The following is a 144,179-nucleotide window of genomic DNA, read 5'->3' as shown; positions in this document are numbered from 1 at the left end:
CTCCCCCGATTGCTTAGTTTGGCTGTGCGGCCAGCTCTAGGAAGAGTCTTGGTGGTTCCAAACTTATTCCATTTAAGAATGATGGAAGCCATTGTGTTCTTGGGGACCTTCAATGCTGCAGAATTTTTTTGGTACCTTTCCCCAGATCTGTGCCTCGACACAATCCTGTCTCTGAGCTCTACAGACAATTCCTTCTGCCTCATGGCTTGGTTTTTGCTCTGACATGCACTGTCAACTGTGGGACCTTATATAGACAGGTGTGTGCCTTTCCAAATCATGTCCAATCAATTGACTTTACCACAGGTGGACTCCAATCAAGTTGTAGAAACATCTCAAGGATTATCGATGGAAACAGGATGCACCTGAACTCAATTTCGAGTCTCATTGCAAAGGGAGTGAATATTTATGTAAAAGGTATTTCAGTTTTTTATTTGTAATACATTTGCAAACATTTCTAAAAACCTGTTTTTGCTTTGTCATTATGAGGTATTGTGTGTAGATTGATGAGGAAAACAATTAATTTAATCCATTTTAGAATAAGGCTGTAACGTAGCAAAATGTGGAAAAAGTCAAGGGGTTTGAATACTTTCCGAATGCACTGTACAGGGAGTACCAGTACAAGATCAATATGCAGGGGTACGAGATATTTGAGGTAGATATGTACATGAAGGCAGGTTAAAGTGACTAGGCATCAGGATAGATTATAAAGAGTAAAATAAAGAACAGTACCCACTACACCTCTACTGCGCCTCATCCGTGTCCCTCTCCCTCCATCCCCAGGGTGAGCCCCCCAGTGAGTGGCGGACGGCAGACTTCCGGATGTTCCGTGGGGGCTCCATCTGGAGGCTGCCCCTCCTAAACCCCTACCTCCATGGAGACGAGGAGGCGGGAGAGAAACATTTCTAAAAACCTGTTTCTGCTTTGGGTATTGTGTATAGATTGATGAGGAAAACATTTCATTTAATCCTTTTTAGAATAAGGCTTTAAAGTAAAATAATGTGGAAAAAGTGAAGGGGTCGGAACTTTCCGAATGCACTGTATGTGCACAGCAAATTACTGATTACAATTGTACTTTTCAAATATGTGAATATGATACATTGTAGTAAGTGCACATACCGTTTAGTCCAAGTTATTGGTCAGATGTAACAAAACGTCATCGTTTTTTTTTACCCTAAGGAAGGAGTGCAGTTTGGAAAATGCAAACAGTTGTTCAGAGGTGCGTTTTATCAACCATACAGAGGTCCCCCAGTTGCTTTAAGGATGTCAGACACAGCATGCTTTGCTTAATGCATTATCACAGCACTTTCATAATGCATGCCATTCTCTTAAACTCTGACGTGTATGGGTTCCTTTCTCTCTGAGTGCATGGTGTTACAATATGTGGAAAGTAAATGCATGATGTGCATATCATTACATTTTCTTATTTTTTCTTATTTTTTTTTTTTTCCCTTTATTACTTTCCAACCCCACCACCCCTTCCCTAATTGGAGGAAACTAGTGAACAACAATGCTTAGGCCTCTACTTCCAGCTTATACATACTATATACATTTTATGGACACAGTCAATTTTACAATAATTCTATTTTGTTTGTTTTTACTCCTGAACTTCCTCTACCCTCAACCTCTCCGATCATTTTCATGATGTCCATCCGGTTTGCTTCTATATGCCATATCTTTCTAACTGTGCTCTTTCACAAAAGTTCTCAACCTATAACCTATATACTTATTATGGACACAGTATGCTTACATTATTAGTTATCTTGTTGTTATTAGTTGTTGTTAGTTGTTATTAGTCCCATCCTTCAACTCCATTCAACACCACCCATCTACAGTGGGGAGAACAAGTATTTGATACACTGCTGATTTTGCAGGTTTTCCTACTTAAAAAGCATGTAGAGGTCTATAATTGTTATCATAGGTACACTTCAACTGTGAGAGACGGAATCTAAAACAAAAACCAGAAAATCACATTGTATGATTTTTAAGTAATTAATTTGCATTTTATTGCATGACATAAGTATTTGATCACCTACCAACCAGTAAGAATTCCGGCTCTCACAGACCTGTTAGTTTTTCTTTAAGAAGCCCTCCTGTTCTCCACTCATTACCTGTATTAACTGCACCTGTTTGAACTCGTTACCTGTATAAGAGACACCTGTCCACACACTCAATCAAGCAGGCTCCAACCTCTCCACAATGGCCAAGACCAGAGAGCTGTGTAAGGACATCAGGGATAAAATTGTAGACCTGCACAAGGCTGGGATGGGCTACAGGACAATAGGCAAGCAGCTTGGTGAGAAGGCAACAACTGTTGCCGCAATTATTAGAAAATGGAAGAAGTTCAAGATGACGATCAATCACCCTCGGTCTGGGGCTCCATGCAAGATCTCACCTCGTGGGGCATCAATGATCACGAGGAAGGTGAGGGATCAGCCCAGAATTACATGGCAGGACCTGGTCAATGACCTGAAGAGAGCTGGGACCACAGTCTCAAAGAAAACCATTAGTAACACACTACGGCGTCATGGATTAAAATCCTGCAGCGCACGCAAGGTCCCCCTGCTCAAGCCAGCGCATGTCCAGGCCCGTCTGAAGTTTGCCAATGACCATCTGGATGATCCAGAGGAGGAATGGGAGAAGGTCATGTGGTCTGATGAGACAAAAATATAGCTTTTTGGTCTAAACTCCACTCGCCGTGTTTGAAGGAAGAAGAAGGATGAGTACAACCCCAAGAACACCATCCCAACCGTGAAGCATGGAGGTGGAAACATCATTCTTTGGGGATGCTTTTCTGCAAAGAAGACAGGACGACTGCACCGTATTGAGGGGAGGATGGATGGGGCCATGTATCGCGAGATCTTGGCCAACAACCTCGTTCCCTCAGTAAGAACATTGAAGTTGGGTCGTGGCTGGGTCTTCCAGCATGACAACGACCCGAAACACACAGCCAGGGCAACTAAGGAGTGGCTCCGTAAGAAGCATCTCAAGGTCCTGGAGTGGCCTAGCCAGTCTCCAGACCTGAACCCAATAGAAAATCTTTGGAGGGAGCTGAAAGTCCGTATTGCCCAGCGACAGCCCCGAAACCTGAAGGATCTGGAGAAGGTCTGTATGGAGGAGTGGGCCAAAATCCCTGCTGCAGTGTGTGCAAACCTGGTCAAGACCTACAGGAAACATATGATCTCTGTAATTGCAAACAAAGGTTTCTGTACCAAATATTAAGTTCTGCTTTTCTGATGTATCAAATACTTATGTCATGCAATAAAATGCAAATTAATTACTTAAAAATCATACAATGTGATTTTCTGGATTTGTGTTTTAGATTTCGTCTCTCACAGTTGAAGTGTACCTATGATAAAAAATTACAGACCTCTACATGCTTTGTAAGTAGGAAAACCTGCAAAATCGGCAGTGTATCAAATACTTGTTCTCCACACTGTATCTCTTAACACCATTCATATTGGATTTCTATTTGCCATATATTTTTCAACTGTACTGTGATGTTTTACAAAAGTTCTGAACCTTTCTATTCTCATTGTTTCTACAGATTGTAAATTGAAAATAAACATTTTTGCTAAAATAATTATTATATTATTGATCGATTGACTATGACTTTTCAGATCACCCAGTAACCCTATCTGCAGGGTTAGCTCCAGGTAAATATTGCAATCCTTCAGCCATTCCTGGACCTGTGTCCAAAAACAAGCCACAATTGGACAGTACCAAAAAAAATGATCTAATGATTCTGTCTCTTCGCAGCAAAATCTGCAGAGCTGGGAAGATTGTATCCCCCATATAAATAACATTATATTGGTAGAAAGAATTTTATATAATAATTTAAATTGAAAAATTCTAAGTTTTGAATCCGGCGTCGTTTTGCGTATGAGTTCATAAACACTATGCCATGGGATCGGTACGTCAACAATCTCTTCCCAACTATTTTGCAATCTATATGGGACGGCTGTCAATCCTTTGGTCCTTAAATGAAACTGGTATACTTTGTTATTTATCACAGTTTTCTTTAACCAATTATGTTCTTTAATGCAAGGCCGACAGACAAGTTCCTTACATTTTCCCCCTTCCACTTTCCTCTTCCATTTTTGCGGTAATGCTGCAATTATTTGGTTTTAATTTTGGGTAGAGCAGACATTTCCATATCTTTTTGTTAGCTGCATGTGCGACATAACTCCACCAGTCCTACCGATGATATCATTTACGAAGATTATACCTTTTTTAAACATTTTGTCAAAAACATTTTTTTTTTATAAATTTGTATATTTCAGTTCAATCACAATATTTGTTGCATTATTTGTTCTGTCGTTTCTGGAGGATTAAATTGAAATTGCAACCAACTTTCTATGGCTTTTTTAGAAATAGTGATATTTGGGAGATTATTTCCTTTTCAAATAACTGAAGTGTGAGGTTGTAATCTGAATAAAGGGAAAAAGGCCATTCTTGAACATTGGGTGAGACAATCTTACTAATTTGCTAGAGAACCAGTTCGGATTTAAGTATAACTTTTGTATGACTGAAGCTTTTAGTGATAGGTCTAGTGCTTTAATATTTAATAATTTCTGTCCTCCGAATTCATATTCATTATATAATTAGGTCCGTTCAATTTTGTCTGGCTTGCCGTTCCAAATAAAATGGAATATTTTTTTTCTCATATAATTAAAAAAACAATTCGCTAGGTGTAGGCAAGACCATAAGCAAATAGGTAAACTGGGATAATATTAAAGAGTTAATCAAGGTGATTTTTCCACAAATTGACAGGTATTTACCTTTCCATGGTAGCAAAATCTTATCTATTTTTGCTAACTTTCCATTAAAATGTATTGGAGTGAGATCATTTATTTCATTTGGGATATGTATTCCGAGTATATCCACATCACCATCAGACCATTTTATTGGTAAACTACATGGTAATGTACAATTTTTTTTTTTTAGTGATCCAATACGTAATGTAGTACATTTATCATAATTTGGTTGTAATCCAGAGGGGTTAGAAAATGTATCTAGATCCTCTATGAGGCTGTGGAGGGATTCAAGTTGTGGATTTAAAAGAAAACATGAATCATCAGCGTACAATGACACCTTTGTTTTTAAGCCCTGGATTTCTAATCCTTTGATATTATTGTTGGATCTGATTTTAATAGCTAACATCTCGATGGCTATAATAAATGGATATGCCGATAGTGGACAACCTTGTTTCACTCCTCTTGACAGTTTAAAACTTTCTGAGAAATAGCCATTATTTACTATTTTACACCTAGGGTTACTATACATATCATTACATTTGTGTAAACATAGGATTTGCACATTTGACATTATTGGGTATTGTGTATAGGCCAGTGATATATATTAAAGATGCACTCCAGGAATTTAAGCACAACAAATTCGTAACATACTGAATCATACGAATTGCAATATATACAGTACCAGTCAACAGTTTGGACACAGCTACTCATTCAAGGGTTTTTCTTTATTTTACTATTTTTTACATTGTAGAATAATAGTGAAGACATCAAAACTATGAAATAACACATATGGAATAATGTAGTAACCAAAAAAGTGTTAAACAAATCAAAATATATTTTGTATTTGAGATTCTTCAAATAGCCACCCTTTGCCTTGATGACAGCTTTGCACACTCCTTAGGTTATTGTCCTGCTGAATTTGCCTCCCAGTGTCTGTTGTAAAGCAGACTGAACCAGGTTTTCCTCTAGGATTTTGCCTGTGCTTAGCTCTATTCTGTTTCTTTTTATCCTAAACAACTCCCTAGTCCTTGCCGATGACAAGCATACCCATAACATGATGCAGCCACCACCATGTTTGAAAATATTAAGTGTGGTATTCAGAGATGTGTTGTGTTAATTTCTTTGCTACATTTTTAGCAGTTTTACTTTAGTGCCTTATTGCAAACAGGATGTATGTTTAGGAATATTTTGTATTCTGTACCATCTTCCTCCTTTCACTGTCATTTAGGTTAGTATTGTGGAGTAACTACAATGTTGTTGATCCATCCTCAGATTAATAACTTCACCGTGTTCAAAAAGGATATTCAATGTCTGCTTTTTTTTTTAATCCATCTTTGCGAGGCATTGGAAAACCTCCCTGGTCTTTGTGGTTGAATCTATGTTTGAAATTCACTGCTCTACTGAGGGACCTTATAGATACAGTGAGGGAAAAAAGTATTTAATCCCCTGCTGATTTTGTACATTTGCCCACTGACAAAGAAATGATCAGTCTATCATTTTAATGGTAAGTTTATTTGAACAGTGAGAGACAGAATAACAACAAAAAAATCAAAAAGTTTATAAATTGATTTGCATTTTAATGAGGGAAATAAGTATTTGACCCCCTCTCAATCAGAAAGATTTCTGGCTCCCAGGTGTCTTTTATACAGGTAACGAGCTGAGATTAGGAGCACACTCTTAAAGGGAATGCTCCTAATCTCAGTTTGTTACCTGTATAAAAGACACCTGTCCACAGAAGCAATCAATCAATCAGATTCCAAACTCTCCACCATGGCCAAGACCAAAGAGCTCTCCAAGGATGTCAGGGACAAGATTGTAGACCTACACAAGGCTGGAATGGGCTACAAGACCATCGCCAAGCAGCTTGGTGAGAAGGTGACAACAGTTGGTGCGATTATTCCCAAATGGAAGAAACACAAAATAACTGTCAATCTCCCTTGGCCTGGGGCTTCATGCAAGATCTCACCTCGTGGAGTTGCAATGATCATGAGAACGGTGAGGAATCAGCCCAGAACTACACCAGAGGATCTTGTCAATGATCTCAAGGCAGCTGGGACCATAGTCACCAAGAAAACAATTGGTAACACACTACGCCGTGAAGGACTGAAATCCTGCAGCACCCGCAAGGTCCCCCTGCTCAAGAAAGTACATATACAGGCCCTTCTGAAGTTTGCCAATGAACATCTGAATGATTCAGAGGAGAACTGGGTGAAAGTGTTGTGGTCTGATGAGACCAAAATGGAGCTCTTTGGCATCAACTCAACTCGCCGTGTTTGGAGGTGGAGGAATGCTGCCTATGACCCCAAGAACACCATCCCCACCGTCAAACATGGAGGTGGAAACATTATGCTTTGGGGGTGTTTTTCTGCTAAGGGGACAGGACAACTTCACCGCATCAAAGGGACGATGGACGGGGCCATGTACCGTAAAATCTTGGGTGAGAACCTCCTTTCCTCAGCCAGGGCATTGAAAATGGGTCGTGGATGGGTATTCCAGCATGACAATGACCCAAAACACATGGCCAAGGCAACAAAGGAGTGGCTAAAGAAGAAGCACATTAAGGTCCTGGAGTGGCCTAGGCAGTCTCCAGACCTTAATCCCATAGAAAATCTGTGGATGGAGCTGAAGGTTCGAGTTGCCAAACGTCAGCCTCGAAACCTTAATGACTTGGAGAAGATCTGCAAAGAGGAGTGGGACAAAATCCCTCCTGAGATGTGTGTAAACCTGGTGGCCAACTACAAGAAACGTCTGACCTCTGTGATTGCCAACAAGGGTTTTGCCACCAAGTACTAAGTCATGTTTTGCAGAGGGGTCAAATACTTATTTCCCTCATTAAAATGCAAATCAATTTATACAATTTTTGACATGCGTTTTTCTGGATTTTTTTTTGTTATTCTGTCTCTCACTGTTCAAATAAACCTACCATTAAAATTATAGACTGATCATGTCTTTGGGGATCAAATCAACAGGGGATCAAATACTTTTTTCCCTCGCTGTAATTGTATGTGTGGGGTACAGAGATGGGGTAGTCATTCAAAAATCATGTTAAGCACAATTATTTTACAGAGTGAGTCCATGCAACTTGTTATGTGACTTGTTAAGCACATTTTTACTCCAAAACTTATTTAGGCTTGCCATAACAAAAGGGTTTAATACTTATTGACTGAAGACATTTCAGCTTTTCATTTTTAATGTAAAAATTTTAAATGTCTAAAAACATAATTCCACTTTGACATTATGGGGTATTGTGTATAGGCCAGTGACACAAAATCTCAATTTAATCCATTTTAAATTCAGGCTGTCACAGAACAAAATGTGGAAAAAGTCAAGGGGTGTGAATACTTTATGTATATATAAAAAAGAATGAGTTCAAAGCATGAAAACAGTTAATTTGGGCATATATATATTTGCAGGACGTAACATATCATACGAAATGGATGACGTAGTACACAATTTGATGACATAGTACACAAAAAACGGGGACCACTTTTTGCTCGTGAGCACCACTTTCAAAACTGCTGGCTGAAATTGTCCAAAAGCTTCAGAGTGCATCTTTAAGAAACATTCAAAATAGTACCCAAATGAGCTTCAGGGAGCTGTGGGAACCTGCTGTAAATTAATGTTGGCCTAGACCACTGTTCTTCCAATATGTCAAATAATATTTTCAATTTACTTAAGACATATGATTTTGATAGATACAGTGGGGAGAACAAGTATTTGATACAGTGCCAATTTTTCAGGTTTTCCTACTTACAAAGCATGTAGAGGTCTGTAATTATTTATCATAGGTACACTTCAACAGTGAGAGGCGGAATCTAAAACAAAAATCCAGAAAATCACATTGTATGATTTTTAAGTAATTAACTTGCATTTTATTGCATGACATAAGTATTTGATACATCAGAAAAGCAGAACTTAATATTTGGTACAGAAACCTTTGTTTGCAATTACAGAGATCATACGTTTCCTGTAGGTCTTGACCAGGTTTGCACACACTGCAGCAGGGATTTTGGCCCACTCCTCCATACAGACCTTCTCCAGTTCCTTCAGGTTTTGGGGCTGTCGCTGGGCAATACGGGCTTTCAGCTCCCTCCAAAGATTTTCTATTGGGTTCAGGTCTGGAGACTGGCTAGGCCACTCCAGGACCTTGAGATGCTTCTTACTGAGCCACTCCTTAGTTGGCCTGGCTGCGTGTTTCGGGTCGTTGTCATGCTGGAAGACCCAGCCATGACCTATCTTCAATGCTCTTACTGAGGGAAGGAGGTTGTTGGCCAAGATCTCGCGATACATGGCCCCATCCATCCTCCCCTCAATACGGTGCAGTCATCCTGTCCCCTTTGCAGAAAAGCATCCCCAAAGAATGATGTTTCCACCTCCATGCTTCACGGTTGGGATGGTGTTCTTGGGGTTGTACTCATCTTTCTTCTTCCTCCAAACACGGCGAGTGGAGTTTAGACCAAAAAGCTCTATTTTTGTCTCATCAGACCACATGACCTTCTCCCATTCCTCCTCTGGATCATCCAGATGGTCATTGGCAAACTTCAGACGGGCCTGGACATGCGCTGGCTTGAGCAGGGGGACCTTGCGTGCGCTGCAGGATTTTAATCCATGACGGCGTAGTGTGTTACTAATGGTTTTCTTTGAGACTGTGGTCCCAGCTCTCTTCAGGTCATTGACCAGGTCCTGCCGTGTAGTTCTGGGCTGATCCCTCACCTTCCTCATGATCATTGATGCCCCACGAGGTGAGATCTTGCATGGAGCCCCAGACCGAGGGTGATTGATCGTCATCTTGAACTTCTTCCATTTTCTAATAATTGCGCCAACAGTTGTTGCCTTCTCACCAAGCTGCTTGCCTATTGTCCTGTAGCCCATCCCAGCCTTGTGCAGGTCTACAATTTTATCCCTGATGTCCTTACACAGCTCTCTGGTCTTGGCCATTGTGGAGAGGTTGGAGTCTGCTTGATTGAGTGTGTGGACAGGTGTCTTTTATACAGGTAACGAGTTCAAACAGGTGCAGTTAATACAGGTAATGAGTGGAGAACAGGAGGGCTTCTTAAAGAAAAACTAACAGGTCTGTGAGAGCCGGAATTCTTACTTGTTGGTAGGTGATCAAATACTTATGTCATGCAATAAAATGCAAATTAATTACTTAAAAATCAATGTGATTTTCTGGATTTTTGTTTTAGATTCAGTCTCTCACAGTTGAAGGGTACCTATGATAAAAATTACAGACCTCTACATGCTTTGTAAGTAGGAAAACCTGCAAAATAGGCAGTGTATCAAATACTTGTTCTCCCCACTGTATGTTTATGTATGAAATATATTGTTTACATTTGTTCACAATTCCAAGTACTTTTACTCTTCGAGATTACGCAAGGGATATTTTTAGTATTTTTCATTATTTGTACAGTCATTCTTTATGGGTCTGTTTCTCGTGTCACTTTATTAGCCCCCCATCCCAATTCAGAGGGCAGAAGAACCCACCATTCCAGCCCAAAAAGAGACGCGAGGGGTGCGAGGCCATTCGTCCTAAACAGAGGAGTATTTTTCTATTTTTCTATTTTTAACACTTACACACAACATATAGTAGGCCATGCTATGCTATTCAGAGGAACTAATGTATCACTGCACTTACAGTAATAGAGCCATGCAAACAGATGTAATTTACAGCACGAGGAAAAGAAGGCATATTACTGGGTACTGTTCAATGAATACTGTTTTGTTATGGTTTACAATAAATGCTCTTAGTACAGTGTCTAATACCTACTAATTCATCTTTATGAATACACAGAATTATAGAAAAAGAAACGCTTACATGTTCAGTTTTCCAGTTCCTTCTCCGTTTCCAGGAGCAAATGGAAAAACGTATAAGTACCAAAAGGTTAAAAGGTGAGATAACGTTGCTGTGGTTGCTTGTGACAAATAAACCATTTTATATTGGTAGTATTGCTCATCGTCATCTGCTCTCATATAGCTGGAGAAAGGTGTCCTCTGGTGGTTCTAGCTTGACGGTGTCACTTCCCAACTCCAAAACCAAACTAGAACCCACGTGAGTTGCACATACAGTAGTACAAACTGCAACCCTGCTTTACTGAAAGGCCTTTGTGGGTTCTGTACAAAACAAAGGTTTACTTGTAATTAATATGGATTCAGATAGTCTACAAACACGAATCCTTATTTGTCCTGTGTCTTCACCTGATGACTCTCAGGACCAAGGTTAAGCAGGCCACAGTGTTGGACTGATCCAGTCCATCAGGGGCAGGGGGTGGGACGTCCCTCCAGGCCAAAGGCATCCCTCTCAGATTTAACTGCAAGGCCACTATAAATCAGGTGATATGCCATTACTTGTATTTAGAACATTTAGAACCACGACCGCTACCTTCTTTTGATAAATAATGAATATACACTACATGGCTGAACATCTCATTCCAAAATCATGGGCATTAATATGGAGTTGGTCCCCCCTTTGCTGCTATAAAAGCCTCCACTCTTCTGGGAAGGCTTTCCACTAGATGTTGGAACATTGCAGTGGGGACTTGATTCCATTCAGCCACAAGAGCATTAGTGAGGTCGGGCACTGATGTTGGGTGATTAGGCCTGGTTCGCAGTCGGCGTTCCCATTCATCCCAAAGGTGTTCGATGGGGTTGACTGAGGTCAGGGCTCTGTGCAGGCCAGTCAAGTTCTTCCACACCGATCTGGACAAACCATTTCTGTATGGACCTCGCTTTGTGCACGGGGGCATTGTCATGCTGAAACAGGAAAGGGCCTTCCCCAAACTGTTGCCACAAAGTTGGAAGCACAGAATCGTCTACAATGTCATTGTTTTCTGAAGCGTTAAGATTTCCCTTCACTGGAACTAAGGGGCCTAACCCGAACCATGAAAAACAGTCCCAGATCATTATTCCTCCTCCACCAAACTTTACAGTTGGCAATATGCATTTGGACAGGTAGTGTTCTCCTGGCATCCGCCAACCCCAGATTCATCCGTTGGACTGCCAGATGGTGAATCGTGATTCATCACTCCAGAGAACGTGTTTCCACTGCTCGAGAGTCCAGTGGCGGCAAGCTTTACACCACTCCAGCCGACACTTGCCATTGCGCTCTGGATAAGAGCGTCTGCTAAATGATGTAAATGTAAATGTTAGGCTTGTGTGCGGCTGCTCGGCCATGGAAACCCATTTCATGAAGCTTCCGACGAACAGTTATTGTGCTGACGTTGCTTCCAGAGGCAGTTTGGAACTTGGTAATGAGTGTTGCAACCAAGGACAGACGATTTTTACGCTGTGGTATCGAAATAACGATGCTAATTATGCTGTGATGACAAGAAATCCGCTGACACTGTCCTTGATTATAATAGTTTATTACATCAAAGATTTCAGCGTCAATTTACAGACTCCTGCAGACATCTGGAGAACAACTGACCCAATCTCTAATATAATGTTCCTCCTCGTCCTTTGTTCCAACCATGGTATTTATAATCTGTAACATGATATGGGTGGTTTTCCCATAAACCAATCCCAGGACACCACATAACAGACTTCCTCTGTTTTAGGGGGCCCCTATAGTAATGCTTTCCAGATGCTTCCGCAAGCTGAGTCAACTTCCTCTAACACACCATTTGCAAACGTCAGCAAAAGCATAAACTGTTTAGACACTACATATTTCCCCCCTTCGAGACTAATTAAGTCTCGAAAAAAAAAAGAATAGGATTATGACAAATAACAATTTCTCTTATTGAGTAACTTTAGCAATAAACCAACATTTATGTGAGAGTGTGAGAGCGAAAAACCTGTCTGGCAGCTTTCTTTCCAAATATCCATCAATCAATCAAGACAGTAAAATTCTCTCACGGCCCCTCTGCCCCAGGCGACCACCTAAGTACTCCAGATCAATTCATAAATCTTTATCAATGTATTTTAAACTAAGATGCAATTGAATACACATGAAAGCCTCAGAAAACAAAATACAATCAAAAATGTCCACATTCAGGCTGGTCGACCCATCGGACCCTCCTGTGGATTCTCTCTGTCCCTGCCTAGACCCAATATCCCTAAGCATCCATGAAATAAACAAAAACATCTGAGATCCCCACATGTACCCAACAACAGAAAACATAATTCTTCAAAAATTAATACAGAAAGAATATGACACAAATTATGTATTACACATGCAAATATGTCTATATATCATTGCAGACACTGGAATGTAGTCCACTACACTGCATCTCCTCAGCAGTGTCGACTTTCAATGAAATGTCGATGATGGAATCTGAACATTTCCACACCTTCCTTTTTCCACTTCCTCCAGTCCATTCATATTGTCCATGTTTGAGTATTTGAATCCCCTCTACACATTCCCCCATATGCTTCTGGAAGAAAAGAAAACACCAACCAGTATCTTTTGCAAAACAACACATGCAAATTAAAACATCAATATCATAATAATATTTATATTATTTTTAACAATAATATAAAAATGATATATAAAATGAATCACATTCCATTTCCCCCCTTTGATTCATAAGAAAATACTAAATAATTCCATAGAAACTCTCCATCTGCTGCTTTGATTGTGCCTGGCTACAATGTTTTCAGGAGAGACAGGACTGAAGGAAGAGGAGGGGGTGTGATGATTTATATTAAAGAACATATCCGATGTAAACAAATTGAGTGGTCATGTGATAATGAACTAGAATGTATTGGCCTGAACATTACACTGTCTCCCCAAATGTCTTTTACCCTCATTGGAATGTATAGGCCACCTTCCACCAAAAGTGTGTTTTTTGATCAGTTTAATAACGTGCTTAGGGAATGTGATTTTGGGAAAGAGGTCATCTTAATGGGAGATTTTAACATTCATTATGAAGACAAGTGTTGTAGGAAAACCCTCAAACTGATCACTAATACCTTTGACCTTACACAGCTAGTTAAAGGGCCAACCAGGGTGACTTGTTGCTCTAAAACACAGATTGATTTGGTGTTCAGTAATAAACCAGAGAGAGTGACTAAATCATTCAATATGGTTACTGGGCTATCTGATCATAATCTGACACTTATAGCCAGAAAGCTGTCTAAGAGCAGGTTTAACCTCTCTACTGTTAGAAAGCCTGATCAACTAAGAATACCTAAGAGTGAATTAAGCTATTTTGAAAATGCAATTAAGGGAATTAACTGGAATGATCTCTTGTCCTATGCAGACGTGGAAGCTGATAGTCAAGTTTTTCTATCCACAATCCAGACTACATTAAATGGTTTCCTAAAGAAAATCAAATCCAAACCTGGCCAAAAGAGCACTCTTCCTTGGCTAAATGGAGAAATCTGGAAATTGATGAAAGAACGAGATTATTATCTAAAAATAGCCCTAAGATCCAAATTAGAGCATGACAGACGTAGGTTTACCATGTTGAGAAATAAGGTGATGAAAGAAATCAGACAGGCCAAGGCAAACTTTTTTATTAACATAATTGGTGAAGCAAAGGGAAATTCTAAACTGATCTGGGAGAATCTAAAAAAGTTAACAGGGAAAGACCATAGTAACACTGCAAAAAGACTAGAAATCATGGTGAATAACAATCTAACACAGGATGCAGTCGAAATAGCAATAGCCTTCAATTCCTACTTTATTGACTCTGTCAGGGTACTGTCACAGAACCCCTCCACTGGTTTCTTGGGCTCAGTGCTAGTAAATGATGCTCAACCTGTCTTCATCATAAGGGAGGTTTCTGAGTCAAAGGTAGACAAGGTGATTAGCTCACTAAAGAACTCTAAAGCCAAAGATGTGTTTGGGATGGACTCTACCTTTCTTAAAAACTACAAAGAGTCACTCATTGGGCCCATTACTAAGGTCACCAACACATCTATTGGTCTCGGGGTGTTTCCAAGGGTATGGAAGTCGGCCATAATAACGGCCATCTTTAAATCAGGCGAACCTGCTGATGTGAGTAACTACAGGCCCATTAGTATACTACCTGTGGTGTCAAAGATTGTTGAAAAGTGTGTAGCAGAACAACTGATTGCCCACCTCAACAACAGCCCCTTCACATTACATTCCATGCAGTTTGGCTTCAGAGCGAAACACTCCACAGAAATGGCCAACTGCTTTTTTCTGGAAAATGTGAAGTCCAAGATGGACAAAGGGGGCGTTGTTGGGGCTGTGTTTCTGGACCTAAGGAAGGCTTTTGATACTGTTAACCATGAGATTCTCATCACAAAATTGTCCAAGTTCAACTTTTCCCCCGATGCCTTGAGATGGATGAAATCATACCTTGAAGGCAGAACTCAGTGTGTCAGAGTGAGCAATGAGCTGTCGCCCACTCTTAGCTATGATGTGGGTGTGCCCCAAGGGTCAATACTGGGGCCCCTCCTGTTCAGCCTGTACATTAATGATCTGCCTTCTGTCTGTACTGGGTCTGAAGTTCAAATGTATGCAGATGATACAGTGATATATGTGCATGCAAAGAGCAAACAACAAGCTGCACAAGAACTCACTACTGTAATGGTCCAGGTTACAAAGTGGCTCAGTGACTCGTGTTTGCATCTCAATGTGAAAAAAACTGTTTGCATGTTTTTCACAAAGGGGGCAACAGATGCTACTGAGCCAGAAGTCTATGTGTCAGGGGAGAAGCTCCATGGGGTATCTGATTTTAAGTACCTTGGCATCATACTTGATTCCAACCTCTCTTTTAAAAAGCATGTGAAAAAGGTAATTCAAATAACCAAATTCAACCTAGCTAATTTCCGATTTATACGAAATTGTTTGACTACAGAGGTAGCAAAACTGTACTTCAAATCTATGATACTCCCCCACTTAACATACTGCTTGACTAGTTGGGCCCAAGCTTGCTGTACAACAGTAAGACCTATTCAGTCTGTCTACAAACAGGCTCTCAAAGTGCTTGATAGGAAGCCCAATAGCCATCATCACTGTCACATCCTTAGAAAGCATGAGCTCCTGAGTTGGGAAAATCTTGTGCAATACACCGATGCATGTCTTGTATTCAAGATCCTAAATGGCTTGGCTCCCCCTCCACTCAGTATTTTTGTTAAACAGAAAACCCAAACATATGGCAGCAGATCCACAAGGTCTGCCATGAGAGGTGACTGTGTAGTTCCCCTAAGGAAAAGCACCTTTAGTAAATCCGCTTTTTCTGTGAGAGCTTCCCATGTCTGGAATACACTGCCATCAGACACACATAACTGCACCACATATCACACTTTCACAAAATGCTTGAAGACATGGCTAAAGGTCAATCAGATTTGTGAACATGGTCCCTAGCTGTGTGTTGCCACTTTCCATGTCTGTTGTCTGTAACTTGTGAGGTGTGGAAACACTTTGTTGCTTTTATGAATTTTGTCTTGCTGCTTTTTGTTCTATGTTGCTCGGTCTGTATGCTACGTCTTGTTTGTCCTATGTTGCTATGTCTGTATGCTATGTCTTGTTCTATGTTGTTATTGTCTATATTGTAATTGTTTTTAATAACCTGCCCAGGGACTGCGGTTGAAAATTAGCCGGCTGGCTAAAACCGGCACTTTTACTGAAACGTTGATTAATGTGCACTGTCCCTGTAAAAATAAACTCAAACTCAAACTCAAACTCAAATATCACAATAATATGTAAAGACATGTGAAAAATGATCGGATATTCAAAATGGATATCTATCCATCAATACTCCATCCAGTCCCACTTGTTTATCTCCATCTAGATCAGTAACAGTTAACAACGGCATCTGAGTGTTGTCTCCAGGCATCACAACTCCAACCCATCTCAATATCATAGCCTTCGCAAAAGTCAATAACAAAGTACAAAAGCAAAACATCACACACAGCGCTATAAGAGCGGCCACTAAAATCTGAACTATCACTGCTCCCACTGGGCCTAACTGATCTTGCAACCAAGCCTTCGCTGACCATCCAGCTCCTTCAGATCTACCAAACGCATCCCTTATATTCTTCAATGCATCTATAACACTAGTGATATTATCGGAACTATCGGGGATCAAAGTATAACAATCATCCCCCGTCAAGTTCATAGCCAAACATAATCCACCTTGTTTTGCTAAAATATAGTCAAGAGCCATGTCATGTTTCAACAGCGTCAGTCTGTGACTTCTTTGAGTATTTGACAGAAGGTTAAACCCTCTTATCGTTTCATTTGCAAAACCCTGCAAAGTATAGGTAATATTATCAATGTGATCTGCCAAAAATGTTACACCATACCATGGAAAAAGTCCAAGTCCCCACTTCTCTCCTAGACTTATCCTCCATTGGTAGGCTTCCAGACTATGAAATTTCGCCATGTCCCTTTTCACCCTATTTCCAAACCTAGAATCAGATTTATCTGTGTCCGGTGCTTCCCCTCTTTTAATGGTAAAAACCTCAAATGGAAGCTTCAACGTCGACATGTAACAACATCCTGTCCATCCATAGGGTAAGAATATATATGCTTTATCACCACCAACCCACCAAATATCTCTAAAATTCCCAATAGTCACATTGCCAGGCAAAAGCTGATCTTTCACCATCAAAGTCCTGCTCTTCTTACTAAAAGGAACATAAAAAGTTACATTATATTTCTCATTACTAACCTTACGTTCATGCTTACCCAAAGTCATCATATAATCATCACAATCTGATATTCCCATAAACATACCCGGTCCATCATATGTTTTATTTGAACAAAAACAGCTTTTAGCCCTCACGGGTTTCACCTCCAATGCTTCAGGAATGTCAGAAGGTGTGCTGTGAAGGTGTGGTAAGGGAATCAAGCGCAGGACGCAGGAGCTAGTCCAATAGACTTTAGTGAACCAAAACTCAAAATGAGTCAAAAGAGCTTGGAATACGAGCGATTACGCACACAAGCGTAAAATCAAACAAAATAACAATAAAGCACAAACACGTGCGAGAACCTCTCCAACACAGAGGAGAGAACGAAGCACAGACATACACGACAGCAAGTTCAATCACACACAACACATGACAAACACAACGAGAACTTATAGGACAATAATGAACGCTAAACGATAACAGGTGTACAACATCAAGACAAAACCAAACGAACATCGAAACATACAACGGTGGCAGCTAGTACTCCGGAGACGATGACTGCCGAAGCCTGCCCGAGCAAGGAAGAGAGGCAGCCTCGGCCGAAACCATGACAGTACCCCCCCCCCCTTGACGCGCGGCTCCAGCCGTGCGCCGACCCCGGCCTCGGGGACGACCAGGAGGACGCGGAGCAGGGCGCGTCGGGTGACTACGGTAGAATTCTGTCAGGAGAGACGGGTCCAAAATGTCTCTCCTCGGCACCCAGCACCGTTCCTCCGGGCCGTACCCCTCCCACTCCACGAGATGTTGGAGACCCCCCATCCGACGTCTCGAATCCAAGATGGACCGCACGGTGTACGCCGGTGCCCCCTCGATGTCCAATGGGGGCGGAGGAGTCTCTCTGATCTCATCTTCCTGGAGTGGACCAGCTACCACCGGCCTGAGAAGAGACACATGGAAGAGGGGTTAATACGATAGTCACTAGGCAGTTGTAATCTGTAACACACCTCGTTCAATCTTCTCAGGACTTTAAACGGCCCCACAAACCGCCGACCCAGCTTCCGGCAGGGCAGGCGGAGGGGCAGGTTTCTGGTAGAGAGCCAGACTCGATCACCAGGTGCGTACACCGGCCCCTCACTGCGGTGGAGATCGGCGCTCGCCTTCTGACAACGGATGGCCCGCTGCAGGTGGACGTGTGCAGCGTTCCACGTCTCCTCCGAGCGCCGCACCCACTCATCCACCGCAGGAGCCTCGATCTGGCTCTGCTGCCATGGTGCCAGAACCGGCTGGTAACCTAACACACATTGGAAAGGGGTTAGGTTAGTTGAGGAGTGGCGTAGGGAATTCTGGGCCATTTCTGCCCAGGGAACATACCGTGCCCACTCCTCCGGCCGGCCCTGGCAGTATGATCTAAGAAACCTACCCACATCCTGGTTCACACGTTCCACCTGCCCATTACTCTCTGGATGGTAACCCGAGGTAAGGCTCACCGAGACCCCCAAACGCTCCATAAATGCTCTCCAGACTCTGGAGGTGAACTGGGGACCTCGATCAGACACAATATCCTCGGGTACCCCGTAGTGCCGGAAAACGTGGGTGAATAGAGCTTCGGCGGTCTGTAGGGCAGTAGGAAGGCCCGGCATAGGGAGCAAACGACAGGCCTTAGAGAACCGGTCCACAACGACCAGTATAGTAGTATTCCCCTGCGAGGGGGGAAGGTCAATGACGAAGTCCACCGAGAGGGGAGACCATGGTCGTTGTGGAACGGGCAGGGGTTGTAACTTACCCCTAAGCAGATGTCTAGGCGCCTTACACTGGGCTCACACCGAGCAGGAGGACACATAAACCCTCACATCCCTGGCTAACGTGGGCCACCAGTACTTAGCACTAAGGCAGTGCACTGTCCGGCCAATACCAGGATGTCCAGAGGAGGGTGACGTGTGAGCCCAATATATCAATCGATCCCGAACCTCGAGCGGGACGTACGTCCGACCCTCCGGGCATTGAGGAGGACTAGGATCGGTGCGCAACGCCCGCTCGATTTCAGCATCGACCTCCCACACTACCGGTGCCACCAGACAAGACTCCGGCAGTATGGGAGTGGTATGACGTGGACCTCTCCTCCGTGTCATACCGCCGAGACAGTGCGTCTGCCTTATCGTTCTGTGACCCAGGGATGTACGTGATCTTAAATACGAACCGGGCCAAAAACATGTTCCACCGCGCCTGGCGAGGGTTCAGTCTCCTAGCTGCCCGGATGTACTCCAGGTTACGGTGGTCAGTCAAAATGAGAAAAGGGTGTTGAGCCCCCTCAAGCCAATGCCTCCACACCTTTAGGGCCTGTACCACGGCTAACAGCTCCCTGTCCCCTACGTCATAATTTCGCTCCGCCGGACTGAGCTTTTTGGAATAAAAGGCACAGCGTTGCGAAAGCACGGCCCCTATACCGGCCTCTGACGCGTCCACCTCTACCTGAAATGGTAAAGCGGGATCCGGATGCGCCAGCACCGGAGCCGAAGTAAACAGGTCCTTCAGTCTCCCAAAAGCCCTGTCCGCCTCGGCTGACCACTGCAAACGCACCGGACCCCCCTTCAAAAGAGACGTTATGGGAGCTGCCACCTGTCCAAAACCCCGGATAAACCTCCGGTAGTAATTTGCAAACCCCAAAAACTGCTGCACCTCTTTAACAGTGGTTGGAGTCTGCCAATTACGCACGGCTGACACCCGGTCAACTTCCATCTTCACCCCTGACGCAGACAACTGATAACCCAAAAAGGAGATCGACTCCTGGAAAAACAGACATTTCTCTGCCTTGACATACAGGTCGTGCTCCAACAGCCTCCTCAACACTCGGCGCACCAGGGCCACATGCTCGACTCGGGTAGACGAGTACACAAGAATGTCATCTATGTACACGACCACCCCCTGCCCCTGCATGTCCCTGAAGATCTCATCCACGAATGATTGGAAAACTGAAGGAGCGTTCATCAACCCGTATGGCATGACAAGATACTCGTAATGACCCGAGGTGGTACTAAACGCTGTCTTCCATTCATCGCCCTCTCTAATGCGTACCAAGTTGTAAGCGCTCCTGAGATCTAATTTTGTGAAAAAACGCGCCCCGTGCAATGACTCCGTCATGGTCGCAATCAGAGGAAGTGGATAACTGTACTTCACCGTGATCTGATTGAGACTACGGTAATCAATGCACGGGCGTAACCCTCCATCCTTCTTCTTCACAAAAAAGAAACTCGAGGACGCAGGGGAAGTGGATGGCCGTATGTATCCTTGTCTCAGAGATTCGTCTATGTAAGTCTCCATAGCTCTCTTCTCCTCTTGAGACAGAGGATACACATGGCTCCGTGGGAGCGCAGCTCCTGCCTGGAGGTCTATCGCACAATCTCCCTGCCTATGAGGAGGTAACTGCGTCGCCCTCGACTTACTGAACACAATAGCCAAATCCTCATACTCGGGGGGAATGTGCAATGCGGGCACCTGGTTTGGACTCTCCACCGAGGTAGCCCCCACGGAAACACCTAAACATCGCCCCACACACTGGGCAGACCACTCCATCAGAGCCCTCTCCTGCCACGAAATAGATGGATTATGGATACTCAACCAGGGCATTCCCAGCACCACCGGATACGCAGGAGAGTCGATCAGATATAGCTGGATAATCTCCTCATGACCCCCCTGCGTACACATCCTAAGTGGTGCTGTGACTTCCCTGATCAAGCCCGATCCCAACGGACGGCTATCTAGGGCATGAACGGGGAATGGGACGTCAACAGGAAGAAGGGGAATCCCTAATTCTAAACAAAATGTACTATCAACAAAATTCCCAGCCGCGCCTGAATCTACTAGCGCCTTATGCTGGGAATGAGGTGCAACCTGTGGAAATCGCACAGGTATACAGAAGTGCGCAACAGAGAGCTCTGGGTAAGTGGGGCGCCTACTCACCTGGAAGGACTCCCCAGTGCGGAGCCTGTCGTCTTCTCCCCTAGGAGACCCTCCCCAGCACCTAGCCGCGGTGTGTCCTCCACGGCCACAGTTGGTGCAGGGGACGGCCCCCCTCGTGCTCCGACCCCTCCTCTCTCTAGCGCCAGCACCCCTGAGCTCCATAGGGCTCGGCTCGGAGGTGCTGGAGGATGGAATGGACGGACCCCCCTCGGAACGTCCGCGGGTAGCCAGCAGGGTGTCCAGCCTGATGGACATGTCCACTAACTGATCGAAAGTGAGGCTGGTATCCCTGCAGGCCAGCTCCCGACGGACGTCCTTTCGTAGACTACAGCGGTAGTGATCGATGAGGGCCCGCTCATTCCACCCTGCATCCGCCGCTAGAGTTCGGAATTCTAAAGCGAACTCCTGGGCGCTCCTCCTCCCCTGCCGGAGGTAGAATAGACGCTCCCCCGCCGCTTTCCCCTCAGGTGGATGGTCAAACACAGCCCTGAAGCGGCGGGAGAACTCTGAGTAGGTGATAGTGGAGGCGTCTATTCTCCTCCACTCGGCGTTGGCCCATTCCAACGCCTTGCCAGTGAGACAGGAGATGAGGGCGGACACGCTCTCGTGTCCCGAGGGCGCCGGGTGTACGGTGGCCAGGTATAGCTCCACCTGTAGAAGGAAGCCCTGACACCCAGCAGCGGTCCCATCATATGCCCTCGGGAGCGAGAGCCGAATTCCCCTGGGTTCCGGAGCTTGTATGGGCTGACTGGCCGATGGTGATGGCACGGAAGGTGGAGGTGTGGGTGTCCCTCTGGTCTCCCAGCGTTGAAGCGTGTTGATCACGTCCTGAAGGGCAGTCCCGATACGAAGGATCTGGTCGTTCTGCTCGCGGACCCGCTCCTCCAGAGACTCAGGTGCTGCTGCGGCTCCTGCTGATTCCATCTACGGTGTGTGATTCTGTCAGAAGGTGTGCTGTGAAGGTGTAGTGCAGGAATCAAGCGCAGGACGCAGGAGCTAGTCCAATAGACTTTAGTGAACCAAAACTCAAAACGAGTCAAAAGAGCTTGGAATACGAGCGATTACGCACACAGGCGTAAAATCAAACAAAATAACAATAACGCACAAACACGTGCGAGAACCTCTCCAACACAGAGGAGAGAACGAAGCACAGACATACACGACAGCAAGTTCAATCACACACAACACATGACAAACACAACGAGAACTTATAGGACAATAATGAACGCTAAACGATAACAGGTGTACAACATCAAGACAAAACCAAACGAACATCGAAACATACAACGGTGGCAGCTAGTACTCCGGAGACGACGACCGCCGAAGCCTGCCCGAGCAAGGAAGAGAGGCAGCCTCGGCCGAAACCGTGACAAGGAATCGCTGTTAACTGATTTTCCTTCCGATCTAACAAATTCACATAGGGTAATTCATTTAACCAAGAACACTTAAACCTAGGCCTAAACAAATGCTTCGACAACGACATTATTATATCTGTTAATGATTGTTGCTGATACAACAGCCATGATAAAGCATAAGATTGACACGTACTTGATAGAGGTTGAGCCACCGTCTCTAAGATTGAACCCCATGTGCCTGGTGCTGGAATTCTAAACAGACATGGACCCTCAAGATTCCTCACTGATCTTACAGAATGAGTTAACTGCTGGAACCATAGATTCCTACCTGCCCATCCATCTTTAATTTGCAAAACAGAAGAATCAAATCCATATGCCTTCCATTTAGTTTCTCTCTTCCCTAACGAGCGGTTTTGATCAGATATATCTTCAGGTCTTCCATCAAAGTTAAAGAACTCATCCTTTACCTCCAGGATAGTATTCTGCAATATTTCAGATGAATCTACATCATTCTCTACTACCATCTGCTCTCCTATTTCAACACTATCCTTACTACCATTCACAGCACTCTCCATCCGTATCATAAACTCCTGAGTCACTCTTACTACATCCTTTAGTTTCAGAAAAGTTGTTGTTGATGTCTATGTCACATTTCCGAAATGTGTTATTGCCGTCGTAACATTAATCTCTTTCAAAGTTACTGTTAAAATAGTTGCTTTAGTTGATGCATTAACACTCTTAATTATTTCCAGTGGGAAAGTGACAGATGTCCTCTGTGTATTATTTACTGTTGGAGTGGCTACTGTAATATACTGCTCCTGAACTCCTTTGGTGACTGTGGAAACTTCAACAGACTTTAAATCTTCCATCATAAGCGTCACCTTACGAGTTACATAGCCTTTTAACCAATAATTCTTAACCGGAACAAATTTTAACGCTGGCTCTAAATAAGTACACATATATTCTCCCTGATCTTCCCATGTAACATTACGCAAAATAAGTGAACAATCACTCATAACCCTCTTCCACTTCATATCGTTGTACAAAATATACTTCCTTTGACTAGATGAAACAGCTTCTACTTCTGGTCCTGATAACAACACTTCTTGTCCATAATTATCTCTCCACGTGGGAGGAATGTCACCACCCCCACTCCTTCTCTCACATCTACAAGGAAGATGAGCTGTACCACCCATCCTAACCCTAATGACAGTCTTTTCCTCTAAAATTGGTGTTGGAGCGATTGTCTGAGGCGCCATTGTAATCAAATGTGATACATTTATAGCTTTAATAACTGTCAATGTTGAAAGAGTTGAATTGCTTCTCACTGTTGTTGTATTAGGCTGAAGTGTTGATGTCATTGTTGTTGATTCATCTATTTTCTCTACAGCTTTGAGCTCTTTACTTGTATTTCCATCTATCACCACTAGTGTCACTACATTAACTCTCAGTCCCAACTCTAATCCCTCACTTTCAAACTGTGGATTATAAAAAATACATTTATAATCACCTTCATCCTCCTGCTGGGAATTGTACACATAGAGACTGCAATCACCCTCAATCTTCATTCTTCTCTTATCATTCAGCAATGCATACTTTCTCAATGCAACTGCTCCTAACAGATCTAAACTCCTGCCATATCTATCTTCCCACTGAACTCTAAATTTCCCTTCACCACTGTTCTCTCTCGTGCACTGACATGGGAGCTGAGCTGACTGTCCTAGAGTTACTTCAACCCTAGTTTTCGTAACGTTTTGGTCTGACTTTCCTCCTAACTGGTCTGGGCCTACTTTGTCTAACCGAATCACCAGCTTCTCCTGTAACAGAGTTGCCCTTGGTGATCTCCGCTGCTTCACATTCCACTGAAATATTCCCTGTTATTTCGTATTGAAAATCAATGTCCCCAAATCTCCTTTCCTTTCCATCCATTGCAGAGTCATCTCTGGCATCATCAGAAGTGTAAACATTATCATCAACGTTGTCCACAACATGGACAATCTCTCCTTCTGGGTTTTCACTCTGGATATTGTCATGCATCTCTCCTTCTGCCTGTTCTCCCCTATCTCCATCCTGCTCTCTTGAGCCTTCAACATCCTGTCTCTCTGCGCGTGGCACCTCTTCTCCAGGCGCTTTAACACAATGTGACAAATGATACCACGTTGGAGACCCTTTAACCTGGACAGCTGTTCCAGTACTACGAACAACTTCAAATGGTCCTTCACGACGTTCGTTATACCACTTCCTTCTAAATACCTTCACGAACACCTTGTCCCCAGGTTGCACTGTACTCCTTTTTTGCTCATCAAGCTTCTCCTGCACCTCTTCTTTTCTTTGCCTGTCAGAAACATATGTGGACAACTTTTTATGAAAATTGGCCATATATGTAACGTACGCTCTCATTTCATCTTCCAAAAGAGCCAAACTTGGACCCTTTCCGCTTGTTCGCAAACAAGGCGTAGGCATCCTTCTTCCTGTTACCAGTTCATGGGGTGTCATACGTAGATCACGCAACTCACTTGAGTGACACACCATTAATGCTAAAGGAAGCGCCGCTATCCAGTTTAGACCCGTATGCTGACAAATTTTGACAATGCGATTTTTCAAGACACCGTTCATTTTTTCACAAATCCCTTGACTTTGTGGGTGATAAACTGCTCCAAGACGTTGCTTAATTCCCAATTTTTGCAACATCAATTTAACTGATTTATCCACAAATTCCTTCCCATTATCTGAGGATATTCGATCGGGTAGTCCCCACCTGCTTATGACTTCTTTACACAAGAACTTGGCAACCGATTGAGCATCTTTTCGCTTAGTTGGACATCCTATGCACCTCTTGGTGTAGGAATGTAACCAAGAATAACAGTCACACCCCTGCGAACATTATTTTTCAGACAGATTGTGCACCTGCCTATGACGTAGTCAACCTGTTCAAGCAAATATGGTGCCCAAAAACCATACTCCTTTGTGATCTTTCTCCTAACCTCCCCCCTTGCAACATGAGCTAACCCATGTGCTTCCTGAATCATCAGACCTAATAGGTCTAGAGGTGCTACTATCAACCCCTCATGGTTTCTCCAAAGACCACAAAGGATTGTTACTCTGAGGATTTTTTATTGTCTTCAAAACACCTGCTTTCGAAAGTCCTTCAATTTGTGGTTCAATCCCTTGGATTGCTTCATCTTTCAATGGATACTGATTCTTCCAAGGAGCTCTGGCTCCTGGTCGAAGTTCAACTTTCACCGTTTGGGCTGATTTCACAAGTCCAATATCAGTACTGTGTTGAGACCACAAACATTCTGGAACTTGTTGCAACATCTCCTCTTTCATAGGGTCTGAATCCATCTTCACACTGCAAATAGATTCATGTGTCATCCGTACAGCTTGTGGCTCTCCTTGTCCTTGAGCCGAAATCATGATTTTGAGAAATCGCTGATCTTCACTCCTCCAAATCGCGAAATTCTCTTTCATCAGTACGAAAACAGCTTTCTCTGCTTCTGTCATCATTTATCCTATTTGCTTCTGCTCATAGCCTTCAGAAACCAACAAGGTCACATGTGGCACACTCTTCTCAATCTCCAATTCTTTATCCAGATAATCGTCTGTGTTTATCTTCATAGCTGCTCCTTGTGGTCCTAAAATTATGCAACATGAGTGTCACGATCGTCGTTAAGAGAGGAGGACCAAGGCGCAGCGTGATGAATGAACATGTTTATTTATCATTAGCGATAAACACGGACAGTAAACAAAAACAACAAACGACTCGTAACGTCCTAGGTAACATAGACCAACACGGAACAAGAACCCACAAACACAAAGGGAAAAACAGACAGTTTAAATATGGCTCCCAATCAGAGACAACCAGCCACAGCTGACACTCGTTGCCTCTGATTGGGAGTCACTCAGGCCAACATAGAAATAAACAAACTAGAACTCCCAACATAGAAATACACCACATAGACTGAACACATCCTGGCTCAACATATAGAGTCCCAGAGCCAGGGTGTTACAGTACCCCCCCCCCCCTAAAGGCGCGGACTGCGACCGCGCCTCCACTAGAGCAAAACAGGGGAGGGCTGGGTGGGCATTCCTCCTCGGCGGCGGTTCTGGCTCCGGCCTTGCCCACCACCCTCCAATAAACCCCCCATAGCGCCCCTGGTCCGGTCTGGCCCCGCTGGCTGGAGCTGAACTGGACGTAGCAGGAGCGGTTAGCTTCAGCTCCGTAGTGGAGCAGTTGACCGGTACCTTACCAGGCACCGGTGACCCAGGCACGGGTTGTGCTGGACTGACGACGCGCACCCCTGGCTTGGTGTGTGGAGCCGGAACGGGCCGGACCGGGCTGACGACTCGCACCCCTGGCTTGGTGCGTGGAGTAGGAACGGGCCGAACCGGGCTGACGACTCGCACCCCTGGCTTGGTGCGTGGAGTAGGAACAGGCCGGACCGGGCTGGCGACGCACACCGTAGGCTTGGTGCGAGGAGCAGGGACAGGCCGGACCGGGCTGACGATGCGCACCCCTGGCTTGGTGCGTGGAGTAGAAACAGGCCGGACCGGGCTGGCGACGCACACCGTAGGCTTGGTGCGTGGAGCAGGGACAGGCCGGACCGGGCTGGCGACGCACACCGTAGGCTTGGTGCGAGGAGCAGGGACAGGCCGGACCGGGCTGGCGACGCACACCGTAGGCTTGGTGCGTGGAGCAGGGACAGGCCGGACCGGGCTGGCGACGCACACCGTAGGCTTGGTGCGTGGAGCAGGGACAGGCCCGGGCCGGGCTGGCGACGCACACCGTAGGCTTGGTGCGAGGAGCAGGGACAGGCCGGACCGGGCTGGCGACGCACACCGTAGGCTTGGTGCGTGGAGCAGGGACAGGCCGGGCCGGGCTGTGGAGACGGATAGGAGACCTGGAGTGAAGAGCTGCCACAACCCGTCCTGGCTGATTGCCTACCTTCACACACTCTGTGTGAGGCATCAGCACAGGACGTACAGGGCTGTGTACCCGTACTGGCATAACAGCACGTGACACTGGCGCAGGATATACGGGACCGAGGAGAGGCACTGGAGGCCACGAGCGCTGAGCCGGCACACTCCGTCCTGGCTGCATGCCCACCTTCGCACAACACGTGCGGGGTGCTCGCACAGGACATACCGGACTATGCCGGACCACTCGTGGCACAGTACGCAGCTCCGCATACCCGGGAACCTGACCAGTCTCATGCTGCCATGCCTGAGTACGGGGAGTTGGCTCTGCTCTCCATCCAGGCTCCGCCAACCTGCCTTCTGGCCCCCCAAACCCGGTGGCCTCCTCTCCAAATCGCCCTGTGGCAGCCTCCTGCTGCCCAGCCGCCCATGCCGTGTGCCCCCCCCAAAAAAAAGGTTGCCTCTCGTCCGTCCGACGATGACACTGCTGACGCCGCTGCTCCTCTCTCGCCAGGGCCTTAATCCTAGCCCATGGCCCTTTGCCCCCGAGCATGTCCTCCCAGGACCACGATTTGCCCACCTGTGCCATCGCCAACCTCTCCATCTCCTTTCCCGGCGCTTCCTCCCATGTCCAGTCTGCCTGCTCCTGGACACGCTGCTTGGTCCTTGTGTGGTGGGTTCTTCTGTCACGATCGTCGTTAAGAGAGGAGGACCAAGGCGCAGCGTGATGAACGAACATGTTTATTTATCATTAGCGATAAACACGGACAGTAAACAAAAACAACAAACGACTCGTAACGTCCTAGGTAACATAGACCAACACGGAACAAGAACCCACAAACACAAAGGGAAAAACAGACAGTTTAAATATGGCTCCCAATCAGAGACAACCAGCCACAGCTGACACTCGTTGCCTCTGATTGGGAGTCACTCAGGCCAACATAGAAATAAACAAACTAGAACTCCCAACATAGAAATACACCACATAGACTGAACACACCCTGGCTCAACATATAGAGTCCCAGAGCCAGGGTGTTACAATGAGCTGAGTTGAACTTTCTTTGGTTGATGACTCAACCATTCCTCTGAGTTCGATTGGGCAGCATTCTTGAAATACTTGAGCGTACAATGAAATGGATATTCCGGAAGCCTCGCATCTGGCATATTTGCCACAATAAATTTCTCCCATATCTTAGCCTGCTTAAAAAAATCTTCACTGAGATTTCCAATTCAGAATACTGAAGAAGAATCCATCTCTGTCATCATCAACAATTGGTAAACCTTTTCCTTTGGCACTTCTACCAGACAGCCGTCTGGTGTACATTTTATTGTACAGTTCAACTTACACAATGCATCTCTTCCCAACAATGCAATAGGTGTATGTTCTGATACCAGTATGGGTATTGTAATTTTCTGATTTTTATAGCAGACCTCAATTGGTTCCGTAAGAGGAATCAGCTGTTTCACTCCCTCAAATCTGATTGTCCTAATTAGTTGATTGGACATAGGGAGATGTGTAGCATCTTCAGGCCGAACACAGGTAAAAGCAGCTCCGCTATCCGCCATCACTTCCAATGGTCGGTTGTTTATTTTCACCTCAATTGTTGGATCTTTTTCCGGTCCTGATGCTACCAGCTGACACCCCTCTTTCGGATCTTCTGGGCACCCCTAGAATCCTTGCTCTGGGCCCCTATAACGGTTCACCGGTCCTCCAGATGATCTTGACTGGCCCCTGTATCTTCCTCTGATATTCCCTCTGGTGTTTCCTCCTGGCCCATTACACCAACGGGCAAAGTGACCAACCTGTCCACAATTATAACACACTTCTGAAGATTGCTGGAAGTGTGGCTTAAATCTTCCTCCTCTTCCTCTTCCTAAGCCTTCTCGTCCTCTTCCTCTCCAATTCTGTGTCTGTCCAGAGACTGGCTGTGGATATGAAACAACTGGTACCGCTATTGGTGGCTGGTACAATTGCGGTTGGAACTGGTCCGGTTGAAGCTGTGGCAGTGATTGTTGATTTGGTGCACACTGATTCTGCATAACCAAAGCTTGTTTCTTCTCCTTCTTATTCTCCACCAGTTGTATTTGATTGAGTTTTCTGAGAGTTTCTTGGTCCTGTTCTTTCTGGTTGTGTTCCTTTTTCCTGTACAGATCCACTTGATGGGCTATATGATCTGTATAGACATCTTTTGTCATGCTTCCAAGTCCAACCACCTCTGCCAGTTTGCTCCTTACTGGTGAGGGCAGTCCCATCTGCAGTTTAGCTCTCAAAATTGACTGCTCAATTTGACTCACATCTGGATCATTTCCGGTAATATTTCTCCACACTTGATGAACTCTTGACACATAGGCTCTCAGATTTTCTTGTTGTCCTAGTGGGTCAAGCAGAATGATGTCAGGATGCACATTTGTTGGAAACGTATCTTTCAGTGTTCTCCACAGCCAATTTCTACTTGCAGCCAACAATTCAGGATCGTTCACCGCAGTCCCCACATATCTATTAAGTCCAGCTCTCTGAAAAATTTATTCCATATCTGGAATCCCAAGGAGATTAGATAAACGTCTCTTAATGTCTCCTATGGCAGACTGTGTTCCCACCATAATTTCTTCCAATTTTGAAATCCAAGGATATGCTCCATCTTGAAGAGTAGGCAGCTTCTCAAATATATCTGACATATCGGTATTCTGCAAAGGCTTATACTCCAGGTTCTGTCCTCGAATTATCACTGGCATCATCTTCTTACTTGTGCTCTCTTTCCTTGGCCTCAATGTATACTTCTTCTCCAATTCTTGGGATCCTTTTCTCAGCAGTTTTTTCTTCTGTATCTTCAGCTTCTTGAGTTGTTCTTCCAGTTCTCTTACTTATTCGCCTTATCCAGGCATGATACGCATCGGTCTATATCTCTTTCTATTTCTTCTGTGCTAATCATTGTAGGATAAAATCCTCTTGAATATGAAGCACCTTTAATCTCCAAATCTTTATCGCTGTCTTCATCTTCACTTTCATCAGAACTCGAATCTCTTGTATTCCTCTTCTTCCAACATCCATCACCCCTTCTTTCCGCTCTGGCCAACCTCCGTCTGATCACAGGGTCATATCCACCCATGATCTCTTCTGAATCACTCTGATCATCATCATCATCATCTTCAAGTTCCATCCTCCTGAACCTCACTCCACCCTTAGTTTCCAGACATCTCGTTTTCTTCTTACTTTTGGAGTTTGGATTCATCTTTATGGTCGTTTCTGCTTGTCCTCTCTCTATTATTCGTTCATCTTCATCTCTGATGCAATAATCACACTCCTGAATGATCACTGGAAGCTGAGGATAGATGTCCTTAAACTCTACTTCTTTCTCGTAAGGTGGGGGTCTTTTTGCTGAATCCGTATGTGAGAAAGGTGTATTGACTTCTGCCATTAGTTTTTCTGTCACCTTCACCTCTTTTGCCATTTTCTCTATACCTCTGTCTCTTTTATCGTTGGTATCTTTTATCAGTTTTTGTCCTTCATTTTCAAACAGCTTAAGAACACCCAGCTCTCTTTGTCTCTTTTCTTTACGTTGTTCCCTTTTTTCCCCCCTTCTTTTGATCTGCATTATAAATTGACACAAGCACTTTCATTATGTTGATGATGTCAGGGTTAAGAGTCCCTTCCACTGGCCATGGTTGTTCAATGTCAGGCCAACGTTTATTCCATTTTCCAGATAACCTTGCAATACCATTAACTAGAGGATTACTATTTTCTACTACATCAACAGGAGTAATTACTTTCATAGTTTTGATGTGCTTTTCCCCCATTGTAACAACTCTTTTATATTCCTCTATTGTGAATTATTTTATTATTATTATTATTTTAAACCAATTAATTTGTAAACCAAAAATACTTTAGACTATGTAGCTTATGTTTCCCTCCCTTTTATTTATTTTAAATTGTTAAAATTTTAAATTAATTAATTAATTAATTAATTAATCAATATATTTATTTATTTATGTTTATTTTTTTATTTTTTTTATTTTTTATTTTTTTTTACCAAATTATTGATTAGTGGCAATCTTACCACATCCGATCAGGAAAAGTAAAGGAAAATAGTCAACTTCAGAGCAATCCAAAAAAGAAAGACCTGTAATCCAGCAACACTCCAGCACTCACAAACCAATTGCTTAATAATCACCCATTTACCTTAATTTTACAGAATAATGTCAGTGCTGGATTTCCAACACAACTCTAATCAAACCAACTCATGCACAAAAAACTCCAATGTGCAATTCTTAATTACATCAATTGATCAGTCTGTTGCCAAGTCCCTGTCAAATTGTCACAACATGAAATATGCTAGGCACACACAATGTCCTGAATGGGAAGGTACGTTTTGTGAACAGAACAGTACTGGCCTTAATTGGACTGGATCCGTGGCAGCACACACTGTCGCGTGACTCACTGGTCAGCACCTCCTCACTCTCTCTCTCTCTGTCTCCTCCTTCTCGTCTCTCCCATAACAGAAGAACAAAGAACACAGACAATCATTTAGTATTTTATGCATACCTATGTTCACATTCGCGCTAAGAAATAAGCAAACAGCTTAACTCAGGAATATTATAAATAGCTCAATAACATTTTATTTTATTTATTTTTAATTCGTCAACATATCTCTCATTTATAAATTCAATAGATCTCAATCAAATAGTTTAATCGTTAAGCAACAGCCAATTTAACAAACAGAATACTTTATTCGTGTGTAAGTCTCCCCCTCCTTCTCTGTCTGCATGTCACAGCAGCTCAGTGCAGGCAGGGGAGTGGCATACTTGCTCTACGTAACTCTAAACTCATAAAATCCCACACATGCGCAGTTCATTCACCAATGCGATTTCAGAGTGAGAAGAGCTCCCAAGCAGCTCTCTCCAAGCTAAACAACAGAAAGTAGACAGACCAGCTGTCCCTCCGTTATTTCCCCAACACAGACAAACAGTAACACTTAACAGAACTCACAAACCAACACAAAACATAGAACACAAATCCTACTTTGAAGTTTCTTAACTTCACTTATCCTAATCTGCAGATTTATAGTTATTTTCTTATCCATTACAAAACATCTCTATACACTCTTAAAATCCTCCCTGTAGGCTCATAATCTTTTAACAGTTATTAAACGTTCTCTTTTTATAGAGACTCATAAGATTTTAACCTTAACTTCCTTCCAGGGGGCTCATATATAGTTAACAATTATTAACGTTCTCGCTAACGGAGACTCATAAGATTTTAACCTTAACTAACATATTTCCTTACAAAAAGCTAAAACCCCTGTTCTCAACCAAAACATATATATGTATATATCTCTAACATAAATCTTATCATAACATGAGTCGAAACACAGCAGAGACGTCTTTATTTTATTATTATTTTTTCCCCCACACACACACAATTCAAGAGGAATGCATCCGTTCCTACGGTCCTCTAAAGCATGCTACCGTCGTTCCTTATTTCTCATAGTTCCTTCCTAAATTTCTGCTACCTCGAGTTTGCAGATATTCAGTGAGAGGTTACATCAAACATATACCTCGTCAACTATAAGTCGAGGGGTAACTTGCAACCGAATGTATCTACCACAAACACCAGTTCCCGGAACTGACCTTAAAAATCAACCTAGTGAGTTTTCAGGATTTTCGGCCCATCCTAATGATCGCCTCGTTTGAGGGCTTCCATAGATCAACGACGTCCTAATTAGTATACATTTTTCCTTAGTTCCAGGCCTTATTCCTTCATCCTATTCTTTTTCATTTTTATTCAAGCCAAATATCCCTGTGCCCAGTGTTATCAATTCCTATAGACACTCCCTCCTGTTTGCGTTGTTTCCAACGCAAACAAATTTAGAAATTTAGAACGGATTCTTATCCCACAGCAAATAACAGCAAAGTGCACACATAAGTCTTTCAAACGGTACATCTCCTCAGCGCACACACCCACATAAGCAAACGAACCGACCAGCGCCCAAAATTGTGAGAAATCTCACCTTATGTGCAGGCGTCTTGAGCGGGAGTCACTTCGTAGCTCATGAATGGAACGCTGGAGAGACGCAACACGTCCCAAAGTTCCCCGTCGCCATTCTGTGGTATCGAAATAACGATGCTAATTATGCTGTGATGACAAGAAATCCGCTGACACTGATTTCAGCGTCAAGATTTCAGGGTCAATTTACAGACTCCTGCAGACATCTGGAGAACAACTGACCCAATCTCTAATATGTTGTTCCTCCTCGTCCTTTGTTCCAACCATGGTATTTAAAATCTGTAACATGATATGGGTGGTTTTCCCATAAACCAATCCCAGGACGCCACATAACAGACTTCCTCTGTTTTAGGGGGCCCCTATAGTAATGCTTTCCAGATGCTTCCGCAAGCTGAGTCAACTTCCTCTAACCCACCATTTGCAAACGTCAGCAAAGTCATAAACTGTTTAGACACTACAACGCGCTATGCGCTTCAGCGCTCGGCGGTCCCAGTCTGTGAGTTTGTGTGGCCTATCACTTTGCGGCTGAGCCGTTGTTGCTCCTAGATGTTTCCACTTCACAATAACAGCACTTACAGTTGACCGGGGCAGCTCTAGCAGGGCAGAAAAATTTGAGGAACTGACTTGATGGAAAGGTGGCATCCTATGACGGTGTCATGTTGAAGGTCACTGAGCTCTTATGGACAGGCCATTCTACTGCCAATGTTTGTCTATGGAGATTGCATGGCTGTGTGCTTGATTTTATACACCTGTCAGATACGAGTGTGGCTGAAATAGCCAAATCCACTAATTTGAAGGGGTGTCCACATACTTTTGTTTCCTGGTATGAGGATCAGGGCAGGCCCAGGACAGGGTCCACAGAGGGGCAGTGGCGGAGAAGAGGCAGAGGCCGAGAAGGCCGGATTGTCATCCTGCAGTGATCACTGTTGAGGACCCATGTGCATTCTGTAGCTTATATCCAAAGCATCTCATTAATCACCCTCTTAACCCTTCTGATATGCTTACATTTAACATTTTAAAAACTAAATATCATTGAAAATTATCTTCAATGTTCCACCACTAGCCAATTTAAAAATGTTTGCTTTCTCTTTACAGATTCACTGAACATCAACTTGTTCAACTGTAATCTAAAAGCACTAATGCAGTTACTGTACATGCGTTCTCATAAAGGTACAGAAGTAATAGTCTGAAAGTGTTAAAAAAGCAAGTCTCAAATAGTTCAGTGCTCAAGGTTCAATGAAGTACCCAACGATGTAATTTGTTGCCACTTTATCTTGATGTTGGTTTTAGGATGTATGGCACACATATTAATTACATTTCTTGGCTGTTTTAATAATCAGTTATATGGAAACCCGCAAAATCGTTTTGCGGAGCAGTTAGGCCATGACCTGAATTAGATTTGGCATGTCGGAGAATTTCTGTGGCCGTGTTTACAAACTTTTTTGACCTCTGAAGAACTCAATTAATATTAGAACTTAAAATGACAAGTGATAAAGAAGAGCAGAAGTGACAGGCTACACAGATGTTCACACACTTCATAAAGACCCTAGACACATGTTATATTGGGAAATATCATGTGAGGTTCGGACAGTGACCTCAGCCTGTTACCCAAAGTATTTATAGCACTGGTCTATGCAGTTGCATGTAGGCCATATTACATTATGTTTACAGCAACCGCTATGGAAATCTACTGATAAAATGTCAAACATTGATTTTAATGAGACTATTACTGTTGTCCCTCGATTTGCTTGTTTACTTGCTGTCATTCAGTTGCACATATGTTGTAAATTGTTGTAAATTAATTACGAAATATACTTATTAAAAAACTTGATATAATTAAATGTTTTATTTATTTGGTAATCAATACATTTACAATACATGTATCCTACACTTACAGATGTATTGGGTAAAGATCACATGTTTTTTTTAACCATAAATTGTATTAAATGAAATAGCTAGATTATGTAGCTAAATCACGTTGCATGCATATTATGATATAATGATTTTATTATAGCCTTGGCCTAATTTTATGATAGCCTACTGAAAGAGCCGACAAACTGAAGTCATCTTTCTGGGTGTTTTATTGGTCAGAGAGTGCAGTGACATCATGTCCAATTTTGTCGTATTCAAAATGGTGGAGCAATAACAAACGCATTGTAAATTTCTACGGTAAGGAATATGCAACTTTTAGTCTTAATGATCCATACTCATTGTTATGTAGATCATTCAAAACAAGCATCTATTTTATTAGGTACATATTTGTCTTGCAGTATGTTAGAAATGACGCTGTAACAAAGCTTTGCACCAGATCACACACAGCATGCAATCGAGATTTGGCCTAGCTAGCTAGTTAGCGTTAGCCACACAGTGATTGTATGGGGGGCAGGGCTCGTGTATGATCAACTGAGCTAACTAGTTATTTGAAGAGTAATGGAGGAAATGATAGCTGGCTAGGTATTAATAAGCAAGGTTAGGTTCGTATCTGGCGACAGAAATGTGCAGGTATGTTACAGTCAACAAATATGATTACATGTCTAGCTAGCTAATGTTGGTTGGCCATAGCTCGCAGTAGTTAGCGAGCTACAGAACTTGACTAACTACTGTTATTTGTTCAGATTCATGCATCTGCAGTTTTAATAAGTTTGCATGCAATTGCATTCATTACACAAATATATTTTTCAGTTGGGTACCCACAGTTCCAGAAGAGCTGTAGCTGAATAAAATAAAATAGAAGTGTGTGAAGAGACAGAGGGGGGTGCATTTTGTTAGACTACATTTCTTCAATATGACACACTATATTTCTGTTATTTTTTTATATAAGTATCAGCATGGCAGACAAAAATGGCAAGAAAGGGAAACCTGTAGGCGTGAAGAGAACATTGACCAAGAGAGAACAAGAAGATATGAAGAAAAAGGTAAGAGATTTGACCATTTATAGCTAGCCATCTTCAACAAAGTGTAGGCCTATTCTTTTCAATTTTAAAACAATCACTTTTCCAGGAAGAAGAAAAAGCAGCTGAAGTTTTTGAAGAGTTTTTAGCATGTTTTGACAGTAATGACAAAAGTGGGGTGAAGACCTTTGTCCGTGGGGGTATCGTCAATGCAACTAAAGGTGAGCGAAACATCCTGGCGAATCCAACTTCGGTTGAATCTGTGTTGCGAACACTATTTTCCATTATTTTAATGCCTACACGGTTACAATTTCTATTTGATTTTTTTTGCAGAAGAGGAAGCAGCAGAGGTGAAAAAGAGCAAGCTTTACCGACCGATCACCAAGTTTACTTCAGTGTCCCAGAATGTCTCACCGGCACACTCTTCTGAAATCAGAAGGCCTGTGAGTATCCATGTGAATCCCTTACTGTGTATACAGAATGATACATTATTTTGTCCCCTTATATGTTTGCCTGGTCCACAGATTGTTAAAAAGAAGACAGAAGAGAAGAAGAAGAGCAACCTTGAACTTTTTAAAGAGGAGCTAAAGCAGTATGTTTTTTGACACGTCGTAGTAATTCATGTTGTTTCATTATTTATTTGACCAATTTGTTGTTTATTTTTGTGTGCAAATAATTCTGTTCTCCTAGAATACAGGAGGAACGTGAAGAAAGGTACAAAAGAAAGACAAAAGAGCCTGGAGGAGGATATGGAGACTTGGACATACCACTAATGCCACGATCAAGTAAGAGACAAATCTGTCCTTTGCAGTGGAATAAGAATGGTTTACTACAATAAGCCTTAGTCCAAATCAAAGATGAACCCTCTGTAGCTTTTACATGTTTAGCTACATATGAACGTCTCCCTCCAGTATTTGATGATGACCCAGCCATACCGAACACAACCAACCTGTACATTGGCTGCATTAGCCCTAAGGTAAAGAAACTATCTGCTTAGGACGTTTTGACAAAGGAGATAAAGATTCACAATATAGCCAGCTCTTCGTTTGTTTTTGATAAATTCAACCAACTTAAATGCTGACTGAATTTCTGCGAAACTTTGCTGATATGATACTTATGATGTGTCAGATGAATGAAGAAATGCTTTGCAAAGAGTTTGGCAAGTATGGTCCCCTGGCGAGTGTGAAGATCATGTGGCCCCGTAGTGACGAGGAACGCACCAGGGTCACAAACAGAGGCTTTGTGGCCTTCATGACCAGGAAAGATGCAGAGAGGGCCTTGGCTGCTCTAGACGGTGAGTCAATCTGTGATAAGGGAATATTACATTCTGTTCAGTAAACAACGCAAGATGATAAATGCCCTGCTCCGTGTTCCATTGACCTTGTAGGATCATTGCTGCTTTTTACTGCAGGTAAAATGGTTATGGGTTTTGAAATGAAGCTGGGATGGGGGAAAGCTGTTCGCATCCCTCCGCAGCCACTCTATACACCTATAGGGGTACTTAAAATGTCCACACCCCCACCCCCCTCCGGCCTGCCCTTCAACGCTCAGCCCAGAGACCGCTTCCGCAATGACTTTACCAAGCCATGGGGCAGGTCCAAGGAGGAGTTTGACAAGGTAGGTTGGTCCTTTAAAAAAAAAAGACTGTAGGGTAGGGCTCTCCAACCCTCTTCCTGGAGAGCTACCGTCCTGTAAATTTTCGCTCCAACCCTAATCTAGCGCACCTTTCTAATAATTAGCTGGTTGATAAGCTGAATCTGGTTAGTTACAACTGGGGCTGGAGTGAACCTACAGGAGGGTAGCTCTCCAGGAACAGGGTGAGGAGACCCCTGCTATAGCGTGTGTGCATGGTTCTGTCAAGTTGTTGAAAATAATTTTTTGCTTTGTTTTAAACTACAGTTCATTCGCCAATTTGAGGTGTGTGTGTAGTAGATATTCTATGCAGGTTGATACATTTATCATAGGCTCAATCAACTGGACATTGCTTAGAATTTGATCTAGAATTCAGAACGGCATTTGTATGCACAAACAAAAGGGATGTGATGGTCATGTTCTGAAATAGCAGTTCCGAGTTCCATTTACCTTTTTAAATTCCAGTTGGTTTGTCCTGTGGTGCTTGTATAGACATGTTATGAATCTATTCCTTAGACTAGTAGTGACCTAGTTTTAGGATAGGTCCTAAGGCAGGGGATTTGACCCAGATAGAGTTATGAGGTAGTTACAGAACCATATGTAATCAACGTTACTGTAAAATTAAGAGGGTGGGGTATTCTATAGATAATTTACTTTAACAACAGTGTAGCTGTCTCTCGAATGTGGGAACCTTTTCCCTCGTTAAAATAAAGTATAGCTGTTACTGCTATCGTCATTTTATATGCTGTATGTATCCTGCAGTGTTTCATCTGTGTGTATATATACTCACTTTTTTTATATCTTCACTATTTGATTTGACTTCACGAACAGACTCTGTCCGAAGCTGTAGTCAAAGTGGTTATCCCAACAGAAAGGTACACACTCTTTATCCATTCTTACTACTACTGCTACTACGACTGACCAGACGTTCTCACAGACAGAACAGTGTTAGAGGCCCTGCCCTGGTGTACTGGTCTTGTGTACGTATGTGACAGACAGGAAGCCCCAGTCCTAAGTGATACGCCTGTATGTACATGACTGATGGAAGAGGACAGCTGAGAACATAACTGTTTTTGTGCTTTTCTCCCTACATGTCTCATAGTTTGTAGTAGTGTCCTGTTCTAACATTGGTCTGCATTAAGCTATCTTGTTGACAACATGGCCTATGTTCAGGGAATTGGTTACCCCTGCTGCTTAGGACTGGAGGCCCTGTATCTAACTAGTAGGAGGGCCATGGGCCTCAGTTGAACACTGTTGAAGTGAATCATTGGCCTAGTAAGCAAAGCCCATAGTTTATTCATTCATGTCATCCTCATTAGATTAGTAAATGACACCATTGTAATCCCCGTCAGGAAAATGGATTGTTAGACTTTTAAATTATTGTTGGAGTCCGTTATATCCATTGAAACGTACTGGTACTAATTTCAGTGGCAATCTTTGTTCTTCCTACCTGTGTTGGCTGAGACACTGCAGACAGATACAGCTAGAAGGCAAATGCATTTTAGATTAAAATCAGTAGTAGCTAATAGTAGTAAGTAATGTTGTCACTATCATTTATATATATACACAGTATATAGCCCCACTTTTTAAATTTAGAAACACCTACTGCTTCTTCATTTAGACACATAGTACTAGACACATGACAGAAGGAAACACTACTTCTGATGTAACTGCACACTAGGGACAGACGTCTCCCCAACTCACTCGTGTGTGCACACCAACACACATCACACAACATATCCTCAATGTTGCTGTGATAAATGATTGCAGAGGGACAAATGTAAGCACCCACAATGTTCTAGAAGAGAGACCGAGAGAGAGGTTAAAGGGCTTGGGGCCAGTGTTCAGTGAGAGCTTTGACATGGTCACTGGTTTGAATGAGGGGGGACAAGTCACAGCGTTCGGTCTCTCATCCCCTCTCCTTTTACTCCACAGGAATCTGTTAGGCCTCATCCACAGGATGATAGAGTTTGTGGTGCGTGAGGGACCCATGTTTGAAGCCGTCATTATGAGCAAAGAGAAGAACAACCCTGACTTGAGGTGAGCTGCCATTGCTGAGCTCTCCCTTTCCCTCTAGTCACACCACTGGTCTAAAGATATCTTTTTAAACTCGTGTTTCTATTCATGATTTCAGGTTCCTTTTTGACAACAAAAGCCAAGACCATGTGTACTACCGCTGGAAACTCTACTCCATTCTCCAGGTAGGTCATGCTCTTAATCTGGCCTGGCTACACCCCTATGACCATGAGTCCATCTCAAATAAAATGTTATTTGTCACATGCGCTGAATACAACTGGTGTACTTTACCATGAAATTCTTTCTTACGAGCCATTCCCAACAATGCAGAGTTAGTAACACAATTAGAATAACATACACAAGCATGAAGCTATATACAGAGAGTTTCAGTACCAGATCAATGTGCAGGGGTACGAGATATTTGAGGTAGATATGTACATGAAGGCAGGTTAAAGTGACTAGGCATCAGGATAGATTATAAAGAGTAAAATAAAGAACAGTACCCACTACACCTCTACTGCGCCTCATCCGTATCCCTCTCCCTCCATCCCCAGGGTGAGCCCCCCAGTGAGTGGCGGACGGCAGACTTCCGGATGTTCCGTGGGGGCTCCATCTGGAGGCCGCCCCTCCTAAACCCCTACCTCCATGGAGACGAGGAGGCGGGAGACGAGGAGGAGTCTCCCTCCCAGGAGGAGGAGCTGAAGAAGGGCCAGCTCAAGACTGAGTAAGTGTTGCTGTACACACAGAGGCAGGTTCTGAGGCAGATTGAAGATAAAAGGCATTCTCTCATGGAATTGACATGTTATTGGAAATATCGACATTCTCAGGATAATAATGAATGCGTATTTTTATTCCAGGCACAGAGAGAGACTAGAGACGCTGCTGAGAGGACTCACCCCTCGTAGGGAGGACGTTGGTGATGCTATGCTGTTCTGTCTGGAGAGAGCAGAGGCAGCAGAGGAGGTGGTGGGGTGCATCGCAGAGTCCCTGTCCCTCCTTCAGACGCCACTACAGAAAAAGGTCCCTTATCCTATGACAGTCTTACATGATCAACCACATTCACATGGCATACAGTATATACCCCAAAAAATATAATCAACGGCCCCTGGAGCAAAGGGTTACGTGCCTGGCTCAAGGCACATCGACAGGTTTTTCCACCTTGTCGGTTACTGACCCAACGCTAACCGCTAGGCTACCTGCCGCCCAGATTATTACTCCCAATCATCATGTCTATCTTTATTCCCACAGATTATTACTCCCAATCATCATGTCTATCTTTATTCCCACAGATTATTACTCCCAATCATCATGTCTATCTTTATTCCCACAGATTATTACTCCCAATCATCATGTCTATCTTTATTCCCACAGATTATTACTCCCAATCATCATGTCTATCTTTATTCCCACAGATTATTACTCCCAATCATCATGTCTATCTTTATTCCCACAGATTATTACTCCCAATCATCATGTCTATCTTTATTCCCACAGATTGCCAGACTGTACCTGGTATCCGACATCTTGTACAACTCCTGTGCCAAAGTTGCCAATGCATCTTATTATCGCAAATTGTAAGGAAAGTCTATTTGAAATACGTTTGTCATTATATAATACACATGCTCTGTGGTCATACTGTGTCCTTCTGTTTAAGGGTTTTCACTGTTTCTCTGTTCCTTCAGTTTTGAAGCAAAATTGCCCCAGATATTTGGTGACATTAGTGATGCATATCGAAACATACAAGCAAGACTACAAGCTGAACAGTTCAAGGTAATGAGTGTAGTTTTAAAAAATGACAACGCTTTATAACCTTTTTCCATGCTTGTGATTTGTTGTTGCCTTGGCCAGAACAAATACATTAACGCTCACCCACATGTCTTCTCTCTTCAGCAAAAGATAATGGGCTGTTTCAGGGCCTGGGAAGACTGGGCCGTATACCCAGAGTCTTACCTGATCCAGCTACAGAACATCTTCCTGGGTCTGATCAAGGCAGGAGAGGAGGTGATCGAGAGGGTAGAGGTGAGCTGGATCTCAGGACCTGTCCTGGACAAGACCTGGAAAATAGTTTTGATCAATGCCTATTTGATTGATGACACTGTTACATTCTCTGATAGTGTGTGTAAATATACAATGCAGCTAGAAGCAGAGCTGAATTTAGCGACATTGGTTTATGTGGGCTGGGCATATCTCACCTCAGGTGGCGTCTCCAGACCTGGATGGGGCGCCGTTAGACGGAGCTCCGCTTGACGACCTTGACGGCTCGCCCCTGGCCTGGGACCCTGCCTCCCTGGATGGGGTGCCTGTTGATGACATCGACGGGGTTCCCCTCGGTGCACCCATGGACGACATTGACGGAATGCCTTGTAGGTCAATCTGGCAGAATTTTTGTGGAAAATTGAAACAATTAAAACGTTATAAGATGTGGACTTGATGTAAGTTTGTGTTCTGCAGTGGATGACCTGGCCCACTCCAGAGTGGCTCTGTCTAAATGGGAGAGGGTGGACGATGCTGATGCTCTCCCACAAGGTACTGTACTGTCAGCACTGTAAACCCAACAATAATATCTCTACTAGAGCTGGGCTCACTCTGCCTCTTCCTCTTTCAGCTAACACTGAATCCAAATGGGACACTTTGGGAGAGCGAGACTTGGGGGACGACCTGAATGCAAGGTAAGAACCTGGTGCAGGCACTCTTTTCCCATCACTCAAGATCATACGAATGGTTGGAAACCCAACTCCTCACAGAGTAACTGTGATGTAGCATGTCCTGCAGTGCTGCTGTAGAGCAGTGTTTTCCAGCTCCAGGACCCCCAACAGTAACCCTGGACAAAGAAAACCCTGATTAAACTTGTCAAGGGCTTAATGATTAGTTGACAAGTAGAATAAAGTGTGCTTGTTCAAGGCCACAACAAAGAAATGTACTGTTGGGGGTACTGGAGGACTTAGTGGCTCTTCTCATCTTCTCTCCCCCTGGTCCACAGTGCTAACATTAAGGGAGGAGATGGGGAGTCCGAGGATGACAGCAGCGATGATGATAGCCCCTCTAAGTACGACAGTGCTGACTTCAAGAGCTCCCTCAGCAGTTTTGAGATGTCAGAGAGCAAGAGGAGCCGGCTGAGGGAGCTGGAGGCAAGCACACACCAATGTAACACAACACACAACACAGTGCAGCAGACCTTCAGACTCAGTCCATACCGGTCAACCGACTAATATTAATAATAATACATACAGTGCCTTCAGAAAGTATTTATACCCCTTGACTTATTCCATATTTTGCTGTGTTACAGCCTGAATTCAAAATGGATTAAATGTGATTTCTCACATCTACCATAATGGCAATTATAAACTGTCTGGTTCGAGCCCTGAATGCTGATTGGCTGAAAGCTGTGGTATATCAGACCGTATACCATGGGTATGACAAAACATTTATTTTTACTGTTCTAATTACGTTGGTAACCAGTTTTTAATAGCAATAAGGCACCTCGGGCGTTTGTGGTATATTGCCAATATACCATGGTTAAGGGCTGTATACAGGCACTCCGCGTTGCGTCGTGCTTAAGAACAGCCCTTAGCTGTGGTATATTAGCCATATACCACACCCCTCGTGCCTTATTGCTTAAATACCCCATAATGGCAAAGTGAAAAAATATTTTAGCTAATGTGGTCCTCTGTAGCTCAGCTGGTAGAGCACGGCGCTTGTAACGCCAAGGTAGTGGGTTCGATCCCCGGGACCACCCATACACAAAAATGTATGCACGCATGACTGTAAGTCGCTTGGATAAAAGCGTCTGCTAAATGGCATATTATTATTATTATTTAATTTATTGAAAATGAAATAGAGAAATATCTAATTTAAATAAGTATTCACACCCGAGTCAATACTTTGTAGATGCACCTTTGGCAGAGATGACAGCTGTGAGTCTTTCTGAATTGTGCAAAATTTGCCCATTTATTATTTTCAAAATTCTTCAAGCTCTGTCATATTGGTTGTTGATCATTGCTAGACAACCATTTTCAGGTCTTTCCATAGATTTAAGTAGATTTAAGTCAAAACTGTAACTCGGCCACTCAGGAACATTCACGGTCTTCTTGGTAAGCAACTCCAGTGTAGATTTGGCCTTGTGTTTTAGTTGAATTCATCTCCTAGTGTCTGGTGGAAAGCAGACGGAACCAGATTATCCTCTAGGATTTTGCCTGTGCTTAGCTCCATTCCGTTTCTTTTTTTATCCTGATTGCTTTGCCACATTTTTTGCAGTATTACTTAAGTGCCTTGTTTCAAACAGGATGCATGTTTTGGAATATTTTTTTGTATGTACAGGCTTCCTTCTTTTCACTCTGTCAATTAGGTTGATCCACCCTCAGTTTTCTCCTATCTCAGCCATTAAATCTGTAACTGTTTTAAAGTCACCATTGGCCTCCTGGTGAAATCCCTGAGCAGTTTCCTTCCTGTCCGGTAACTGAGTTAGGAAGGACGCCTGTATCTTTGTAGTGACTGGGTGTATTGATACACCATCCAAAGTTTAATTAATAACTTCACCATGCTCAAAGGTATATCCAATGTCATTTTTTTTACCCATCTACCAATAGGTGCCATTTATAACATTTTTACATTTTAGTCATTTAGCAGACGCACTTATCCAGAGCGACTTACAGGAGCAATTAGGGTTAAGTGCCTTGCTTAAGGGCACATCGACAGATTTTTTACCTAGTTGGCCTGGGGATTAGAACCAGCGACCTTTCGGTTACTGGCACAACGCTCTTAACCACTAAGCTACCTATAAGGCATTGGAAGACCTCCCTGGTCTTTATGGTTGAATCTGTGTTTAAAATTCACTGCTCGACTGAGGGACCTTACAGATAATTGTATGTGTGGGGTACAGAGTTGAGGTAGTTATTCAAAAATCATGTTAAAACACTGATTGCACACAGTCCGTGTGTCTTGTTATGCACATTTTTACTCCTGAACTTTAGGCTTGCCATAACAAAAGGGGTTGAATACTTGACTCAAGACATTTAAGCTTTTCATTTTTAAATAATTTGTTAAAATGTTGACATTTTGTGGTATTGGTGTAAGCTAGTGACAACTTCAGCCTGTAACACAAGATGTGGAAAAAGGGGTGTGAATACTTTCTGAAGGTACTGTAGGTCTTCTATAGCGCTTTTCAAAACCCGAACACACTTAGCTAATATTCTATTCTTGAAAGCAGTTGATTTCCATTCATTTATGCAACAATTGGACCCACTGTCCAAACAGTACGAATGTATGTATAGTATCTTATATTTACTCAAGTGTCTCTGCTGCAGGTGAAGGTGATGAAGTTCCAGGATGAGCTGGAGTCTGGGAAGAAGCCCAGGAAGTCACAGATGAACATGCAGAAACAGGTGGAGCACTACAGGAACAAGCTGCTACAAAAGGTGGGTCTCTAGTGTACTTTTATTTCATATAAGCCCAGCAGTAAGGGAAACTGTCCAGATACCATGAAGTTGCAGGTTTAAAATGTGACAAAAAAAAACCCAGTTGCAATGGATCCACATGTTCTCTGTTCACCTCCAGGAGTTCGATAAGGATGACAAGGAGAAGAGAGAGAGATCCATTCCGAAGTCAAAAGACCGATCAAAGAAGGATGAGAGGAGAGACAAGGCAGAGGAGAGCAGTAAAGCACGGGACAAGGAGAAGAGTAAAAGAAGTCAAGACAGGGACAGGGGACGGAGTAGAGACACAGAGGAGCGGACACAGAAATACAGAGGACATTCTCCCTCAAAGTAAGGCCTGTGTGAAACCACTGTTTGTGTTCAGCATTCTATATATTTGTGCTGACTGACTCACCCCTATCCCACCCTTCCAAACAGAATCAAGTCAAAGTCTCCCAAGAAGTCCAAGCGGTCCCGGTCGCCCTCGCCAGTCAGGAAGACGTGGAGGAGGTCTAGCTCCCGGTCACCACACCGCTCCCACAAAAAGACAAAGAAGAGCAAACACTGATCCTGAGGCCTATGCCTCTCCTGAAGCAGCCAGGCGGCTTTCATGGGCTGCCCTGCTCCGCCAGTGCTGACCACGCCACGGCGCTACACGCTTCTTTCCCCACAATGCCTCTGGACTGTCTCTGCAGACCAACTGACAGCTGTTTGTTTCCCTCTGCAGTGAAGATTTGGCAGTTTTTTTGTAAGATGACATTTGAACATTATTTGTACAGTTCTATTTGTTTTGTTTTCCCGTCAGGTTGTTTTTAAACCCCATTCAGATTGCGACTAGTCCCTGAGACAATAAATCACTCTTGGCAATGTGTCTGTGTTGTCGTCCATGCTCCAGGATGGGGAATGGATTAGCTGAGGGTACCACATGTCATGTCCAGTCATTTAGCCTTTCTAAACAGTATTGGAAACTAGTATTGAAAGGTTTTTACACTCATCTCGATGGAAAAAAATACAATGAGAGCACTTTATAAATGAGAACCATTATCCTTAAAGTGGTTCTGTTTTATTTTTCATTATACAAACACTGACAAAGACACAGATTTGTAACCAAAATGATTGGAGATATGCTTAGTTTTAATTTTAAAACCGTGTCATTCCTGGCAAGAAGGAGAGGGTACTAGAAAAGCAGTGAAGTTCAGAGTAAGACGGTGTGCCCCTTAACTGACAAAAAGCTTAGATTAGTGTCTTAACCATCCACCCCTCAGTTTGCACTTGTTTAACCAGATTGTTTCTGGTCCTACTATACAGTCTGATCCAGTCTCACAAACCTGCTTTACTTTAAACAGTGCACTTGTTCTGTGTAAAAAAAAAAAAAAAAAGAAGAAATGTGACAGGACATTCGTGAGCCGCTTCCTCCATTTACAGTTCACTTCCGCCGCCTTCCCATCATCCTCTACTTTAGGGTCCCTGTTCTCCGTAGGGTAACACCTCCCTCCCGGAGCACTCACCAGTAGAAAATTGGCCGCTTTTAGAAAAATTGGTAGGGCAGCGGGTTGCTCTGCCTCCATGGTAGGACTGTACACTGACAGAGTTCAGTATATGTTCAGGGTGAAGCCTTTAAGGCAGAAGTGCTCAGTACTTTTTTACATTGATGAAAACCTTAATGGCGCCAGTGAAGTCAGCAGAGAGCAGAACCTCTGTATGATCGGTCTTCAGAGCCCCTGTGGAAGAGAAATACCATGTTAAGCATTGAAAGTATACAAGTGTTTTACTATCCACTCAACACATACCATCTATCACTTTATGAGGAGCCCCTCTGATTAGTCTCTCAGCATACAGAAACGGGTATCTAAATCGGCATACTGTACCTGAGGGAATGGTCTCGGAATCAGTGGAGTCCAAGCTTTTACACTCTGCATCGGCCCCAGCCCCCGCTTTCTCTGCCCCTGCCTCCTGGGGGACGATCAGGTTAGGATGGGGTGCGAAAATGGCCGACGTCACTACTGCATTGTGGGCTGAAAGACAAGACACTGGACTTAGTGGAGGGACACTACAATCAAACTAGACTGTTTCATATCACCAACAGTAAAGACCTGAGCACCACTACAGTATCTAGGTACCTTTAATTCCCTCCCAGAAGTCATTGCGGTCTCGTCGTACGGAGGTAAACTTGCTCAGGTCGTGGTAGGTGCTCCAGATGTACACACACTTGTCTTCTGAGCCACTCACAATGAATGAATAGTCATGGCTGGAAAATAAAGAGAGAAGCAGTTCCTTATGGTTTGTTTACCGGCAACATTGAAGAACAACATGGCGGACTGAGGAGGAGCTGTTCTCACCTGAAGCTGGCTTTGATCTGACTACTGCTGTTGACATAACCCTTGTACTTCATGGACAGAGACAGGTCCCTTAGGTCATACAGGCGGATCCTGCAGTCATTGGAGGTTACCAGAATCTAATAACAAAATAAAGAGACTTAGCTAATGGACAGCTGTCACTAGCAATGTACCCTCTAATTTTAAGTTAGTTTCAGACAGTGGTCAAGTAGGCTACTTTGGCTATTTGATCATAATGTAGGCCTACCAGAGTGGCCTACCATCAAAAACTATTGAGAAAATGCATCCCATAACATTTTAACATGATAGCTGTTCTATCATTCAGCCTACAGTAGCAGCCAATGTGTGGTGTTCAATGTAGGCCTACATTCCATGAGACTTTTGAAAAAACATGCAGGGCTTGACATTAACCTGCTCATCCACTTGTCCTTTAGGCAAGGAGGTGACTGAAAATGTTGTGTTTGATGCAAGAAACCACTTTACAAAATAAAATGCATTATTATTCCCATACCATTATTACAGAGAATCAGACAAATGATGTAACCCTCTGCCTATTGGCTACTTAGCTTATTCAAGCCTGTCTCAAAATACAACACTGCCCCTTTAAGACAAAAAAAAAAGCTCTTTACCTAACTGACTTTTCAAAGATGTCTCGAAATTTACTCGTTTTGTGCTCTTGTAGGAAGCAATCACTCCCCCATTGCTGACTACAAATTAGCTATAACTGGGCTAATAACTCACTAACTAACAAAGGATATGAACAAAATGTGCACACGTGGCTACATGCAGCTCTCGCTTTGATCTCAGAACAAGCGCATCTACTCACGACCACTCACGCTGTAAACAGTCCAGTTCAAAGTGAATGGCACAGATCCATACAGTGCATTCGGAAAGTATTCAGACCCCTTGACTTTTTCCACATTTTGTTACATTACAGCCTTATTCTAAAATGGATTAAATAGTTTCCCCCCCCCTCATCAATCAACACACAATACCCCATAATGACTAAACAAAAACAGGTTTATAGACATTTTCGCAAATGTATATAAAAAACCCCCCTGAAATATCACATTTACCTAAGTATTCAGACCCTCTACTCAATACTTTGTTGAAGCACCTTTGGCAGCAATTACAGCCTCGAGTCTTCTTGGGTATGACGCTACAAGCTTGGCACACCTGTATTTGGGGAGTTTCTCCCATTCTTCTCTGCAGATCCTCTCAAGCTCTGTCAGGTTGGATGGGGAGCGTCTCTGCACAGCTATTTTCAGGTCTCTCCAGAGATGTTCGACCGGGTTCAAGTCCGGGCTCTGGCTGGACCTCATAGCAAAGGTTCTGAATACTTACGTAAATACATTTGTTTTTTATTTGTAAAAATGTCTAAAAACCTGTTTTCGCTTTGTCATTATGGGGTATTGTATGTAGATTAAGGAGGATTATATATATATATGTTTAATCCATTTCAGAATAAGGCTGTAACGTAACAAAATATGGAAAAAGTCAAGGGGTCTGAATACTTTCCGAATGCACTGTATATGGCAATGGTCTATTTGCATATAGGCCTACTGCAGCTCTGATTGGTTATGCCGCAACGGTCTGTGTAGAGTAGGGCTGAGTCGTGTGTTTCAATGCAATAGAATCCTACTCCGATGCGTTCTGCCTACAACAAAATATATTGCGTAGTTAGTTATGCATACTTAAGTCTTGCATAGTTTGTTTTGGTATGTTGCATTGAAAGTGGCTAATATTGCGTTGATTCGATCACAATTCCCACAGTAAAGGGAAATGTTAACACTATTAACTAAGGGGGAAAACTCGAGAAAGTTGAGTGAAGTTCAATCTTGTGCTTCTCTGTGTGGGCTGATATTTCTTCTGCGCGGCAGTCCCGGGAGCTGCATGCCCACACACGCGCGCAGCTTAGTGGGAACACTAGTATGTCATCTCCAGAGAGACATGTCTGTGGAAAGTTCATCAGGAGCATGGCTATACCTTGTTCTCTCCAGGCAGAGGCTCGATGCCTGTGATTTTCCGTCCCACTCGGTTCCTGCCTCTGGTCGACCGTACGTGGATCTGGGTGTGGTATTTAAGGCGCTGAAAAAAGAACCAACATTAGAAATGGTGAACCATTTCCAGTGTTCCTCATTTTCATAATTATGTAATAATGATTCTTCACTAGTCCTTCAAACTTGAGGAACAGTGTATAATTCTCCCTCCACTGTACCTCTGTGTCGTAGAAGATGCAGCGGCCATCGTAGGTGCCGATGACAGCGTACTTCCCATTCTGGCAGAAGTTGGCAGCAGTGATGAGGCGTGTTTGTCCGTCCACCTCGTTCCACAGAGCCACCTTCTTGTCTGGGATGTTCCACAGACGCAGTTTCCCATCCAGAGAGCCACTCAGGAAGTACCTGTCATCCTAGGAGAAATAACAGATGATTAGTCTGGCTCTCAGTCTCAGAACACAAATAGAGCCAACTCACTCTGCACAGGTCCATACTTAAACCTAAACGCGCACTAACAAAGGCACACAAGCTCACAGACGCCCACTTACTCTGGGATGGAAAGCGATGGCAGTGACAAAGTCAATATGCTGAAAGCAGCATAGACACTCTCTCCTGGATATGTGCCACAGTCTGACCGTCTTATCCATCGACGAGGAAAGCAGGAAGTAGTTCTGAAATCAAAGAACACAGGGAATATTAGGACACAGTGTACAGACATTTGGGAGTGTTGTTTTTTTTAAACGGGGAGGAGGAAAGGGCTTTGGAGTCTCACCTTTGACCAGGACAGGTCAAGCAAGTCAGCTGTATGACCCTTGTACTTGCAGAAGGGGACTTGGCGGAAAGGGAGATTCTTGTCCTCAGGGTCTTCAGGAACACTGCTCATCTGGGAACAGAAGACACTGTTGTCTATCAGACTGGTGCTGAGGTCTCAACGTTAACACTGATTAAGTTTGACCTTCTAGACAACTGGGTGTGATTGAGATATGACTTCCTCCTTTAGTGGTTTGAGTTAACACAAATAAACCATGCATCTGATTATAAAACAGACGGGTCCTAACCTTACTCACCCCACCATCCGTGTCTGATTTGGAGGAACACAGGCTTTCCTGAGAGGGAGAGGGCGACACACGACCTGGTTGAGAGAGAACATAAGGGGAAAACCATGAAGAACCCACCAAACAAGCATTACATTTACCAAAGGTGAGGTAGAGAGAGAAACTACCTACCTTCAGTGTTGTACTTTGCCCTCATGTTGTTGAAGTAGTCAAAGGCATTTTTCAGAACCCAGATTCGCACCACGTTGTCCTGGCCTGCTGTCGCCAACAGCCTGCCGCAGTGAGAGAACTTCATGGTCCACACAGCACCCTGAGGGCACAACAGAACAAGCGTTTGGCAAATATACATATACTCACGTTTTACATCCACATTCATGGTAACATATGCTTCAGTCATGGCAGTAGTCGATTGTTTAATGGAAAGAAAGCACTGACACATTAACATACACTCAAAACACACACAATCTTACCATGTGCTCTCCGCTCAGGTCCTGGACCACCTTGACCTGATCAAAGTCGAAGGGGCCCTTGAAGCTGTGGGCTGCCTTGAACTTGACAGGCCGGGTGTAGGGCATCCCCTCATCGTCACTGGACGATGGGTCATCCTGGTCGTTATGGAACACTGAGACAACAACCACGCAGTGAGACTAAACAGCAGCAACACTACTGACCAACTGACGAAGAGCAAATACAAAAGGATATCCATCATGAAAACAAGCAGGCATGTGATTGGGGTGGGGGAGGGCTGTGGGGGAGGGCATACCTTCATCACGGACACTCTTCACCTTGTTGACGGCCTTCTCCCCATACTCCTCAGCCAGATGCTTGGCCCTCTTCACAGACTTGCCCAGGAACTTCTTCAGCCGTGTGCTGGGGGAGTGAAGACAGAGGAGACATAAAACTCCATGGACTTCATCACAGGCTCTGTCACAGCAGCAGAGAGGAAAGACCGTAACCACAGCATGAGGCAGGGCACTGTTCCAGCTCTTACGTTTTCTGTTTCAACTTCCCTCCGTCTGTGTCGGTCAGCGGAGCCTGGACCCTGTCATCATCATCGGACTGTGCTGCATCATTCCTGACAGGAAAAAAGGAACAAACAGTGACATCTTCTTTTGCAGTGCTGTATGGGAGTGCTGCCCACTATATCCTTACCAAAGCAATCTGTTAGCACAGGGGAATGAATTTACAGTGGGGAAAAAAAGTATTTAGTCAGCCACCAATTGTGCAAGTTCTCCCACTTAAAAAGATGAGAGAGGCCTGTAATTTTCATCATAGGTACACGTCAACTATGACAGACAAAATTAGAAAAAAAAAATCCAGAAAAATCACATTGTAGGATTTTTAATGAATTTATTTGCAAATTATGGTGGAAAATAAGTATTTGGTCACCTACAAACAAGCAAGATTTCTGGCTCTCACAGACCTGTAACTTCTTCTTTAAGAGGCTCCTCTGTCCTCCACTCGTTACCTGTATTAATGGCACCTGTTTGAACTTGTTATCAGTATAAAAAGACACCTGTCCACAACCTCAAACAGTCACACTCCAAACTCCACTATGGCCAAGACCAAAGAGCTGTCAAAGGACACCAGAAACAAAATTGTAGACCTGCACCAGGCTGGGAAGACTGAATCTGCAATAGGTAAGCAGCTTGGTTTGAAGAAATCAACTGTGGGAGCAATTATTAGGAAATGGAAGACATACAAGACCACTGATAATCTCCCTCGATCTGGGGCTCCACGCAAGATCTCACCCCGTGGGGTCAAAATGATCACAAGAACGGTGAGCAAAAATCCCAGAACCACACGGGGGGACCTAGTGAATGACCTGCAGAGAGCTGGGACCAAAGTAACAAAGCCTACCATCAGTAACACACTACGCCGCCAGGGACTCAAATCCTGCAGTGCCAGACGTGTCCCCCTGCTTAAGCCAGTACATGTCCAGGCCCATCGGAAGTTTGCTAGAGTGCATTTGGATGATCCAGAAGAGGATTGGGAGAATGTCATATGGTCAGATGAAACCAAAATAGAACTTTTTGGTAAAAACTCAACTCGTCGTGTTTGGAGGACAAAGAATGCTGAGTTGCATCCAAAGAACACCATACCTACTGTGAAGCATGGGGGTGGAAACATCATGCTTTGGGGCTGTTTTTCTGCAAAGGGACCAGGACGACTGATCCGTGTAAAGGAAAGAATGAATGGGGCCATGTATCGTGAGATTTTGAGTGAAAACCTCCTTCCATCAGCAAGGGCATTGAAGATGAAACGTGGCTGGGTCTTTCAGCATGACAATGATCCCAAACACACCGCCCGGGCAACGAAGGAGTGGCTTCGTAAGAAGTATTTCAAGGTCCTGGAGTGGCCTAGCCAGTCTCCAGATCTCAACCCCATAGAAAATCTTTGGAGGGAGATGAAAGTCCGTGTTGCCCAGCGACAGCCCCAAAACATCACTGCTCTAGAGGAGATCTGCATGGAGGAATGGGCCAAAATACCAGCAACAGTGTGTGAAAACCTTGTGAAGACTTACAGAAAACGTTTGACCTGTGTCATTGCACACAAAGGGTATATAACAAAGTATTGAGAAACTTTTGTTATTGACCAAATACTTATTTTCCACCATAATTTGCAAATAAATTCATTAAAAATCCTACAATGTGATTTTCTGGAATTTTTTTTCTCATTTTGTCTGTCATAGTTGACATGTACCTATGATGAAAATTACAGGCCTCTCTCATCTTTTTAAGTGGGAGAACTTGCACAATTGGTGGCTGACTAAATACTTTTTTTCCCCACTGTATACAGTAGCTGTACGTTTTTTTACCATATACCAGGGATTGGTGTGAGCCCATGAGATATTAAACTATTTGAAGTAATAGGAGAGCAGTTCTTACGTGATGTACTCCTTAGTCCTCCTCATGATGTGTAATGTGAGTGGGTTGATCCCTGTAGGAAGCTTCTCCTCTGCCTGGATCAGAGGGATCTCCTCCCCAGTGTCCAGATTCTTGATCATCACACTCGCCAGGATCTCCTATTACAGAGATAACACAGCCAATCAATGCATTTGAAACACAAACACTCAAAAAGGGTATGTGTAGACAGAAGAACCTGTACAAAAGGAGCTGATGGCTGGATGAATGGAAGATACAGAGACGAGGATATGTACCTCATCTGTCAGCTCTCTACCAGAGTTGGAGCGTGGGCGCTGAGGACCTAGAGAGTCATCAATGGGACCGGATGCCTGCTCATCCTCATTCTCCTGTGGGAACACACGCACACATTAACTAAGAGAAAGGGGTATTCAAAATTGTTAAAGGCCTGTTGAAAGAGGAGAACATAGAACAAAAAGTAAATCCACACACTGGTATGTTGCTCCCAAAGTGTTTAATCAGAAAAGGAGAACATTTTAACCCGAAACTGGGTCTTCGTCAGGACAAAGTGTTCACCAAGTGCAGAAGAATATATACAGTACATTAGCTTCCTGGGCAACAATTAGTTGACCTGTGCACTGTGCCAATGGAAAGCATGGGAAACAAATGACCACTGACCTGTGCTGTGACCACCTTGTCCCCACTGGTGGCGCTGGCCATGTCCAGAGAGTGCTGCAGATCCTTGGTGATGCCTCTCACTGTGCTACTGGGAGACACCAGGCCACACGGCTCCTCTGCACACACTGGCCAATCACACAGCAGACATGCAGGGTCAAAGGTCAACACAGTAACCTAGTCTCCATGGTTAAACAATAAAATTACCTAAAACCTTAATATTAATAGAAATTATCATTAGTAGGTGTGGGGACAGAAGTGAACATTTGTGAGAACAGTTATGAGAGGTCAATGTGTTAAGCACAATGTATTTACTCTATGCAGGAATTTTTTTTATTGACATGCATATCAGCATTCAGTCTATTGACCTTATGCTATTGGGTGTGTGGAGAAACAAGAACAGCGTTATTTACCTTCCAGTCCTGTGGGACTCATACACTCCTGGGACTTCTTGCTGAGGGGTAGAGCAGGTCGGGATGGGGGAGGCGGTCGTGGAGGAGGAGCTCCGCTGGGAGGGGGTGGGCGTGAGGGTGGAGGCTTCTTGGTGCTGGCCACAATGTCAGGCTCTACAGTGAATTGCCGTGGGGGTTTAGAAGGCCCAGGGTCGGTGGAGTCAGCCGGCTTCTTGTCTGTGAGGGGGACCTGGTCTAGGATGTCTGCTGGTATCTGCTCCCTGTCCTCTGCAGACACCCGTGGCAGGTCAGGGAGGTCTGGTTGACTCTGGCCCTGCCCCAGGGTGCTGGTGATGTCTGGGGGCTGGACGTGCTCCTGTGACCCAGACGACGGGCCGGGGATGTCTGGGAGAGCCATGGAACACACTCCCTGCTGTTCCTGAGGCTGCTCTGATCTCTCAACCACAGGCTGAGGTTCCACAGCAGGATGCTCTGGTTCTACAGGGGCCTCATTCTCCTTCTTCACCTCTGACTCTGACCTTGTATCAACATCCCTCTCTCCCATCAGCAGAGCCTCCTCCGCCACACTTCCCTTCTGGCTCTCCTCAATGATGCTGTCGATGATCTAGGAGGAACAAGACATCACAGATGAAAAAATCATCAGAAGTGAAACAGGATGTTCCTCTAATGAGGAGTTTGTCCTAGTATTGTGTGGTCCTAGCAGTGTTCAGTGCATTCGGAAAGTATTCAGACCCCTTAACTTTTTCCACATTTTGTTATGTTACAGCCTTATTCTAAAATTGATTAACATATTTTTTCCTCAATCTACACACTATACCCCATAATGACAAAGCGAAAACAGGTTCAGAAATTTTGGCAAATGTATTACAGATAAAAAACAGAAATACCTTATTTACATAAGTATTCAGACCTTTTGCTATGAGAATCGAAATTAAGCTCAAGTGCATCCGGTTTCCATTGATCATCCTTGAGGTTTCTACAACTTGATTGGAGTCCACCTGTGGTAAATTCAATTGATTGGACATGTGTGTGCCTTTCCAAATCATGTCTATATAAAAGGTCCCACAGTTGACAGTGCATGTCAGAGCAAAAACCAAGCCATGAGGTCGAAGGAATTGTCCGTAGAGCTCCGAGACAGGATTGTGTCGAGGCACAGATCTGGGGAAGGGTCCCAAAACATTTCTGCATCATTGAATGTCCCCAAGAACACAATGGCCTCCATGATTCTTAAATGGAAGAAGTTTGGAACCACCAAGACTCTCCCTAGAGCTGGCCACCCGGTCAAACTGAGCAATCGGGGGAGAAGGGCCTTCGACAGGGAGGTGACCAAGAACCCAATGGTCACTCTGACAGCGCTCCAGAGTTCCTCTGTGGAGATGGGAGAACCTTTCAGAAGGACAACCATCTCTGCAGCACTCCACCAATCAGGCCTTTATGGTAGAGTGGCCCGACGGAAGCCACTCCTCAGTAAAAGGCACATAACAGCCCGCTTGGAGTTTGCCAAAAGGCACCTAAAGGACTCTGACCATGAGAAACAAGATTCTCTGGTCTGATGAAACCAAGATTGAACTCTTTGGCCTGAATGGCAAGCGTCACGTCTGGAGAAAACCTGGCACCATCCCTACGGTGAAGCATGGTGGTGGCAGCATAATGCTGTGGGGATGTTTTTCAGTAGCAGGGACTGGGAGACTAGTCAGGATCGCGGGAAAGATGAACAGAGCAAAGTACAGAGAGATCCTTGATGAAAACCTACTTCAGAGTGCTCAGGATCTCAGACTGGGGTGAAGGTTCACCTTCCAACAGGACAACAACCCTAAGCACACAGCAAAGACAACGCAGCAGTGGCTTCAGGACAAGTCTCTGAATGTCCTTGAGTGGCCCAGCCAGAGCCCGGACTTGAACCCGATCGAACATCTCTGGAGAGACCTGAAAAGAGCTGTGCAGCGATGCTCCCCATCCAACCTGACAGAGCTTGAGAGGATCTGCAGAGAAGAATTGGAGAAACTCCCCAAATACAGGTGTGCCAAGCTTGTAGCGTCATACCCAAGAAGACTCAAGGCTGTAATCGCTTCCTAAGGTGCTTCAACAAAGTACTGAGTAAAGGGTCTGAATACTTATGTAAATGTGATATTTGCTTTTATTTTTTTTATAAATAAGCAACATTTTCTAAAACCTGTTTTTGCTTTGTCATTATGGGGTATTGTGTGTAGATTGAGCATTATATATACATTTTTTTTTAAATCAACTTTACAATAAGGCTGTAATGTAACAAAATGAAGGGGTCTGAATACTTTCCAAATGCACTGTATTCTCTGATAAACAGCATTGGGGGCTTTCCCCTCACTTAAGGTGAAAGAGGGATGCAGAGAAGGATTACAGACAGACACGTTGAGGGGCTGTGTGCGTTGATCTTAAAGAGCGACTGCCCCTAAAAACCAACTAATCCCTTTGAAAACGGCCTATGTGGCATCAATACGAGTCAGAAACATTTATTATAGTGTCAAAATTGACTACAAAGTGTAAATAGAATCATTGAGAAACAGAAAAATATTTTTTCCATAAAATGTTTGAATTTAACTAGTTTTCATTGACAAAGCAGATAAAGCGTTTTTATCAAAGCAATCACTTTTCCATGTGAAAACACAGAATCCTCCTCATCACTCCACATGCTTGATTACGTCCCTTTTGTTTTGAGCCGACTTCACCGTCGACCAGAGCGGGGAACTTGGCTCACGCCTGGGAGCCAAGTGCATTCACTTTTCACTCTGTTCAAACTCCTCCCACCGGGTTAACCCAGGCCAGAAAAACGAACCCCCTCCATGGGGAGCCGTTATTTCATTGCCCCCAATGCGTTCAAAGGATCACGGTCGTTTGTGACTGAAAAGCCCTATATGGATTGACCAACTATGCCCTGCCGAAGGACGCCATCATGCAGAATAGGTGGTTGGAGTTAGTTGGTCCCCGGAGCAGTGGTGGTGAGTATACCGGTATCTAGACCATAGACTGGTAGTTATGTATATTTTGATAACCATGATCACTATCATTTCTAGCTGGCTAACGTTAGCCTATCACAATAAAACTCAGATTTGTCTTAGAAACACGATAACATTTCACAAGAAAGCAAATAATTAGTAGGAAATCCTTTTGTCATAATTGTGATGTCGCCAGATTGACTTTAGATGCTGTATATCTTTAGCCAGTTAACTAAGACTAAGACTGAGGGGACCACCGTATTTTACGAGCTTTGATCATGCTCTCCATAGCCAATGTGAGCAAGACCTTTAAACAGGTCAACATTCACATGGCCGTGGGGCCAGACGGATTACCAGGACGTGTCCTCAGAGCATGCGCAGACCAACTGGCAAGTGTCTTCAGTGACATTTTCAACCTCTCCCTGACTGAGTCTGTAATAACTACATGTTTCAAGCAGACCACCATAGTCCGTGTGCTCAAGAACGCGAAGGTAACCTGCCTAAATGACTACCGCCCCGTGGCACTCACATCGGTAGCCATGAAGTGCTTTGAAAGGCTGGTCATGGCTCACAACACCATCATCCCAGAAACCCTAGACCCACTCCAATTCGCATATTGCCCCAACGATCCACAGATGACACAATCAATTGCACTCCACACTGCCCTTTCCCACCTGGACAAAAGGAACACCTATGTGAGAATGCTTTTCATTGACTACAGCTCAGCGTTCAACACCATAGTGCCCACAAAGCTCATCACTAAGCTAAGGACCCTGGGACTAAACTCCCTCTGCCACTGGATCCTGGACTTCCTGACGGGCCACCCCCAGGTGGTAAGGGTAGGCAACAACACATCTACCACGCTGATCCTCAACACAGGGGCCCCTCAGGGGTGCATGCTTAGTCCCCTCCTGTACTCCCTGTTCACCCACGACTGCGTGGCCAAGCACGACTCCAACACCATCATTAAGTTTGCCGACGACACAACGGTGGTAGGTCTGATCACCGACAACGATAAGACAGCCTATAGGAAGGAGGTCAAAGACCTGGAAATGTGGTGCCAGGAAAACAAGCTCTCCCTCAACATGAGCAAGACGAAGGTGCTGATCGTGGGCTACAGGAAAAGGAGGGCCGAACAGGCCCCCATTCACATCAACGGGGCTATAGTGGAGCAGGTCGAGAGCTTCAAGTTCTTTGGTGTCCACATCACCAACGAACTATTATGGTCCAAACACACCAAGACAGTCGTGAAGGAGGTATATCTCACTGGTCATCCCCAAAGCCAACACCTCCTTTGGCCGCCATACCTTCCAGTTCTCTGCTGCAAATGACTGGAACGAACTGCAAAAATCTCTGACGCTGGAGACACTTATCTCCCTCACTATCTTTAAGCATCAGTTGTCAGAGCAGCTTACCGATCACTGCACCTGTACACAGCCCATCTGTAATTAGCCCACCCAACTACCTCATCCCCATATTGTTATTTATTTTGCTCATTTGCACCCCAGTATCTCTATTTGCACATCATCTTCAGCACATCTATCACTCCAGTGTTAATACTAAATTGTAATTATTTTGCACTATGGCCTATTTATTGCCATACCTCCATAACTTACTACATTTGCACACACTGTATATAGATTTTCTATTGTGTTATTGACTGTACGTTTTGTTTATTCCATATGTAACTCTGTGTTGTTGTTTTTAAATCGCACTGCTTTGCTTTATCTTGGCCAGGTCGCAGTTGTAAATGAGAACTTGTTCTCAACTGGCTTACCTGGTTAAATAAAGGTGAAATAAAAAATTTAATTAAGAAGGGCACGACAACGCCTATTCCCCCTCAGGAGACTGAAAAGATTTGGCATGGGTCCCCAGATCCTCAAAACGTTCTACAGCTGCACCATCGAGAGCATCCTGACCAGTTGCGTCACCGCCTTGTATGGCGACTGCTCAGCATCCGACCGTAAGGCGCTACAGAGGGAAGTGTGTACGGCCCTGTGCATCACTGGGGCCAAGCTTCCTGCCATCCAGGACCTCTATACTAGGCAGTGTCAGAGGAAGGCCCAAAAAATTGTCAAAGACTCCAGTCACCCAGGTCATAGAGTGTTCTCTCTGCTACCGCACGGCAAGCGGTACCGGAGCCCTAAGTCTAGGTCCAAAAGGCTCCTTAACAGCTTCTACCCCCAAGCCATAAGACTGCTGAACAATTAATCAAATGGCCACCCGGACTATTTACATTGACCCCCCTCCCCTTTGTTTTTACACTGCTGCTACTCGCTGTTTATTATCTATGCATAGTCACTTTACCCCTACCTACATGTACAAATTACCTCAATTAGCTGTACCTCCGCACATTGACTCGGTACAGGTACCACCTGTATATAGCCTCGTTATTGTTACTTTTTTTTTTTTACTTGAGTAAAAAAAAGATTTACTCCATTTTCTGAAAACTGCATTGTTGGCTAAGGCCTTGTAAGTGAGCATTTCACAGTAATGTATTCGGCACGTGACAAATACAATTTGATATTTGATTTGATTTAGTAACAGTAATGGTAACTTTGGCAACTCTCTAAAGTAAATTTGAGGACATAATATGGCAAAGTTGTTTCCTCCTAATTATTTGCCTACTTTAGCCATGTCATGGTATTTCCATGTCACTAATAGTGTAAATTAGATGAAACCTTAACATTAGCCTCCGAGGTGCAACCCATGTCTAGGGCACAAATACATATTGGATGCAGCTCTGGTGGTACTACATAACTCATGTCTGACTACAACAGTGTACTAAATAGCAGCAACAAACTCAAACTAACCCAGTGCCATAGCAAAATATGTCACAGTTGGTTGCATAGTGTAACGGCATCACCGGCCTGAATCTAATCCAATCTGGAGCCAGTCAGTCTGTAAAGCATAGAATTAGCTTCCAAACGAGATTGTTATTTCTCGAGCTATGTTTATAATTGAAGGATGATGACAATCGTTGACCCTGTTTTTCCTGTTAGAAAGAATACCAAAAAAACAAAATCACACAAAAAAAATACAAAATAAAAGTAACAAATAAAGAGCAGCAGTAAAAAGAACAATAGCGAGGCTATATACAGGGGGTACCGGTACCGAATCAATGTGCGGGAGCACCGGTTAGTCGAGATAATTAAGGTAATATGTACATGTAGGTAAAGTGACTATGCATAGGTAATAAACAGAGAGTAGCAGCAGCATAAAGGGGGGGGCAATGCAAATAGTCTGGGTAGCCATTTGATTAGATGTTCAGGAGCCTCTTGGATCTAGACTTGGCGCTCCGGTACCGCTTGCCGTGCGGTAGCAGAGAGCACAGTCTATGACTAGGGTGGCTGGAGTCTTTGACAATTTTGAGGGCCTTCCTCTGACACCGCCTTGTATAGAGGTCCTGGATGGCAGGAAGCTTGGCACCAGTGATGTACTGGGCTGTACGCACTACCCTCTGTAGTGCCTTGCGGTCGGAGGCCGAGCAGTTGCCATACCAGGCATTGATGCAACCAGTCAGGATGCTCTCGATGGTGCAGCTGTAGAACCTTTTAAGGACCCATGCCAAATATTTTCAGTCTCCTTAGGGGGGAATAGGTTTTGTCATGCCCTCTTCAAGACTGTCCTGGTGTACTTGGACCATGTTAGTTTGTTGGTGATGTGGACACCAAGGAACTTGAAGCTCTTAACCTGCTCCACTACAGCCCCCTCGATGAGAATGGGGGCGTGCTCGGTCCTCTTCTTTTTCCTGTAGTCCACAATCATCTCCTTTGTCCTGAGCAGTGAATTTCAAACATATTCAACCACAAAAACCAGGGAGGTTTTCTAATGCCTCGCAAAGAAGAGCACCCATTGGTAGAATGCATGGTGCTCTTCATGGTGAAGGTATTAAATACACCTTGGACGGTGTATCAATACACCCAGTCACTACAAAGATACAGGCATCCTACCTAACTCAGTTGCCAGAGAAGAAGGAAAACCGCTCAGTGATTTCACCATGAGGCCAATGGTGACTTTAAAACAGTTACATAGTTTATTGGCTGGGATAGGAGAAATTTGAGGATGGATCAACAACATTGTAGTTACTCCACAATACTAACCTAATTGACAGAATGAAAAGAAGGAAGCCTGTACAGAATAAAAAATATTCCAAAACATGCATCCTGTTTACAAAAAGGCACTAAATTAATACTGCAAAGAATGTGGGAAAGCAATATTTGTTTTTGTCCTGAATACAAAGTGTTATGTTTGGGGCAAATCCAATACAACACATTTCTGAGTACCACTCGCCATATTTTCATGCATAATGGTGGCTGCATCATGTTATGGGGCGGCAGGTAGCTTAGTGGTTAAGAGCGTTGTGCCAGTAACCGAAAGGTTGCTGGTTCTAATCCCCAAGCCGACTAGGTGAAAAATCTGTTGATGTGCCCTTGAGCAAGGCACTTAACCCTAATTGCTCCTGTAAGTCGCTCTGGATATGAGCGTCTGCTAAATGACTAAAATGTTATGGGTATGCTTGTAATCGTTACAGACTAGGGAGTTTTCAGGATAAAAAAAGAAACGGAATGGAGCTAAGCACAGACAAAATCCTAGAGGAAGGCCTGGTTTAGTCTGCTTTCCACCAGACACTGGGAGATGAATTCACCTTTCAGCAGAACAATAACTTAAAACACAAGGCCAAATATATACTGGCGTTGCTTATCAAGTAGACAGTGAATGTTCCTGAGTGGCCGACTTAAAGTTTTTACTTAAATCTACTTGAAAATCTATGGTAAGACCTGAAAATGGTTGTCTACTAATGATCAACAACCAATTTGACAGAGTTTGAAGAATGTTGAAAATAATAATGGGAAAATGTTGCACAATCCAGGTGTGGAAGCTCTTAGAGACTTTCCCAGAAAGACTCACCACTGTAATTGTTGCGAAAGGTGCTTCTACAAAGTATTAACTCAGGAGTGTGAAAACCTATGTAAATGAGATATTTCTGTATTTCATTTTCAATAAATTTGCTAAAATGAAAAAAACATATTTAATCATTTTTTTATTCAGGCTGTAACAAAACAAAATGTGGAATAAGTTAAGGGTTATGAATACTCTCTGAAGGCACTGTATGTGTTCACAGATACATGAGACCTGGCACTCAACACATCCACAATGAGGTGATTACTAATAATTCAGTATAGCACAAATGTCCAGTAATAGCAACACCCTTTTCATTCCATGTATCACTGATGAACTCTGCCTATTTCTGCAGATGGACTGGAGATGCTTTTGCCAGACGGCAGCCTCAGTCATTTGATGGGGAGACTATAACAGGGTAGGTTTTATCTGACCTGTTCAAACTTCGACACAGTACCTGTTTGTTTGTCAGTCAGATATTACCTATCCTATCCTAACTGTCATTGGTAATAGAACAGTGACTGTGTTCACAGAAACATGTATGGAGCCAGCACATGGAGACTTGATGGTCCAGACTGACAAACAGGCTTGATACTGATGTCTCTGAATGGAGAGAGACTTGGCACTACGCATTCAAATTTGCCAAGGTAGCCCCATTACTACGAAACAAAATGCCAATAGGCACAGTATGTGTATCGACTGGGAATGACAATGAAAGATGCACATTGTTATATTAGCAGAACACTGCTTCTATGTTATTATGTTTATTCTACATGGACCTGTTACTACATTTGAAAGTTATCAAAACACTTCGTTTAGAATATCTACATAAATTCAGAAATTGCATTCTTCTCATATTACTCTGTAGGCTACTGACCTATTCAAAGCTTCCTCCGGCATCTCACCATACATCTGCCTGTAGTTGTTGAACTCAACCTGCAGGAGGTTTGTTTGATGTGATTGAGTGCGGGGAAACAGTTGCGGGCAAGGTTCTGACAGAAGGGTGTGTCAAGAAACACCCACATCAAACCACACCCCCAAGCCAACTCACGTTTGGCTTCCGTCATGGCCGCCAGCATTTATTGAGGAGCAAGCCAAAACACAGGTGCAGTTCCCCTTTAATGACCTAGACCACTTAGTGGTGTGATACACCCCTCACTGGCAGTGACTCCATAGAACAGTGACAGACTAGCCACATTTACATAAAGCCCAGAACCCAGCCACCATAAAAAAAATAAACATTTAGACATGAACAACACATACTTAGGGGCTCAGTGACTATAAACAAATCACAGGGAATAAAACAACACTTTTTTCATAATGACAATCACAATGCCCCATCTGTATAGGGATTAATGAGCATTAGCGTAGATTTGAAGATAAGGAGGGAATACCTGGATGGAGTCATCTTGGCGTACCTCAGGTGGGGCCAGCCCAACAGCCACGTCCTCTGGTGGGCTCTCTACCACCCCCTGCAGGAACACAAAGCGAAGGTACAAGGAGACTGAAAGGGAGAATCAAACACTCTATACTTCTATAAACTAGCACCTCATACAGTGCATCCACACACTTTAAGATGCTGGGATGTGCTCATGTTTTGTAATATTTTACTAGTAAATGAGATGACAATGTCCTGAATAGAGTCTTTAAAACACAACTTCACTGGCAACTCAGGACGTGCAGTAGCAAACTGCTTATTGCAAACAATCCCAGGTAAAGCTGTGTTTTGGGTTAACTTTCACCTCAATAGAGCTCTTAAAGGCCATCCTCTAGCTCATTTGAAAGTAGTTACCCAGAGTCTCCAGCAGCTATGCCTTTTAAGTAATGATTAAACTAAAACCAACACTCTGGGTTACAGTCTTTGATATGGCAATCCAAAGTTAAACTTCACTCTTTAAAGAGATGGTTGTTAGAAACAAATGTTCAAAACTGTAAAATGCTAGTAAGAAGAAGACATACCTGAGGTGTGGGAAGAACAAACTTTGTTGGTGTCCTAAGCAATAAAAAAGACATGAAAGTCTGTTAGTCACAAGACTAGTCCTGATATGGTTGTGTGTGTGTCAAAAAGACATCAATCAGACTTCTCTCTGCCTTACACTTTGACCCCTATATTGTCATCGTGAAAACAATGACAATATAGGGGTCCAAGTGTAAGGTAGACTTGGGCAATTGATCTCCACACAACCTTTGCCTCGTTAAAAAGATGGGAGTAGAGTAAGACCAGGCAAAATCATCCAGACAGATGGCATCGTCGTTGTTATTATTGTTGTCAAATAATGATAACTAATGTTGTTCCTTTATTAGCTACAGAAGAAACACAATGTATGAACAAAATAATGTTATCTCTTGCTAACATATGGTGCAATTCAATGGCCAGCATCATCTTCATAGCTGAGAATGTTTCAATACCAATCACAGCATATACACATACATAGCTGTAAGTAGAAATGTCACTTACAATTTAGGAGATGGAGTAAAATGTACGTCTTCAGCAGCATCGTAGAATTCCTCTGTGTCACTATCTGACGCCATTTAGCTAACTAACGTGAACTAGCTAGCTAGATAGTTTAGATGCATGCAGGGCCTCTACGATAAGGGAAATCGCTGCAATATTTAGATGTGTTCGGTTCGAAGTGATGAAGACTTCCAATTTGTGCAGCAAATAAAAAGGTCCTCGACTGAAAACTCACTTATTTCGCTAGGATACACCCATATGTTGCTACTAGCTAATACATGGGAGAGGCCACTCACCTGTGTGTACTAGGTACTCCTGGCTGCTAACGTAACCAGCTAGCTAACGACGTTAGTTAACGCTAGTTTTAACCTAGCTAACTACCAAGTTTCTTGAATCAATTCATAAATAAATACTCCGAACTAAAGGTCTAACGATAAAAACGACTGCCCATCCCCGTCTTCCTCACACAAAAAAGGGGGCTGCAGCCAAGCCAAACATAGCTAGCTAGTGTAATCACAAACAAGGAAGAACGCCCCAAAATAATTATAATGCATACGGAAATCTCGCGATAATTTATCTGACAGCTTCCAAGACCCCTCCTCTCTTCTCCTTCTCTTCTCTTGTTTTGTGTTCACACCTGCTGTCCTTTGATTACAAGTGTGTGAAGTCTTCAGGTCTGCAGGAAAGATTGTGGTTCATCGAACCAATTCCGTTTCTGGGGATCAGACCAGACTCAGAAATAAAACCCACTTCATCTTGTTAAAAAAAAAAAAAGCCAAAAAAATAGCTATCGATAAAATTGATTTATAAATAAAATCAACAAGATCAATATTTTCAGCACTCTTCTTTCTTCAGTGAGGTTTCACATCCCCAATAAATGGCATATTCTACCACCAGCTGGACCACATCTACTTTGTTTGGTATTTAAGTTTTGTGGCTATGAAAAATATTGCCATATGAGCCTACCATTTCCCAGCGTGGTTACGTCACGTTCCTTGCAAACGACCATTGGATAGGTTGGAGGCGGACCTTATTGAGATCTATGGGTAGAGTGGATTTGAGGGTTTAAGAAGAAAACAAGGACGTATCAGGTAGGAATTTCGCTATTTAAAAGTTTATAGAATGTCTTTTAGATTCTCTTTATATGTAAAATGTTGAATACAACATAAAAAGCAACCCAACGTTTCCAATTATGGGTAACTAGCTAGATAAGTAGCTAGCTAGCTAAGTAGCTGAAGATGTAGCTAGAAGCTTCAGCTGGCTAGCTAACTAACTTGACGGGTAGCCATGCTGTATGGTTTGTCCTTCCTGCAAATGCTCTCGCCCGGCGAAGTTGGTATACATTGACACTGCTTAATGGGGTTAAGCACACCACAATAGCTAGCTAGATATATATAAATACGTTCCACCTTTATTTCTAATTGTTGCCCTAGCTTTTCACTTAGGTGATCATGGATGTTTGGAATAAAGATGTGTTGTAACTAGCGGTAACTAACGCTAGCTAGCTATCCAGACTGTAGTTACAGCTAGCTATCCAGACTGTAGTTACAGCTAACTAGCCAGCCTGTAGTTACAGCTAGCTAACTATCCAGCCTGTAGTTACAACTAGCTAGCTACCTAGCTGACTCTCAGCTTTTCTCAGTTTAGCAAGCTAGTCTGTTAAGTTTTAGAAGTTTCCAATAAACATGTGTAGTCATGTCTTCCATGCATGGCTATCCTGGGGTTAACTCGCGGCTAAACTTGGAGCTAGCTAACAGTTGACTGTAAAGCAGCAAGTTATCTGTTATCTATTTGATATTTTGATTAGCTAGTATTAACGGCAGGAAAGTGAGACATGGCATGGATAATTATGGATAATAATTTACCCAGTTACAAAGATACCGTGACAAACTGTGGTTTAGAATATTCAATTGAATTGAGGGCATCTACTGGGCGCTGTTCTTTTTCCCAATTTCAGATGACATACTTGCTGCGCTTTCTCATCTCTGTTAACGTATTGACTGACATTAGCCAATGATGTAATGAACTTTAACATAATGTGAAATGCGACCCACTCAATTGTTAGAACATTTCTGCAGCACCTGTCAAAGGCCTTCTCGTGTTGATCATTTCTATGTAATATAGGGTCGGTGTAGGTGCACTCAGAAGGTGGATGTGTTTATTGGAGGAGCTGGTGTCATGGGGATTGCCATACTAGACAACATCCAAACCGCAAACTGTGCTAGTTACCTGCCCCAATGGGGCATGCATGTATTTGCTTTCAAAATCAGTATATCATTATGGAAGCAGCATACTGTCACCCTTCACATGATGAGCCTTTTTTAGTGTAATGCCAATTGTTCATTTGATACATGTTTGTCAGATCTGTCAAAATGTGGGAAGTACATAGCATGTACAATAGGCTACACAGTATACTTCAAAACTGCACAACTCTGTGTAAGCTAATCTGAAGGCTAGCCAGACCTAGTGGACTAAACTCCATGTTGAAGGAAGTTTATGATGAACTTCACCAACAGAGTGGAGCAGACCAGGCTTTGTGGAATCTAGCTCCGACAGCATCGATTCGCCAATGGTCAATACTGTAAATCATGAAACGCCTACCTTTTACCTATGTGTGTCCTCTGTAGTTGCGTGTCTTTCTTCGTTTGCTGAAATCCATACTTTTTCAATAAACGTTAATCAAATGCAACCACCAACTTTTTGCTTGTTTCTGTCTCTTGAAGATGGCAACTCAGCGTGAATGCGCATGTGTGAATTGAGTCTTAAAAAAGTGAATTTCAGCAAACAAAGAAAGGCATGCAACTACAGAGGACAAACATAGGTACAGGGTAGGCGTTTCCTGATTGAAAGTATTGACCTTGGGCAAATCGATGTAGTCGGAGCTAGATTCCACAAAGCCTGGTCTCTGATCCACTCCGTTGGTGGAGTCATCATAAACTTCCTTCACCATGGAGTGGCGTGTAGTCTGCTAAGCCAGACCTAAAGTTTTTCTCTATGTTGGCCATATTGGATGGGTTTTCGTGTCAACTGTCCTGAGTGTGACCGGAGAAAATAGGCTACACATTGTTCAGTCAAACAAAGGGCCCTTTGCCATTGACCTGCTACAAATAACAAGTAACGTGCCATTTAGTGACTGCGTTGTTGTCAGGAGACTGAAGGCCATGTTCAAGATGACCACTGCTTGGCTTTGTGTTTTGTCCTCTCTAGGTGGAGCATCTTGGTTGAACCTTGTTTGTCCCGTCTAGGCCTAGTAGTTTAGTGCTTCAAGGTTGTCCTCTCTTGACTTAGCCTGACTTATAATCATTTCATTTTCTTTACAAGAGACAAGATAATTAATAATTTCAATCTTCATTGAATTTTTTATTTAGGCAAATTAGACTAGGCACTGGTCCTGGACTGGTCTTTTCCAACCAATTGCATTTCAGCTAGACTAGACTAAAGTCATCCCCCAGCCTCTGTTGCACTACGGATATGACAGTTCCAGCTACTTTGATATGCTTCTGAATCCTGACTGGTAGGAAGAGAGTTCTGTCACTACATTAAGTCATTAGGATAGTCAATGTAGCTACATAACTGTAACATTTTTATGCCACTATGCTCAACTAAAATTAGCTAGGATGGTGAGGAAGCCACAGGTGTTGTCACCTTTATTATAGGTAGCAGACTAACAGCTATATTAGCTACTTGCTTTTCACTTTCTCTCTCCTCTCTTCCTATGTCCCTCTGTCTGACTATGTAGACCCCTGGTGTGGTCCCGTGGACTGTGAACTATCCACACAGACTGTGCTGCAATTATCACCCCATCTGATCTCCACTTTAATCATGACCAAGCTGAACAGTGGGGTGCAGGGAGGACAGATGGCAGACAACGCCCCAAAATATGAGTGAAATATTAATAGAAAGGCCATATGCTCACATGCCGCTAATAAATGGAAAAAGAGAGGAGGCAGAGCTGAGCTCTGGCCTTGTGGAGATTTGGTAGAGTAATATTTGTAGTCTATTAATTGTCAAAAATTTCATTGTCAAGGGTTTGTATTGATGGTCGACCATATCACTCTTATTGAGTAGATTTTATAATGAGATTAACTAGGATAGATTAAGGTGAAATAAAATGAAACAGTCTTAAATGTAGAATTTTGATAGCAATATTGCTAATACCACAAACCCTGAGGTAGAGCTCTGCTCCCCGAGCCTGACAGGCCCGACATTATACATTGGGTTAGGGTCTGTTTTTTTCATCAATAACTAGGGTGCGGGCAGTGCTCGGGTGTCACTAAATTGATCACTAACATTTTGAAGCAGAGCCATTTGCTCTGCTGCGCAGTACAGTTACAGTGGGGAGAACAAGTATTTGATACACTGCCGATTTTGCAGGTTTTCCTACTTACAAAGCATGTAGAGGTCTGTAATTTTTATCATATGTACACTTCAACTGTGAGAGACGGAGTCTAAAACAAAAATCCAGAAAATCACATTGTATGATTTTTAAGTAATTAATTTGCATTTTATTGCATGACATAAGTATTTGATACATCAGAAAAGCAGAACTTAATATTTGGTACAGAAACCTTTGTTTGCAATTACAGAGATCATACGTTTCCTGTAGGTCTTGACCAGGTTTGCACACACTGCAGCAGGGATTTTGGCCCACTCCTCCATACAGACCTTCTCCAGATCCTTCAGGTTTTACGGACTTTCAGCTCCCTCCAAAGATTTTCTATTGGGTTCAGGTCTGGAGACTGGCTAGGCCACTCCAGGACCTTGAGATGCTTCTTACGGAGCCACTCCTTAGTTGCCCTGGCTGTGTGTTTCGGGTCGTTGTCATGCTGGAAGACCCAGCCACGACCCATCTTCAATGCTCTTACTGAGGGAAGGAGGTTGTTGGCCAAGATCTCGCAATACATGGCCCCATCCATCCTCCCCTCAATACGGTGCAGTCGTCCTGTCCCCTTTGCAGAAAAGCATCACCAAAGAATGATATTTCCACCTCCATGCTTCACGATTGGGATGGTGTTCTTGGGGTTGTACTCATCCTTCTTCTTCCTCCAAACATGGCGAGTGGAGTTTAGACCAAAAAGCGCAATTTTTGTCTCATCAGACCACATGACCTTCTCCCATTCCTCCTCTGGATCATCCAGATGGTCATTGGCAAACTTCAGACGGGCCTGGACATGCGCTGGCTTGAGCAGGGGGACCTTGCGTGCGTTGCAGGATTTTAATCCATGACGGCGTAGTGTGTTACTAATGGTTTTCTTTGAGACTGTGGTCCCAGCTTTCTTCAGGTCATTAACCAGGTCCTGCCGTGTAGTTCTGGGCTGATCCTTCACCTTCCTCATGATCATTGATGCGCCACGAGGTGAGATCTTGCATGGAGCCCCAGACCGAGGGTGATTGACCGTCATCTTGAACTTCTTCCATTTTCTAATAATTGCGCCAACAGTTGTTGCCTTCTCACCAAGCTGCTTGCCTATTGTCCTGTAGCCCATCCCAGCCTTGTGCAGGTCTACAATTTTATCCCTGATGTCCTTACACAGCTCTCTGGTCTTGGCCATTGTGGAGAGGTTGGAGTCTGTTTGATTGAGTGTGTGGACAGGTGTCTTTTATACAGGTAACGAGTTCAAACAGGTGCAGTTAATACAGGTAATGAGTGGAGAACAGGAGGGCTTCTTAAAGAAAAACTAACAGGTCTGTGAGAGCCAGAATTCTTACTGGTTGGTAGGTGATCAAATACTTATGTCATGCAATAAAATGCAAATTAATTACTTAAAAATCATACAATGTGATTTTCTTGATTTTTGTTTTAGATTCCGTCTCTCACAGTTGAAGTGTACATATGATAAAAATGACAGACCTCTACATGCTTTGTAAGTAGGAAAACCTGCAAAATCGGCAGTGTATCAAATACTTGTTCTCCCCACTGTATATCTGACTAAGATCATAACATATGTAAGAAAGGAGAGATTATTTCACAGAAAAATGAAAATGTTCCTTGAGTTAGAGTGAAAAAGTAGCTAACTGCTTTCTCATGTCTCTTCATTGAGCAGAGCAGCGCAATCGGAGCTGTTGCTATGTATACTCAGACTCCGAGCACCTTGAGCAGAGTGAGCCGCGCGCAGGGAGCGAGTGACAGACCGAGAAGAGCAGCTAATGGATTTAATAAAGGAGGACATTATTTAGGGTTTCGGGCAGCGCCGGGCCTTAAATTTGGCAATTGGGCCTGGGTAGGGCCTGAACGTCGCGGGCATGGGTAGGGTTTGGTCTTAAAATTCATGCCTGTGCAGGGTTCTACCCTGAGGTGCCTTATTAGGGTTGGGCGGTATCCACATTTTCATACGGTGATACCGTTTCTGTACCATACCGGGGTATACGGTATTACCGGAAGTGCACACAAGGGCCGCTATTTCCCTCAAAAATAATTGGACACAGGGATCTTGATCCAGGAGGGGATTGAACGTCTCTGCTGTAACCAAGAAGCTTGATCTTGACATCTAGCCACTTAGCTAGCAAGTTATCAAACCAAATGTATAGCTGGAGCCCAGAGCTGGATATACTTTATTTGACACATCTTAGATTTCTTAAAGTAATACTTAACTTATAGTTGGAAGAAGTGGCGTCGGTATTTCGAAAAAAAAACCTGTATGGTATATCACCCAAGCCTTTTTGCTATTATAAACTGGTTGCTGGCATAAATAGAACAGTAAACAAGTATTTTTGTGTAATACCAGTGGTATATTGTCTGATATACCACATCCTATAGCCAATCAGCATCCAGGACCCAAACTACCCAGTTTAAAATGCGAGTTTGAAAACAAATGCACAAAAGGAGGGGAGTAGCCTATTGCATTTTATGACTTTGAAACTAAACAGCGGAACAGGGTTTGGCTAGGAGTCAGTCAGTGTTGGCAAGCGGGGTAGCACTGTGACAACTGTTAAAGTAGTGTAGATTGTCCATCTCCCATTTTCAGTTTGCGGTCTCGCAGCCCTGAGCTTCGGCTTTCACTTGGACAGAAGGTGACAGTGGATAAGTGAGAAAGGACTGAACCTGTCTTTCATTTTCCAAACACTCCACAAACTTTCTTTAGGCTATTCATGTGTACGGGCGAAGGGGTTGTTGATTGTATTATCGTCTTAATGTCCTTTGAAGAGCCCTGACAATATCATTATTGTATTGTTCACCTGTTTTTCAGAGGTGTGGTTTTGGCGAGGGCATGGAGCACCCTGTACACAGAGGGGAGACGATGTCCCTCGGACTGCACGACAGGTACTGTGCAATGTATGTCCAACTTTTCTTCTGCATTTATACACACAATCATTCAACGTTCCTCACTTTCCTCTGAAGTGGCTCATTTTAGCTGTTCCGGATTTTCTCATGTTATGTGTGAACGTGTAACTTAAGGTCTTTACTGTGCAATTTCAGCAACACGTTAGTAATTCTCTCATCTCTTAATTAATATATGAAGATCTCCTATTTTTGTCAGGTCTGTTCTCTTTTTCTCACGGACAGAGATGGAAATTGTAGTTTTAAACAAAAATACTCTTACATCATTTGCAATATTCTGTTTCTATCTTAACTCGCCTGTTAACTAACATTCATGATTACGTCTTAAAGTGAGTCAAAGACATGGACTAAGTATGGAGTGTTCATGCAGCTCAGTGTGTGTGTGTGTGTGTGTGTGTGTGTGTGTGGGCTAACTTGACTGTGCTGCAGCAGTGATTCAGGTTGGGTTACAGCATGTATCCATGACTCAGTCCGTCAGAGGGCCGTCATTGTCCCCCTGTTGCTGGGTAAATGGCTGCCTCTTTGGGCCTGTCTCCAGGCCCCTCTTTGGGACGTGTTGTTTTTGTACCAGGTGACTAATGCCTTACTTCAAGCTGTTAGTGGATTTTTATCCGTAAGCCAGATACAATCGGCAACGCTAATGAATTAGGAAGTTGTGTGATTGTGGAGCGCCAGGGGAGATTACTCACAACATCATGACTGTTGACAATTTTGGATCATAAATTATGCTTCTCTCATGACTGTATTTCTCTGTGTCCTCTTTGGTGCTGGTGTAGTGTCAGCGAGGCTTCTCTAAGCCCCTGTCCTTTGTGCCTTCCTATGTGTTGCTGCAGCTGTTCAGGGATTTTGTCTTCTCGGAGCACTTCATGAAGATTTTAGTGGAGTGCCTCAACTGGAAATGCTTTCATGACACAATGTTACAGATTTATCTCTAACTAGAATCTGCATCAGTGCATTTTGACCTATGGTATATTAGCACGGTGAGCTCTGACTACTGAAATATACTGTTTTTTTTATTTTTACAAATTGTATTTCTTTCCACCAAACAAGTAGCGGTTGTTACGTCTAACTTAATACTGCCTTCAGTCATTTTCATGACCATAAATACAACAACCGGTATTAATGGGCAATGCTTCAGTCATGTGTTTTTTTTGTTTCCCTTTTGTAAAGTTTGTATTTCCTTATTATATTGTGTCCAGTACTTTTTAAGCTAAGCAGTAGTTTGAGGCTGCTGGACCATAGGCTTGGGCAGGGCTCTACGCTGACCTTTTTTAAAAGGAGCACGTGTGCGCCTAAATTGAAAAATGTAGGGGTGCACACAGACATTTAGGAGCACAATGAAAATATTTGAGGTAATAAAGCTGGAATCGTACATTTTTCCAGGTCGCACAGCAAATTAAAATTCCAGGTCGCACAGCAACATATTTAGCCACATACTTAGTAAAATGGTCGCACGGTAGAGCCCTGACCTTGGGCGGTATACCAGGGTATTTTGAAATACCCACGGTATGATTTTCAATACCGTTGAAACAATATCTAGCTTATTTTTAATTTTTGAATAAATACCTGTGCACTACGTTAATAGATGAAGCAGATTGCGTTCTTCATTTCACCTGTTGCAATATTCATTCATTATGAAGCTGTTCCCCAAAGCAGCTGATTGAGCCAGCCACATGGTAGGTTTGTTAACAAAGAGCACACGGAGAAAACGGAAGCTTTTGTGACGTGACGATCCACTGTTGTGCAAGAGAGATGATCAAGTTACAATTGAAATTCACTACGACTGTTTGCCAGCTAAATATCTTATAACTATAAGTTTAACTATCTAAGATTCTCTACAGCTCAGGACTCCAGCATGTGGTTTGCTATCTTGCTAGCTAACTTGCTCAAGCTTCAAGATCAAGCTTCTTGGTTACAGCAGAGACAGTCAATCCCCTCCTGGATCAAGATCCCTGCTGTCTAATTATTTGTTTTGTGCGTGTAGCAAACTTTGAGTAGCCTATTGAAATAGTTGTATAATTTTATGAGCTGGGTTGTCTGTCCATGCAATTAGTTTATGTTCGCTTGCGCTTGTTAGCATTTAGCTAGCATACGCTATGGGAAGTTTGGAAAGACTTGCACTGCCGGTAATACGGTATACCCCGTTATGGTACAGAAACGGTATGAAGGTATGAGAATCTGGACACCGCCGAAGCCTACTGGACCTGCATGCCCCTCTGTTGTCACTCAGCTTGCCACCTCCTAACGAGCATCAAGGAAGTGGTTGCTAGGCAATGGCAGTCTTTGGCCAGAGAGTGTGCCTCTGGACTGTCAACGTGGTGCAGTGGAGCGAGAGTAAAGGCTACAAGCTGATGGAGGAGGGGTTGATGGGTTAATCAAACACACAGATTGCCAATTATTATACACATAATGGGTTTGTCATCATTCCCCCCCTCCCAACCAACAGTAGTTTCATCTCTATAGCATCACTATTTTGAGTGCTATTGTAATGAATAAACCATACAGCAGCTTGACTGGGTTTTAGCGTGTATGTTGTGGGAGTTGAGGTGTTTTATTTCTCTCTTTCATGCTGTGCTGAGGATCACTATAATGTAAAGTTAATGTCCAGATGGAGGTAGTAACAATGTACCAAAAAGCTGGGAAATGTCAGTGTATCACTTGGCAAGTTGATACTCCTGATGCCACAGTTGTTGGCCAGCAAACCTTCTATTGAGGTGGACAGTTGACTCTTCTAGGCACTCTTTTTTTTTTCTTCTTCAATTTTCGCCTAAAATGACATACCCAAATCTAACTGCCTGTAGCTCAGGACCTGAAGCAAGGATATTGGTATCGTTTGAAAGGAAGCACTTTGAAGTTTGTAAAAATGTCAAATTAATATAGGAGAATATAACACATTAGATCAGGTAAAATATAATACAAACAAAAAAACATGGATTTTCTTTTTTGTTGCATCAGCTTTGAAATGCAAGAAAAAGGCCAGACAGTGATGTAGAAATCTTGGTGTAATTTAGATGTTGTCCACAAGATGGCAGCATTGTGTGTGTGTGTGTGTGCAAGGTTTCAGACTGATCCAGTGAATGATTACATCACTGCACAATATTTTGTATTAAGTCTGCCAGGAGTTTTCCCAAAATGTTCCGAATTGGTCAATTTATACGTTTTCAAGTACATAACTATAGAGAACATACAAAAAACTGTAGAACCCAGTTCCTACATTTGAATATATAAATTGATTTTATCAAACAAAACTGTGCTACATTTTATCTCTGGGACCCTCAGGATGACAAATCAGAGCAAGATTACTGAATGTAAGTACATTATTTACCTTCAGAGGTGAATGTATCAAACCAGTTGCCGAGACAAAAGTGTTTTTTGTTGTGCACTCTCCTCAAACAATAGCATGGTATTTCTTTTAGCTGTAATAGCTACTGTAAATTGGACACTGCAGTTAGATTAACAAGAATTTAAGCTTTCTGCCCATATGACATGTCTATGTCCCAGAAAGTTGTTTACAACGCCATTCTAGTCACATATCGCATATTGAGCAGCAACCGTCCCGGTATAGGGACACCGATGGGAAAGTGTGCCGTTGGCAATGTTTGTTCCCCCATGTTCGCCTAGCTGTTTTTCACCAGCTTCCATCTGTTGCGTCATTGCACGCCAATGGGCAAATCTACATCCGTATGCGCCGCTGTGCTTCTGCTGCCCACATATGAACTCAAGTACCTAAATCCAGTATCTATTCAACCCTGTAACACTGGGGTGAGTTTGTGTTTTCTAAAGCCAACTCTTCTGTCCTCAACCACAAGGTGTGACGATTGGTTTTGTCAAAGGTCTTTTTATGTGAAGGTCTTTTTTGTTGTTGCCCGGAATTGATCCCTGTGACCTAGCCTATATCTGTATGCCTTATTCTCTGACTGAGGCTGTCCAAAGTGAAGGCATCTGTGATTGTGCAGATGAGGCTAATCTCATCCCATTGAAGATGTTTAAAAAAGATGCATTTTATTGACCGTTAATGAGAAAGGTAAAACAATCAGTAAACAATTACCCAGCTAAGCCTAATTCTAGTAGCAGTTCTATTTTACTGCTCCCTGGCTTGTTTTATTTAGGCCTAGACGGAGTTTGTATTGTTTGGCTGAAAGTGGATCATGACTAAGAAGACAGAATGTGAAAAGACATACATAGAGTGTTCTTATGGTAGAGTTTTGTAGGGCCTTGGGCATGGTTCTATCCATGGTGTGTTGAGGAGAGCCTTCGTCAGCCCTGCCTGCTGCTGCTTCTGCACTCCTCAGCAGAAGTCCTCAGCCTTCAGCACCTGCTGGGCCTCTGCTTTCGTCACCCCATCCCTCTGATGCCAGGCGAACACCCCTTTTTTGCTCTCGCTACCTCAGTCTTTGTGATTTTCTACACTGGGTGAGTTTCTCTTAACTAGCACTTTCAGAAGGATTATTTCTCGTCCCAGAAACGCTTTGATAACGACAAATGCAGATCATTTTCTGATAATTGCTGAGCCTTGCAAAATGTGGTAAAATGTGAAACAAACCAGGCACTGTTTCATAGCTATGACGTTTTAGGGCACTTGCTTTTTGTTTTTTTACATGGTTGTTCTGTGTTAGATAGTGCTGAACTATTAGTGCTTTTTGAGGTCTGTTCGGTTTCAGTTAGATTATTTAAAAAATTATCACGGTTTTCGATTTCTGTTTCGATTTGTTTTTTGACATGAAATGCACAATGCATTATGTGGGTTGAATGCCACAACACAGAATAAAACAATTAATAAAAGTCCCATGATGGTAGTGACTGCCCATTACTGCTTATCACTTATTAACCATTTATTCACATTACTTTACTTTAATAAAATATTTCAGATGTTGTGTATATTACATTTGATGACTTTATTATTTCATTCCAAGTCATCATGTCATCTCTATAGAGCTGCTGCCTATGCTGTCTGACAAAATCACTATTTTAATAGTTCTTCAAAGTAAATAAGGCATACTTTTATGACTGCTGAATACCATCTATCAATCACTTAGATAATGTATTGTCAGGTAGATATCTCGTGAAGCAACTGCTTCTGCTGCGCACAGACGGACAAGTTTAAGCGGGCGTGCAATGAGTTATGGTTATTGTAGTTAATTACCACGTTTTCTGCGCTAAGCTATGTAGAATATTTGCTTGTTGGAAACTACAACTCCCTACAACATCGCACAGTTCAGGTTTGATCTGATTTATCTCTACAGAAACTTCACATTGAGCTCACAAAAAAATTAAAGAACGAAATGGAATTCAAATAATTGAGTCAGTCAATTATACTGAACAAAAATATAAATGCAACATGCAAAAATTTTAAAGATTTTACTGAGTTACAGTTCATATAAGGAAATCAGTCAAATGAAATAAATGTATTAGGCCCTAATATATGGATTTCACATGACTGGGCAGGGGTGCAGCCATGGGTAGGCCTTGGCGGGCATAGGCCAACCCACTTGGCAGCCAGGCCCACCCACAGGGGAGCCAGGCCCAGCCAATCAGAATGAGTTTTTCCCCACAAAAGGGCGCTATTACAGAAATAAATACTCCTCAGCACCCCCACCCCCTCTCAGACGATCCCGCATGCCAATTGCACTCTCATATGTGGCATTGTATTGTGTGACAAAACTGCACATTTTACAGTGGCCTTTTGTTGTCCCCCGCACAAGGTGCACCTGTGTAATGATCATGCTGTTTAATCAGCTTCTTGATATGCCACAGCTGTCAGGTGGATGGATTATCTTGGCAAAGGAGAAATGCTCACTACAGGGATGTAAGCAAATTTGTGCACAAACATTTGAGAGAAATAAGCTTTTTGTGTGTATGGAAAATGTCTGGGATTTTTTTATTTCAGCTCATGAAACATGGGACCAACACATTACATGTTGCGTTTATATTTGTGTTCAGTGTAGTTGTTTAAAAACTGAAAAATAACCAACATTTCGGTTAATTGCTGAGCACTAGTGTTGGATTAGCTTGGTCCCGATGTGGCTCAGTTGGTAGAGCATGGCGCTTGTCACACCAGGGTTGTTGGTTGAATTCCTAAGTGGGACCAGTACAGAGGAGAAAAAACATGTATGAAATGTATGCACTCACTACTGTAAGTCGCTCTGGATAAGAGCGTCTGCTAAATTACAAATGTAAATATGTAAATGGCTCTATTACAATGTCCAAATGCACACAGCAGAGGAAGAGCGATTCTGAATCACTTATAACTGACATGTACTTTTCATCTTTTGATTGAGTTGATCTGCTGTGCTCTCTGGTTTCTGCGCTTTGGTGTCGTCAATGTTTTACCAATCCTGTGACAGCTGTCAGATGAGATGACGGTTTTGATCATCCTGATTGGGATGGATGAGGAATCACACTGTGTGGTGGTGACAGCATGTGCAGTCAGCTGCTTGCTTGAGTGTGTGTATGGCATTTAGACGGTACAGTTCCCTCTGTGTCCAGTAGATGGTATACGTGTGTCTGTTCTGCAGTCAGTCACGAGGGCTGTCTATTCCCCTGATGCTCATATAGGCGTGTACACATACCTAATGGCCAGTACAAATGTCAGGCAAAGCCAATGTGCAAAACAATCTTATGGACAAGCAAATATGTGGATGGTCAACACTTTTAATACGTTGTATGTGTTCTTTTAGTCCAGTGTGTTCCTGTTAGAATAGTGATGGGGTGTGCTTTAAAGTGAGAGACAGAGAGTACAGCAGTGTTCCAGCACAGTGAGGGTGTTCCTGCCTTTGGGCCTGTCATCCAGGGCTGTTGGGTCAGTGTGTCTGCATAGCTCAGGAGTCTCTCGCTGTCGGTCTGTCTCTGTCTTTCTCTCCTCTCTCTTCTCTCCCCTCTCTCCTCTATCTCCCTCTCACCTCTCTCCTCTCTCGCCTCTCCTCTCCTCTCTCTCTCTCGCTCTCTCTCCCCTCTCTCCTCTCGCCTCTCTCTCCTCTCTCCTCTCTCTCCCTCTCTCCTCTTTCCCCTCCCCCAGTGGCCCTAATCGCTTCTGAAAGAAGCCGACAGATTGATGCTCATCAAGGCTCTGATAAAAGCAGCCATTGTCAGGCTTCACTGTAATAGCTGGAAGAGTTTGGTTTTTGAGGATTAGGCTATCAGTGCTGCCTCCCCTCTTTGTTCCCAGCCTGTCTTGTTCTTCATAATACTGCTCAGTTGTTGTGGCTTGCAGGGCAGAAGTCAATAAATGTTCAGATTACATTCTGTTTTTGAAAAAGGGAAGTGTTTCACGATGAAACATACAATGATTGTGAAATTGCATTGGCCTAATTAGCTTAGTCTTTTTTAAATGGGCAACTCTGCATTTAGGACTATCCAGTTTCATGACAGATCCAGTACCATGTTTAGATGTTTGCCCTCTCCGTTTTGATTTAGGATTGCATCTAAATAAAGAGAAGCAGCTTAAGTACCCTAGATACAGGCTGTAGTGCAGTGTAGTATAACCTGCACACAAGCTCAGTTTTTTGATCTGGAGAAAGGCTTGGTGTGTGTCTTCACTTTCTGTTATTAATTGGAGGTGGAGCAGGTACAAATGAACATATTCAACTATGCTTTGTTCACTCAGACAGACGCATATTCATCATTTTTATGTGCTCACATCTGGCTCAGCGCCATCCCCACTCATCTGACAAAGGGCTTTTTAATCCCCTGGTTTCCATTGTCTGTGTCCTTCCTACCTCCATCATACAGTTTAATCTGCACCCATGAAAATATTATCCCCGTCATCCTCTGAAACCACAGACAGAGACCGAGCACATGACCACCCTGCCTGAGAGACCAGGCTGTGTCCTCTTTTGAAAGAGCTCCACAGTGAAGAAGTGGCCCAAGACATCATGGCTCCGGTGAAAATACCTGCAGTGGTTCTACTTGTGATATTCTCCGTAGTTATGGGATGAGATGTTGAGGAGTCAATCTAGAGGGAGGGGTTAAGGGCAGGTTGGAAGACATTCCCTTAAGCTCCAGTGAGAAAGCAGGAGTGGGGTGACTAGGGGTCCCAGCTTGGCTGAGGCTGGCACTTTTAGAAGTTCCACAAGAGGTAGTTGTTCATGACGATGGGAGTAGAAGAGATTTGACAAGTGTTTTGAAACAAAGGGCTAGAGAGAGGGCTTGTCAAAAGGAAGTAGCACACAGGAAATGACATCGCTTTAGACTTCTTGACAGGGCCTTCAGAGCTCTTTGGACGAGAGGGACTGTAATCGCGGAAATGAGCTGCACAATGCTCTATTCTTGATTTTTATTTTGCTCTTAGTGCTTGGGTGAATGTTGATCTAAAGAGGTTGAGGAGAGGTATTTTAGTGTTCCATCTTGATCAGCTAGCTGCCTCAGGCAAGGCCATGGCTTACTGCACACTGTGGGACGATCTCAATTGCATACTCCTCGCATCCTCTCTCTTCTCAAAACCCGTTGGATGAAAAAGCCGGAGGTCAGGTCCCGCCCCTTTTGACCTTCTCATCCAATGGGTTTTGAGAAGGAGATGAGAATGCGAGGAGTATGCGTTTGAGATCTTCTGTGTTCCTGCTTGATAAGAGGGCACCATGGATGACGGCCGTGCAGGAGACAGACTATGAGGGCACAATCTAACTGCAAGGGTCCAGTGGAATGAGATATGGGATCTTCATTGTATAGCCTATACCAGTAGATATACAATCTGCCACGCTTGCATATTAGGCTTATCTTTTATATTTGATAAAAGTCTGGAGTGGAGAATAACGATTCCCTCCAAAGGTGTAGGGGGACAAGTTGTCCGTAGAAATATAACTATATTTCTATGATATACTCTCTCTCCCACATGGAATTACACCTGGCCTCCTAGCCTATGTGGGTGTGTCCGAGTCACACTGTAGAGCTTTTATTACTAGTTATAAATGGAGGATGGAAAGTTAATGCATTGGTGGTTAGAAATAACAAATGTTCCTTTTTATTTCCCAGTGTAAACTAGTGGTATTTTAGGCACTGCTCTCTGAGGGTGGGGAGACGCTAGCTACTGTATTTAAGCCTCTGCTCAGAGCTGTTTTTTTCCCTCCCTTTCTCTTACTCACCTCTCCCCTCCACCCCTCCCCTCCCCTCCACCCCTCACTATAACAAGCCCAGCACTGCAGTCGCCGCTCCTTTAACAAGGTGGCACTGTTGTTGTGCTGCTGGGCTAGAGACGGCACAGCCTCAAAGGACAGGAGGGCTTTTTCCCCTTGTAACAGAGATGACTGTGAGCTGCCGTTGCCCCAGTAGACACGGGAGATACGATCCATTGGCTTCTTCTCACTACTGCCGTTAGTGTCATAAGCCTGTGTAGCCTGCGCTGCTACTGCTGCCAACGCTGCTGCTGCCTGTACCACTCCACCGCTGCCGCTCTCCCTCCCTCTGATCCGTGTGGGCAGAGTGGGATGGAAGCCCTCGCTGGAAGCCTGTTCATGGAAATGGTCTTTGCCGTTGTTTGCACTGTAGCTCCGTGCTGGTGACAACATGCCGTTAAAATGGAAAAGCGGTTCTCCTGTCAGCTGGAAATTCCCAGTGCAAGTTCTTAAGACATCCAGGTCCTCGCCGCTCTCTCCTGCCTACATGTGAGTAAGGAAAAAAATGCTATTCATAGCATGCTATGGTGGTGGTGTATTTTCAGTTTTATATTTCGGTTCAGTTGTGGTGTATTATTTTTGGGTATGTGGAGTACCCCTCCTCTCTCAATGCAGCCTAATTGGGCAGAATATGATGGGAGCGTTGTTGTGTCGGGTTAATACCCTCCTTTGTGCCGCGTGCGATGACTGGCCAGCTAGCGGAATGCTGTCCTCTAGAGCGGTGTGATGACTGGCCAGCTAGCGGAATGCTGTCCTCTAGAGCGGTGTGATGACTGGCCAGCTAACGGAATGCTGTCCTCTAGAGCGGTGTGATGACTGGCCAGCTAACGGAACGCTGTCCTCTAGAGTGGTGTGATGACTGGCCAGCTAACGGAACGCTGTCCTCTAGAGTGGTGTGATGACTGGCCAGCTAGCAGAACGCTGTCCTCTAGAGTGGTGTGATGACTGGCCAGCTAACGGAACGCTGTCCTCTAGAGTGGTGTGATGACTGGCCAGCTAACGGAACGCTGTTCTCTAGAGTGGTGTGATGACTGGCCAGCTAGCGGAACGCTGTTCTCTAGAGCGGTGTGATGACTGGCCAGCTAGCGGAACGCTGTTCTCTAGAGCGGTGTGATGACTGGCCAGCTAGCGGAATGCTGTCCTCTAGAGCGGTGTGATGACTGGCCAGCTAACGGAACGCTGTCCTCTAGAGTGGTGTGATGACTGGCCAGCTAGCAGAACGCTGTCCTCTAGAGCGGTGTGATGACTGGCCAGCTAACGGAACGCTGTCCTCTAGAGCGGTGTGATGACTGGCCAGCTAGCAGAACGCTGTCCTCTAGAGCAGTGTGATGACTGGCCAGCTAGCAGAACGCTGTCCTCTAGAGCGGTGTGATGACTGGCCAGCTAGCGGAATGCTGTCCTCTAGAGCGGTGTGATGACTGGCCAGCTAGCGGAACGCTGTTCTCTAGAGCGGTGTGATGACTGGCCAGCTAACGGAACACTGTTCTCTAGAGCGGTGTGGCTTATTATCCATGGGCGTGGCCCATTTTTTACAAATTTCTGGGTCAGGACCACATCCACTGGCCCTCTCCGCCCTCCCTGGGGCTGTGTTTATCCAGCTGCAAGGACTGCCGGCCGCAACAGCAAGCTTGGGAGGAGGAGCCAGCCTGCCTTTGTCAGGGCGTCTGGCTTGCCCTGGTTTAGGAGCTATTGTCTGCTGCTGTGGAGGGGGGAAGGGCAGAATATGGAGGGTCCCTCCAGGCTCTCCTCCCTCCATCTCCTCCTTTCTGGGTGCGAGAAGCCCCATATCATGTCCTCTGCCAGTCACCCTGCTAGGCTAGCTCTAGGTAAATGGCAGGGATCAGAGTATCTTTCCTAACCAGTGTACAGTAACCTGGTTTTATCTGGTTTGGAGGACAGTGTACAGTAACCTGGCTTAATCTGGTTTGGAGGACAGTGTAAAGTAACCTAGCTTAATCTGGCTTGGAGCAGAGACTGTATCAGTGCTGCCAATCGTGGCAAGTGAAAATGAACATCGGTACATTGCTTTTTAGTTAAAGCTAGATTGAAAGACTCATGGTCAGTTGATGAATGTGTATTTTATTTTTGGCTTAATTCTATCCGAATATTTCTAGTGGAATTTCAGGCTCTGTTTGCTAGTTCTTTATGGCAATATGAATGAGATGGTCTCTATATGCTTTACCATACTGTAGATACGTCATTTATATTAGATATTGAAAGGTTCATGCGGTTACATTAGGTTTATTGCCATAGAAATGTCTACATTTTACCTTACCTTTCTATAACGAGAAATGCCTCCTTAGTGGATGCAAATACTGTACGTTTGTTTACATTGCCCTCATCCATAACCTATTTAAGTGAACTCCCTAAAGCGTTGCAGATGCATGGAATGTTTGAATTTTCCCATCCACCCAATTATATTTACATTTATAAACTGGGTTGTTCGAGCCCTGAATGCTGATTGGCTGAAAGCCATGGTATATCAGACCATATACCACGGGTATGACAAAACATTTCTTGTTACTGCTTTAATTACATTGGTAACCAGTTTATAATAGCAATAAGGCACCTCGGGGGTTTGTGGTATATGGCCAATATACCACGGCTAAGGGCTGTATCCAGACGTTGCGTCGTGTATGAACAGCCCTTAGCCGTGGTATATTGGCCATATACCACACCCCCTCGTGCCTTATTGCTTAAATAGAACACTGAGAAATTCTTACAGTTCTCAAAATGATGTGGTAAGGCACCAAGAATATGCCTTCAGTGTTCTAGTGTTCAGGGTTTGAGGTAAATGGACTGGCAGGTAAATCTGTAAAAGAAAAAGGTGTTGTCTTATTGTGCATAACTTTACATAGTGATGCACATCAATTCTCTGCCTGTGATGTTTAGGCTAATATTTCCATAACATAATTGCACAAAACCAAAATGACAGCATGGGAAAGATTCCTTAACAATCACAGTACATTTCTAAATGTAATTCAAATTGAACATGTGCCCATAATTGTATATCAAAAAATGGATTTGAATTGAGATGGACTTGACCCCAGTCCTGATGAGGTGTTGCCTATAAATCGGAGCCACCAATTCTCACATGAGAGACTTAGGTTCAATTAATAATCTTTAAACTAACATACATGCCTATACTTTGGTTATAGACCTACATATTTTACCATTGCATATAGATTTTTGCAGTCAAATAGCTTTTTCCTTGTAAAAATGACTGACAAAAAGACTAACGTTTAATACTGAGCCATGCCCTGACTAGCCCGGCCCCCGCTGATTATATGTTCCTCTGTGGTTCCTCCATACAGCCTACAGTAAGGATGGGAATGGCCTCTGTGTGCTTAGCTTCTCCCCTTTCACTAGATATGGCCATTTTCAACATGGAGACTGTGAGTAGCATATGGGGATGCCTGTGTAACATCTACCACAGGGATAGGGTGGTATTTCTGTTTCATGTTTTAATGCCACGTGCACAAGTACAGTGAAATACATTTATAGTAAGATCTAAACTCAACAATTCAGTAATCAACATCAATGTAGTACTAAAAGTAACACAAGGTAGAAGAAAAATACAGGAGAAATAGAAATAAGAAGAACACAAGAAGTAAGAAGCTATATACAGGATCAGTTCCAGGGTCAGTAGCTACAGTGGGGAGAACAAGTATTTGATACACTGCCGATTTTGCAGGTTTTCCTACTTACAAAGCATGTAGAGGTCTGTAATTTTTATCATAGGTACACTTCAACTGTGAGAGACGGAATCTAAAACAAACAACAAAAAAAAATCCAGAATATCACATTGTATGATTTTTAAGTAATTAATTTGCATTTTATTGCATGACATAAGTATTTGATACATCAGAAAAGCAGAACTTAATATTTGGTACCGAAACCTTTGTTTGCAATTACAGAGATCATACGTTTCCTGTAGGTCTTGACAAGGTTTGCACACACTGCAGCAGGGATTTTGGCCCACTCCTCCATACAGACCTTCTCCAGATCCTTCAGGTTTCGGGGCTGTCGCTGGTCAATACGGACTTTCAGCTCCCTCCAAAGATTTCCTATTGGGTTCAGGTCTGGAGACTGGCTAGGCCACTCCAGGACCTTGAGATGCTTCTTACGGAGCCACTCCTTAGATGCCCTGGCTGTGTGTTTCGGGTCATTGTCATGCTGGAAGACCCAGCCACGACCCATCTTCAATGCTCTTACTGAGGGAAGGCCAAGATCTCGCGATACATGGCCCCATCCATCCTCCCCTCAATACGGTGCAGTCGTCCTGTCCCCTTTGCAGAAAAGCATCCCCAAAGAATGATGTTTCCACCTCCATGCTTCACGGTTGGGATGGTGTTCTTGGGGTTGTACTCATCCTTCTTCTTTCTCCAAACACGGCGAGTGGAGTTTAGACCAAAAAGCTATATTTTTGTCTCATCAGACCACATGACCTTCTCCCATTCCTCCTCTGGATCATCCATATGGTCATTGGCAAACTTCAGACAGCCTGGACATGCGCTGGCTTGAGCAGGGGGACCTTGCGTGCGCTGCAGGATTTTAATCCATGACGGCGTAGTGTGTTACTAATGGTTTTCTTTGAGACTGTGGTCCCAGCTCTCTTCAGGTCATTGACCAGGTCCTGCCGTGTAGTTCTGGAATGATCCCTCACCTTCCTCATGATCATTGATGCCCCACTAGGTGAGTTCTTGCATGGAGCCCCAGACCGAGGGTGATTGACCGTCATCTTGAACTTCTTCCATTTTCTAATAATTGCGCCAACAGTTGTTGCCTTCTCACCAAGCTGCTTGCCTATTGTCCTGTAGCCCATCCCAGCCTTGTGCAGGTCTACAATTGTATCCCTGATGTCCTTACACAGCTCTCTGGTCTTGGCCATTGTGGAGAGGTTGGAGTCTGTTTAATTGAGTGTGTGGATAGGTGTTTTTTATACAGGTAACGAGTTCAAACAGGTGCAGTTAATACAGGTAATGAGTGGAGAACAGGAGGGCTTCTTAAAGAAAAACTAACAGGTCTGTGAGAGCCGGAATTCTTACTGGTTGGTAGGTGATCAAATACTTATGTCATGCAAATTAATTACTTAAAAATCATACAATGTGATTTTCTGGATTTTTGTTTTAGATTCCGTCTCTCACAGTTGAAGTGTACCTATGATAAAAAGTACAGACCTCTACATGCTTTGTAAGTAGGAAAACCTGCAAAATCGGCAGTGTATCAAATAGTTGTTCTCCCCACTGTATATACAGGATCAGTTCCAGGGTCATAAGCTATATACAGGATCAGTTCCAGGATCAGTAGCTATATACAGGATCAGTTCCAGGGTCAGTAGCTATATACAGGATCAGTTCCAGGGTCAGTAGATATATACAGGATCAGTTCCAGGGTCAGTAGATATATACAGGATCAGTTCCAGGGTCAGTAGATATATACAGGATCAGTTCCAGGGTCAGTAGCTATATACAGGATCAGTTCCAGGGTCAGAAGCTATATACAGGATCAGTTCCAGGGTCAGTAGCTATATACAGGATCAGTAGCTATATACGGGATCAGTTCCAGGGTCAGTAGCTATATACAGGATCAGTTCCAGGGTCAGTAGCTATATACAGGATCAGTTCCAGGGTCAGTAGCTATATACAGGATCAGTTCCAGGATCAGTAGCTATATACAGGATAAGTAGCTATATACATGATCAGTTCCAGGGTCAGTAGATATATACAGGATCAGTTCCAGGGTCAGTAGATATATACAGGATCAGTTCCAGGGTCAGTAGCTATATACAGGATCAGTTCCAGGGTCAGTAGCTATATACAGGATCAATTCCAGGATCAGTAGCTATATACAGGATCAGTAGCTATATACATGATCAGTTCCAGGGTCAGTAGATATATACAGGATCAGTTCCAGGATCAGTAGCTATATACAGGATCAGTTCCAGGGTCAGTAGATATATACAGTATCAGTTCCAGGGTCAGAAGCTATATACAGGATCAGTTCCAGGGTCAGAAGCTATATACAGGATCAGTTCCAGGGTCAGTAGCTATATACGGGATCAGTTCCAGGGTCAGTAGATATATACAGTATCAGTTCCAGGATCAGTAGCTATATACAGGATCAGTTCCAGGGTCAGTAGCTATATACAGGATCAGTTCCAGGGTCAGTAGCTATACAGTGGGGAAAAAAAGTATTTAGTCAGCCACCAATTGTGCAAGTTCTCCCACTTAAAAAGATGAGAGAGGCCTGTAATTTTCATCATAGGTACACGTCAACTATGACAGACAAATTGAGAAAAAAAATCCAGAAAATCACATTGTAGGATTTTTTATGAATTTATTTGCAAATTATGGTGGAAAATAAGTATTTGGTCACCTACAAACAAGCAAGATTTCTGGCTCTCACAGACCTGTAACTTCTTCTTTAAGAGGCTCCTCTGTCCTCCACTCATTACCTGTATTAATGGCACCTGTTTGAACTTGTTATCAGTATAAAAGACACCTGTCCACAACCTCAAACAATCACACTCCAAACTCCACTATGGCCAAGACCAAAGAGCTGTCAAAGGACACCAGAAACAAAATTGTAGACCTGCACCAGGCTGCGAAGACTGAATCTGCAATAGGTAAGCAGCTTGGTTTGAAGAAATCAACTGTGGGAGCAATTATTAGGAAATGGAAGACATACAAGACCACTGATAATCTCCCTCGATCTGGGGCTCCACGCAAGATCTCACCCCGTGGGGTCAAAATGATCACAAGAACGGTGAGCAAAAATCCCTAACCTAACCCTAACCTAGTGAATGACCTGCAGAGAGCTGGGACCAAAGTAACAAAGCCTACCATCAGTAACACACTACGCCGCCAGGGACTCAAATCCTGCATTGCCAGATGTGTCCCCCTGCTTAAGCCAGTACATGTCCAGGCCCGTCTGAAGTTTGCTAGAGTGCATTTGGATGATCTAGAAGAGGATTGGGAGAATGTCATATGGTCAGATGAAACCAAAATATAACTTTTTGGAAAAAACTGAACTCGTCGTGTTTGGAGGACAAAGAATGCTGAGTTGCATCCAAAGAACACCATACCTACTGTGAAGCATGGGGGTGGAAACATCATGCTTTGGGGCTGTTTTTCTGCAAAGGGACCAGGACAACTGATCAGTGTAAAGGAAAGAATGAATGGGGCCATGTATCGTGAGATTTTGAGTGAAAACCTCCTTCCATCAGCAAGGGCATTGAAGATGAAACGTGGCTGGGTCTTTCAGCATGACAATGATCCCAAACACACCTCCCGGGCAACGAAGGAGTGGCTTCGTAAGAAGCATTTCAAGGTCCTGGAGTGGCCTAGCCAGTCTCCAGATCTCAACCCCATAGAAACTCTTTGGAGGGAGTTGAAAGTCCGTGTTGCCCAGCGACAGCCCCTAAACATCACTGCTCTAGAGGAGATCTGCATGGAGGAATGGGCCAAAATACCAGCAACAGTGTGTGAAAACCTTGTGAAGACTTACAGAAAACGTTTGACCTGTGTCATTGCCAACAAAGGGTATATAACAAAGTATTGAGAAACTTTTGTTATTGACCAAATACTTATTTTCCACCATAATTTGCAAATAAATTCATAAAAAATCATACAATGTGATTTTCTGGAAAAGAAATTCTCATTTTGTCTGTCATAGTTGACGTGTACCTATGATGAAAATTACAGGCCTCTCTCATCTTTTTAAGTGGGAGAACTTGCACAATTGGTGGCTGACTAAATACTTTTTTCCCCCACTGTATACAGGATCAGTTCCAGGGTCAGTAGCTATATACAGGATCAGTAGCTATATACAGGATCAGTAGCTATATACAGGATGAGTTCCAGGGTCAGTAGCTATATACGGGATCAGTTCCAGGGTCAGTAGCTATATACAGGATCAGTTCCAGGGTCAGTAGCTATATACGGGATCAGTTCCAGGGTCAGTAGCTATATACAGGATCAGTTCCAGGGTCAGAAGCTATATACAGGATCAGTTCCAGGGTCAGTAGCTATATACAGGATCAGTTCCAGGGTCAGTAGCTATATACAGGATCAGTTCCAGGGTCAGTAGCTATATACAGGATTAGTTCCAGGATCAGTAGCTATATACAGGATCAGTAGCTATATACGGGATCAGTTCCAGGGTCAGTAGCTATATACAGGATCAGTTCCAGGGTCAGTAGCTATATACAGGATCAGTTCCAGGGTCAGTAGCTATATACAGGATCAGTTCCAGGGTCAGTAGCTATATACGGGATCAGTTCCAGGGTCAGTAGCTATATACAGGATCAGTTCCAGGGTCAGTAGCTATATACAGGATCAGTTCCAGGGTCAGAAGCTATATACAGGATCAGTTCCAGGGTCAGTAGCTATATACAGGGTCCGTTCCAATAGCATATTTACAATGTGCAGGGATACTGGAGTGATAGAGGTAGATATGTATAGGGGTAAGGTGACTAGGCATCAGGATATATGATAAACAGAGTAGCAGCAGGGTAAATGAAGATTATATGTGAGTGTGTGTGGAGTCAGTATAAATGTGTGTGTATGTGTGAGCAAATGAAGTGTGTGTGTGTGTTGGAGTGTCAGTGTACGTGAGTGTGTAGAGTCCTGTGAGTGTGCATAGAGACAGTGAAAAAACAAAACAAGGGGTCAACTCAGATAGTCCATATAGCCATTTTGTTAGCTATTTAGCAGTCTTATGGCTTTGGGATAGAAGCTGTTCAGGAGCCTGTTGGTGTCAGACTTGATGCACTGGTACCGCTTGCCTTGCAGAAGCAGAGAGAACAGTCTATGGCTTGGGTGGCTGGAGTCTTTAACGATTTTCCGGGGCTTCCTTTCACACATCGCCTGATTTATAAAGGTCCTGGACGGCAGAGAACTTGGCCCCAGTGATGTACTGGGCTGTCTGCACCACCCTCTGTAGTGTCATGCGATCAAGGGCGGAGCTGTTGCCATACCAAGCAGTGATGCAGAAGGTCAAGATGCTCTCAATGGTGCAGCTGTACAATGTGCAGCCAAACCTTTTTCAACCTCCTGAGGGGGAAGAGGCGCTGTCACGCCTTCTTCACGACTGTGTGTGGACCATTTTAAGTCCTTAGTGACACAGAGGAACTTGAAGCTCTCGACCGGCTCCACTGCAGCCCCGCCGATGTGGATGGGGGCGTATTCCTGTAGTCCACAGAAGAAGGGCTGGTGTGTGTTAATGTGTGATTTGTGTGTTAGCTGGAGATTATTATGGAGAGGGGTCTGTGTGTTTGCCTGCAGTGATTCCACTCGGGTCTAAATATAGCCTCTGTCTGTGGTGCGGATTTCATGCTTGGAAGGAATGGCAAAGGTGCACTGCCCGGAAGACCCATGGAATAACTGGAAGTTCACAGGGAATTTCAGGAGTTTATCCTTGCCACTATGCAATGTCCTTTACAGTTAATTTCATCCTTGTATCAAGGACACTGGTAAAACCAGAAATGATATTTAGCGGATTGCGCTACTTCCTTATCTTAGCTCATTGGTCACCATAGCAGCACCCACCCGTAGTCTGCGCTCCAGCAGGTATATCTCACTGGTCATTCCCAAAGCCAACACCTCCTTTGGCCGCCATTCCTTCCAGTTCTCTGCTGCCAATGACTGGAACGAATTGCAAAAATCTCTGAAGCTGGAGACTCTTATCTCCCTCAATAACTTTAAGCATCAGTTGTCAGAGCACCTTACCGATCACTGCACCTGTACACAGCCCATCTGAAATTAGCCCACCCAACTACCTCATCCCTATATTGTTATTTATTTTGCTCTTTTGCACCCCAGTATCTCTATTTGCACATAATCTCTTGCACATCTAGCATTCCAGTGTTAATACTATTGTAATTATTCTGCACTATAGCCTATTTATTGCCTTACCTCCATAACTTGCTACATTTGCACACACTGTATATATATTTTCTGTTGTATTTCTGACTTTATGTTTTTTACCCCATATGTAACTCTGTGTTGTTTTTATTGCACTACTTTGCTTTATCTTGGCCAGGTCGCAGTTGTAAATGAGAACCTGTTCTCAACTGGCTTACCTGGTTAAATAAAGGTTAAATAAATAAAATAAATAAATTTTAAGATTCTTACAATTTTTCTCATCTGTCTTCCTCAGCCAATGGCCATAGAATTGTTTGGCCCTATGTTAACCACTGAAAGACAAGGCCATAGGACAAATTAGTATAGGCTGTACTATCTGGTCAGGAAATGACATCATAGGCCTAACGTTTCATTACTAGGCATCATTATAAGGTGATCGACAAGAAATTAAACGGAAGTGGATTATTTTTCCATGGTGGTGTAAGGAGAAGAAACACAACACCCTGATTTCCTGATTTTCCTGGCATCTCAGGGAAAACAATTAATTTAAGTTTAAAAAAAAAAGAAACGGTGTCATAAACTGTATGGCTGGAAAGCATATTGTGCAGTAAAACTTTGCATTTGGCAGCAGAATCAGCTCATGCAAACATTGATCTCTACTCCCTGAGGAATGTAGCTGGCTGGCCCTAACCCACCATGGCTGCTCTGTACCTCTCTGTTTTCTATTCTCTCTCCACTGCTCCCAGTTCCCTTGACACTACAGTTTTATCTTGTTACAATGAGCATGAACACCACAGTCCTATTTGACACCACAGTTTTATCTTGTTACAATGAGCCTGGACACTTCACTCCAATTGGACACCACTGTTTTATCTTGTTACAATGAGCATGAACACCACAGTCCTATTTGCCACCACAGTTTTATCTTGTTACAATGAGGCTGGACACTACAGTCCAATTTGACTTGAGTGTGATAATCATCCTGACTTGGCTACCAGAAAAGTAGAGTTTCCAGCCCAGTGGCCCATACCATAGCAGGGGAGTTTGTAGACACACATTCATTTTAGTCTCATTACTTTCAAGAGAGCCGGCCAGGAAATCTATTTTTTTTCCGGGGAGGGTGGTTTTCTTCAACCTAGCCTTATGGGTATTTAACTGTTTTAACCTTGTTTTATCTAAAGGCATCTTGCTCTGGATTTTTTTTTTGTTATTCTGTCTTTCACTGTTCAAATACACCTACCATTAAAATTATAGACTGATCATGTCTTTGTCAGTGGGCAAACATACAAAATCAGCAGGGGATCACTTTTTTCCTGGCAATGCCACCAGTGCCATACGAACCCCCCAGTCCACCGTGATAAGCAGCTAAACCCAATAGCACCACATTTCACCTGGTTTGAACTGTTTGATTAGGTTTGATTGTCCAATGTTTTCAACAACACTCCAATACTCATTAAGCCTACATGCCCCCTGCCTGTCGATTCAGCACGGTTGTACAATGAGAAGAGCACACCCTCAAAATCCCAATCTAAATGTGAATTACGCAATACTCAGGATTTATTTACACAATAGGCTAGTAATAATGCTTGAATGGTTTGTCTACATTTTAGTTCTTGCTCTCTCCCCCAGACAGTATTTTCTGATGAATCATACCTCTGTTTTCACAAAATGGCCACAATGAACCTTTGCTACAGAAATAGACATTTGGCAAAAGTAAGACTTTCTTCAAGGGGCAGCACAATTAAAAATGTGATTTTCCAGTTTTTTGTGTGATATTTCCACACTATGAGGTCGAAATAACACTTCGAAATTGTGAAAATTATGATAATGCCCTTTTTTGTCTAAAAGCTGTTTGAAAGAAATGCCTGGATTTTCAGCCTGTTCAGGTGGGATGGAACTTTTGGCCCACATCATGACTTCACAATGTGGGATCTAGACCATCCTATCTGCAAATCAGGGCTGTGTAAAATACTGTATGTTGAAATGTGTTTCCTTACGCCCACACGATCAGTGTGGGCCAAAGGAGGCTTAGGGAATTCAATGATAAAAAAATATGTTGGAGGTATTTTCATTAAATAAACACACAGTGATTTATTAGACATACAGTGATGATTTAAAAATACAATTACAAAGGCTTCATGGGGCCTTTAATCTATGTAGGCTAAATGGAATTGATATAGGCCTATGCTGGTGTATGTGTTCAGGTAGAGGAGACTGGAGATTATTGGTATTTTATTAGTGTTGGGAATAAGCCTTTGCCCTTTACGAATAGGAAGTGAATTTTCTCAAACACATGCAGCGCTGTCTGCCGCTGAGACAGTCAGTGGAGAATAGATGCTGCTGTGTGTTTTGTGTGGCTCCTCTTCATAAGCTGCATTCACCCCAAGGTTTATTTCTGTTCCACACAGCTCAGATAGTATGGCATCATGGCAGCTCCCAGTAGTATTAGCATATCTTTGTTTCTGACTTTTTAAATTATGAAATAAAAAATCTGCCGACCAATACTGCAGGGTAAATAAATGCTGGAGGTCTTAAGTGTTTCTCAGTAAAGCTGTTTCTCAGTAAAGCGCAGTTGGTGCATGATGTGGTGACTCATATTGCATGACTGGAAACCTTAGGAAGTCTATTCTCCTTTATATCAGAAATGTCAATTTTCTTGGCATAATCTCTCAACCTATCCCATCAGTAGATGCTCACAAACTGCGGATCACCTGCACTCATATTAATGTAGCAGGAAATGATACCAGAGGGTAGCATGATCAATCAAAACAGTGTTTTTAGCTGCTGTGACGTCTTAACAATTGAGTGGCATCTGTTTGCAGTCAAAATGCACCCTCTCTTAATAAAAATGCCCGCTGCTTATATTACATCATGGCTACTTTGTCTCGTTGAAAATTCTGACTTCAAAGCTAGTATTATTATTCCCGTAACATTTTCTGTAAATTAATCAATGTTGTTTTTGCTCTTCATTTGAGTGCTTGGTGCTTTATTTGCAAATGGGTGTAAACCCGATGTGCTGCAGGGGGTCTTTTCACCTCCTTTGGGGTACTGTTAGACTGGAAGTCATTTATATGGCACAGGCAGGGGTTTATTGTTGGCTTTTCCATCATGCTACACACTTTGAGGTGCAGCCCAGGTAGCAAATATGGTATCATCCTGTGTTGGTGTTAGAGGGGAAACATTACCCAAACTATAACATTGTAAAACACGACTTGCAGCAAGCACTATGCTGCATAGCATCTAGCCGTTGAATTATACTGAACCAGTTCCCTGGGGGGGGGGGGGGGGGGGGGGACCATTATATTTTGGTGGTGTTGTGTGTTTTTGTGCAGTATGTTTCTTTTAATACAAAATAAAACATTGTCAGTAAAGGCATTGTCTCTGTTTTGTTATTCTTAATTCCAATGATTGTCACAAAAACAGGAAGTGGAGAAATGGCCTACTAAACAGTGTCAGTTTGATGAATGAGCAGCTGTCAATGGGTTTTATTTCCTCATTGTAGGGTGGAGATCTCCATTAATTAGATAGATGGTTTGACAACATTATGTTCCTCTAGCTTTAGTTTTAATCCTATACTTCCCCACTTTTATAAATGAATCCCTCAAACAGATGCGTGAATGAGAGGAAATAGAGACAGTCTGCTGCTCTTAAGATGCAAGTTTTCATTATAGTCGTCTTCCAATTTACAAAAGCAATTAAGGCGCATCGCATGCCTAACCCCCATGCAATTTGGCCAATTTTAATTAATTATTCCCTGATGTGTTTCTGATAAATGGTTCACAGTCCCCATTCCATAAAGCAGATGATTCTTGCCATGTTCCAGTATTTTGTTAAAAGAAAACTGCCATCCACAACCCACACACAATGACGATTTGGGCCTAATAATATGGACTTTTGTCAAATAAAATTGTATTTGTGAGAAAAGTATGCGTGTGTGTGTGGCCTAGTCCAGCAATTCTCAACTGGTGGGTCGCGACCCAGGTTTTGAATGGGTTGCGGGTGTCTGAGTAAAAAAAAAATATATATATATACAGTGGGGAGAACAAGTATTTGATACACTGCCGATTTTGCAGGTTTTCCTACTTACAAAGCATGTAGAGGTCTGTCATTTTTATCATAGGTACACTTCAACTGTGAGAGACGGAATCTAAAACAAAAATCCAGAAAATCACATTGTATGATTTTTAAGTAATTCATTTGCATTTTATTGCATGACATAAGTATTTGATACATCAGAAAAGCAGAACTTAATATTTGGTACAGAAACCTTTGTTTGCAATTACAGAGATCATACGTTTCCTGTAGGTCTTGACCAGGTTTGCACACACGGCAGCAGGGATTTTGGCCCACTCCTCCATACAGACCTTCTCCAGATCCTTCAGGTTTCGTGGCTGTCGCTGGGCAATACAGACTTTCAGCTCCCTCCAAAGATTTTCTATTGGGTTCAGGTCTGGAGACTGGCTAGGCCACTCCAGGACCTTGAGATGCTTCTTACGGAGCCACTCCTTAGTTGCCCTGGCTGTGTGTTTCGGGTCGTTGTCATGCTGGAAGACCCAGCCACGACCCATCTTCAATGCTCTTACTGAAGGAAGGAGGTTGTTGGCCAAGATCTTGCGATACATGGCCCTATCCATCCTCCCCTCAATACAGTGCAGTCGTCCTGTCCCCTTTGCAGAAAAGCATCCCCAAAGAATGATGTTTCCACCTCCATGCTTCACGGTTGGGATGGTGTTCTTGGGGTTGTACTCATCCTTCTTCTTCCTCCAAACACGGCGAGTGGAGTTTAGACCAAAAAGCTCTATTTTTGTCTCACCAGACAACATGACCTTCTCCCATTCCTCCTCTGGATCATCCAGATGGTCATTGGCAAACTTCAGACGGGCCTGGACATGCGCTGGCTTGAGCAGGGGGACCTTGCGTGCGCTGCAAGATTTTAATCCATGACGGCGTAGTGTGTTACTAATGGTTTTCTTTGAGACTGTGGTCCCAGCTCTCTTCAGGTCATTGACCAGGTCCTGCCGTGTAGTTCTGGGCTGATCCCTCACGTTCCTCATGATCATTGATGCCCCACGAGGTGAGATCTTGCATGGAGCCCCAGACCGAGGGTGATTGACCGTCATCTTGAACTTCTTCCATTTTCTAATAATTGTGCCAACAGTTGTTGCCTTCTCACCAAGCTGCTTGCCTATTGTCCTGTAGCCCATCCCAGCCTTGTACAGGTCTACAATTTTATCCCTGATGTCCTTACACAGCTCTCTGGTCTTGGCCATTGTGTAGAGGTTGGAGTCTGTTTGATTGAGTGTGTGGACAAGTGTCTTTTATACAGGTAACGAGTTCAAACAGGTGCAGTTAATACAGGTAATGAGTGGAGAACAGGAGGGCTTCTTAAAGAAAAACTAACAGGTCTGTGAGAGACAATTCTTACTGGTTGGTAGGTGATCAAATACTTATGTCATGCAATAAAATGCAAATTAATTACTTAAAAATCATACAATGTGATTTTCTGGATTTTTGTTTTAGATTCCGTCTCTCACAGTTGAAGTGTACCTATGATCAAAATTACAGACCTCTACATGCTTTGTAAGTAGGAAAACCTGCAAAATCGGCAGTGTATCAAATACTTGCTCTGTCTGTCCTCTCTCCAGTTTAGAGTTTATAGGATATCCTGCTCTGTCCTCTCTCCAGTGGGGAGAACAAGTATTTGATACACTGCCGATTTTGCAGGTTTTCCTACTTACAAAGCATGTAGAGGTCTGTAATTTTTATCATAGGTACACTTTAACAAAAATCCAGAAAATCACATTGTATGATTTTTAAGTAATTCATTTGCATTTTATTGCATGACATAAGTATTTGATACATCAGAAAAGCAGAACTTAATATTTGGTACAGAAACCTTTGTTTGCAATTACAGAGATCATACGTTTCCTGTAGGTCTTGACCAGGTTTGCACACACTGCAGCAGGGATTTTGGCCCACTCCTCCATACAGACCTTCTCCAGATCCTTCAGGTTTCGGGGCTGTCGCTGGGCAATACGGACTTTCAGCTCCCTCCAAAGATTTTCTATTGGGTTCAGGTCTGGAGACTGGCTAGGCCACTCCAGGACCTTGAGATGCTTCTTACGGAGCCACTCCTTAGTTGCCCTGGCTGTGTGTTTCGGGTCGTTGTCATGCTCTTACTGAGGGAAGGAGGTTGTTGGCCAAGATCTCGCGATACATGGCCCCATCCATCCTCCCCTCAATACGGTGCAGTCGTCCTGTCCCCTTTGCAGAAAAGCATCACCAAAGAATGATGTTTCCACCTCCATGCTTCACGGTTGGGATGGTGTTCTTGGGGTTGTACTCATCCTTCTTCTTCCTCCAAACACGGCGAGTGGAGTTTAGACCAAAAAGCTCTATTTTTGTCTCATCAGACCACATGACCTTCTCCCATTCCTCCTCTGGATCATCCAGATGGTCATTGGCAAACTTCAGACGGGCCTGGACATGCGCTGGCTTGAGCAGGGGGACCTTGCGTGCGCTGCAAGATTTTAATCCATGACGGCGTAGTGTGTTACGAATGGTTTTCTTTGAGACTGTGGTCCCAGCTCTCTTCAGGTCATTGACCAGGTCCTGCCGTGTAGTTCTGGGCTGATCCCTCACCTTCCTCATGATCATTGATGCCCCACGAGGTGAGATCTTGCATGGAGCCCCAGACCGAGGGTGATTGACCGTCATCTTGAACTTCTTCCATTTTCTAATAATTGCGCCAACAGTTGTTGCCTTCTCACCAAGCTGCTTGCCTATTGTCCTGTAGCCCATCCCAGCCTTGTGCAGGTCTACAATTTTATCCCTGATGTTCTTACACAGCTCTCTGGTCTTGGCCATTGTGGAGAGGTTGGAGTCTGTTTGATTGAGTGTGTGGACAGGTGTCTTTTATACAGGTAACGAGTTCAAACAGGCGCAGTTAATACAGGTAATGAGTGGAGAACAGGAGGGCTTCTTAAAGAAAAACGAACAGGTCTGTGAGAGCCGGAATTCTTACTGGTTGGTAGGTGATCAAATACTTATGTCATGCAATAAAATGCAAATTAATTACTTAAAAATCATACAATGTGATTTTCTGGATTTTTGTTTTAGATTCCGTCTCTCACAGTTGAAGTGTACCTATGATAAAAAGTGCAGACCTCTACATGCTTTGTAAGTAGGAAAACCTGCAAAATCGGCAGTGTATCAAATACTTGTTCTCCCCACTGTATGCCTCTCTACCTATGTGTGCGAATACTTAGGAACAGATTTCCTCAATTAAAATCAGTTTGAGCTCATTTCCTGTACAGTATTTTAACGAAAATTATTTTTTATTTTTTTGTTCAGAAAACTTGGGGGGGGGGGCTCCCGAGTGGCGCAGCGGTCTAATGCACTGCATCGCAGTGCTAGAGGTGTCACTACAGACCCGGGTTCGAGCCCAGGCTGTGTCGCAGCCGGCCGCGACCGGGAGACCCATGAGATGGCGCACATTTGGCCCAGCATCGTCCGGGTTAGGGGAGGGTTTGGCCAGCCAGGATGTCCTAGTCCCATCACGCTCCAGCGACTCCTTGTGGCGTGCCGGGCACGTGTACGCTGACTTCACTCGCCAGCTGTTCATGTTTCCTCAAGACACATTGGTGTGGCTTGCTTCCGGGTTAAGCGAGCAGTGTGTCAAGAAGCAGTGCGGCTTGGCTGGGTCATGTTTTGGAGGACGCATGGCTCTCGACCTTTACCTCTCCTGAGTCCGTACGGGAGTTGCAGCGATGGGACAAGACTGTAACTACTAATTGCATATCACGAAATTGGGGAGAAAAAAGGGATAACATAATAATAAAATCAAAAAACTTGGGGGGCCAAATAACATCATCCTGCTCTAGATGTTGTTCTCTTTGTTTTTCGTTCCGGGAGCCACCAACACTCCTTTGTGGTCTGGACAACCCACTCTCTCCATGCTGCTTCTCTGACTTACCACCTGACAGGGTAAATGTACCAGTACCCTGCCTGTGCTGTGTGTCAGTGTGATTGTTCTCACTCCTCTAGCTATGAATCCTCAGCATCTAGTGGTGGTGTTGACCCTGAATTCCTGCAAGCTAGAGCCCACTAGGCCATCTATCTTCATAGCCCTGTAGAAACACTAGAGCCCACTAGGTCATCCACCTTCACCTCCTTGTAGAAACATATCTGATAGTATTAACTGACCCACTGATTGGCTCATCTAGATCCATTCATTAGAGTCACCAGTCCTGGATGATCATCATATAATGTGTTTAACATAACTTGTATAGAATGTGTTGTAGCTAAATATGGACTGGTTGTCCTTAGTTTTGTGGTGGTAGCCTAGATCTAGAAATAGTTCTCCCTTCGTGTTGGCCTAAATGTCAATCAGACTTTTCATTATAAATGTTATATATTTTTGCATTGCCATGGTTTTTACATGCTGTGTGATGAAAATGAGATTCACGATTATTCTTCCCAGCCTCTCTTGGTCTGATTATTTCAGCCGTGGCTCTCTTTTGAAGTAGAAAACATTTAATCATTATTTAATGCAAAATTATTTGATGAGAAGAAAGGAGGGGAAAAAGACGTCTTCAGCCCACACAAACAACTGCCCCATTTATAATAAAAGTGCCTGTCTGGGCTTTCTTCCCAAGTGAGCCTGACTGCGTCTGACTGAATAGTTACAGCATTAAAGCAGCATGAAATCTTTTCTGCTTCAGGAATTCCCAGGGCAGTTGCATGCTCCATTGTGATTAGGAGTGTGGAGACATGTTGGCCATGATGCATCTCATAAGAGTGCATGGTGCTACTTTTCCTTATCTGAGAGAACGGCTTCCCAGAGGAAGCTCCCCCTCCTGAATGTCCTCAAGTTAATATGACCCTCATGGTTTTGGTGCTGTGCCCTACTAATCAGTGGAAACATTGGTCAGTCTCCAGTAATTATAGGCCTAATTAAAGTTTCTGTAGTTAACAAGATGTTGCTTCGGTGTGTTGCATGGAGCACAAGTATTGCTTCATCAGGTTCGGATGATGGAGCGTAATGTGTCGGAGGAGTTGAGCACACCATTATGATTGGCTCAGGGGCACCAACCAAAGCAAGTCGTGTCATTCTCATACAATCTCAATGAGAGCATGACGAGGCCGTCTGGCATCAGAAACTATGGGATAGTAATTGCGGTTTCTGAGGTACAGAAGGAGGATAAAAATTTCAGATGATGATGATAGGAAAGTGCAGGGGTATTCAACCCTACGACGTCTGGAGCCTTCTGGTTATTTCTGTTCTACCTGATAATTAAATACACCCACCTGGTGTTTATTTTGGTGGTTGTTAGTTCTCAAATATGATCTTATTTTTAAATATATAGCTCCATTATATTTTCTACATAATTTATCTGGTTTTAGCCGTTTAAGTTTACATTGAAAATGTTTTAACATCCCAAAAATGAGATTTAGCAGAGGCGGTGGCCAGGATTTAGCAGAGGCGGTGCTGCGCTGCTAAATGCATATAGAGGAAACACTTTTTCTTGTGGTGCTGTGTATTAATTAGCCTTTTCCTAAAACCCCCTTCCTCAGCCTCTGTGCTGTACATGTTGCATCAGGAAATCTCAAGGTTCTCTCATCATGCATTTGGAAGTATTCAGACCCCTTGACTTTTTCCATATTTTGTTATGTTACAGCCTTATTCTAAAATTGATTAAATTGTTTTTTTTCTCTCATCAATCTACACACAATACCCCATAATGACAAAGCAAAAACCGGTTTTTAGAAATGTTTGCAAATGTATACAAATAAAAACTGCAATATAACATTTACATAAGTATTCAGACCCTTTACTCAGTACTTTGTTGAAGCACCTTTGGCAGCGATTACAGCCTTGAGTCTTCTTGGGGAGTTTATCCCATTCTTCTCTGTAGATCCTCTCAAGCTTTGTCAGGTTGGATGGGGAGTGTCACTGCACAGCTATTTTCTGGTCTTTCCAGAGATGTTTGATCGGGTTCAAGTCCGGGCTCTGGCTGGTCCACTCAAGGACATTCAGAGACTTGTCCCGAAGCCACTCCTGCGTTGTCTTGGCTGTGTGCTTAGGGTCGCTGTCCTGTTCGAAGGTGAACCTTCCTCCCCAGTCTGAGGTCCTGAGCACTCTGAAGCAGGTTTTCATCAAGGATCTTTCTGTACTTTGCTCCGTTCATCTTTCCCTCGATCCTGACTCGTCTTCCCTGCCGCTGAAAAACATCCCCACAGCATAGGTGCCTTTTGGCAAACTCCAAGTGGGCTGTTTTGCCTTTTACTGAGGAGCCACTCTACCATAAAAGCCTGATTTGGTGGAGTGCTGCAGAGATGGTTGTCCTTCTGGAAGGTTCTCCCATCTCCACAGAGGAACTCTTGAGCTCTGTCAGAGTGACCATCGGGTTCTTGGTCATCTCCCTGACCAAGGCCCTTCTCCCCCGATTGCTCCGTTTGGCCGGGCGGCCAGCTCTAGGAAGAGTCTTGGTGGTTCCAAGCTTCTTCCATTTAAGAATGATGGAGGCCACTGTGTTCTTGGCGACCTTCAATGCTGCAGAAATTTTTTTGTACCCTTCCCCAGATCTGTGCCTCGACACCATCCTGTCTCAGAGCTCTTCGGACAATTCCTTCGATCTCATGACTTGGTTTTTGCTCTAACATGCACTGTCAACTGTGGTACCTTATATAGACAGGTGTGTGCCTTTCCAAATCATGTCCAATCAATTGAATTTACCACAGGTGGACTCAAATCAAGTTGTAGAGACATCTCAAGGATGATCAATGGAAAGCTCAATTTCGAGTCTCATAGCAAAGGGTCTGAATAGCGTATAAAAAAATAAAAACATAAAAACATTTGCAAACATTTCTAAAAATGTGATTTCGCTTTGTCATTATGGGGTATCGTATTGAGATTTATTTATTTTTTAATCCATTTTAGAATAAGGCTGTAACGTAACAAAATGTGGAAAAAGTCAAGGGGTCTGAATACTTTCCGAATGCAAAACACACTCAAGTTGATTTTAATGTAAATCTGTGCTTGTACTGCATGATTGTGAGCTAAACGTCTCTTTCCCTCTCTCTCTCTTATCCTCTCTCTCGTTTCCTCTCTCTCTCTGCCTCCCCTGAAGATCCCTCGTGGAGGACGACGACCCTCACATGAAAGTGTCGCTGGGGTGTGGTGACATGGGCGTCTCTGCCCACCTACAGCCTTCCAAAACAGGAAACACTCGCTTCTTCACAAGCAACACACACAGCTCAGTTGTCCTTCAGGTGAGTAGTAATGGATGGGAGGGAGGGTTACAGGAGAGAGAATGAGAGATGGTTCATATACTCTCCTTTTTTCTTGATCTCCTACTTATTGTTATTATTACAAATATTATTATGATCATCATTATAATAATAAGTAATGTCATCATCATTGTTTACACTGTTCCAAATGGTCAGAAAAAAGTATAATATTGTAATCTAACGGCAATAATTTGGCACACCCAATACTCACGCAACGCTTGCTCCAATACCCTCCTTTTTGTTGATCTCCAGTAGTTTCCACAACTAAGTAAAATGTCTTCCACAGATCTGACTTCCCCTTTCCCTCCTGAGAAACCAGTAAACATTTGCCCGTTTCGAGTTTCTTTTTCACGTCCTCTGCATCCATTTTGCTGTCGACATTAAGGTGTTCTGAGTTTGATACAACCAATTTATTAATGTGATTAGGATAGGCTATAGGTCCGGCCCTATTGGTCACATGCGATGAAATGCGTACATGTTTCACGTAAAGAGAGCAAGGGTTGAGGGAATAGGAAATGTTTTTCCTAAACAAATTAGGGATTTCGGTAACAGAACTTTTCAGTCAGAAACAAGTAAGACACTAAATGGATGAAATTATGTGGCAGCTTCAGCACGGACAGCGCAATAAACACTTACTGTGATGTGGTGCCTTTTCGCTGCAGTAAGGAGGAGAGCGAAACAACGTGTGCCAGTCACACAGGCACTCGCTGTCATTTTATTTTACACAGTGTGACCATCGGGCTCTTTCTTGAGTCATTTGTGTGTCTTAATTATTTACAGTGTGCTTAAAGCATCAGACAAGCTCAGTGCATATGTTGTTGGTTTTATTTAAACACATAGGGTGTGTCTGTCTATATATGGAAAAATAAGTTAAAACATTTCGACCAATCGATTGGTTGAAAGAACAGGACGACTCTCAGTTGGTAGAGCATGGCGCTTGCAACGCCATGGTTGTGGGTTCGTTTCCCACGGGAGGCCAGTATGGAAAAAAAATGTATGCACTCACTAACTGTAAGTCGCTCTGGATAAGAGCGTCTGCTAAATGACTAAAATGTAATGTAAATGATATTATCGGTAGGACTGGTGGAGTTACAGTGGGGGAAAAAAGTATTTAGTCAGCCACCAATTGTGCATGTTCTCCCACTTAAAAAGATGAGAGGCCTGTAATTTTCATCATAGGTACACGTCAACTATGACAGACAAAATGAGAAATTTTTTCCAGAAAATCACATTGTAGGATTATTTATGAATTTATTTGCAAATTATGGTGGAAAATAAGTATTTGGTCAATAACAAAAGTTTCTCAATACTTTGTTATATACCCTTTGTTGGCAATGACACAGGTCAAACGTTTTCTGTAAGTCTTCACAAGGTTTTCACACACTGTTGCTGGTATTTTGGCCCATTCCTCCATGCAGATCTCCTCTAGAGCAGTGATGTTTTGGGGCTGTCGCTGGGCAACACAGACTTTCAACTCCCTCCAAAGATTTTATATGGGGTTGAGATCTGGAGACTGGCTAGGCCACTCCATGACCTTGAAATGCTTCTTACGAAGCAACTCCTTCGTTGCCCGGGCGGTGTGTTTGGGATCATTGTCATGCCCAGCCACGTTTCATCTTCAATGCCCTTGCTGATGGAAGGAGGTTTTCACTCAAAATCTCACGATACATGGCCCCATTCATTCTTTCTTTTACACGGATCAGTCGTCCTGGTCCCTTTGCAGAAAAACAGCCCCAAAGCATGATGTTTCCACCCCCATGCTTCACAGTAGGTATGGTGTTCTTTGGATGCTACTCAGCATTCTTTGTCCTCCAAACACGACGAGTTGAGTTTTTACCAAAAAGTTCTATTTTGGTTTCATCTGACCATATGACATTCTCCCAATCCTCTTCTGGATCATCCAAATGCACTCTAGCAAACTTCAGACGGGCCTGGACATGTACTGGCTTAAGCAGGGGGACACGTCTGGCACTGCAGGATTTGAGTCCATGGCGGCGTAGTGTGTTACTGATGGTAGACTTTGGTCCCAGCTCTCTGCAGGTCATTCACTAGGTCCCCCCGTGTGGTTCTGGGATTTTTGCTCACAGTTCTTGTGATCATTTTGACCCCACGGGGTGAGATCTTGCGTGGAGCCCCAGATCGAGGGAGATTATCAGTGGTCTTGTATGTCTTCCATTTCCTAATAATTGCTCCCACAGTTGATTTCTTCAAACCAAGCTGCTTACCTATTGCAGATTCAGTCTTCCCAGCCTGGTGCAGGTCTACAATTTTGTTTCTTGTGTCCTTTGACAGCTCTTTGGTCTTGGCCATAGTGGAGTTTGGAGTGTGACTGTTTGAGGTTGTGGACAGGTGTCTTTTATACTGATAACAAGTTCAAACAGGTGCCATTAATACAGGTAACGAGTGGAGGACAGAGGAGCCTCTTAAAGAAGAAGTTACAGGTCTGTGAGAGCCAGAAATTTTGCTTGTTTGTAGGTGACCAAATACTTATTTTCCACCATAATTTGCAAATAAATTCATTAAAAATCCTACAATGTGATTTTCTGGAGAGAAAAAAATCTAAATTTGTCTGTCATAGTTGACGTGTACCTATGATGAAAATTACAGGCCTCTCTCATCTTTTTAAGTGGGAGAACTTGCACAATTGGTGGCTGACTAAATACTTTTTTTCCCCACTGTATGTTGCACATGCAGCTAACAAAAACATATGGAAATGTCTGCTCTACCCAAAATTACAACCAAATAATTGCAGCATTACCGCAAAAATGGAAAAGGAAAGTGGAAGGGGGTAAAAGTAAGGAACTTGTCTGTCGGCCTTGCATTAAAGAATATAATTGGTTAAAGAAAATTGTGATAAATAAAAAAGTATACCAGTTTCATTTAAGGACCATAGCCGTCCCATATAGATTGCAAAATAGATGGGAAGAGATTTTTGACGTACCGATTCCATGGCATAGTGTTTATGAATTGATACGCAAAACGATGCCGGATTCAAAACTTATAATTTTTCTATTTAAATGATTATATAAAATTATTGCTACCAATAGAATGTTATTTATATGGGGGATACAATCTTCCCAGCTCTGCAGATTTTGCTGCGAAGAGACAGAATCATTAGATCATTTGTTTTGGTACTGTCCATTTGTAGCTTGTTTTTGGACACAGGTCCAGGAATGGCTAAAGGATTGCAATATTTACCTGGAGCTAACCCTGCAGATAGCGCTACTGGGTGCTCTGAAAAGTCATAGTCAATCGATCAATAATATAATAATACTTTTAGCAAAAATGTTTATTTTCAATTTACAATCTGTAGAAACAATGAAAATAGAAAGGTTCAGAACTTTTGTAAAACATCACAGTACAGTTGAAATATATATGGCAAATAGAAATCCAATATGGATGGTGTTGAATGGAGCTGAAGAATGGGACTAATAACAACTAACAACAACTAATAACGGAAAGATAACTAATGTTAAGCATACTCCATAATAAGTATATAGGTTATAGGTTGAGAGCTTTTGTGAAAGAGCACGGTTAGAAAAATATGGCATATAGAAGCAAACCAGATGGACATCATGAAAATGATCGGAGGAAGTTCAGGAGTAAAAATAAACCAAATATAATTATTGTAGAATTTGACTGTGTCCATAAAATGTATATAGTATGTATGGGCTGGAAGTAGAGGCCTAAGCGTTGTTGTTCACTAGTTTACTCCAATTGGGGAAGAGGTGGTGGGGTTGGAAAGTAATGAAGGGAAATATAATTTTTAAAAGGATATGTATGTATGTATGTATGTATGTATGTATGTATGTATGTATATATATATATATATATATATATATGTGTGTGTATGTATGTGTATATATATGCATACATGTATTATTATTATTATGATATATATATTTTTTTCATACTGGCCCCCCGTGGGAAACGAACCCACATCCCTGCCGGCCAAACCCTCCCCTACCTTGGACGACGCTGGGCCAATTGTGCGCCGCCCATGGGTCTCCCGGTCGCGGCCGGATGCTCCCGAGTGGCGCAGTGGTCTAAGGCACTGCATCGCAGTGCTAGCTGTGCCACTAGAGATCCTGGTTCGAGTCCAGGCTCTGTCGCAGCCGGCCGAGACCGGGAGACCCATGGGCGGCGCACAATTGGTCCAGCGTCGTCCAAGTTAGGGGAGGGTTTGGCCGGCAGGGATGTGGGTTCGTTTCCCACGGGGGCCAGTATGAAAAAAAATAATATATATATACAGTGGGGAGAACAAGTATTTGATACACTGCCGATTTTGCAGGTTTTCCTACTTACAAAGCATGTAGAGGTCTGTACTTTTTATCATAGGTACACTTCAACTGTGAGAGACGGAATCTAAAACAAAAATCCAGAAAATCACATTGTATGATTTTTAAGTAATTAATTTGTATTTTATTGCATGACATAAGTATTTGATCACCTACCAACCAGTAAGAATTCCGGCTCTCACAGACCTGTTAGTTTTTCTTTAAGAAGCCCTCCTGTTCTCCACTCATTACCTGTATTAACTACACCTGTTTGAACTCGTTACCTGTATAAAAGACACCTGTCCACACACTCAATCAAACAGACTCCAACCTCCAACCAGCAGGGATTTTAGCCCACTCCTCCATACAGACCTTCTCCAGATCCTTCAGGTTTTGGGGCTGTCGCTGGGCAATACGGACTTTCAGCTCCCTCCAAAGATTTTCTATTGGGTTCAGGTCTGGAGACTGGCTAGGCCACTCCAGGACCTTGAGATGCTTCTTACGGAGCCACTCCTTAGTTGCCCTGGCTGTGTGTTTCGGGTCGTTGTCATGCTGGAAGACCCAGCCACGACCCATCTTCAATGCTCTTACTGAGGGAAGGAGGTTGTTGGCCAAGATCTCGTGATACATGGCCCCATCCATCCTCCCCTCAATATGGTGTAGTCGTCCTGTCCCCTTTGCAGAAAAGCATCCCCAAATAATGATGTTTCCACCTCCATGCTTCACGGTTGGGATGGTGTTCTTGGGGTTGAACTCATCCTTCTTCTTCCTCCAAACACGGCGAGTGGAGTTTAGACCAAAAAGCTCTATTTTTGTCTCATCAGACCACATGACCTTCTCCCTTTCCTCCTCTGAATCATCCAGATGGTCATTGGCAAACTTCAGACGGGCCTGGACATGCGCTGGCTTGAGCAGGGGGACCTTGCGTGCGCTGCAGGATTTTAATCCATGACGGCGTAGTGTGTTACGAATGGTTTTCTTTGAGACTGTGGTCCCAGCTCTCTTCAGGTCATTGACCAGGTCCTGCCATGTAGTTCTGGGCTGATCCCTCACCTTCCTCATGATCATTGATGCCCCACGAGGTGAGATCTTGCATGGAGCCCCAGACCGAGGGTGATTGACCGTCATCTTGAACTTCTTCCATTTTCTAATAATTGCGCCAACAGTTGTTGCCTTCTCACCAAGCTGCTTGCCTATTGTCCTGTAGCCCATCCCAGCCTTGTGCAGGTCTACAATTTTATCCCTGATGTCCTTACACAGCTCTCTGGTCTTGGCCATTGTGGAGAGGTTGGAGTCTGTTTAATTGAGTGTGTGGACAGGTGTGTTTTATACAGGTAACCAGTTCAAATAGGTGCAGTTAATACAGGTAATGAGTGGAGAACAGGAGGGCTTCTTAAAGAAAAACGAACAGGTCTGTGAGAGCCGGAATTCTTACTGGTTGGTAGGTGATCAAATACTTATGTCATGCAATAAAATACAAATTAATTACTTAAAAATCATACAATGTGATTTTCTGGATTTTGTCCGTCTCTCACAGTTGAAGTGTACCTATGATAAGAATTACAGACCTCTACATGCTTTGTAAGTAGGAAAACCTGCAAAATCGGCAGTGTATCAAATACTTGTTCTCCCCACTGTATGTATGTATGTATGTATGTATGTATGTGTGTATATATATATTTGCAAGAAAAATAACATATGGGGGATTGGAAGTGATGCAGACAATTACATTGATGGAAGTTACTATCTATCTGAAATATTAAAGCTGATCTACCCCTAAAAAGAAAAAAAAAGAAAAAAAACAGTCAGTTGTAACGAAAAAAATTGTAAACCTTTATTACAGCATAGCAAAGATTAAAAACAGCCAAATCTGTGAAATTGCTTTATCCGACATTTTGTCGTTGCATGAGGCTTGGTGCTCACGGAGTCAGTAGGCTATTAAACAAACACTCAAACAGGCAACAGAAGCAAGATCTGTCTTATTTCTGTAGATATACACTACCGGTCAAAAGTTTTCGAACACCTACTCATTCAAGGGTTTTTCTTTATTTTTTACTATTTTCTACATTGTAGAATGTTTTCACTATTATTCTACAATGTAGAAAATAGTAAAAATATAGAAAAACCCTTGAATGAGTAGGTGCTCTAAAACTTTTGACTGGTAGTGTATATCAAATAAAATAAAATGTTATTTGCCACATGCGCCGAATACAACAGGTGTAGACATTACAGTGAAATGCTTACTTACATGCCCTTAACCAACAATGTAGTTTTTAAGGGGGGGAAAAAAGGTGTTAAGTAAAAAGTAGATAAGTAAAAAATAGCAAATAATTAAAGAGCAGCAGTAAAATAAGTTAACAGTAGGGAGGCTATATACAGGGGGTACCGGTACAGAGAATGCAAATAGTCTGGGTAGCTGTTCAGGAGTCTTATGGCTTGGGGGTAGAAGCTGTTAAGAAGCCTTTTGGACCTAGACTTGGCGCTCCGGTACCGCTTGCTGTGCGGTAGCAGAGAGAACAGTCTATGACTAGGGTGGCTGGAGTCTTTGATAATTTTTAGGGCCTTCCTCTGGTATAGAGGTCCTGGATGGCAGGAAGCTTGGCCCCAGTGATGTACTGGGCCATACGCACTACCCTCTGTAGTGTCTTGCGGTTGGAGGCCAAGCAGTTGCCATACCAGGCGGTGAGGCAACCAGTCAGGATGCTCTCGATGGTGCAGCTGTATAACTTTTTGAGGATCTGATGAACCATGCCAAATCTTTTCAGTCTCCTGAGGGGGAATAGGCTTTGTCGTGCCCTCTTCACGACTGTCTTGGTGTGTTTGGACCATGATAGTTTGTTGGTGATATAGACACCAAGGAACTTGAAGCTCTCAACCTGTTCCACTACAGCCCCGTCGATGAGAATGGGGGCGTGCTCAGTCCTCTTTTTGTTCCTGTAGTCCACAATCATCTCCTTTGTCTTGATCACGTTGAGGGAGAGGTTGTTATCTTGGCACCACATGGCCAGGTCTCTGACCTCCTCCGTATACGCTGTCTCATCGTTGTCGGTGATCAGGCCTACCACTGTTGTGTCGTCGGCAAACTTAATGATGGCGTTGGAGTCGTGCCTGGCCATGCAGTCATGGGTGAACAGGGAGTACAGGAGGGGACTGAGCACGCACCCCTGAGGGGCCCCCGTGTTGAGGATCAGCGTGGCAGATGAGTTGTTACCTACCCTTACCACCCTGGGGGCGGCCCATCAGGAAGTCCAGGATCCAGTTGCAGAGGGAGGTGTTTAGTCCCAGGGTCCTTAGCTTAGTGATGAGCTTTGAGGGCGCTATGGTGTTGAACGCTGAGCTGTAGTCAATGAATAGCATTCTCACGTAGGTGTTCCTCTTGTCCAGGTGGAAAAGGGCAGTGTGGAGTGCAATAGAGATTGCATCATCTGTGGATCTGTTGGGGCGGTATGCAAATTGGAGTGGGTCTAGGGTTTCTGGGATAATGATGTTGATGTGAGCCATAACCAGCCTTTCAAAGCATGTGAGTGCTACGGGTCGGTAGTCATTTAGGCAGGTTATCTTAGTGTTCTTGGGCACAGGGACTATGGTGGTCTGCTTGAAACATGTTGGTATTACAGACTCAATCAGGGACATGTTGAAAATGTCAGTGACGACACTTGCCAGTTGGTCAGCACATACTCTGAGTACATGTCCTGGTAATCCATCTGGCCCTGTGGCCTTGTGAATGTTGACCTGCTTAAAAGTCTTACTCACATCGGCTACGGAGAGCGTGATCACATAGTCATCCGGAACAGCTGATGCTCTCATGCATGCTTCAGTGCTGCTTGCCTCGATGCGAGCATAGAAGTGATTTAGCTCATCTGGTAGGCTTGTGTCACTGGGCAGCTCGCAGCTGTGCTTCCCTTTGTAGTCTGTAATAGTTTTCAAGCCCTACCACATCCGACGAGCGTCAGAGCCGGTGTAGTACGATTCAATCTTAGTCCTGTATTGACTCTTTGCCTGTTTGATGGTTTGTCGGAGGGCATAGCGGAATTTCTTATAAGCGTCCGGGTTAGAGTCCCGCTCCTTGAAATCGGCAGCTCTACCCTTTAGCTCAGTGCGGATGTTGCCAGTAATCCATGGCTTCTGGTTGGGGTAATGTTGCACCATTATTTATTACATAATATAACCATATACAATTTCAGTATCATATGTCTTAGAGTGATGGACTGATCAGTCCACTGAGACAGGCGCGAATCAGGTGCGACAGGTGTCTTGTGCACCATGAAAAACAAAAAAACTTGACTGAAGAAATCTCGGTCGACAAACAGCTTATCAACCAAACAATTGACCAGTCGACTAAATTGGGTCAGTCCTAGAAAAAATATATAATGAGTTTTTCACAACACAATGAACGCGTCACCTTTTAATAATTATAACAATCACACCCACGCTAACAACACGACTCACCCACTCTAATCACTGGCACATCTGAAGTCAGGATGCAATGCGCGTGGAGGGTCAAAGCACATAAATAAATCAGGGTTGTGTGTGCAAGCTGGTTAGGATATATAAGACTTTCAAACCCATTCACTGCATTTGATAAGGAGAATGATCAGTAAATGATTCCATTGACTCAAAGGGAATTATGTTCTAAGACATTGAAAACGGTCTGTTATGCTCTTTGCAATGAGTTGTCAAAGTGATATCATTCATGAAAAGTTGGATTGAAATAATGGAAATGACTGTTGTTCCCTCTAGTTGAAATGGCCTACTTTTTTCATCGCACGCATAGAACGAGATGTCTTCTGCATATGAGAAGACACAAAGAAAACGTGATGACAATTTCATTGGAGAAGAACTCCATTATATTACTTATATACAGTAACTAGCTGGAAGGGTAAGACAGAGACATGGTTGTGACCCCTGCAGTGTAGACAGACAGTGGCTCAGCGTGTTGGGCTCCAGCCGTGGAATGAAGCATCAGTATCAGTCAGTGAGTGAGTGAGTCATTCAGTGAGTCAGGCTCCCTGGCCTGCCTTGCCCATGCCAGTCTCTGTCCACACGTGAAGGTCGTCACAGAGAGAGGGGCCCCCAGGCCAGGCAGGAGATGGCAGAAAGCTGTTGGACTCGTCAATGACCTGTCCACACTGTGTGTACTCCACAACCTGTCACTATGACGGAGGTGTGTTGTGTTGAAGTGTGGAGATGTTGTTAGTTAGACAGAGTGCTTCATAGGTTTCCCTTCGACAGTGTAATAGCCTTTTAGCTGTTGAAGAGTGTATTATCGTGTTGAAAAGGTGTCAGGAACACAGCACAGGGTGGGTGTGTACGTGTGATTCAGCACAATGCTTATATGGGATGCCACTTAATCATATTAACACTGTCTCTGTCATTGCTGCAAGTAGGGTTGTGATGGTCATGGACTTTTGGATGATGGTAATAGCAAATGTTCTCCTATCCTCCGCTCCTGAACGCATGTGCTGCCATAGAAATAGAATGAATAGAACGAGCGTCCCCATTCGTCAATGATAGCATAATGGGTGGACTGGCGGCCATTGCAAGTGTACCCATAGCAGCATCACATTAGTGAAAACCAAGACTGTTCTCAGGGCAGGCCTGGTTGTAGCTAGATATGTTTGAGTCACGTCGGGGACAATTTTAGCTAACCTTAACCTTATTCTTCTAACCTGCCACGTAAGTTTTCCTAACCTGCTACGAAAAGTCACTTCTGCTAGTCAAAACCGACAGACTTGCCCTTAGAACAGTCTTGGTTTCCACTAATGCGATACAGCGTTCCCATAGGCGCAAAGCAGGAAGTAAAAGCAGGAGGTGTACCCATCAATATGTGCTGTGATTTGTTGATTCAACTCAACTGACATTACAAAAATGTGTGCACGAACAGCCTAAAAAACCCTTGCCGAAGACCAAAATGAACAAAAACGTCACAAAATGTCGTCATAATATATACACAAACTGTTCCGAACTGTTTCGGATGGGAAGCATGTGGCCGCGTTTAGACTCCACTGTGTTCTTTATAGGGACCTCAGTCTGTGACTGAGCACTGGGCTTGATAACACCATAATTGTCCTATTTAGCTAACATCGACATCAGTTTTTCCTGAACATAAAAAGGTTAAAAAGAATGTTGTTGGAGTAATGACTTTGTATTCGGAATGTCAAGGGAGCCGTCTAGAAACAATCAATTTGACCAGTAGAAAATAATATCATTGCTACATATTGCTATTAAGCCAGGTGAGCAGTATAGTTCTGTGGCATATTCATTTAAGATGTATTTGGCTGGTTTTACCCCCAAAAAATATTTTCCTTGAAGGAATTTACATTAAATCAGAATATGAAATAAAAAACTTACTGTAACATTTTCTGTGTGAAGGTAGACAAATAATTACTTTAGGGATATACATTGTTTATTTGCAGGAAGGTTGTCAAGAACCGGTAGTGCTGTTATGTAGTGATTGAGTTAGGATAATCCAGTCTCGGTGTCCAGGTCTGGGCAGGGCTATAGAGAGCAGGTTGAGCCCCTCTGGAATGAGGCCATGGTTCAGGACAGACAGGGTCTCTCCACAGTACACAGAGCAGCTCTCTAACAGGCTGGTCTCTCCTGTCTCTCCCTCCCTCCATCCCAGGGATTTGACCAGCTGAGGATAGAGGGATTACTGTGTGATGTCACACTGGTGGCGGGGGACGGAGACGAAGCCTTTCCAGTGCACCGCGCAATGATGGCCTCCTCCAGCGACTACTTCAAAGCCATGTTCACAGGTAAGACATTATGTCTCTCTCTCTCTCTCGCAGCAGCAGCAAGCACAGGATGGGACGACTGCATATTGTGTTTAATGTTGATTAACAGACTGAGTGATCAGAGGATTAGCCTGTTTGTCACGCGTCCATCATTCAATCTGTACTCTGGGGCTGTTAGCATTGTGTTGTCTGGTTGTTGCGTAAATCGCCTTCTGATGGAAGCAGTGTGTGTGTGTGTGTTTGAGCCAGCCATGGCTAATCAGAAGGGCGTTGTTGGTCTCTGTCTTGGTTCTCCTGCCTGGTAGATGGAAATTATTGTGTCAATCTCCCTGAAAGAGGCTTCTCCCAAAGTGCTCTTTTCCTTTAAGCACAGCGTGAATCCTCCAGGGTTTGAGATGCTGCTTTTTACTTCCCCTGTCATCTCTACAATCTGACAAGCTACACTACATGACCAAAAGTATCTGGACACCAGCTCGAACATCTCATTCCAAAACCATGGGCATTAATATGAGTTGGTCCCCCCTTTGCTGCTATAACAGCCTACACTCTTCTGGGAAGGCTTTCCACTAGATGTTGGAACATTGCTGCGGGGACTTGCTTCGATTCAGCCACAACAGCATTAGTGAGGTCGGGCACTTATGTTGGGCAATTAGGCCTGGCTTGCAGTCGGCGTTCCAATTCAGCCCAAAGGTGTTCAATGGGGTTGAGGTCAGGGCTCTGTGCAGGCCAGTCAAGTTCTTCCACATCGATCTCAACAAACCATTTCTGTATGGACCTCGCTTTGTGCACGGGGGCATTGTCATGCTGAAACAGGAGAGGGCCTTCCCCAAACTTTTGCCACAAAGTTGGAGCACAGAATCATCTAGAATGTAATTGTATGTTGTAGTGTTACGATTTCCCTTCACTGGAACAAAGGGGCCTAGCCCGAACCATGAAAAACAGCCCCAGACCATTATTCCTCCTCCACCAAACTTTACAGTTGGCACTATGCATTCGGCAGGTAGCGTTCTTCTGGCATCCGCCAAACCCAGATTCGTCCGTCGGACTGCCAGATGGTGATGCGTGATTCATCACTCCAGAGAACACGTTTCCACTGCTCCAGAGTCCAATGGCGGCAAGCTTTACACCACTCCAGCCGACGCTTGGCATTGCACATGGTGATCTTAGGCATGTGTGAGGCTGCTCGGCCAAGGAAACCCATTTCATTAAGTTCCCGACGAACAGTTCTTGTGCTGACGTTGCTTCCAGAGGCAGTTTGGAACTCGGTAGTGAGTGTTGCAACCGAGGACAAAAACAATTTAATCCATTTTTGAATAAGGCTGTAACGTAACAAAATGTGGAAAAAGTCAAGGGGTCTGAGTACTTTCCGAATGCAATGTATATAGTGTACCTTACCTTGAATTAGATGTGGGACCTTTTCCCCAGGGGTTAAAGTTTCGATTTGCCTTGTGCTTTTAGAAAAATAATAAGCCTTTTCACAAGACAATGCAAAAATTGCATTCAACACTGAGGTTGTTTAGAAATGTTATTTATGTTATTGTACAATGCCTGGGAAATCATTTCTGTGATCAGCAACAATATTCAGCATGTGTATTTTTCTTTCCGTAATGTATTTCTGTTTTTCTTTCTTTCTTCTTGTTGTAGCTTAGTAAGTTCCTCACTGATGACGCAAATAGAAATGACTGAGATAGATGCAGTTATTCCTCAAGAGTTAGGCAATGTCGAATGTCCTCTTCTTAACAGCCAAAAGAGGACAGCCTCAATACCTGTAAGTGGTTCAGCAGATATTTGACAAGTATGCAGCCTATCTGAGAGGTTCAGAAGTGTTGTTGAGCTGAAATAGATGTGCTAAGAGGGAAGTGAGTCACTGTTTAAGCCCGTAATAAGGAGGGGAGTATGCTGCTGCGATGCTGAGCAAAGGCTTTTCACTGCGACCCACAGCCCTCTCTGGGTGAATTATACAACGGTCTCCAGGCTTTGGTGAATACATTTCATTTACATGCAGCCATAATGGTAGATGTATGAAAGCTCGGTGGAATGGCGTCTGTTCCTTCGGTTAGCCTTGACTGTCAAAGGCAGAGCTCATAGGTGATGCTATTCTGTTTTTCTCTGACTGGTGCCTTGTATAATATGCTCCTTGTGTTTTTCTCCTGTCTCTCTGTTTCTCTCTCTGTCTGTCTCTGTCTGTGTGTCTCTCTCTCTCTGTCTCTCTCTCTATCTCTCTCTGTCTCTCTCTCTCTCGCTCTCTCTCTCTCCTCATCACGCAGGTGGAATGAAGGAACAGGATTTGATGTGCATCAAGCTTCATGGTGTCAACCGAATAGGCCTGAAGAAGATCATAGACTTCATCTACACGGCCAAGCTGTCTCTCAACATGGAGAACCTGCAGGACACACTGGAGGCAGCCAGCTTCCTCCAAATCCTCCCTGTGCTCGACTTCTGCAAGGTCTTTCTCATATCTGGGGTAAGGAGCCTAACACTGCCTGCTCATCCTACCTGATCTTATAGCCTGCTCGTATAGCCTGCTCGTATAGCCTGCTCGTATAGCCTGCTCGTATAGCCTGCTCAGCCCTCCAGAACCAGCCAGGGGGATTATACTCAGCAGCTTAAGATATCTGACTACTGTACTCTACTGCCTACTTTAATATCTAGATTTGGCCTGCGGTAAAAGCACTGTGTAAAATGTGTTGTTTGTGTGTGGTGTGACTGAGAGTGGTTGCTTCTCACTGCTTCCCCTCTCTCCTTGGCTGCAGGTGTCCCTGGATAACTGTGTGGAGGTGGGGCGCATCGCTAACACATACAACCTCACGGAGGTGGACAAATACGTCAACAACTTCATCCTCAAGAACTTTCCCTCGCTGCTGGGCACGGGGGACTTTGTCAAGCTGCCCTTTGAGCGGCTGGCCTTTGTTCTGTCCAGTAACAGTCTGAAGCACTGCAGCGAGCTGGACCTGTTCAAGGCCGCGTGCCGCTGGCTCCGCTATGAGGACGGACGCATGGACCACGCCCCCAAGCTCATGAAGAACATCCGCTTCCCCCTCATGAACCCCCAGGAGCTCATCAACCACGTGCAGACTGTAGACTTTATGCGCACAGACAACACCTGCGTCAACCTTCTCCTGGAGGCCAGCAACTACCAGATGATGCCCTATATGCAGCCGGTCATGCAGTCAGAGAGGACGGCCATCCGCTCAGACAGCGGTCACCTGGTCACCCTGGGCGGCGTCCTGCGCCAGCAGCTGGTGGTCAGTAAGGAGCTGCGTCTGTTTGACGAGAAGGCCCACGAGTGGAAGGCGCTGGCGCCCATGGACGCCCCACGCTACCAGCATGGCATCGCCGTCATCGGCAACTTCCTCTACGTGGTGGGAGGCCAGAGCAACTATGACACCAAAGGCAAGACGGCGGTGGACACGGTGTTCCGTTACGACCCGCGCTACAACAAGTGGATGCAGGTGGCGTGCCTTAACGAGAAACGCACCTTCTTCCACCTCAGCGCTCTCAAGGGACACCTCTACGCCGTGGGTGGACGCAATGCCGCTGGAGAGCTGGGTGAGTTTAATTCACCAAGGTTGGTTAATTACACTGCTTGTAGTCCTGCTCTAATGCTTAACATATCTGGGTATATTTGGAAAGGACATCTCATGGGAAATAGTGAAAGGCAAGCACAAGGCACACCAATTGTCAGTTGTCACAACATGATGGTGTAGCACAGGTGCACATGTGGCGTGGCTGTGTGATTCTGACATAGCCCTGGACCAGGCAGAGTATAGGATGAGATGAGGGAGGGCTAGCTGCAGCCAGACCCTGTGAACGACAGCAGCAGAAACAACAAGGTGAAGGAGGAGGAGGTCAGGGAGAGGTAGCGGCCGGTGGAATGTTTGTAAGTAGCATCCCAGGACACTGTGATCTGATGTCAGTGCCCACCCAGCTCAGCAGCTAGACTCTCATTGCAGAGTGCAGACGACAGAGTGGTGCCACCCTACTACCTCAATGCAGCCCTGTAATTGTAGGGGACAGGCTGGCCAGGTCATGCTATCCACTCTGCTCCTCTGGGTTCTGGGCTGTAATTGTAGGGGACAGGCTGGCCAGGTCATGCTATCCACTCTGCTCCTCTGGGTTGTGGGCTGTAATTGCCACAGTAGGCATGGGTCCTCGTAGGGCACTAGTTCACTCTGAATGGGTAGAACGGACAGTCTCCTGTGCTGGTTACTGCCTGTTATCCTTGGGAAGCCAGTCTGGGACTCAGATATTCTGTCACTTGTTTCGAACGCAGCACGGAGTTCAGCCTTTTGAACATAAATCGTTTTTGATGTAACCACGCGGAGGAGGGAGGGTTTTGAAACTTTGATTTGCTACTGAGGTTCTGTCAGCTTATTTTAAAAGATTTAAAGAACATAAAAGGCTCCCCTCAGTCAGGGCGGTTTGAGAGTAGAGGATGGTGATGTGTGTGTGTGTGTGTGTGTGTACAGTCAGTGACACACGCTGACACATACACACACACACACACACACACACACACATTTGTTAACATATGATGGATGATGTGGTTATATTTACAGGTTTAAAGGCCATCCATCCTGTTTATACCTCTATGGCCACTCTCCATAACTGTCCATGTGAAAGCCTTTCATATTAATCCACTCTACTAGGACAGCCAGAGCACAAACATGTGAGGAACAATGACAGCACGGATATCTCTGATGTTTGAATAATTGATTTGTAGGACGCTCTTGTAAATATAGCAGCATGTAACCAAAGCTCTTGAGCACTCATTTGCATGTATACCTTAAAGCACCAAGCACTCTGGGGACAAGTGAAAATGTACTTGGTAACTGGGGCTATTACTTCATTTATTAGCTTTGGATATTTTTCAGAATGCATTCTTGCAAATCATCAGTTATTGTTTAGGAACCGTGTGGGAAGAAGTAGATAGAGAATAGATATAGAACACATTACTAATTAGTAGGGTTCTAATAAATCACTAATGCCTGCTGCTGCCGTTTTATTCTCCCAGTAAAGTTCGTTAAAGATATTTATTCTTCTTCGAATGATTTGGACTGTTAATGTTTAATTAGGCCTAGGCTGCTTCCCCTTTTGACAAGTTCTCACAGGAAATATCGGTGAAGTGAATACTGGCTTACTTAGTGAGATAATGATGAAAACGTGATGTAGTGATGCTCTGAATTGGAGACCATCCATTTGGTCCACTGGGACTTCTGTATCAAAACTGTAGCCAGAGCTCTTTGTATCTGGGCCTGGGTTAAACCCTATAGGTAGGTCCCAGGGATTAGCCCAGCGTTTCCCAAACTCAGTCTTGGGGACCCAAGGGGTGCAAGTTTTGCTTGACCAATAACCGTCATCCAAAATTCCATGACTGTCACAGCCCTAGCCAGGGCAAAGACAAAGGAGGATTGAGTGTTTGACCTGATCACCTGGACAGTCAGGTGGTGTCTAAGACCTCGTCACCCACCAACCCAGCTACGCCTATAGGCTGCATGATAATATCCTTTCTGCTTCAACTGCCATATGGAGACTCCTCTGCCTGGGTGCCAGCCAGCTTGAGAAATCAGCTTTGCCCTCTGTCTGGAAACTTGATTGGACAAATCATTTTCTAACCTGACAAATCACTGCCTAATTGAGAGGCTCCAGACAGAGTGGCGTGAAGAGAACATCCCAGGCTAGCCTATACGCTACTGAATTATGATAAGAGCCTTCAAGTGGAGTGGTACAGAGTAGGCCCTAATTATGTAATGGGGAGTGGATACACCCTCCCTAGTCTCTCTGTGTAGACTAGAGTCACTGCAATGAAGGGGCTGGGGAGTGGAGTGGTGGTTGGTGGGGGGATCTCTGCTTTGTATTTAGGTCCCTGGTTCAGCAGCTCCCACACTGACCCTCCAAGGCCGCATTTGCAGCTATGTTTGTTCTCCTTAGTTTTCTCTTGAACTACTTTCCCCTCTAATACTCTGTTGTTGTTTTTCTTCCCCATGCAGCCACGGTGGAGTGCTACAACCCCAGGACAAACGAGTGGACGTACGTCGCTAAAATGAACGAGCCACACTACGGCCATGCAGGGACGGTGTACGGTGGTTACATGTATATTTCAGGTACGTACTTGGCTCCAAATCAAGTTGCTGATGCAGTTTAGTCCTATTAGCTCCAGGGTTTGGTGGAGGGGAGGCTCTTTTCGTATTTGACTGTACTTGTGTTTTAGAGCCACTGACTGTATCAGATGGCAGTGCTCTGTTTGAGAGAGTGACTGGCATGCTACAAGATAGATGTGTGGGTTTTCTGTGGGTGACTAAAGCCTCACAAGTTTGACAGTCACACGTCCTAATCGTTTCAGTCACACGTTAGCCATAAGATGGAGCAGCATGTGATATAGGACTGGGCGATATGGCCTAAAAAGCATATCTCTATTTAATTTTTTTATTATTTATGGCCGATTTCACAATATATATCTAGATTTTAATGTTTTCTCTAAATAAGCTTTGTTGTACAATTAAAGGTCAAATTCACAGACAGTCAGCAATAATCTAATGAATTCAGGGCTTGGGAAATTATACCTAGGCTAAATATAAGCCTTCCACAACCATAAGACCCACTAATAATTTTATAATTTTATCAAAATAGTTTAATGTGCTTTTTTGCAATAATCACTGATCTGGCTTTCAAGTCTGTCTATGAAAATTCCCTTTTTGTTACAATTTTTACCAGAACCATGCATAATGCACATTCACTTATAATGACTAACTTCTTGTAGCAGGCATTAGGCTATAGAAAATTAACACAGGTCTCATAAACAATCTCTCAAGCACAAGCCCATGTGCTAGTGAGTTGCCAGCTAATCTTTATATTTCAAGTTTAGCCAACTTGGATGTATTTGCTTGCTAACAAGGTAGAACAGTTGAATTGTTATGAACACACCCTTCTGTCTCCAACTGTTTCATCAGCATGCTAGCCTGTCCACTTTGTTCAGATGTTGAAATCAAGTGGCCTACCTTGTTTCTCAGAATGAGAACAAGTTGCCAATTCCTTATATAATTGTTTTATACTTATTGCACATTTATAAAACACAGACTAGACAGTATTTGGCTAAAATGCTGCTAGCGGTACGTGGTACTAGGGTTGTTATGGTGACCGTATTATCGCCACACCGGCGGTCACGTGACTGTTTAGTCACGGTAACTAGGCTTCTCCAAAACTGCTCTCTGATGCTGCTAATGGTTATTAGTAGCCTACCAAACTTGCTAACTGCCTGGTACTCAGCACTCTATTGTCCCTCTAATCACTCTGGCATCAATGCAAATGTAATGGAACATTTAAATCAAACACTTCATGAGAGCCCATGAGTTCATGTTGCGCAACATTTATATAGACTATGCAATTGCGTGAAAAAACAACATAGTTTTGATGGCCTCTATTAAAAAAGAGGAGGATTCCATCAGCTTTCTATAGGCTTACTATATTTATTTCTCAACTTTCTTAATATTAAGCACATTGCTTCGCTTTACAACAGGAGTATAGCCTACCTGGCTGGCATGAAAATGAACCACGGGAAAAGCATTCTCCATTCGCTATTTAAGTGCATAGATGACATGTATTTTTTCCCCCTCCCCCTGTTCCAAGACAGGTGCATGATAATGATCCATTCTAAATCAAAACTATTTTCACACATACAGTGGGGGAAAAAAAGTATTTAGTCAGCCACCAATTGTGCAAGTTCTCCCACTTAAAAAGATGAGAGAGGCCTGTAATTTTCATCATAGGTACACGTCAACTATGACAGACAAAATGAGGAAAAAAAATCCAGAAAATCACATTGTAGGATTTTTAATGAATTTATTTGCAAATTATGGTGGAAAATAAGTATTTGGTCAATAACAAAAGTTTCTCAATACTTTGTTATATACCCTTTGTTGGCAATGACACAGGTCAAACGTTTTCTGTAAGTCTTCACAAGGTTTTCACACACTGTTGCTGGTATTTTGGCCCATTCCTCCATGCAGATCTCCTCTAGAGCAATTATGTTTTGGGGCTGTCGCTGGGCAACACAGACTTTCAACTCCCTCCAAAGATTTTCTATGGGGTTGAGATCTGGAGATTGGCTAGGCCACTCCAGGACCTTGAAATGCTTCTTACGAAGCCACTCCTTCGTTGCCCGGGCGGTGTGTTTGGGATCATTGTCATGCTGAAAGACCCAGCCACGTTTCATCTTCAATGCCCTTGCTGATGGAAGGAGGTTTTCACTCAAAATCTCACGATACATGGCCCCATTCATTCTTTCCTTTACACGGATCAGTCGTCCTGGTCCCTTTGCAGAAAAACAGCCCCAAAGCATGATGTTTCCACCCCCATGCTTCACAGTAGGTATGGTGTTCTTTGGATGCAACTCAGCATTCTTTGTCCTCCAAACACGACGAGTTGAGTTTTTACCAAAAAGTTCTATTTTGGTTTCATCTGACCATATGACATTCTCCCAATCCTCTTCTGGATCATCCAAATGCACTCTAGCAAACTTCAGACGGGCCTGGACATTTACTGGCTTAAGCAGGGGGACACGTCTGCCACTGCAGGATTTGAGTCCCTGGCGGCGTAGTGTGTTACTGATGGTAGGCTTTGTTACTTTGGTCCCAGCTCTCTGCAGGTCATTCACTAGGTCCCCCCGTGTGGTTCTGGGATTTTTGCTCACCGTTCTTGTGATCATTTTGACCCCACGGGGTGAGATCTTGCGTGGAGCCCCAGATCGAGGGAGATTATCAGTGGTCTTGTATGTCTTCCATTTCCTAATAATTGCTCCCACAGTTGATTTCTTCAAACCAAGCTGCTTACCTATTGCAGATTCAGTCTTCCCAGCCTGGTGCAGGTCTACAATTTTGTTTCTGGTGTCCTTTGACAGCTCTTTGGTCTTGGCCATAGTGGAGTTTGGAGTGTGACTGTTTGAGGTTGTGGACTGGTGTCTTTTATACTGATAACAAGTTCAAACAGGTGCCATTAATACAGGTAACGAGTGGAGGACAGAGGAGCCTCTTAAAGAAGAAGTTACAGGTCTGTGAGAGCCAGAAATCTTGCTTGTTTGTAGGTGACCAAATACTTATTTTCCACCATAATTTGCAAATAAATTCATAAGAAATCCTACAATGTGATTTTTAGGAATTTTTTTTCTCAATTTGTCTGTCATAGTTGACGTGTACCTATGATGAAAATTACAGGCCTCTCTCATCTTTTTAAGTGGGAGAACTTGCACAATTGGTGGCTGACTAAATACTTTTTTCCCCCACTGTATATTATTTAGTATATGTAAAGACAAGATTAAATTAAGAATAGTGTTGTGGGTGACAATATTATTACTTGTGAATGATGTAATATCACTTGTGAATGATGCCCAGTGTGTGCATTAAGGCCAGAAACAGCACATGCCTTTTTTGTGTGCAACTTTTTCAAATCATAGTCGCACACCTCATGTAGCCTAGCCCTATATGTTTTGATAAGGTTTGTATCCAGTGGCCAAATAACTTCTTAAAATTATGCAGATTAATCTGCTTTACAACCAGTGTAGAGCCTAACTGGCATACATAGACAGCCATAATTTTCACTATAAAAATGCACCTTTATAATAAAGCATTACATGCATAATAGCATTTGCGGTCACTTTTGAAAATGGTGTTTTCCCGCTAATTGATTGCATTTAGGAACATTCACGCTTATAGCCTACTGCATTTTAAGCTAAACGTTCTGATCTGTTGCATCAACCTCATTGCTTTAAAAAAAATGTTTGATGCAAGTGTTTGTATTAATTTGGGATCTATCACATCCCACAACTGTCCCAGAGTATGTTTGGAATATTTATTTATCGCACAGAAGGACAAGTTGATCAATAGAATAGGTTCACTTTTGTACTATGTGGGATAGCAGATTGACAGAGGCTAGTGCTTTTGCTGTTCGTTAGGCCTACTCATCTTGTTGGCTGACGAAAAGTAAATGTGGACAGTTCTTCTAACATCTTCAATATACGCCTCGGAATTCGATAAGAACGATGCGCGTCCCCGATGAGCTGTCTTCACTTGTAGCCTACTTCGGAGCTGAGAGAAGGACCTGATCAAGTGAGGGCATTGGCTAATAATAATTGAGATCTCTGACAGCCATGTGAGTGAGAGGTGCTTCAATGCACGGCGATTGGCAGCCGGGAGAAGGGAATTATAATTATTATATTCAGGCCAAAGGCACAACGGCCACTTTGGTCAAAGCATGTCTTTTTTTTAGGGGTTATCACGGCCACACAAGTGGGGTGCCGCTGGGAAATTCGAGGCCTGGTGAGAATATTATCAAGTGCTTGTCAAATTGTGAATGAGAGACTGATGAAGTGTGGGCAGCCTGCACAAGAAACAAAGCAGAGCTCATGCCTTTCATGCTACTTTTTTCAAATCATCATTAGAGTTGCATCATGCAGCCTTAGAATGTATTAAAAATCAAAACATATAGCCCAACATTTTATCACAACTAAAGTTGCATAAATAACTCTAAAGTAAGCATATAGGAGGACCTGTTTCTTTGTTAACCACTCAACACAGAATATCTGCATGTGCGCACTCCCACGGAAATCGTTTGGAGAAAATACCCTTTCTATTTTATTCAGCTATGTTCAATTGTGTTCTTCATACTATAAAATAATGCCACAGAATTCTAAGCAAATCTTGTCTGCTAAATGAACTAGTATAGCCCACAGCCATATGGCATAGCCAGATCAGGACCTAACATAAGGACAACTCAGAGTATGCTATTCTGTTCTTCTGAAATAGACTACATTTTCTTCATCTCATGTTTCTTTAGACTTTTTAGAATGTAGATGTTTCAAAGGTCTGCATCAGTGGCTTGTAGGCTGTGTGTGGAAGCCAGGAGATGGTAAACATGTTAATGTTAATTAACGGTCAATTACCATGAGACCAGCAGTTATTTGCTGGTCAATCACCGGCTGACAAAATGTCATGACCGCCACAGCCCTACTGTGACGTTTTCGGGGGGATAATGATTGTGTGGTTGTCATAGACTTTGGTGCTACTAATCCCCTGTCTCTCTGTAGGAGTCAGCCCTGTGCTTGTTTACTTCATAGGATTGAAAATCCTGCCTTAAGGAGAGATGAGCCACAGTTTCACAATGTGTGACTAACGCAAAGTGATGCTGTACAGAGCGAAAGAGAGGGAAGGATAGATGAGTGAGAGAAATGGGAGGGACAGGTTGATGACTGTGTAGGAGGTGCAGAACCATAGAGCTCCAACACACAGGCAAGGCTATGTTGATCTCCCCCGGCCTCTGGGCACAAGTGTTCATATAAGTGTAACCCAGCCACCTACCACTAACACCATAACCCTCCCTCACCCAGTGGCACCTCACCTGCTCTGCTCCAGCCTGAGCCTCCAGCATCCAGTAGAGTAACAACATGGGCCTGGTGGCTCTAAATTTGGAATTTTTGCTTCCCAGCTGATGGGGCTTACTGTCAGGGGTGCACGTTTTGGTTTTTGCCCTAGCAAACCGAGTTTGGGACACTCTGCTCTATGTGTTTCTGTCTCTGGTTGGCTTATGGTCCGACTGGCACCTCTGGGTTCCTCTACTGAGAGGAAACGGAAGGGGTAACGGTCATGGTGTTTGAACTATTAATACACCAGAAAGTCAACTTCCCTCCCCGTGAATGAGCATATCTTAGTGTCATCCTGATCTCACTGCAGATATACCGCTAACATCAAAGCGGTGACCCGATCCTGCAGGTTCATGCTCTACAACATTCGCAGAGTACGACCCTACCTTACACAGAAAGCGGCACAGGTCCTAATCCAGGCACTTGTCATCTCCCATCTGGATTACTGCAACTCGCTGTTGGCTGGGCTCCCTGCCTGTGCCATTAAACCCCTACAATTTATCCAGAACGCTGCAGCCCGTCTGGTGTTCAACCTTCCCAAGTTCTCTCATGTCACCCCGCTCCTCCGCACACTCCACTGGCTTCCAGTTGAGGCTCGCATCTACTACAAGACCATGGTGCTTGCCTACGGAGCTGTGAGGGGAACGGCACCTCCTTACCTTCAGGCTCTGATCAGACCCTACACCCAAACGAGGGCACTACGTTCATCCACCTCTGGCCTGCTAGCCCCCCTACCTCTACGGAAGCACAGTTCCCGCACAGCCCAGTCAAAGCTATTCGCTGCACTGGCACCCCAATGGTGGAACAAGCTCCCCCACGACGCCAGGACAGCGGAGTCACTGACCACCTTCCGGAGACACTTGAAACCCTACCTCTTTAAGGAATACCTGGAATAGTATAAAAGTAATCCTTCTACCCACCCCCCCCAACCCCCTCATTAAAAAAAATAGTGTTTGTCCCACTGGCTATCATAAGTTGAATGCACCAATTTGTAAGTCGCTCTGGATAAGAGCATCTGCTAAATGACGTAAATGTAAATGTACCTCACTACAGTTACAGTAGACTGCCTGGAGGAACTGAGCAATGGTTAGGCCTAAATATCTCCACCTTACCAGATAGATGTCTGTACTGTAGAGCATAATAATTAAACAAGCTCCCATCAAGCACTAAGGCAAGCTTCATTCCTCCAAGGTCACTGGCAGCATGCAGAGCTGAGATTTTATGACAGCCTGCATTTCATAACCTCTCACTAGTGATGGTAGTCAGGTGTTGTTGAGTCATTTTTTGCCAGTGTCTCTGTCCGGGAGCGCACCCCGTATCTCAGGGGTCACGACCTCACTGTGCAAGGTGACCCACGTGGGGGTGCAGGGCGGTGGCTGTGCTGTCTAAAGGCATCCTGTCAGGTGAATGGAGCTGACACGCTGAGTCAAGCCATAGGTCATCACAGCTCTGCTCTCACTCCCAGGGTGGGGCTTAGACCCCTAGCCAGCACGGCTTTACACTACCACTACAGTCACACAACAAAACTCCTACTGTAAAGCACTGGGGAGGAGGCACCTTTACTTCAACCTGGAGTGCAGTGACCGCTGATTCGCATATTTAAAAAAAAAAGTTTTAAAAATCATGATTATGATCTCAAGAAATGCATTTTATTTTCCTCTTGGTCTGTGTGTTGATCTGTAAAGAGGGGTTTATTTTAATAGGATTTTATTCTATTGAAATTTGAGCTGCTCTACAGTATATCTCTCTGGTTTAAACCAACTGCCTCCTTAAGCTGCCGGTCGGTCGGCATGTTTATAAACCAGGGCTAGCTCTTCCGTGGGTAACAATGGAGCTCACATCCGCCCATCCTCTCTATCTATTTTTTGAACTTGTTGACCCTATGGTTTTGTGTCTCTCCTCTGTGTTCCCCGCCTCTGTTCTTTGGGTCTCATTTGTGCAAGCACTGTGCTTCCTCCAAGCAGGTCATACATTTTTACGACGGGTTAAAGCACTGGCACAATTTTATCTCCACAAATAATTAGATAAATGTGCCAGGAAACAGCAATCATGGTGAGATATTATCTAGAGGCCACTTCAACCAATGAGCTAAGGTGCCTATAAGTGTCTCTGAAAGGTAGAGATGGCGCCTGAGAAGATGGCTGCCGTTTTACAGCCGTTTTACAGCCCTCTAACCAATTGTACTATTATGTGTGTTTTTTCGCGTTATTTGTCATTTATTCTGTACATAATGTTTCTGCCATCGTCTCTTATAACCAAAAAGAGCTTCTGGATATCAGGACAGCAATTAATCACCTCGTATTGGACAAAGATTTTTTCTTCAACGAGTCGGACGCGAAGGATATCCTACAGACACCCGACAAGGCCCAAATCCCCGTCATTCGCAGGAGAAAGAGACTGAGATATCGTGGACGTAGGTGGGGTGCCTCGTAAGGATCCGACGGCAAGCGAGTAAACTGCCTCTTCCATCAATCCTATTAGCCAATCTTCAATCATTGGAAAATAAATTAGATGACCTAAGATTACGGTTATCCTACCCACGGGACATAAAAAACTGTAATATCTTATGTTTCACCGAGTCGTGGCTGAACGACGACATGGACAACATACAGCTAGCGGGCTATACGCTACATCGGCAGGATAGAACGGCTGACTCCGGTAAGACAAGGGGTGGCGGTCTGTGTATATTTGTACAACAGCTGGTGCACAAAATCTAATACTAAGGAAGTCTTGAGGTTTTGCTCGCCTGAGGTAGAGTATCTTATGATAAGCTGTAGACCACACTATTTACCAAAAGTTTATTTTTCATAGCTGTCTATTTACCACCACAAACCAATGCTGGCATTAAGATTGCACTCAATGAGCTGTATAAGGCCATAACTAAACAGGAAAACGCTCATCCAGAGGCAGCGCTCATCCAGAGGCACACAGAGACGTATACAAAGCTCTCCCTCGCCCTCCATTTGGCAAATCTGACCATAACTCTATCCTCCTGATTCCTGCTTATAAGCAAAAACTAAAGCAGGAAGCACCAGTGACTCGGTTAATAAAAAATTGGTCAGATGATGCAGATGCTAAGCTACAAGACTGTTTTGCTAGCACAGACTGGAACATGTTCCGGGATTCTTCGGAGAGTATTGAGGAGTACACCACATCAGTCACTGGCTTCATCAATAAGTGCATTGATGACGTCCCCCCCCCCCCCCCGTATGTACATACCCCAACCAGAAGCCATGGATTACAGGCAACATCCGCACAGGACTAAGATTGAATCGTACTACACCGGCTCTGACGCTCGTCGGATGTGGCAGGGCTTGAAAGACGGATTACCAGGACGTGTACACCGAGCATGTGCTGACCAACTGGCAAGTGTCTTCACTGACATTTTCAACATGTCCCTGACTGAGTCTGTAATACCAACATGTTTCAAGCAGACCACCATAGTTCCCGTGCCCAAGGACACTAAGATAACCTGCCTAAATGACTACTGACCCGTAGCACTGACGTCTGTAGCCATGAAGTGCTTTGAAAGGCTGGTCATGGCTCACATCAACACCATTATCCCAGAAACCCTAGACACCTCCCTCTGCAACTGGATCCTGGACTTCCTGACGGGCCGCCCCCAGGTGGTAAGGGTAGGTAACAACACATCTGCCACACTGATCCTCAACACAGGGGCCCCTCAGGGGTGCGTGCTCAGTCCCCTCCTGTACTCCCTGTTCACCCATGACTGCATGGCCAGGCACGACTCCAACACCATCATTAAGTTTGCCGACGACACAACAGTGGTAGGCCTGATCAACGACAACGATGAGACAACCTATTGGGAGGTCAGAGACCTGGCCGTGTGGTGCCAGGATAACAACCTCTCCCTCAACTAGCCACCCTAGTCATAGACTTTTCTCTCTACTACCGCACGGCAAGTGGTACCGGAGCGCCAAGTCTAGGTCCAAAAGGCTTCTCAACAGCTTCTACCCCCAAGCCATAAGACTCCTGAACAGCTAATCATGGCTACCCAGACTATTTGCACTGCCCCCCCACCCTCACCCCATCTTTTTACGCTGCTGCTACTCTGTTAATTATTTATGCATAGTCACTTTAACTCTACCCACGTGTACATATTACCTCAACTAGCCGGTGCCCCTGCACATTGACTCTGCACCGGTACCCCTCTGTATATAGCCTCCCTACTGTTATTTTATTTTACTTCTGCTCTTTTTTTCTCAACACTTTTTTGTTGTTTTATTTTACTTTTTATTAAGAAATAATTGCATTGTTGGTTAAGGGCTGTAAGTAAGCATTTCACGGAAATGTCTACACCTGTTGTATTCGCCGCATGTGGCAAATAAAATTTGATTTGATTTATACTGTCTTCAAGATGGAAAAGATTGTATTTTAAATAATCTAAAAATGCTTGCAATTGTCTTTTATGCCAACACTTTTGCCTTTGTTTTAAATGAAAGCTACTATCGTCTTTAAACTGCGATGATACACATTCCTTAATTAAAGGCTGTAATTAATAGTAATGATAAATGGTAACAAAGAAACTGAACATTGCATCTCTGAGATTCTTTTGTAAAAAATGTTAGAAACAAAATCTATCCTCTCTACATTTGCTGTACAAATGTGTATCTGCAATAGAGCTATCCTTCAGCCATTAGAAGCCCTGAAGGTTGTTGGCCAGTGACATCAGTTACTGGCCGTAGTCCCCTGTAGCTCAGTTGGTAGAGCATGGTTTCCCACGGGGGGCCAGTATGAAAATGTATGCATTCACTAACTGTAAGTCGCTCTGGATAAGAGCGTCTGCTAAATGACTAAAATGTAAATGTAAGATGCTACTTACCTTGGGCAGTGAGCTGCAGCCCAACATACAAAAGAACCACAGCCCATATCAAGCTGCTGTTCTATCAGTGGGTTTGATATGTCTTTCTTGTCTCAAAGAGATTATTTTAATGACGCACGCACGCACGCACGCTCACACACACACACACACACACACACACACACACACACACACACACACACACACACACACACACACACACACACACACACACTTGAGTAAGGAGAATGGATCGAACTCTGGCTATCTAAGTGTTTGCTCTAATGGTCGAGGAGGAGGCTGGTGTTAGACTTCTGATCAGTCAGGGCCACTGATTAAAAATAGGTCTGTATAGATTAATGAGTCTGGGAGGAAGAGAGGGAGAGAAAGAAAGAGGTAAAGAAAGCGAGAGAGATCATTGGGCAGCAGTGGATGGATTGGGGCTCCATTCAGCATGCACTGCAGATCTTCACTTCGCTGAGTATGCTCCCAGCCACTCTTCATAGCACAAGGAGGGAGGGGCTGCCTGCCTGCCTGACTCCCACCCAGATGCATGCTGGGATTGTGTGCCTCTTTATTTTCAGCCTTCCCTATAGACATGTCCTGTTTTTTCCCCCTCCCCACTTTCCCTCAGCTTTGTGTCCCTTCTATTCCTTTGTTTCCACTACTACAGTGCCTATGTGTGTATGTGTACACGCCAACGTTATTATAGTAAACTAAAACTAAAATAAAATAATTAAAATATTTTTACAACTATACTGAAACTATTATCTTTGGCTGCAAAACTAACTAAAATAGAATACAAAAACATTATAAATGATGTTCAGTTGTATTTTTATTTTTAATCAAATGGGGTTTTCAAGCTTTTTTTTTCCAAATGGGGTTTTCCAGCTTCTGATTCTGGCGGGTAAATGCTGCCAGTAAATGGTAATGTTTCAAATAAGTCTAGCTTGTGTATCACTATCACTAGCTATCACCAGAGAGGAAGATGCGACACGAAAGGATTACCTCCACCCAAAATCTGTCCCCACGACATAAACAGACCTTTTTGCATGGAGGTCTATGAGATTGTCAAGTTACGTGAGGCTTATTTGATCAAATAGAGTAATGTTTAGGTTGTTACAAATGTAACGATATAAGTGGATTCATATGGCAATCTGCAACTTCTGTACCTGGTGTTCACACACCGATCTGCCCTCTCATTGGCTAGAATGGTCCCAACTGATCTCGTCTCCGCCCGCCTGCCTTCCATCTTTGAGGACATGTATTTTCATTGTTAGAGCGGTTACTTGAACATCTTTTCAATATAATAGATCATATTTGCTATCACTAGCTAACAACAGGGAAGAATCAGAGGCAAAGACAGTAGAGAAAGCGAGACACCCCCTCATTTCTGATCGGGGCGGGTCCACTCTGGTCTACGTATTGTCCCTGCAGAGGGCGGTGCGATAGTCGGGGCGGGGGCGATAAGCAGACCAGAGTGGCCCTGACCAGAAACATTTTCCAGTGAGATGTTTTGCTCTGGCGCACCCCCTTCCACGGAGCGGGGGCAATGAGCAGACAATGGTTGCGTTCCCCTGCTCAGACATTGCATTCATCAACCAATTGCGTGCCAGGTCATCGACTGTGTCATCGACTGACTGATTGTAAAATACCTATCCAGGTGTTGAAAGATCTGTCAGGCGTCAGCAACATCTATGCTCTGGAACGCGGCCTAAGATTGATTTATAATTTAAACCTAACTAAACCTATGACAATCCTTATTACTGCCCCCCAGTGGCATGAAGTGACATCCCCAAAAAACTAACTGTCACGTTCGTTGAAGGACGGGTCAGACCAAGGCGCAGCGTGATATGCGTACATGTTTATTAACTTATCCACAACGACAAAACAACAAACGAAACGTGAAGTCCAAGGTAGATACAACAAACCTTAACCGGAACAAGATCCCACAACTAGACAGTGCCAATAGGCTGCCTAAGTATGGTCCCCAATCAGAGACAACGAGCGACAGCTGCCTCTGATTGGGAACCACACCGGCCAACATAGATCCACACATGCTAGATCGACAACATAGAAAAAGCACAACAAGGAATATGCACACCCTGACTCAACAAATAAGAGTCCCCTGAGACAGGGCGTGACACAAACACTAGACCTACAACACATAAATGGCTCCTAGCCTCCCACGCATAGACTACTCTCTGTCCCTATCAATACAACTAAAACTAAATAATATGAAAATGTAATATAAATGTTTTTATCAAACAGAAACGAATAGAAAATCACAACTATAACCTTGGTACACATGCACTGTATTAAAGTGTTAGGAATTTCTGATGCTTCTATTTGTGTCAAAATATTTTATTGCAGGTGAGTGTGGCTGAGAAAATGTGTGCCGTGTGTGTTAATGCTGCTAAGCGTGGGGCTAATTGCGTGTGTTGCTGGGGAGAGCAGCCAGATGTTTCTGAGGAGGTCGGGGGTTGGGTGGAGTAAAGTGAACTGGGGGTTCAGGATTACATGCTCTGCAAGGCCAGTCACAGTGCTGTGGTCTGGCCATGTGACTGACAGGACAGGAGCTGTTCAAGGCCAACCCTGCCCACCATGCTACCCAACGTGGCAACCCAACGTGGCAACCCAACGTGGCAGGGCTGAATGTAGGTCTAGGTTGAGGCCAGGATAAAGTTACTATTAGGTACAGTTCAATTGGTTCAGTCCGTTAAATGCTTTTGATTAGACCCCAGGGCTGTTTTCAACCCCAGGAAATCAATGTCATGGGACTTATTTAATATGGTTTTGTTCTGTGTTACAGGGGGAATCACTCACGACACGTTTCAGAAAGAGCTGATGTGCTTTGACCCAGACGCAGACAAATGGACTCAGAAAGCGCCCATGACCACGGTGCGTGGCCTGCACTGTATGTGCACGGTGGGCGACCGCCTCTACGTCATCGGGGGGAATCACTTCCGGGGCACCAGCGACTATGATGACGTGTTAAGCTGTGAGTACTACTCCCCGGCCCTGGACCTGTGGACGCCCATCGCCGCCATGCTGCGGGGCCAGAGCGACGTGGGTGTGGCCGTCTTCGAGAACAAGATTTACGTGGTGGGAGGCTACTCGTGGAACAACCGCTGTATGGTGGAGATAGTGCAGAAGTACGACCCGGAGAAGGACGAGTGGCACAAAGTGTTTGACCTGCCTGAGTCGCTGGGTGGGATCCGAGCCTGCACACTGACCGTGTTTCCTCCAGAGGACTTGATGGGCTCCCCCTCCAGAGAGTCACCCCTCTCAGCACCTTGAAGAACAGGGGGGGGAGCCCACCCCGCTCCTCTCACACCCCCACAACCCACAACCCCCCACACCCTATAGACATTGTTTGCACTTCTTCTTTGGACTACATCTGTACTGCATCCCTAAACCCCCCTGTCCTCCCCCAAAGCTGTGCAGAACCCCCCCCCACCCCACCCCAGTGATGAAATCCGCATACCAATATGGTTTGGCAACCTAATTACATGTTAATGTTACATATTCGGTATATTTTGGCAGGAAATACCTTGACTTGAAGAGTGACTTTGCAATTCAACTTTTCTACCTGATGTCTTTGGAGTTTTATTATGTCCTTTTTCTTTAGACGTTTTACCGGGTAAAAACCATGCTGTTGGTTACCATACTGACTCTCTTAGTCTGTGCCAGGTTAGGGCCGGTTGACCCCCAGAGCAGTTGGATAGGGGCAGCTGAGCTCCACACAGAGATGGTTTTGAACTCAGGGGTCGGCCCACACCCCCTCTCTCTCCCTCTTTCAGTTTCAGTTCTTTCCTGCTGTTGCTATGAAACCGTTAACAAAATGGTGTTTTCTAAATTTAATAAACAAGATTTTGAAAAAAAGAATGGTGTCTCCCCAAAGTATCTTGCCGTTTACTTATTCACATGGTTGAGCTTAACGTCAACTAAATATCTGTTTTAGAACCTCCTGGAAAGTCTTTTCCACATTAAAAACACTGACAGATTCTATTTCTCTATTTACTGGTTGAAAATAATCTCTCATCGTGCATTATGTCCCTTCAGTAGCAGCTACAGCCTCAGACCTCCCTCCTCCTCTCCTCCTCCTCCTCTTCTCTCCCCCCCTCCCCTCCTCTCCTCTCCCCTCCTCCTCCTCTTCTCTCCCCTCCTTCTCTCCCCTATCCTCCTCCCCTCCCCTCCCCTTCTCTGCCCTCCTTCTCTCCTCTCCTCCTCCCCTCCCCTCTTCTCTCCCCTCCTTCTCTTCTCTCCTCTCCTCCTTCTCTCCCCTCCTCCCCTCCTGTCCTCTCCCCTCCTTCTCTCCTCCTCCCCTCCCCTTCTCTCTCCTCCTCCCCTCCTCAGCTAGTGTTGTCCTCCGAATTAACCAGTTGTCATCTGATTTAAATAGAAAAGGCCTTTATTGTTCTCAAGATGCAGGAGGTTTTCAAGACAGTAACTGTAGATGTACACACAAAGTGTAGATGTGGTGTCTGCTGTCTCAATCCTGATCACAACCAGAACCAGTATTCTTCACTGAGCTGATTCCTGTCCACTGTGCCCAGTGCTTCAGGACACAGCCATCCTCCTCCACTGGCTCCTTTCACCTGGCACACAGACAGACGGTAAGGTCACCCACAACCTGGCCACCTGCCTCTTGCACATTAAAATCTCAGTGGCAGCATATGGTGTCCGACACAAACAAATCTGCTACACGCTGGAGCAAGGAAAACAAGGCTGTGATATATGTCAATGGTTGTTTTTGTTTGATGGTGCATGAAATGATACACTATTGGGCACAGAATATTACAAAACCATGTTTCGTATAGAAATGTATGACTGAAAACATGTTATAAGATGATCCAGTGGTGCCTCAGGCGGTGAATCTGGGCAGCAGCCTCCAGTGAATGTGCTCCATCTCCTCTGCCTGCCCTTGTCCTCTTCACTCATGTCTCCTCCAGCTCCAGACCCTCTGGGCCAGTAGTGTGCTGGGCTATTTTAACACAACATCCAGATTCCAGCGCCAGTTCGAGTGCAGGCGTCTGGGAACCCTGGGGGATCAGGGGAAGGTGCTACTGAAGGAAGGAAGGAAGGAAGGAAGGAAGGAAGGAGATGGCGGGGAATGGGACTGGAGGGATTGGCCTTGGCTTTCCTGATGGATGTTGTTCTGCTTAGTTGTGCTTATCGACAGCTGCACTCTGAATACTGCTCATATGGGATTCTTTGAACTCCAGTGCCGGCAGTTGTTTACTGAGAGTCGAGAGAGCCATTGCCTGGTGCTCTTTGCTCAGGAACCATGTGCTCTTTTACACTATGCTTGAATGACTTGCACTTAACTGCAATGTCTTTCCATCAGTTCATCACAGTCACTGATATTTGAAGGGCACAGAGGTCCCTGGGAGAGGAGAATGCGCTCTCACTTGAATGGGAAATTAGTTTAGTCCTGACTTTAATTATATTTGAGATGAGCAATACAAATCCTAACCCATCACATAGTAGCTGTATAGTAAAATGCTCTGGACTTGTTTTACTGTTATACAGTGTGATAAGAGATCAATGAGACCTTCATGTGTGGTAAATTCATTCATAATGCCAACTAAGAGGACAGAGCAAGCCATTTGTTTGGATGTGTTATGGCTGATGATAAAGATAGTTAGTCACCAATTTGTTCTGTTCAGAACTTCAGGGCTGCTCCAGTAGGACTACTTCACATCTACATCAGCAGTGTGCGTCATCAGTCGGTTATGTTGTGTATGTCCTGGACGTTTCTTTGCATCGCCCCCTACGTGGTGTTAAAATGGACCAAGGTGACAGAGAGGAGGCCAGGCAGGCTTGAGCAGAGTACTTGTTATTCTCTGTGGACCAGGATATGGTAATGATTTAATTGATTATAAGTGGAGAGAAGAGAAGATGTGTCATGCATTTTTTGCACTGATTACAATTAAACTGAGATTAATTAAATTGTTTTTTGGGCTATTTATCCTACTCCAAGGTGAATAGGCTATATGAAATACTATACTGAACAAAACTATAAACGCAACAATTTCATTGATTTTACTGAGTTACAGTTCATATGAGGAAATCAGTCAATTTAAAGAAATAAATTAGGCCCTAATCTATGGATTTCACATGACTGGGAATACAGATATGTATCTGTTGGACACAGATACCTTTAAAGAAAATGGGCCTTTCAATGGGCCTCAGGATCTCGTCATGGTATTTTTGTGCATTCAAATTGCCATCAATAAAATGCAATTGTGTTTGTTGTCCGTAGCTTATGCCTGTCCATACCATAACCCCACCGCTACCATGGGGCACTCTGTTCACAACGTTGACATCAGCAAACCGCTCGCCCACACGACACCATACACATGGTCTGCGGTTATGAGACCGGTTGGATGTACTGCCAAATTCTCTAAAATGATGTTGGAGGCGGCTTATGGTAGAGAAATTAACATTAAATTATCTGGCAACAGCTCTGGTGGACATTCCTGCAGTCAGCATGCCAATTGCACACTCCCTCAAAACATCTGTGACATTGGGTTGTGTGACAAAATTGCACATTTTAGAGTGGCCTTTTATTGTCCCCAGCACAAGGTGCGCCTGTGTAATGTTCATGCTGTTTAATCAGCTTCTTGATATGCCACACCTGTCAGGTGAATGGATTGTCTTAGCAAAGCAGAAATGCTCACTAACAGGGATGTAAACAAATTAGTGCACAACATTTGAGAGAAATAAGCTTTTTGTGCATAAGGAACATTTCTGGGATCTTTTATTTCAGCTCATGAAACATGGGGCCAACACTTTACATGTTGCGTTGATATTTTTGTTCAGTATATGTTAATTATATGCTAATGTAAACATATCTTTTCCATAAATTAAAAAACTATTAAATGACTGGGTGCTTCAGTGAAAGTCTTCCAGTCTGTGTCGGTAGCTCCCTGTCTGTCTGTCTGTCCATACAGCCCAGTGAAAATTCCCCTCCTGTATGCCAGGGTCTCTACTGTGATCCATTACAGCTATCATTGCTCTCACTTCATTATCCCTGTATGCTCAGTGTTCACACACAACTGATTGGACTCCCGAGTGACGCAGCGGTCTAAGGCACTGCATCTCAGTGCTTGAGGCGTCACTACAGACCCCCTGGTTCCATTCCAAGCTGTATCACAACCGGCCGTGGTTGGGAGTCCCATAGGGTGGCGCACAAATGGCCCAGCGTCGTCCGGGTTTGGCCGGTGTAGGCCGTCATTGTAAATAATAATTTGTTCTTAACTGACTTGCCTAGTTAAAAAAAGGTAAAATAAAATAAATAAAAAAGTTTGACCAGGATGTGTTGTTGCCACAGTCTCATGTAGAAGGGGGAGCAGGGAGGGGCTGTTGGAAGATGTGTGTTCCCAAACCCTGGCTGCTGCCTTTGTGTCTGCAGATAGAATAGACAGGATCAGATAGGCTGCAATATACTTCTATATAACACATAGACCGGAAAAGGGGGTGTATGTGATTTCATCATCATCATATCAATAATGTGCGATATTAGATCTAGTCACCACAGTCTAATTAGAGTCCCATTATTATCTTGTGTTTCCTATCTAGAATTCAGTCTGTAGCTTTGGTTTGTTTAATGAGTGCTGCTGTGCTCCAAATGCTAATCCGACGTTAAGGGAACAACAGAATGCAATGAGAAGTGGAGCGCTCTTACTCTCTACTGTTTTACTCACCTCTCTCCCAGGTGTTCAGCACCACTGTCAGCATGTTCACTTCCTTTGAGAGGAGATGGAGGGAAATGTGGATTTCAGTGTGAGTTTTTACACATGCATGGTTTTATGTCTCCAGGGGGCCTGTGGTCCCAAGCAGCAAATGACCCAGATTCTCCAGGATGTAGGTTGTGTGCACAACACATTGTCAGTCAAAATATTGCTTGTGTTGGATTAAGTAAAGGAGAGGGGGGGGGGGGGGTCTGGCTTGGTCTAAAGCTGAAAGGGAAGCGCATCACATGGCTAGCAGCAGCATTGCCTCAGACAGCTGACTGTGATGTGTGAGGGATATTGGTATGAAACATTAATCTGGGGGGTCTGTGTTGATAGCTGAGGTACTGTAATGGTGAACAGGGCCCGCGACTCTGCTGTCTCACTAATACTCCTAACACATCAATACAGTCCGGATGGTGATTGACTCCAAGGCCATTTCAGTGTTGAGCTGAAGGATTTTTTTCTGGCAATAAATGAAAGGTCATAGTCCTATACACAGATTCCCTGACACACACAAGCCATTTAATACACAGACATGCTTAGAATACACCCCATAATTGATCATTTTTAATTATCTGACCAATTTCATTTAATCTGAACAAATAATATTTTATTTATTTGAATTTCTTGTTGGAGGACATTGTGCACATTGTCCTGACCCAGCTATGTCATTTGTGATAAAGTGCACAGTAATGCCAGCAGCAAAATAATGAATCCCCAACCATGTAACTCGACTCAAAAGATCCTAAACAAGCAGTGAGTTTCCTACCAGATCTAATTGGATATATTTCAGTGGATTTTCTTGTCTGTATTCCCGCCACATCCTCCAATTATTTTATACTATTGAAAAATGTGTCTCTTCTTAAACGATTCTCCTCAGTTTATCATGCTGTTCCATACATGTGGGGAAATATTTATCTGAATATCTTAGCTGAAATATTATTGAAATGGGTTTATCCATGTACAAATCTACTGCAGCTCTTCAATCCCTACTACTCTGCCCTGTGCTGTTGAATATCTGGTTATCTCATATTAGAGTGGTTTTGTTCCTGTTTGCGTGACCAGAAGAGTGTTTCCCCCCAGGGCCAGGGGGTGGGTGGGGGCTCAGGTCGCCATGCTAATGTAACAGAGAACCCCCAGAGGGTGTATGGCGTGACACTGGGCCAGGCGGGGATGCTGCTGTGAGTGGAGCGGACCCCTGTGGCAATTGGCTAAGCAGACCAACAAACACACACACACACACACACACACACACACACACACACTGGGCTGTTCTGTGTCTCTCAGTGGTCTGGCTCTTTTTGTTTTAACCTATGAGACTCCTCTCTGTCATTGCAAAGGAAGCGTCTGATTGATCTCACATCTCCTGACTCCTGGTCTGAGGAGAAGGGCAACAGAGAAGACGAACCATTGGGAGAACTCAGTGTGTGAAAACTCACTCGCTCTGTGAACACTTATTTTTCAGGGTTAAATACAGTTCAGGCTTTACTTTACACCAGAGACCAAGCTACAGACTCACAGATTCATCTCACGTACCCTTTATGTGAAATAAGTTGATTGAGGCAAACATGTTCCTTGACAACATTGTAGTCTTGGCTGGATGCTGTATTTCACTAAGGTCTTAATGAGAACGAGAATGTCTGGACAAAGCAGCTGAAATGACAATTTATAAGCCATACAAAAATCTGTCAATGTCATAGAAGTTGTCACCTACAATTGTTAATATACATAATAGTAAGAGTGAAAGCATCTCAAAATAATTGGGTGTACTGTTCTAGTTGCAGACCTTTTTCTGTGGGCTAGTCTGGATGTTATTCCGGGCCCATGAGACAAAGTACAGGTCCTTTTCCTCATTCCATTTTAACCTTGAGAAGTAGTCATGGACATTGAGTGCTTTCACATACTGCTCTTAGATAAACACACAAAAGGAAATTGCAGCTACTATAAGTCAATATTCTGTCAAGTCTTGCAAATACCAGATTAACATTATATCTGATTAATTCCCAATATAATATACTTCATCAATAAAAATTCCACTTGCAGTGAAACTTCAAAGCAAAATATGCACCGCATTGCTGCTATGCAATTGGAATGTTGCTCTTGGCAAGAAATTAATTCATGTAATTAATTGATGTTAATTAATACCCAAACTAAACATTTTCCTTATATTTCACTCACTGACTCATTGCAAGCCTGCAGTCAATGACCTTGAATTTGTTCCAAAAATAATCATTCTTGTACCCTTATGTACCCTTTTAATATTGTAACAAAACATAAAAAACACAATGCCTCAATTATGTTTTCACAAAATAGTTCACTCATGTATAAAGCATTCAATTGCTATTACTTGCTGAGTGAGGGAAGTTCTCTTATCTCTTTAAGATACCCAGACATGTTTAGGGAGAAGGCCAGTATGGTCAAATGTTTATATATGTTTGGTTTATCTGTGTTCTAGTGGACTAAAGGAGCAGAGCATCCGGGTACTGCGGCTGAGTGGTGATTAAGCCTGGAACAGGGCTGCCTGGGACACGGTGCCAAGTCTGTCCCAGAATACTATACCCACCCTCGTGCTGGCATCCGTCCGTCCGCACGCACTCACACTACCTCCCCTCTCGGCACTGACTGTAGTCTGTGCCTACCACTGTCTGTAGTCTGTGCCTACCACTGACTGTAGTCTGTGTCTACCACTGACTGTAGTCTGTGTCTACCACCGACTGTAGTCTGTGTCTACCACCGTCTGTAGTCTGTGCCTACCACCGACTGTAGTCTGTGTCTACCACCGACTGTAGTCTGTGTCTACCACCGACTGTAGTCTGTGTCTACCACCGACTGTAGTCTGTGTCTACCACCGACTGTAGTCTGTGTCTACCACCGACTGTAGTCTGTGCCTACCACCGACTGTAGTCTGTGCCTACCACCGACTGTAGTCTGTGCCTACCACCGACTGTAGTCTGTGCCTACCACCGACTGTAGTCTGTGTCTACCACCGACTGTAGTCTGTGCCTACCACCGTCTGTAGTCTGTGCCTACCACTGACTGTAGTCTGTGTCTACCACTGTAGTGTGAGCACTCACATCACATGGCTCAGAGACCAAATGCCCCCTTCTCCTCCACGTACACACACACACATTTTAAATACTTTATTTGAATCCAACAATCAAATGTACCAAAAAAAGGATCCAAACATTTCAAAGGTATGCATGGCACTTAAGGGTACAGAAAGCACCTCTTTCTCCAAACAGCTAGGCTGCCCACGACAGCTGAAACAGAGCAGTACCTAGCCAATTGTTTTGCCCAAGTTTTTGTCAGGCCCGCAATCTGGAGGCCACGCACTGCAAGCCTGTGTACATGGCCGAGACTGCCAAATATCAGCGCCACCAGCTTTCACCTCCACCCGAGACTGTCCAAGCGTGCCACGAGGGACTGGTATTTAAGCAGCTACTCGGCAAAGGCCTGCTCCATGTAGCCGTCAAATGAGCAGCCCACTTCCAAAATGAGCACCTCCTCCTGGCCTCCCCCACAACAACAATATCTGGTGTATTTGGCACACAGGAAAACACATCAACATCAAACCAGCTTCCCCTTACACAAGAATGTTTATGCATGTGTACTGTTGGTGAGACTACTTGTCTCACCTTGCTGGCTATCAGGTCAACAATGCGGTCATGTCTAGCAATGTACAAATCCTTGTATGAACAGCAGCCATTCACAACATGGGCAATGGACTCCATTACATTTGACTTATGTAGAATACAAAATGGGTCATGGTTTGCAGGGTACCAGAGTGCTAGATTATATTTTGTTGGTAGAACTTGCAGCCTCGCCTTAACAGTAAAGGTGAGAATGTCCTCGCCAATGGCAGCATTCTGGTACATGGAATGGGAGACAGAGTGGACAGCACAGTCCACAGCAGCCCCTGTTGTCATAGCACCCTCGATTTGCCACATACAGTCGAGCTTTCCTTCCCCTTCATCCTCCACCCAATGAACTACCTGCTCCCTATACACCTGAAATCAGCTTCGTTAGTATGGCAATTTTGTAAACCCAATTTTTGCAGTTCTGTACTTAAAAATTGAATAAAATGAGGATAGAAAGGTTTTCCACACTGCCTGTGGGCGTTTGTACTCTCACCAATCCTTTCAGTGTGACTATATCATTTCAGTAGTGTGTGCAAACGTGGCAATGATCGCTAGCTGACGATTGCAAAACAGTGTCTGAATTACTAGATAAACATCCAGGAGTTTGTATATACTTATAGAAGCTGTTGTTAACAATGATGTCAAACTCTGAGTCAGTCATGCGTACTGGTGCCATTTGGCCAATGCTCTGATCCATAGGAGCCAGCAGGGGTGGCAGGTAGCCTAGCGGTTAAGAGCGTTGGGCCAGTAACTGAAAGGTTCCTGGTTTGAATCCCAGAGATAACTGGGTGGAAAATCTGCTGATGTGCCCTTGAGCAAGGCACTTAACCTTAATTGCTCCTGTAAGTCGCTCTGGATAAGAGTGTCTGTTAAATGTTAAAGCGACAGTTCAAGGCTATCTCTGTATTGCTTAATCATTAGTGTACCTGGAAAAAATGTAATATAGGAGGACCGGCTGCAATCCATGATTTCTGGATGATTACTCTGCTTGACATGCAATACATTATCATCGACCATTGGAACCCTATGCCTTGCCGCACGAATGTTATGACAAAATCTAATTGGGTTCTCATTGTTTTCAATCATCCTGACAAGTGTCACCCACATTTCTCCCTATGTCATGATGTTCTACCTCTCCAACTGACATCTTTGTTCAGTCAGGCAGCTTTTGTCTCATTCCATCATATTTCAAAGACCGATGTGTCACACAGTTCTACCTCTCCCTTCCATTTTGTTCCAATCAGAGAATACCTCCGGCATATGACTTGTAAGAAGTTACATTTCTGACAATAACAAGAGGCAAGAGTAAACTGGCAACGTGGGCGCAGTGCAGCACAGCCTCCTGGGCCTGTCTCGCTGTGTTCAGCTGTGGATCTGGGGCAATGCAGTTCGCCACCACTCCTCAGAATGAGCTGTTGCCATGACACCTTCCTCTGGGCCACCCGGCTCTTGGCTGCCACCCTTCTTGCATGACAAAATGGTGGTTAATTATTCAATGGCTAACTGAGCATGAGGTTGATGAGCTTTGTAACTGGTAAAGCCACGAGCACTTCCACAGATCCACATTACACTAAAGACTACAGTAAAAAGTTTACTTTGTTATTGATCAGCTAGAGCAGGTGAGGGCACAGGAATGTAATGAGGCTTCAGAATCACCCAATGACTCTATATATGGAAAAAGGATGCATGGGTGCTATTTTCTCTCAATGCTTTGTTGTTGTATTGAAAATACTAATTGTATGGCTATTCTCTTCCTGTCAGTCTGAGTAATGACCTCACTACTGCAGCCAAGTCAACCTTCAGATGTCTGATGTGGCGAAGAGGGCATCGCATCAGCCTTGGCTTCGCTCAGAGGTGCTTTGGAGCCCAGAACACGCAGAGGAAGCTGCCAGGTCTGTGATCCAGTCCAACCCCATCCTAATTTCACCCCTTACCCCTCTCCAGGTCACTGTATTGATCAGCTGGGGGAGGCTTTCTAGGCTATTCCTCTCTGGAGAAGAGTGGTTTAGGTTGCTTTTGACAATGTCATGATCAACTGTAGCTCTATGTTGACATGCGGCATGCTCCCAGGCCTGTGATGGATCCATAAGTAAAGGCATATTGGCAGACTCATTTACTTTGATGAAAAGGGTTAAGTATTTTATGAGAGAGAGAGAGAGAGAGAGAGAGAGAGAGAGAGAGAGAGAGAGAGAGAGAGAGAGAGAGAGAGAGAGAGAGAGAGAGAGAGAGAGAGAGAGAGAGAGAGAGAGAGAGAGAGAGAGAGAGAGAGAGAGAGAGAGAGAGAGAGAGAGAGAGAGAGAGATTGACACAGTGTCAGTGTTGGCAACAGTGATTTATACTGCGCTCTTCCTGGCTGAACTCAATATCAGCTTCCTCAGCTCTCTCCTGCATAATCATGCAGTGCTGCTAGTTGCCATGGTAACCAAGCTCCTCATATTAGAAATAAAAATGAAAATATTTTAGGCCTTTTCTGTTTGCTTTTCTCACATTTAAGTCTTCTTGAATTAAACACATTAATCAATAGGAACTAAGGAGAGTCTGTTGGGTAGCAAATAGCAGATCAGAGGCAAGCCAAAGGAAGGGGTTATAATGTTTTTTACTTTTATGGATCAGTAATAATCAGTTATCTACATAGTAAGAGATCAACATATGCTTATTCTAAATATTATATTTTGAATCCCCAAACATTTTACTTTTTAACCATGTATCTCCTTGACATTAATGTAAATCCAAGAAAAATCTGTTCTTTATGCAGAAAATGTCTTATTTTGCATTATTCTCTGTAATGATGACATCTAGTGGTAATCATGAGAGCAGGACTCCCTAAATACACGCCAGTTCAAAACAGCTACTGTATAACTGG

At 43.8% G+C, this 144,179-nt stretch overlaps 3 protein-coding genes across 6 annotated transcripts; 2 read left to right on the top strand and 1 right to left on the bottom strand.

Annotated features, from left to right (window-relative positions):
• Window positions 1-35,649: 35,649 nt before the first annotated feature.
• Window positions 35,650-46,346, top strand: LOC311100170 (U2 snRNP-associated SURP motif-containing protein-like). The gene is made up of 24 exons (XM_084140973.1): window positions 35,650-35,696; window positions 36,349-36,442; window positions 36,528-36,639; window positions 36,752-36,861; window positions 36,943-37,010; window positions 37,109-37,203; window positions 37,330-37,394; window positions 37,547-37,712; window positions 37,830-38,035; window positions 38,882-38,925; window positions 39,986-40,090; window positions 40,185-40,251; window positions 40,621-40,790; window positions 40,924-41,086; window positions 41,561-41,640; window positions 41,749-41,836; window positions 41,957-42,085; window positions 42,264-42,429; window positions 42,518-42,592; window positions 42,672-42,735; window positions 43,047-43,194; window positions 45,370-45,480; window positions 45,620-45,828; window positions 45,916-46,346. The coding sequence occupies exons 2-24, from the start codon at window positions 36,356-36,358 to the stop codon at window positions 46,043-46,045; spliced, it is 2,658 nt and encodes an 885-aa protein (XP_083997099.1). The 5' UTR covers window positions 35,650-35,696; window positions 36,349-36,355; the 3' UTR covers window positions 46,046-46,346.
• Window positions 46,347-46,426: 80 nt separating this feature from the next.
• On the bottom strand, window positions 46,427-65,663 carry LOC311100169 (WD repeat-containing protein 44-like). Of its 2 annotated transcripts, none has more exons than XM_084140972.1 (20): window positions 65,150-65,663; window positions 64,651-64,684; window positions 64,086-64,163; window positions 54,818-55,421; window positions 54,408-54,532; window positions 54,026-54,118; window positions 53,754-53,890; window positions 51,857-51,940; window positions 51,629-51,735; window positions 51,336-51,487; window positions 51,037-51,175; window positions 50,878-50,942; window positions 50,583-50,693; window positions 50,359-50,481; window positions 50,032-50,223; window positions 49,800-49,901; window positions 47,817-47,932; window positions 47,598-47,725; window positions 47,346-47,492; window positions 46,427-47,198 (listed from the first exon to the last, which is right to left on the bottom strand). In XM_084140972.1, the coding sequence occupies exons 1-20, from the start codon at window positions 65,221-65,223 to the stop codon at window positions 47,110-47,112; spliced, it is 2,700 nt and encodes an 899-aa protein (XP_083997098.1). In that variant the 5' UTR covers window positions 65,224-65,663; the 3' UTR covers window positions 46,427-47,109. The 2 variants fall into 2 exon arrangements, with proteins under 2 accessions (XP_083997098.1, XP_083997097.1); XM_084140971.1 differs by having other exon boundaries at window positions 50,869-50,942; window positions 65,150-65,657.
• Window positions 65,664-66,165: 502 nt separating this feature from the next.
• Window positions 66,166-133,814, top strand: LOC311100175 (kelch-like protein 13). Of its 3 annotated transcripts, none has more exons than XM_084140979.1 (8): window positions 66,169-66,237; window positions 72,334-72,407; window positions 102,531-102,672; window positions 113,593-113,725; window positions 115,972-116,168; window positions 116,458-117,253; window positions 119,695-119,808; window positions 132,749-133,814. In XM_084140979.1, exons 2-8 carry the CDS (start codon window positions 72,355-72,357, stop codon window positions 133,234-133,236), a joined length of 1,923 nt encoding a protein of 640 aa, XP_083997105.1. In that variant the 5' UTR covers window positions 66,169-66,237; window positions 72,334-72,354; the 3' UTR covers window positions 133,237-133,814. The 3 variants fall into 3 exon arrangements, with proteins under 3 accessions (XP_083997106.1, XP_083997105.1, XP_083997104.1); XM_084140978.1 differs by having other exon boundaries at window positions 72,334-72,419; XM_084140980.1 differs by lacking the exon at window positions 72,334-72,407 and having other exon boundaries at window positions 66,166-66,237.
• Window positions 133,815-144,179: the final 10,365 nt, after the last annotated feature.

Source organism: Coregonus lavaretus (assembly GCF_964263955.1).
Source record: "Coregonus lavaretus genome assembly, chromosome: 24".
NCBI lineage: Eukaryota > Metazoa > Chordata > Actinopteri > Salmoniformes > Salmonidae > Coregonus > Coregonus lavaretus.
This window is presented reverse-complemented; position numbering and strand designations above follow the sequence as displayed.

Bases quoted from the DNA above. Each gene is read 5' to 3' on its own strand.
- LOC311100170 (XM_084140973.1), top strand. From the start codon at position 36,356: ATGGCAGACAAAAATGGCAAGAAAGGGAAACCTGTAGGCGTGAAGAGA. The intron at 38,926-39,985 runs GTACACACTCTT...TTTACTCCACAG, and splicing joins GTGGTTATCCCAACAGAAAG to GAATCTGTTAGGCCTCATCC. The intron at 40,791-40,923 runs GTAAGTGTTGCT...TTTTTATTCCAG, and splicing joins AAGGGCCAGCTCAAGACTGA to GCACAGAGAGAGACTAGAGA.
- LOC311100169 (XM_084140971.1), bottom strand. From the start codon at position 65,223: ATGGCGTCAGATAGTGACACAGAGGAATTCTACGATGCTGCTGAAGAC. The intron at 64,164-64,650 runs GTATGTCTTCTT...GTGTTCCTGCAG, and splicing joins TTGTTCTTCCCACACCTCAG to GGGGTGGTAGAGAGCCCACC. The intron at 51,736-51,856 runs GTAAGAGCTGGA...TCACTCCCCCAG, and splicing joins GGGAAGTTGAAACAGAAAAC to CACACGGCTGAAGAAGTTCC.
- LOC311100175 (XM_084140978.1), top strand. From the start codon at position 72,355: ATGGAGCACCCTGTACACAGAGGGGAGACGATGTCCCTCGGACTGCAC. The intron at 72,420-102,530 runs GTATGTCCAACT...CCTCCCCTGAAG, and splicing joins CACGACAGGTACTGTGCAAT to ATCCCTCGTGGAGGACGACG. The intron at 113,726-115,971 runs GTAAGACATTAT...CTCATCACGCAG, and splicing joins CTTCAAAGCCATGTTCACAG to GTGGAATGAAGGAACAGGAT.